Raw genomic sequence first — 115,117 nt, forward strand, 5'->3', positions numbered from 1 at the left:
TTAGTGACCCGCCAAAGGGCACACAGATAGTCATGGAAGAGCCAGGACTCTCTCCCCAGCCCAGAGCTCAGCTCCAAACCACTCCTCACCCAGCGGACAGGGAAAGGGGTTAACTCCCATCACCCCGCCCGTCCCCCTCACAACGGTCCCCTTCTTCTAGACACCCTAGCCCGGTTCCCAGGCCTGATACCGACGTCCCCAACAGCTCAGGGAATCCGGCTCCAACCGGTCCAGAAAGGTCTCACCTGAGGCTCCCGGGCCCCCCCTCCCAGGGTTCCACCCCCAGTTGGGAAGGGGCTGGGATCACGTGATGCGGAGAGCTCTAGGGTAGGCAGGCCAGCGTAGTCAACGATGTTGCACAAAGGGCGGCACTCCAGGCGTGCTGGTGCCTCGGCACCGGCAGAGGGCGCAGTCTCCCTCCAGAGGGCTTCCGGGAGGAGGTGCCAATCCCACGGGCTAGTGAACAAGGGAAATCGGGGTACCTGAAGTGAGAGGTCTGAGGCATCCAAGGGCTTTGAATCTGTCTGAGAGTTTTAACTTGATTCTAAGGTGATGGGGAGTTACTGAAAGTGTCTGAAGCCCTAGGAAACTGTCAGAATCAGATCTACATTTTTGCCTAATTATTTTTTTATTATTGCAAATATAAAAATATAATTCATATAGATATAAATACACATCCAAGCCAAATAGAAAAGTTAGACATAAAAAGTTTAAAATGCCCTCTCACTTCCTAACCCTTGGGAGCAACCTTTCTTTTCTTTCTCTCTCTCTCTCTCTTTTTTTTTTTTTTTTTGCTGTGTTGTCATTTTGCTTTCATAAACTGTGAATAATATACTCACATTCTATTACTTGATTTATTAATGCTAACAGTATCTATTGACTCCCTTCTGGGTGATATTATTAACCATCTATTTCCAGTTTTTCTTTTTTAATATTCATATTTTTAGTTTTTCTGTTGGTTACTGTTATCACTTTGAATAATAGTCTTAAATGTCTATTTCTTCTTTAATTGTATCTTTTTGTTCTCTGTGTGAAATGAATAATTTCCCCTCCCCACTTTCGCCTTCCTCCATCGACTCACTTTTTGTATTTGCTTTGTCAATTTTTGTAGCATGCACATTCTATCCTGTAAAGGTGATTCGGTTTGCCATATTTTGCCTGTAGATTGATTCATAACACTGAAAACTAGATGATATTTATAACATCACTACTATTAAGCATTTTTACTGTAGAATCCAGGATTTGACAGACCTCGCTAAGAGGAAGATGGGAATTCCCTGCACTATACCTGTGCCATGTGAGACCACAGGAAAATTTCAGGTCAGTGGAATACTACACTGCAGTTACAGTGAATAAATTAGATCTATATATCAACATGGACTCATCTCAAAGACTGTTGAATTTAAAAAGCAAGATAAGGTTAATAATAAAGGAAACTGAGTGCCAAGTATATGGAAACTCTCTGTACTAATCTGCAATTTTTTTCAGTAAATCTCAGTCTCCTCTTAGAAATAAAGTTTACTACCAAAAAAAAAAGCAGGGGGAAAAAAGAAAAAATAAACAGATAGGACTACTTCAAACTAAAAAGTTTTTGCACAGCAAAGGAAACCATCAACAAAACAAAAAGACAACCTGCCGAATGGAAGAAGATATTCGCTTATGATACATCTGATAAGGGGTTAATATCCAAAATATGTAAAGAACTTATACAACTCAACAACAACAACAACAACAACAAACAATCCAATTAAAAAATGGTCAGAGGACCTGAATAGATGTTTCTCCAAAGAGGAAATACAGAGGACCGGCCAATAGACATGAAAAGATGCTCAAGGTCACTAAACATCAGAGAAATGCAAATTAAAACACAGTGAGAAAAAACACACAGTGAGATATTACCTCACACCTGTCAGAATGGCCATCATCAAGAAATCAAAAAATAACAAGCTTTGGGGAGGATGTGGGAAAAAGGGAACTCTCATACACTGTTGGTGGGATTGCAAATTGGTACAACCGCTATGAAAAACAGTCTGGAGCTTCCTCAAAAATTAAAAATGGATCTAACTTTTGACCCAGCAATTGCACTTGTAGGTATTTAGCCAAAGAAAACCAAAACAATAATTCGTAAAGATCTGTGCACTCCTATGTTCATGGCAGCACTATTCACAATAGCCAAGGTGTGGAAGCAGCCTAAATGTCCGTCAACAAACAATTGGATAAAGAAGTTATGATTCATATATACGATGGAATATTGCTCAGCCATAAGAAAATGAAATCCTACCATTTGCAATGATGTGGCTGGACTAGAGGTTATTATGCTGATTGAAATATGTCAGAGAAAGATAACTACCATATGATTTCATTTACATGGGGGAAAATAAGAAATGAAAATAACAAGCTAATTGAAAACAGATTCACAAATATAAAGGACAATCTGGTGATGGCCAGAGGGGAGAGGGGTTAGGGAGCTTGGGGAAAGGGGTGAAGGGTTAAAGAAGTACAAATTAGTAGTTGATAGATGGTCACGGAGATGGGGAGCACAGCATAAGGAATGCGATCAGCAGTAATGTAATGGCTATATGTAGAGCCAGAGGAGTGATAGAGTAATTGGAGGGATCATTTCATAAACTATATAAATATTTAACCAATGTACTTGCTGTATACTTGAAACTAATAGTAAAATAAAATGCTAAAAAAAAAAAAAAGAAATATTGTGTGATCCATATTGAAAGCTATCACAATCTGGCTGTCAGGGTCTCAAAGAGGTAAGAGTTGAGATTGAATATCATCAATGACATCCAGCTATTGCTCTAAATAAATAATTTTTTAAGTGAAAAGACCTCCCACTATGAAATGTCATGGACGTTATGGCAAAGACTTGACCAGGTCCCCTAAGACAAAGTGAACTGTTATTCTGATCCATTTGGATAATAAAAATCTCTCACCAATGACCAAAGAAAGGGGAAATGGAGGTGTTAGTAGCACCACGTGGAGATACAAGGACAGTGATTACTAACACATACAGTGCGACTTTGAGCCAGGGACTGGCATAAATGCTTTACCTGTCTTAATCCTTTATTTACCTGTATTAATCCTTATACCAAGTCTATAAGGTAAGTAAGTACTACCTTTATTTCTATTTTACAGATGAGAGAATTGGCATAGAGAAATTAAAGGTTCATAAGTGGTAGAGTTGGTTTAGGAACCCAGTCAATCTCTCTATCTCCTGATATTCTAAAATGTCTTATCTTAAAAATTAGTCAAAGTAAGATTTTGTCTAAGTTTGGCCCAATGCCCTTTACAGAATTGTTTGCCGATTCCTCCACAGATTCTTGACAGCACCCCTTTCTTACAGCCAATACTATGCCAATTTATCACAAGGATCTACCTTTTCTTTTTTTTTTAATGTTTTGCTCTTGATTGCTTCTTGCATTAAACTCCTGCCATAGCATAAGTGAAACTAGAGAGAGTAAATGCATGGGAGGCTGCAGACATGATCCAGGTATTAGATTTTTAATAAATATTTATTGAACATTTACTATGGGTTTGGACTTTTGTATATTATCCCATTTGATCTTCACATCAATACTATAAAGTAGACATCATTATTCATGTTTTACAGAGGAGGAAAACTGAGGTTTCAATAGATGAAGTGACTTACTAGGATCATGTAATATCTGGGAAGAGGCGGAGCTGGTGGTTCTACCTCAAGTCCAATTCAATCCAAAGTCCCTGCTTGAAAACCATATTCCCATGAAGGCAGAAACCAGACTGGGGTCTGCCTTGTTGGCCACATTTTCACTGTACCTGAAGCGGTGGCTGTCATTTAGTAAGTAAGAGCACACACACACATACCTACACACGCATGTGTAGCAAGAATATAGCGGCACAATATCATGGAAACCAAAGAAAAAGTGTTTGGTTTTTGTGGGTGTTTATTTCTTCTAATAAACAATTTCTCTTGGAATAAGTTTAAGCTCCCAGAAAAGTTTCGAATATAATACAGGGAGTTCTGTGTTCCCCTCACCCATTTCCCTCCACTGTTAGCGTTTTACATTATTGTGGTACATTTGTCAGAACTAAGAAACACACTGGTACATTACTATTAACTAAACTACTAACTTTATTCGGATTTCGCCAGTTTTCCCACCATGTCTTTTTTTTTTTTTTTTTTTTTTTTCTGTTTCAGGATCCGAAGCAGCACCCTGGGACAGTTTTGCATTTACTTGTCATGTGGTCCCCTGGTACCACACTGCATTTAGCTGTCATGCCTCCCCTGTCTCCTCTGGTCTGTGACAGTTCCTCAGTCTTTCCTTGTTATTCACGACCTTGACAGTTTTGAGGAGTACTACTCAGGTATTTTGTGGAGTGTCCCTCAGTTTGAGTTTCTCTGATGTTTTTCTCCTGATTAAACTGGTCTTAAGGGTTTTTGGCAAGAATACCACAGAGGGGAAGTACCTTCACGTTAGGGGCATGTGATAGCCACATGGCATCACAGATGATAGTAACCTTCATCACATGGTAAGATAGTGTTTTCCAAAGTCTATGGCAAAGTTATTGTTTTAACAGTTTTAAGATGGAGAGAGGTAAGGTTTTAAAAGAATTTTTAGTGACCTGGAACAAGTGTCATATGTGGCGTTGAGCATAGGCTTAACGCTGGATCCATCGTGGATTCAGCCATGGGGAAGCTCTCAGTCTTGCCTCCCTGAGATGGACTGATTTTTGTACATTGGTTTCTCCACTGCTGGGGAGGGAGAAGGAGAACAAAAGTTCATTTTCCATGGATGCCTTTGTGCACATTCTTCAACCTAGCTTTACAAGCTGTGGAATCGAGGGAAAGAGTGGGCTGGTCTGGGCCACCCTGAGCTAGTGAACACCTGGAGGAAGAACAGTCAGCCACTGGAAGTCACACTTCCCCAGAGGCGGCCCCTGCCCTTCCAGTCAGCAGTGTGCTGCTTGGTCAGAGGTCACCGAGGCAGTCCACAGCTCCACTGAGCCTGGTCTGAACGTACCTCTGGCTAACTGTTGCTCTTTCTCCCAAGTTCCCTGATCTGCTGAAGGGCATGTTCAAGGTTGTTGACCCCATGACTGGAAAACCAGAAGCAGACCCGCTGAGCCCCAGGCGAGAGGCTTCATAACACACTGGATGCAGCTCAGTGTCTTAAGGCTTGGTTCCTGCCTAAAGACGAACATTGTTGCACTTCAGGGCCACTGGCAGGATTCTGCTGATGCTGCCAAGTGATGTTGTTCCTCTGACCTCAGACCCTCAGGCTTCCTCTAGACGCTATTGTTCCTCTGCACTAAGATCATGCCTCCTGCCACTGGACACTGCAAACCCTGTAGCTGGGAATCCCGGTCAAGTTCACTGGGCACTGCTGGGCCTCTGAAAGAGCCTTTCTGAGATGCTGTACCTCTAAGTCCTGGGCTGCAGCCAAAGTGACTGGAATTCCTGTGCCTCTGAGGTCCGAGCAGCTGAGGCGACAGCAGGTGCTCCAGGGCCCCTGATCCCCATCTCTCTGGACTGTGGACAGACATAGCCAGGAGCAAACCAGAGTTGTGGCTGCTGTAGGTAACTATGCTTGTGTTTATGAAAAGCAGACCTTTTTCCAAGGCTGCCAGGAGCTGCTGGCACCCTGACCAAGGCTGCTGATGGACACACATCGTATCAACATGACTTATCACTGTTGATATTGACCTTGATCACCTGGCTGAGGTAGTGTTTGTCAGGTTTCCCCACTGAAAAAGTTATTCTGTCCCCCTTCTGAACTGTACTCTTAGGAAGGAAGGCACTATGTGCGGCCCACACTTAAGCAATGGGAAGCCATGTACCACCTCCATAAATGATTTGGAATTTTTCATGCAAGATTTGTCTTTTCTCAATCATTTGTTTATATCATTTAATCAATTATTTATTTACATCAGAATGGATTCATGGATATTTATTTTATACTTTGGGTTGTAATATAATGCTACTTTACTTATTTTGTTACTCAAACTGTTCCAGCTTTAGCCATTGGGAGCTCTTCTTCTCCTACGTCTCTTTGACATTTTGACATTATTGTGTGTAAGGGGGATGTATTTCCTACCTCCTTGGAGACTTTTGACCCCACTGATCTCAGATGTCAGATGCAGGCTGACCCCATCCTTTACTCACCCCTGCCACTTGCTGCTGGGACTCTGAACCCTGAGCCCTGGCTGTCCCTCCGATCATGGGAGACCTCCGAGCTGCTGGACACACTGAACTTTGGACCCTGCCCTTTGCTGCCTCCTTTAGCCACTGCCCTGCAGAAATAATGCCCTTTCTCCAGCCATGTCTGTCCAGTCCTGGCCCCAGAAAAGCTTTGTAACCTTAGTAATGTAACTATATCCTCCACGTTTGTGAATAAACTTATTTAAAGGACAAAACAAAAATCTGCCTCTCGATTATCTTTGAAATCTACCTCGTCTTCTCCATTCCTGGACTTCAGATCAATGTGATTTTGCCTGCTGCTGTTTTTATTATGCACCTTCCTATCTGGCCAGTATAGCATCAAAGTCTTTGGAATCAACCAGACTCAGATTCCAATCCTAGTGGCCCTAGGCAGTCACTTGATCTCCCAAACAGCCTCAGTTTCCTCACCTGTAAAAGAGGGGTAATACTAACCTCTAGATAGCTACCCCTGATTGAACACTTGCTATGTGTATTAGGTGATAACTTCTGAAAAGCATCTAAGAGGATGCCTAGCACACATAGTAGATACTCTATCAATGGAAGCTATTATCGCTATCAGTAGTAGGAATGCTGTAGTCACTTGTCTCCCATCCCCCAATCTCTCCCTCAAATCCATTTTCTACTCTAAAGCTCAGATGTGACAATGTCACTCTTCCACTCACGATCTTTCCAGAATTCAGAAACCCCCTGGGATTCAAGATCTTTCAGAATCTTGTCTAGCTCTATGCCCCGGCTTCATCTTCCTTCTCTCACCAAATTCAGACTATTGATAGAACAGACCTCACTCCCACCTCCTTGCCTTTGCCTATGCTGTTCCTTCTGCCCACAACGTTTTTCCAACCTTTCTCCATCTGGGGACTTATCAGTGCTGGGTTTCTATTCTCAGTGACAGAAACCAACCAAGCAGCTGGAGTTTGTGGCTCCTTCCTGCCTTACAGCACCTCCCTGGTATTGTGATTATGTGAGCATGTGTCTGCCCCACCCTCACCCCTCACTGACCAGGCTATCCGATGGTCAGGGTCATGTTTTATTAGACAGAGTAGTAAGGAAGAAAGGGCATGGACTTGGAGTCCCACAAACCTGGGCGTGATCCACCTTTGGAGCTTATCAGCTATGTGGCCTTAAGCAACTTCCTTAACATCTTTGAACTGCATTTTCCTTATTTATAAAATGATGATAATAACAGTAGTTATTTCATAGGAATGTTGTAAAGATTTAAGTAGATAATCCATGTGAAGTACTTCACATAATGCCCAGCACACAGAAATTGCTTAATAAATGGTCGCTTTCTCTCCTTTTATTAATATCAGGCAGCCAGGAGTTGCCTGCTCTGTCAGGCTCCATTTATTGATGAATTCAGGGCTAAAAATAGAGCTGCCTTTAGGAGTAGGTCCCTCCAGAGCCAAATTGTCGTCCTCAGTACTGCAGATGGGGAAGGAGCCTGTTTCTCCCCTGAGGGGCCTCTCAGACAAACACAAATCTCGATGCCTCCTCTAGCCTTCCTCCCACTGATTTTCAGGGTGGGCACGCAGATGTCAGCCCGGCCCAGGCTGGTGAACTCTCCCAGCAGAGGGCTCTGCAATTTAACAGGCTGGCTTTTAACTCCAGCCCTGCCATTCACTGGTTCTGTGACCTTGGCCAAACAACTTTCTCTGTCTGGGGATTATTATTTCTCTCTACCCTGGGAAACTGACAATAGTAATAAAAAGTTCGTAATAATGAGCGTTTTACATGCACAGAGGCCTTGAAGCCAATGATAAGCTCTGGGACTCTAAGTCATGGCATCCCCTCTCTGAGTCTCAGTTTTCATATCTCTGAAACAGGCAAACAGTAACCCCGACCTTACAAAGCTGTTGTAAGGACTTAGAGAGGTCATGGACAGCAGTTGCTGACAGCTATAACACCTAATGGGAACCTGAGATATCTAATGGCCTATCTCTCCATGTGAGGGTATGGGAAGCAGAGACAGAAATTTACTTTAGCTGTTTGCAGCTATTGATCCGCCAGCCTTGGAAAATGCAAAAAAAAAAAAAAAAAAAAAAAAAATGCCTCCAAGAAAAACACCTCTCAACTTGAGCTGCTAACAGGCTGGCCCTGCCAGTGGATAAACCACTTCTGTGTGATTGACTTCCCTGCCACCAGTTCAGTGCTCTTGGAGAGCTGTTTTGTCTCCCAGGGCAAGATGTTGATTTAATTAAAACAGATTCTAAATTGTGGACAAGAGCCCTCATTTTCCCTTCTGCAGCTAGTCTTAACGGTGCTGTCAGAAGGCATAAATCTGGCTGCCAGAGGCACTGGCCCGGACTCCTCCATGTTGACATGCGGAGATTAGATGGCTCACAAGCTCAAGGCCACACACCTTGAGTGGTTTCTCCCTTTCTTCCTTTCTTGGGACAGGTCCAGTCAGGCTCCAGCCCCTCGCTCATTTTTAACTACAAGACAGATTCAGAATCATATGACAATGATATTAATAAAAACGAACAATCCCATCCCATTGCAGTTCTCCAGGGAGGAGGATAATACAGTGGTCCCTGCAAGAGATTGAGTGGCATAGGCCAGGGCACCAAGTCTCTTTACCCAGCCAGCCACCTGCAGCCTGTGCACCTGACAAGGGGAGAGGAAATCTGTGTTCTTCTGCCCAGGCTGAGCATGAAAGGAGGAAGACAAGATGATCATCTGGGGGTGCCAGCGAGCCTGATAGGACCGACTCCGCTAGGTGGAGGTGTCCATTCAGCAACATCTAGGATGAGAGTTTGGGCTTCTGGGTTTTTACTCTCCTGGATTTGGCTCTCAGCTCTACCCTGGGCAATCCTGGGCCAGTCTTTTCTTAACCTCTCACCCTTGAGTTTCTTCAGCATGCATATTTATTTGTTTGTTTGCATATTCATCGGTATTCTTGCTTGCAGACACCAGAGTCCACTCTGGCTAGTTTAAGTAGAACGGGAATTTATTGAGGGATGTTAGACTTATTGGATGATAGAGAAACAAGCTCTAGATGCAGGTTTCAGGAGCATCTCCGAGAAGCACACTGCAGAATCAGACTGATGGGGAAGCTGTTGCTGCTATCACTGACCCTAGAATCATAACACAATGGCCACCACCCAAGCCAGCAAAAGAGCCACCCCATATGCAGCCATTCCACACAGAGCTCATCTTCTGATTAGTGTATCAGATAGGTGAGTGTGATTGGAGAAAACTAGGTCACACACCTGAACTTTAGCCATAAGAAAGGCTGGCTTCATTTTGGGAAGGAGGAACTCAAGATACAAGGAAAAACCAAAATGTTGAAAGGAATTTTTTAATTATTGGACAATGATGAATGACAAAGATTCAGTACATCTTTTTTCTTGTCTATTTCTCCCGCCCTGAATGAAAGTTTCATGGAGCAGGTATCTTGAATGTCTTGTTTACCTCTATATCTCCAACACCTAACATGGAGCCTGTGATAAATAAACAGGTAAATGAAATGTGGGTAGTAAAAGAGCCACCTGTACTTTGAGGCTACCAACCAACTTCCAGTCTCTCGAGAGCCTGTAGCTCCATGCCTTTGGAAAAGCTGCTTATTTATTGAATGCATTCCTCCACAGCCCCTCGCCTGATGGTAAAGTTGTCTTTATTTTTCAGTTCTCAATTTTGACTCACCTCCTCCAGGAGTCCTTCCAAGATGTACGATTCCATCCCTTCCACTGCCATCATCACCACTGCAAACACCCTGCCCTGAGTAGCTGGTTTAGTATGGTAGTTAAAAAAGCAAGCTCTACAGTCTAACTGGCTGATTTCAAACACTGGCTTCAGCTCTTACTAGCTGTTGAAGCTTGGATAAGTCTTATAACCATTCTGAGGACCATTCTCATCATCTATAAAATGGAGATAATATAGTATCTAAGTCACAAAGTTGTTAGGTTTAAATGAGATAGTATATGCAAGTTCTTAGAGCAGGGTCTAAGCGAGATAGGAGTGACACAGAGAGATAACTCAATTAACTGCTGTTGTTGTTGCTGCTTCCTTACCATTCTAGGGCTTATCTGGGCGATATTATGGTTGTTTTCATGTCTATATCGCCAACTTAACTGAGACCTTCTGGATGTTAGGAACTAGAGTGTCCTTATACCCCCTCATACCTCTCCATGCACCTGTCATGTAGAATGGATGTTCACATACTTTGTTGAGTAAACAATTTACTCACTCAAAGAAATAACAAAAGCCAAGACTGATATATAAAATGGTTACAGTTTGTACATTCAAAAAATAACCAAACTTAAAATGTCACCCAGGCACAGGGAGAATGGCAAATGGTTAATGTCTATACTATGTAAAGATTTCATACACACCAATATAAAATTTCCGAGTTGCTAAGAAATATCTGGACAAAGGTCATGAGCAGACAATTCAAATGAGGAAATTAAAGTAGTAAGTAAACATGGAATAATATTTAACTTTCAACAGAAGAAATAAAAATAAGATACAAATGAAGGCAATAATAACATAGAATACAAATTTCAATACAGAATTATTTATAATACTAAAAAATGTCCAGTAGTAGAAGAATGGCTACGTAAATAATGATACTTTGATTTAACGGCATGGCATTCCACCATTAAATAATTATGAAAATGTTGAAACAAGTGCTTATGGTATAGTAAGATTACAAGCATACTGCAAAATTAAATTTAAAGCATGATCACAAGTGTGCGAAATGTTCATCCGGATTTGATGAAAGCTTGGCAGCAGATACAAGAAAATGAAAACAGTTGCCTTGATAAAAAAGAGAAAATTTATGGAGTGCCTACCATACGCCAGACACTATGCCAAGGGCTTCAACATACGTGCTCTCACTTAATTCCCCAGTTCTCTCCAAATCCCTCAGAGGTAGGAGCCGTTCCCCTTTACAGGTAAGGTGACAAAGGCATAGAAAGAGGCAATTGCCTGCTGAGGTGACACAGCCAGTAACTGGCACGGAGGGACGCCAACTCTGGTGTGTTGGACTCCAAGTCCAGTCATCTTTCCAATGCATCAGATGTGTAAGATGGATGGCGTCCAGTGGCTTTTCTTTCTTTTTAAACATTGCCTTTAGTGCTGTTTAAATGTCATTTGTGCAATCAAAACACAATTTAAAAAACAACCAAAGCTGTCTCAGGAAGGCAGTTCAGTCCCTGTCCCTCCAGAGTCCACAGACCAGAGCCCCACCCTGCCATCAGTCGACGTCGACGCTTTTGCCCAGACAATACCAAGAAACAACCCTGCTGAATCTTTTGTCCCTCTTCATTGGATTGAAAACCCTTGGGGAGGCATCTGCCATTTCCCCCACCCTCCTTACCTAAGACCTTCCTTTCATCCCAGGGGTACCTCTGCAGTGGGGATCCAGGACTTTTGCGCATTCCATCCCCTTGTCTAGAACGCTCTTCTCTGGGCTTCATGTGTCTGTCTCCTCTTCATCCTTCAGATGACTGACTACGTTCTTTCCCCTCCTCAGAGAGCCTCCCCAGTTACTCTTCATCTACCTTTCATTTCTGCCTCCTTGCATTGTTCAAGGTTTTATTACCAAGTCAGGCTCCCTCCATCCTGAGGGAGGATGCTTCTTGGAGTCTCCCTGGGCCTTATGCAGGTAAGCCCCGGGGTGTGCATCCCACCAGATCATGAGGTTGGCCCATTCCTGAGCACTAGTGGACACCACCCCTGTCACCTTCAAAAACACAGAAAATAAAACACTTAGTGTGTCCCATGTTATTCTGCACCTGGAAGCAGAGTACTTCTTTTTGAGCACAAATGAGGACCCCTGAGGGGCTCCCAGAAATATCTCCCTCCTCTCCTTCTCTCTAAATCCCTACATATTGAATAATATCTATTTATTCAATAAATTTCTTGAGCACCTTCCACATGCCAAACTTGTGCTAAGCACTGGGTGTACAGACCAGGGCAGGTCACTCACTGCACAAGGGCACCTAGTTGAGGGACAAGTCGGGGCCCAGATCCAGACCACAAACCAGTCACCAAACTGTAGGGTCACAGAACTATGTCTGCTCAAAAGGATGCGTTTTTCTAATTTCCTCAAAAGCACTGTCTGGGATAGAAACAGCCCTGCACATTCATCATTTAAACCCATATAGTCTTTGCTTATGTGGAGTTACAGTCCAGTGGGAGACAGACAAATAATTAAACAACTAAATATGTAATTAGAATTTACTCTTATTTTACCAGTGAGGACACTGGATTTCTGAGAAGCTAAGTAAATTGGCCCAAGGCCACACAGCTAGTGAGTGACAGAGTCAGGGTTTAAATTTGGGTCTCCTGGCTCCTACGCCACAATCTGATCTGCAGAGGCATTTAGCTACATAAGTATTCATGTTGACTAACAGACCTGTCTCCAGCATCTCAGTTTTTCCCTCTTCCTTCCTTTTTTGATGATAAACTCTGGTTTCTCTGATTCTGAAAGTCCCTCCTCTTGATCTGGCCAGTCCCTTCAGCTCAGCTCGCTTGGATTTACCTATCACCGAATGCAAAGGCTTTTGGTGAAATAACTCATGCAATTTTTACTTCCTTTCTCGTGTATCTTTTGGACCCAGTCATTCATCCCAGGGGCTGGGCTGGAGACAGGCCTGAGTGACTGCTCCTGTGCTATATATTTGTATATTTAGGAATAACCTGAAGCAAAAAATATATATAAAATTTTACTGAAGGACATAAAAAGAGATCAGAGTGAATGGAGAGACACACTGTGTTATTGGATGGAAAATCTCAGTATCGTAAAGATGTCAGTTCTCCCCCAGAGTAGTCTATAAATTTAATGTAATTTTAATCAAAATATCAAAGGTATTTTTTATGGAATTTGACGAGCTGATTCTCAAGTCAAACTGGAAGAAAAAACACATAAAAATACAAAAGAATAGAATATCAAAAATAATTTCTTAAGAATTTTTTTAATTGTGGTTAAATACATATAAACATAAAATTTACCATTTTCACCATTCTTGAGTGTACAGTTCAAGGCATCAAATTGTTGTGCAACCATCACCACCATTTATCTCTAGAATTTTTCCACCATCCCAAACTGAAATTCTGTACCCATTAAACAATAACTCCCCACAAGAAAAAATTTTAATGAATAAAAATGAGAGGAAACTATCAAGCTAGAAATAAAAATACTTATAAAACAAGAGAAATTCTAAGTATGTATGTGTCTACCTATCTATCAATCTGTCATAAGTATAGCATTTTGTATTCATGAGGAAAATATAGACTATTTAATCAGCAGTATTAGGACAAATGACTCCCCAGTTTGAAAAATATAAAATTTGAACTATACCTCACACCAGACACACATACAAAATACCTTCAATTTAAAGAACTAAATGTAAGAAACAAAAACCCGTAAAAGCATTAGAAGAGTAAAAAAGGTGGTTAGATTTGATGACATAAAAACATATAACTTCTGAATGACAGAAGACCGAATGAGCAAAGTTAAAAAGGAACAGACCGGGAGAACAAATCTGCCACAGACATACAGGAATGCAACAAGAACATATCTCGAAATAACAATTTTGCTTTTATTTTTCCCACTTCCTCATGTCAATCAGAGGTTCCATTTTACCTCCAGGAGAATTCGTGCTTTTATAGTAGGAATATAAAGCGAGAGAAACAGCCAGCGTTCAGATGTCATTGTTTTTTAACATCCCAGAAAGTCTGCTGAAGCTCACATCAGAAGCCACACTTTTGAAAGGCAGAGCCTTTGATTTGCAAGAGTCAGCTTTTGCTGAGAGAAGAAAACATTCTTGAGAATTAAAAGGGTTGGTCCTAGAGATAGAATTTATGCCTTAACTATAAACTGAAAATAGAACAGAGAAGACCCAGACCATGTGCCACCTGGGGAGGTAAATGGGGTCCTTGGGCCAGGAGAAAGGAAGGGAGTAGGATTAGGCATGACCTCAAAAGAGACAAGGGGGCTTGAGATGAGGAAACTGGACTTGAGGGACCACAAGGAGGGAGTCAGCACCCAAAGACAGCTCAGCCCCCTTCATCACCACTACCAGGGAGCCTCCTAGGCCATCAGCAGCAGATCCTCTGTGACCTCTTACATGGGCGCCACAGGCCACCTTGGCTGAGGAACCGCAGTACCCACCCAGGTCTTCACTGTCTTGCCAGGGCCTTCTCTGGCAGGTGTTTGGAGTCCTCAGCAGGAGTGATGCCCATCCGTGTCCTGAGACTTTGCTAAGGAGCCCCACCCACACTTATCTCTATTAATCCAACCTCTTTTCAAATAGCTCAGGACATTCATCAGCACCCCAAACCAGAGGGTGGGATCTTTGACACCCACAGAGGAGGTGGTAGTATGGAAATGAAAACCCCTTGCAACCTGTACTTGGCTAGAACCAGATAATGGTAAAATCTACCCTGGTTAAATATATCCACAATATATAAAGAACTCCTATAAATCAGTAAAAGATAGAGCAATAATCCAATAAAAAAAATAGGCAAAAGATATGGAAAATAAAATTCACAGAAGAAATATAAACATCTAATAAATATGTGAAAAGATGCTCAATATCAGTTCTAATTAGGAAAATGCAAATTAAAATAATAAAATATATTTTGCTTAGCAAATTGGTGAAAATTAGAAAGGCGGGTAAGGGAAGAAGCACTGTCCTGTGTCATTGGTGGAAGAGATCTCAGGAAACAGTCACTGTGAAGGCACTAAGGATGTTTAAAAACTCATTTATAAGAGACTGAAAGGAAATAACCAAAATTGACCCGAGCTGCTGAATTAGAGTGAAGGGATTATTAATTTTTCCCTCTATCCAACTTGTAATGTCTCTTTATAGTATGTTTGTGATTAACATCTTTTTGCATGAGTGTTTTCTTTAACTGACTCCTGATAAGAAGATAGAAAACTATTCTAAAGGAGGAGGAAGGACACAAAGAACACTGGGGAGTTAGAGGTCGAGGTCAGAGGCCAAGAGCAAGGCAGAAATGGGGCCCGTGGTAGGGAAACAGGTCCTGGCATGGGAGAGAGACAGAGATGGGAAGGAGAGAGGGAGAGACAGAGATGGGGAAGAGTGAGGCCAAGAAAACCATGGAGATGAGAGATGGCGACTGGGACAGGGGCAGGGGCCTAACTGGGTCCAGGGTAGAGACCAGGCACCTACCTGCCTCGGCTTATGGAAGGGCCTTGGCCCATCACACCACCATCAGGCTCCCAATACCCCCATCAACCCCACAGATCCATGTGCCTGACCCAGACGACGACACAGCAGCTTATCCTCCAGACCCAGCATCTCAGGAAACGTCTGTGGTGTTTGGATGATCTTAAAAAGGAAAGTGACACAATTGAACTTGAGCGTTCACAGGGCTCATGTGTGTGAGGAGGAAATGGTCTAGACCCAGCACAAATACTCTGAGAAGCACCTGGTACTTCTGAGAGCAAGGCAAGGGCTACAGAGCACTTTCACACCACACACTGTGGAGGGCCCCACACGTCTGTTACAGCTTGCGAAGAGAAATTCTGGGCCTAGGGAAGGCAGGGTTATCAGCTGGAGGTACCCAGTAGGCAGTAGCAGCACTTGACAGCAGAAACTTGCTTTTGAGCCCATGTGAGAACCTGCCAAGACGCTCACAGATGCCCGTGGTAACCCTCCCCGCCGACTGGTGGCAGCTGAGGAGATAGCTTTGTACACCTTGCTCCCACCACATTTCAAATATGCCCTTGTGGTCTCCCTCGATTTTTCTGCCTCAGGGCTTTCTCTTTAGCTGGGGAAGGCCACTCAGCCCTCCAGGACCAATTTGGAAATGCGGGAAGCTGATATCCCTGGGGAAACCCCCTACAGTGGGGACCCTTGGGGAAACCTCTTACAGTCTTGGAAAAACACTTCAGCTTTTGGCTTGAAATGGAATAATCCTGAGGCTCTTTCCTCGAGTTTCTTAGAGGCGCCCCAGTAAGATTTAGCCCAACTGCCCACAGGGTAACTAGCTGAAAGGACACCTCTCGAGAAGAAATCATTTGTCCTGTAGAATGTCCCACATTCTGGGTTTGTCTTCTTACTTCTTTGTGGTATCATCTACCTTGTTCCTCCATCCTCTGTATTTCCTGTAAATAAAAATCAGCCCTAAGTTTCACTCCTCTGGCAAGGCAGCACCACGAGCGGGGAGTGTGGTGCCTGGCTAAATGCTCTTGGCCAATCCTGGAGGCCGCTTGCCGACATGCTGCCCCAATGTTCTGAGTTTTACAACCTGAGGGCATTCTCTGGTCTTGAGAAAAACTGGGGAGTTGATATCTCTGTGGCTTTTGATCAGTGCAGTGTGGGAGCTGGTGGCTCAATACTCCAGCTTCCCTGCCTGTCACAGGAGGTTTCTGACATATGCACAGTCTTTCAGAGGGGCCCCAGAGGAACTGGCTCCAGTTACCTGAGTGGTGACTCCCACGTAAAATCACTTTTTATTGGCTTTCTTCCTTCCCTGCCTCACTTCTCTTCTCCCTTAAAGATATTTCTTGGGGATCATCTCTCAAATAAACCTACTTGCACTCAAATCTTTTTCATAATGTCTGCTTTGGGGGCAATCCAAACCAAGGCAGATACTTCATAGGTGAGGCCATGCACATCATGTAACATCACGTTGGTAGTATGACACACATAGCTGTACTATGAACTCAAGCTCAAGCAGTAACAACCTGATTCCTCCATTATAAAATTCCCCATCAATCTTCCATGTAATTATTTCATCCATTGGTAATTATCACCTGAATTCATTATTTTATTAAGGGTTGTAAAAAAGTTGATTTTCTAAAAGTCGATTTTCTAAAGCTATCAATTCTTTCACATTTATTACTTGGACTTGTTTTTTTTTTTGGTAAGGAGCTTTTTCTCATAAACTAGGGCTTTTAGGTTGAAATGAAATAGTAGAAGAATGACAGATTAAAGGCCTAATTCTTTCCTTTTCACTGCTAATTGTCAGGATGGGAAATTGTGCCCTAGTTACCTTCGATGGTATTTAATGATATTTGTTTAATTTAAAGTTTCTCTCTCTCTCTCTCTCTCTCTCTCTTCTCTCTCTCTCTCAGTATCAATATTAACAAACGAGTATTTTTATATTCAGTATGTTTCAATCATTATCAGTCATTCTTTCTGATGCTCAAATTATCCCATGTTAACAAGCGAACATCCTTTCGTGTTGGCTCCTGTGTGTCCTTTGGACATGATCCCATTACTCTGACAATGTCCTTGCTTTCTGACCCAACAAGATATTTCAGGTTTGTGTTGTCTATTTCCTGCAACAGGCCAGGAATCAGCCACTCTTCTTGGTTCTTGGTAGTTGAACACAATCTGCACACTAGATATGCTCACTGATGGCAGGCTATCATTGCTTCTAAATTTTTCAGAGAACAGAGCTGGAAAATATGTACCTTCAAACAGAAAAACAAAAGGATTATGTGTTTCTGCTAATATTTCTAATTTAAATGTAAGATTTCATGTTTTTTACTTAATTTCTTTGGTCTTATCTTCACCTCTGTTTTCTCATACACTGGAGATCTTAGAGTCTAGCATTAACACAATTACTTATTGGCATTGAGCTGCGATTTATATATAACAGTTTCAAAAATAATGCCAATATTTGTACTAACAATATGACTTCCAAATGCGCTTTTAAGATTTCTTTGCAGCTCTTTTTGTCCTTAGGAAAAACTTCTTTAAACATGTGGAGACGATATGTTATAAAGCCACCTGAGATCATTATTTTCTCTGAGTGGTTATGTCACCAACTCGATATATAGTTAAGGTCTTTCATTTCAAATTGTTTTCAGTTTTCTTGAGATGTGTTTCTCCTTTCCTTTTGCTTTAATGTTATTTTGGAATGTATAAAATATCTGATTCTAAAGTCAAAACCACATAACAATATATATTCGGAAAAATTTGCTTCCATCTCTGTCTCTCCACCCTGTTCTTTCCCTCAAAAGTAATCATTTTTATTGTTCATTTGTTTTTATGGGAGGTTTTTTTTTTTTTTGGCTTATTTTATCAGTGTTTCTTTTTGTAAATATAAGCAATTTGTATACATATTTATACCACTCTTGCCTCATTGTTACACAAAAAATAATATGCTGGATGCTCAGTTCTACACTTTGTGTTTTTCACTTAACAATATCCAGGAGATCATTCTATTGCAGTGTACTTTCTACATTTCTTTTTATAGCTGGGCAGTGTGCCACCATGTGAATGTACCACAGCTTATTCCGCCAGTCTCCTAATGATGAACATTTGGATTGTTTCCAATCTTTTGTCATCTGAAATAATCCCACAATGAATAACCTTGTGCATAAATCATTTTAATATTTTTTTCCAATGTATTTTCAGGTTGGAACCCTAGAAATGGAATTGCTGGGCCAAAGGATAAGTATATAAGTAATCATGGATTTTTTTTTTTTTAGGTATTGCCAAGTTCCCCTCCCAAAGACCTGTACTATTTTGCATTCTCCCTAATAACCATTTTTCAGTCATTAATTCAATAAACACATATTGAAACAGTGAAAAAGATAAACACAGTCTCTGCACTCAAGAGCTCATGGTCTGGTAAGGAAGTGAGAGTGAACAAATAATTGCACAAATAATTGTTCATGATGTGTATTAAGAAGAAGTATCAATTGTACAAGAAGAAGCTCTAACCTGATTTGGGGATCAGGAAGACTTCCTGAGGAATACTACATAAGCCGAAATCTGATGAACAAGTGAGAATTAGCCAGGAAAAGAGGGTGGAGGAAAATACCTGGCTAACAAGAAAACAAAAACAGAAATTACAATAATCAAATTAAGTTTCCTTTATATCAAAACCTACAAGGTACAATGATTTTTTTTTTTCATTTTTATGAGTTTATTTGAGTCAAACAGTTCTACAATGATCTTTACTCAGAAGATAATTTGTAACTTTGAATTATTTTATTGTTAAAAAATGCTGAAAACAAATGAACTAAATATGTAACTTAAGACCTAGAGACAAAATAAAGTAGAAGAAAATTAATAAAAATAAAATAAGAAATTAATGAAGTAGAAAGAAAAGAAATAAGAATCAGTTAAAAGTATAAATTAAAACTGGTTTTCTGAAAATATGTTTTAAAAGTACAAAACCACTAGCAAGCCTAATTAAGCAGAGAAGGAGAGTGAGGAGGAGGACGCTGGGTGGGCACAGAGGAAGAAAAAAGAACTATGGATAGAGAAGTGCCTAAAAGAATTTAAAGATAATATAATGGCAAGAAATGTGTAAGTCCACAGAACAGTGACAATCTATCGAAACATAAATAACCAGAATTGTCTCAAGAAGTAGAAAATCTGAACAGGCCAGTAATCAAACAAAAGATTTAAAAGACTTTAAAAACCACCCTAAAACATGGCATCATTCTCCCTCCCTCACTTTCTCTCTCTCTCTCCATCTCTCCACCTTTATTTGTACGTTGGCTCTGCGCCCTCATGTTACAGTCTCTACGCGACCAGAAAGAGAGCCACTGGCAAAGTCGGAGGAGACTTCACTGACAGCCTACACTTCATTCCCTTGTGAAACGAAAGAAAGAGTGTGTCTGTCCTGTTAATTATAAAAATAACAATAATAATAACAACAACGGCAACAACAGCAACAATAATAAAAACTCCTGGCTGATCGCCCAGCTCGAGTCACAGGGTCAATCAATCATAGGATTTGCCTGGCCTGGCCATGCTCCTCTACTCCAGGGCTGTAGTGGTTGGGACACCATGATTGATAATTCCTCCCAGATCTCATGGAGTTAGGAGGAAATCTCAGAGAGAAAGATGTCCTGGAAGCAGTGTCTCCAGGAGGAATGAGTGATTAGCTGTGTCAAATGCTACTGATGGGCCAGGTAAGATGAATGAAGGTGATTTAGGTGAATGCAGGAAGAGAAGGACTCCTTGGAGCAGGTTTAGAAAAGACTGGGGGGAAAGGAATGGAGAGCAAGGACAACATCACTTTTGAGGAGTTGTATAGCAAAAAGTGAGTTTAAAATAAAATGGGGTGATAGCTGGCAAAGAAAATCTGGTTTAAAACAAGTGTTTGTTTAATTTTATCCTATGAGCTGGGAGAAATCACAATACATTTGTTTGTCGATGGAAATAATCCAATGAATCATTGAGAGATAGGTCACTAGCTAAGAATAAGATCAGGAAGAAGTATTGGGAGGTTGACAAGAGAGTAGAATACAGTCACTTAAAAAGATGTGAAAGTGAAGGGCCTGTTAGCATATACTGTAATTGCCAGGGAGCCTTCACAGCTCACTTGAAATTTGTGGTCGAGAACTGTGAGAATTACACAAGCTAATATATAATATATGAAAAGCACTTAGAATCTGGCACATAGAAAATGTTATATAAGTGTTAGCTATTATTATTTAAAATTAATATAGAAAGGTCTAAGAATCAAAATCATAGCATTAATAATTTTGTAATAAGAAATCTACTCATGTTTTGTATTTTATGAATTTGTAATGTTTAAGAGTATTTGGTCTATTAGAATGACAACCATGTAAATCCAGTTTAAATGTCTGATAGAGAAATTAATTAAGACTATGATTACAAGTTGAAACTTACTAAAGTAATGCACGGTATTAGAAACTAATTGAGTTTTAGGCTCACCATATTTATAGTTTAATTTTCTGGATTGATAAGAATTTTTTGTACATAAGGAGATTTTGTTTGTTAAGTGGGAAAATTTAAATACTTAAAAAGAAATCAAATATATTTAAATTTATCAGTGTAGTTTACCATGATGAAGGTGTTTAATTAACTGAGTTCATAAATGGAACCAAACATTATTCAAAGTCAAAGAATAATTTTAAATTATTCTTAAAATGTATTAGGCTTCTAAATAGAATAATAAGACTTCTAAGCTGAACATAAAAGCCTGAAGAACTAAGATTTTTGAATTTGTAATTTTAATCAACTGACTCCGTTTTTAAAACCCAGAATAAACCTTAACAGTCTTCTCTGCAGTCAAAAGTCATCCTCAAGGGCACCAAAGACCAATAAATTCCAGGAATAGCTGCTTCTTATGGAAGAAGCAATCAGAGTACAAGACAAACTACCTTGTGTGGGGGCTGAAGACCATGAGTGGGTATAGTGTGGAGAAGGAAGGGAATGGTGGGGCGGGGGTGCTGGAAAGAGAGAAAAGATGATCACCCAGCTAGGGTGGGAGTTCAAAGTGAAGGGCTGAATTTTTAAGGCAACTAAGAGGTTTGTGAGTGAGACAAATTCAGAGGGAAAGGAGCAATTTCAGGTATGAGTATTCTTTTGAATATATTATTCAAGATATGCCAGTTAAAAGTGAATTACTTTTACTTGGGTTGCTAAACAGTCTTTGTTCTAATATAATCCCAGGCCAGGATGGACCATGCAGGGCTCTGGTTTAGGAGAATCTGGAGTCTCCAAGCAGAAAGCTGACAATAGGGACAGACAGTCCCTGCAGCTCTGTCCTGGTTTGGGGTGCTGAATCTGGAAGGCACATGGGAAGTGGATCCTAGAGAGAGTGTGCTGCTGTGGGCAGAGATGGTTTCCAAAGCCATCCCTCAGCTTAGAAGGAGTCATCCTCAGGACTGACCTTCTTCGTTGGCCTCATTCCTGGTTTACCCAATATGCTTCTGGGTTTTGTTCTGTTCTTTTTTTCAACTTCTGTCTATTTAGTGTTTACTATGTGCAAGGCATTGTACATTGTGATTGTTATACATGATCATCTTGTTAAATTGTCACGAGAACTCTGGGGGTGCGGGTAACCCTGTCTAAGGTTACCTAGTTGGTTAAACTAGCCGTAGAGCCCAAACTCTTAACCACCATGCTACTTTGCCTTTCTTGAAGAAGTTTGCCTCCCAGAAACCTTGATACCAGGCTTAGTGATGGCAAGTATGAACCTCAGTCTCCTCAAGTATAACATGGGAATAATGCATTCTATATACTGGGCAGTTTACATCAATTAATAGGGATAATTATACCAGGCCACAGAGAAAGAAAATATTCCTGTTTTTTTTAAGAAGATCCTGTCCCCCAGACTCAAGGATAGTGCAAAATAGGAAAAAAAGAGACCAACCTGACTTACTCATGTTGATATAAAACTTCTGAATAAAATCGTTGCAGAACAAGAAATGTGATATTTCTTGTGCAACTGGGTTTATTTACACCCTTTAAAAATATTAACAAAGAGAATCTAATAGTGTATTAGGAAATAAATATGCCAGGAATTTATAATAGGAATGTTAAGATAGTTCAATATTAATAAATATATTAATATAATTTATTCTAGAAAACAGACTACAATAATGGTTTAAAAGAAAAATATATTATGACCAAGTAGTATTCTTCATAAGGATGAAAACAAATAGATCTATACTAGAAAAACTATTAATATAATTTATCTTATTAATAAGTATAGAAAGAAAGCCATATATTTTTAAAAGATAATGAAAATTGCATTTGAATTTAATATTCATAACTAAGTTTTTTAAATTTTAATAAAATAGAAATAACATACTCTCTTATGATTTTTTTTTTAATATCTCAAACCAACTTTAAGCATTATGCTTCACAATGAAATTCTCGAAATAGTCCCATTAGGTAAAGAACAATGAGGGAACCCTAGCACCACAACTTTTAGTTAATAAATTCTGAAAGCTCACATTGATTTGATTATGCAAAAACATAAAAAGAGGTACAAATACTAGAAAAAAAGAGGCAAAGTAATCATTATTTAAAGTTAATATGATTATAGCTGGAAATTCCCCCAAAATCCATTAAAAATATTAAGTGAGTTTGGGAACAAAACCAATTACAAAATAAATACACAAAAATCAATAACATACCCATTAAACAACACATAGTGGCTAGAAAAAGCCATGAGGAAGGGTTCCACTCATAATATCAATAAATACAAAAATAACTAGAAACAAACTTACAGAAAGTGTGCTCATCGAGGGACATGGAGAAGATTTGGCAATATATACCTTGTCTTAAATAGAAACACTCAAAACTTAGAGTCCACCTAATTTCCTCAAATTAATATAAAAATTTACATATTCCACTCAAAATCCCCAGAGGCCTTTTCTTAAAACTTAACAAAGTAGTTCTAAAGTTAATTTGAAAAAGAAAGCTATAAGAATATTTAAGAAAAGTCTGAAAACTAAGAGTGAGAATGGACTTGCTCATCTATTAAAATATTACAAAGTTTTAAAACAACATGATACTGGCACAGATATTTTAAAATGTACCTGGGATTTTGTTTTAATCAGGCAGGGTAAGATGATGGACACAAAGACGAATGCCTTTGAAAGAAGATTTTATTATTCGTGGTTCCCAAGAGGAAGAGGTAGGTATGCCATGCCAGGCAGGGCTACATGAAGTAACTAACACCTGAGTTGGTCAGGAGGAAGGTGTGAGGGGAAACCCGAGCCAGAGCCTTTACTGTGGTTTTCATAGGAAGAAAGGGGCAAAGCAGAGTAAGTAGCTAAGCAGGTTTAAGATTGGGTAGTTTGAATAATTTTGGTGGCTCTGGGCTATAGGAATTATCTGGTATCTGGCCCTGGGGTGATTTAGGGCAAGAGGAATATTGGCTTGGTGTGTGAGTTAGATAAAAAAGATGGTTGTGGCTATAGGCTTTGGATTGGTTGCTTTTGCAGATGAAGTGCGTGCTTGTAGGCAAGTTGTTTATTATTTCTAGGAATTAACTAGCCCTGGAAGGGGCAGTCTCTCTAAGATTAGCAAGGCCCCAAGATGTCAAAGCATCATAAAATATAGAAAAAGTTTTAAATGATTAACACGACAGAGTAGACATATGATAAATTAAACAGAATAGAAAGATGAAACCAAAGTGCATTAAAGAATTTGATATACGATAAAGATGGTTTTCCAAAGCAATGAGAAATTGCTAGATTATTTAATAAATAGTGCTGGTACAACTTCCTAACCATGTAAGAAAAAGTTAAGTTAGAATCATATCTTACAAAATAAATGTGAGATGGCCTTAAAAATCTAAATGAAATGATAACGTGCTAGAAACACGTACAGATGAATATTTTTTATAACTTTGGGGTAGGGGAGAAGGGTGCCAACTAAAATACAGGATAAATATGCCCTATGCAATATTTGAAATATCCTTACACTCAAAAAGTATTTCTTGTTTATTTGGAATTCAGATTTAACTGGGCATCCTGTATTTTTATTTGCTAAATCTAGCAACCCTGGGGAGGGGAGATCTTTCTAAGAAAAATAAATAACCAATCAACTATACTGATAATTTTAAAAAATGAAAATAAAAACGAGAAGGCACTTTTGCCTGTCAGATAGATGAAGATAGATGACATATCCAGTATTGGTGATGGCGTGGGAAAACAGGCATGACCACTCTAACCAGAACTTTATTCTTCCTTCCTCAATAGTTCCAACCCTATAGAGACCTGACCCTCCACATCTGCTTCCTCACCCTTCTTTTATTCATCAACCCACTGGGGGCTGATTTCTGCCACCGTCACGCCATGGAACTGCTCTTGCCTCATCTTGAAACGCAAATGGACATTTCTTACTCTTTGTCTTATTCAGTTTCTATGATACTGTTTATTATCTTCTCCTTATTGAAATGCTCTTTTCCTTTAGCTTATGTAGCCCTTCCTACTCCTGGTTTTCCACTTATTTTCTTCGATCACTCTTTCCCAGTCTTTTTCCTTTATCCATCTCTTCAGTCTTGGCGCTTCTCCCACTTCTCTAGTAGGTCCTCCTCCCCTCGCAGTCTCCTTCGGCAAATCGAAGATTCTCCCACCCACGTCTGCCTTCAGAGCTCCAGACCTATAAATCTAACTGTTTACTAGCCTCAGATGTTCCACAGGGCACCTCAAATTCAAATGACCAAAAGGAAAAACATCATCTGCACCGCCCCCCCCCAATCTTCCTCATCTCAGAAAATACTACCACCATCTAACCACCTGTTCAAACCAGAAACTTGGATGTTATTCTTAACAGCTTTCTCTTCTCCTCCACCCATGTCCAAACCATCACCCAAACCACCATCTATACTGCCTCTTAATCTTCTGTCCCACCTATTATCATTTCGTCATTCCCTCTGAATCACCCAAACTGAATCACCCAAACAAACTTCAGCTCCTCCACCTCCCTCATGCCCTACAACCCAATAGAAAAACCAGCAAAGAGTGAGAACGGGAAATTTGCAACAAGAATTCAAATGACTAACAAAAGGAAGACATGGTCAACTTTGTGAGTAATTATATATCCAACTTAAAAATTAATAAGAAAAAAAAGTAAGATACTATTTTTGCCTAAAAGAACAGCAAAGATTATGACAATACATAGTATTAATGAAGTTCTAGAGAAATGGGATAGTCTCACATTGGTATAGACCCTTTTGGTTAACCATTTGCAGTAGCTGTCAAAATTATGAATGAGCAGAATGTGTAACCCAGAAATTCCTCTTCTAGGCATTTATTTTAAGGAAATGACCGGGTGTAATATGTGGGCCATGATGTTTATTGCAGCACTGTCTGTAAGAGCTAATAGCCCTGGGCACTTACTCTGAGTATTTTCTCATTTAATCCTCATGGCTAAAAGGAAAAACATCATCTGGGAGTATTGACCCCATTCTACAGGTGAGAAAACTGAGAGTTAAACCAATAGCTTTCCCCAGGATGTTTGTAGTATCAGAGCCAAAACCACAATCTGAAAGCCCACTCTGCTATCTCCTCCACATAAAGGCCTTGACCTGTGGAGGGAGCAGGTTCAGGGAAAAAAATGTCGTCTGGGTACCGCCTGCTTGGGTGGGTCAGTGGGGAGTGCGTTAGTGCAGCATGTGCCAGAAGGGGCATATAAGGAACCACAAGGGCAGCTCCAAAGTCTATTTAGGGGCCTGGAAGCTGCCATCTGTTTGTGGGGAGGGTGCCTATGGGTCTCGTTTTGATGTTGTACTTACATAGAAAATATGTGGTTTTACTTAACTGGCTTGGGGGAGCTGATGGATATTGCAGAGAAGTGTTTCTGTTAGGAATTGTTTCAAGCAGCAAGTAAGCCAGCTAACAGCGGCTTAAGTGAATAAGAGATGTTATTTTGTCTCTAGTGCCCTTACGATGGCTTCCTCTATCTCCTGCTCTGCCGTTCCGCTGCTCTGGCCTCACAGCCAAATAAGGAAGAAGGGGAAATGGATATGGAAATGCAATAAGCAGAGTCTTCCACAGGGAGGATAAAGTTCCCCAAGCCACATCTTGGCACCACCACCAGGGAGCCTTGATTTAAAAGAAAAAAGTCTAAGAGTTTTGAAAATCTGCTGGTAAGAGAAAAAGCTGAAGAAGTTTTGGAGAAACCCTGTTATCTTGAAAGCCCCACTCCGTTTCTGTATCTACTGGATGGGCAGCCCTTCATCTCACCCTGGGCTCCCTGAACATATGTGATATTGCAGCCTTGGCAGGGACATTGGCCTTCTCAGGATGGGCAGTGACAATGGGCAGGATTCTCTGAGAGCCTTCCCAGTGGAGCCTCAGCTGGAAGAGAGTTGATGCCACTTGGCGACAGTAGTTTACTAATTAGTTTGGGGAGCCTTATACCAGTAAATTGGCTCTATTTTTTTTTTTTAATTTAAAAAACCACCCAGATTTATAATATTTGCTGATTTTCATGGTATAAATACTCCCACGGTAACCAATTTCAAGCTACCGCAGTATAACAATCAGCTCACAGAATTCTTAAATATTTAACAATCAGCTCTTGGGAGCCTGCACGTGCCAACTCTAGCACACCACTCCTATCTTTTGAAGACTCCGAGAAATAACTGGGGGGCCCTCTGAGGAGAGACTGAGAATTTGTCATCACGCCAATGGAATGTTAAGTTATTATACGTTGGATATGAAAAGGTATTCAAGCAATTAGACCCGACTTTGTAGTAGCATGCTGTATTTGCATTAAAAGTTTTTCATACATATTCTCATTATAAAACAGACAATTATGCAGATTTATTCATTCAACAGGTATTTACTGAGAACTGCCTCTGTGCCAAGAACCGTTTGAGACACTAGGTCTGAATAGAGTGAATAAAGTAGCGTCCTTGTCCTCATGAAGTTCACACTCTAGTATATATGAAATAACGTAAGGTAGTTATAATTATTATAAAAAAATTAAAGCAGAGAAGAGGATAGAGAGTGAGAGAACTTTATTTTAGAAGTGGGGTTCAGAGAGGCCATTGTTGATGAATTAATGTTTAAGCAGAGATGGCAAGGAAGTGAAGGAGCCAGAATTGGTCTAGGGGGAGCACTCCAGGCAGAAGCAAGAACATGTGGAAAGGCCTTGAGATGGAAACAGGCTGAGCATGAGCAAGGAACAGCAGGATTCTGTGCGGCTGGAGGTCAGTGAACAAAGGAGAACGTAGTGTGAAATAAAGTTGGAGAGGTAGGCAGAAACCACATCATATACCCTATGCATGAAGTTTGCATGTCATGCAAACGCTAAACAAAAGAAAGTTGACAAAGCTAGATTAGTTACAGAATAAAATCGACTTTAAAGCCAAAAACATCTCACAATGGAAGGAGGGGTGTCATTTCACAATGATAAAAATTCGATTTACCAAGAAGATATAATAAGTGTAAATTTGCATGCACCTAATAACATGCTTTTGAAAAGGTATAAAGGAAAAAACAAAAAAGTAGAACCAGATGAAACAGACAAATCCACAATCATAGAGGGAGATTTTAAGATATTTCTTTCAATAATTGCTAGAACAAGCAGACAAAAAACAGTCAGTAAGAATGCAGAAGATTTAATGATTAACAAGCCTGACCTAGTAGACATTTATAGAACAACTGCATAATCCACATTCTTTTTCACCACACATGGAACAGCTACAGAAATCAACTATATTCTGGGTCATTAAGCAAGTCTGAACAAATTTCAAAGTATTGGAATCATACAAAATATGTTTTCAGGCCACAGTACATTTACGCTATAAGTTAATAACAAAAAAAAGTTAACTAGAAAATCCCTTTATATTTGGAAATTAAAAATTGGACTTCTAAATAATCCATATTATTCACTGATTGTATAAAATCATGATGATAATTGGGTCTTCTGGGACTTAGGATGAAAAATAAAACAAAGATAAAATAGACAGCAACAATTACATGTAAGTTGGAAGTTGGTTAATGGAGTTAAAGTGTTTTAAAGTTGTTGCATAGTTCAAGGGACAAAAGACTGACTAATTTTAGACTTCGGTAAGTCAGATAGCAAGTTGAAAGGACTAGGGTAGCTACTATAAGAATGGAAACAGAAAGCCTTTTTTCCAAACTGATGGAAGAGCAAAAGAAATAAGACAAATAATGGATCTCTCTTATAATTGATAGAAACAGATAAAACTATAAGGTACAGTAAGTAAGACTTGAATACATGTGCGCTTTCTCACGGATGGTAAAAATGCTGCTTCCAGCTGTGTCTGTGGAGGGTGGGATGTGGCTTGGTGTGGGAAGACTTCGTTCGCCAGTGGAATCCTGGCCTCAGTAGTTTGGTACCAAGATAGTGTTGGTAGCAGATAATGTTGGTTCCCCACCTCCATCCCCCTCCCTGCTGCACTGCCATCTCCCTCATCACTTCGGTTTGCTCTAGTCAACCTCCCTCTTCCAGTTCCTGCATCTTATTACCTGAAGGCTTTTTCCAAAACTGCAAAAGACCTCTCTACCCTGAGAGCGACTGACAGGATAGGTGTATAAATACCCCAGCTCCCTTGCCCCTTGGGTGGAGTCACACGAACACGAGTTACAGTTTCCCCATGGACTTCGGCTCTAGTTGTGCAGAGTGGTAGCATGCGTGATGAGGCACCTTTTATCCGCAGCATTCCATTCCCTGTACTGTTTCCCCGCTCCCTTGCTGGTGTTTCCTGCGCTGCTTAAAGAACTGTGTGTGCTTAAACCCATGTCTCAGGGTTGGTTTCGGGGGCAAGCAGGTCCTGTGTTAAGGGAGGCAGTTGCTCAAGTGGCTCCTGGACAAAGAACCTCCTCTTAGTGGCTGCTGCTCCCCAGGTGTGTACTCAAGGAAGTCATAGAACTAGACCCATGGGAACCCCTTCTCTGTTTGACAGGGAGGCACAAGACTCAGGGCTGGCCTGGCCAGTCTGTAGGCCTCACCTGGGGAGAAAGTTTGGAGCACCTAGTGTGCTTCCCTTGGGGCTGAGATAGGATTTCTATGAGAATTATATTACATAATGCTTGTAAAATGCTTAGCATGGTATCTGGTACATAGGAAATAATATATTGTACCATTATTATTATATGTGACATAAGCTTTCTTATAACAACAACGACAACAACAAAATGGAAACAATCTAAATATCTATCATTGGGAAATTGGTTAAATAAAGTTATTACATCCATACATACAGTGGGATTCTGTGCAGCCATTAAAAATTACGATGTGGATCTACACAGTTGTCCCTCGGTATCTGTGAGGAATTGGGTCCAGGCCGCCTCACCATGGAAATCAAAATCTGTGGATGCTCAAGTCCCTTATATAAAATGGCAGAGTATTTGCATATAATCTATGCACATCTCCCACATACTTTAAATCACCTCTAGATTACTTATAATACATAAGAAACTGTAAATGTTACATAAATAGTTATATTAAATTGTTCAGGGAATAATGACAAAAGGTTTGTATATGTTCAGTACAGAGGCAACCATTATAGACCTAACTACATAGTACATGCCAGCAATAACGTAACTTTTTAAAAAAATGTTTTCAATCCTCGGTTGGTTGAATCCACGGAAGCTATGGACACAGATGGCTGACTGAACTTGTTAATGCAAAAACTGCTCATGTATTTATCATTTAGTAGGAAAAAAAAATAGGTTACATATCAGTATATATACTATAACCTGATTTGATGTTTAAATGCAAGTTTGTATGAGTGTATACAGATATGTGTGCAATTATATGTATAAACGCTTAGAAAAATGTTTGCAATGAGATACACCAAACCATTAACAGTGGTTGTCACTGCAGGATGAGTACATGGGTAGATCCTTTTATATTTATCTGTATTTTATTTTTTAATAATGACGAAGTGTGATTTGTGTAATAAAAATAATAAAGAAGATGATTAAAATGTGTGCTCCAGATCAAGTAAGAGCTCCAAATGAGGTCTGCCCAACACAAAGCAAGTAAAAAAGGAGTGAAAATGAAGGTTCGTCCAACATTTTTTTTAATGGTGATGAAATATGCATGACATAAAATATATCACTGCAACCATTTTTAAGTGTACAGTTCAGTGGCATTAAGTACATTCACATTGTTATGAAACCACCGCCATCATCGATCTCCAGAACTTTTTCATCTTCTTCAACTAAAAGTCTATACTCATTAAATAATAATTCCCCATTTATCCCTCTCCCAAGTCCCTGCAACCACCATTTTATTTATTTGTTTGTTTGTTTATTTGTTTGTTTATTAAATTATGGTGTCATTGGTTAATGAAATCCAATAAGTTTCAGTTGTACACTTTAACAGTAAGATATATATACATATATATATATATATATTTTTTTTACACTGTGTGTTCACCTCCCATGGTTAGATTTCTTTCTGTCATCACATATTTGATCCCCTTTACCCCGTTGATCTCAGCCCTCCCCTCCAGGAACCATTAGTCCATTGTCCATACCCATGAGTCTCTGTTTGTTTGTCCCGTTCATTTGCTGCTTTTAGGTTTATATCTCACATATAAGTGATATCATGTGCTTTTCTGTCTGGCTTATTTCCGCCTTTGGGCTATTGCGAGTGGTGCTACTGTGGACAGTGGTGTCTTATCTGGCTTTTTGATGAAAGGTCATCACACATCAGTCTGTGTCTAGCCTCACTCCAATTACTAATTAGGCTGAGATTTAACTAACATTTAATAAGGAGCTACTGAGCTCAAGAGCTAGGCTAAATGTTTTTAATCTATTGTCTCATGTAAATCCTCAGAATGACCCTGTAGATGAAGTAAACACAATTATCCCCATTTTACAGGTGAGGATACTCAGACTCAAAGAGTCAAGTACCATGTTCAAAGCCACTGTATCAGAGAGGCAGGATGGGCTAGGTTATGCTGTAATAACAAATGACCCCAAAATCTCAGAGACAATTTTTTTCTCTGACAAATATTTATTTCTCATTCACGTTACATGTCATCGTAGGTCAGTTTGTCTCTATTCCACCTTATCTTCATTCCAGGATGATGGAACAGCCCCTCTCTTGGGGACATTGCTGGACTCATGGTAGAGAAAAAAGAAAGAGATAGCAGACCACAAGCTAGCTCTTGACACATCTGCTTAGAAGTGACATGGCCAGTTATATCCACATTTCATTGACCAAATCAAGTCCTATAGCCACTGCTGAATTCAACAGGACAGAGATATATAACCCACTCCCAGGACAGACAGCAAATACTTTGAACAGAAACGTGCAGTCCCATAGCTAGCGGTACTCCTGGAGCTGAGAGATCGGGCAGCAAAGCTGCTGAGGAAGCTGACAGGTGTTCAGGCTCCATCCACTTTGCAAAAGTAGAAACCAGAGTTCGTGAATTTCTTTTATCTCCAGAAAACTAACTCACATTAACTAAACTCGAAGGAGACTATGAATAACAGGTCAAGATGTTTGTTTACAGCAAGAATGAGAAAGGTCATGGGGATCAGACACATGAGTTCTTCAAGAACACAGTGTCTGTCCCAGGGAGAGGCCCCCTGAGGAGTCCTGCTGTAACCAAGAGGCCACTTGGTGACTCCGCAGACCCAGCAGTAGTTGGTGTGTCTTAAAGCCCATGGGTGGTAGAAACGAGACAGGCCTGAGGCCCCTCTAATTCCCTGAGATGCCGCCGTCTTTTTTTCTTTCATGTAGAAAAAGCAAGCCAGTATGTGCCTGGCACTCTGTGGGCAAAAATCTCCTCAATTGTCTTCCTTGGAGACCTATGAGTAGAGATTAGCTCATTTTACAGAGGGAAATGGGAGGGAGACAGAGAGGGATATATATATATATATATACACATATAAAATTTTGTATATGTAGTTACATAAAAATTATATGTAAATATAATAGTGCCTGCCTACATTTTATATATAATACATGTGTTATATATTATATATATTATGTACATATTATTTCTATATTATATGTGTGTGTGTGTGTGTGTGTGTGTGTGTGTGCGTGTGTGTATAAGATGTAGGCAGGCAAGACAGAGAAAGTTCAGGAAGGTGTCTTCTCTGGTGATGTAATTATGGATAGTTAGATTTTTTTTAAATGAATTTCTAATCTGCATTGAGCATATATCGGTCTATAATTAGGAAAAATTTTGTAAAAATTAAAATAATCTAAGAAGAATTAGTGGGCTGATAAGACTCAGCATTTATGGGAATTAACCTTTCCTGTATTTTCTACTCAAACCTCATTGCGGGAGTTGTGTGTTGGGCACCCACTGTCTGCCCAGACGACGAGGTGCTTCATCTACAGTGAATGAGATGCAGACATGTCTTCGCAGAGCTTACAAGATGAGCAAGAAAGACAATGAATGAACAGTCTTCATAAAGTGTTAAAGAGGCCCAAGAATTTGAGAGTGGTTGAGACCTTATCCCCAAAATTGCCCAGTGACTAAGTGGTCAGTACTTCAGATCATTTAAGAGCAATGGCCCTAGACCTAAATTCAAAATCCTAGTTCCACCCCCTTAGTTGTGTCTCCCAGCCCCAATCCCAAGCAGATGACTATGCTCTCAGCCTTGGTTTTGATCTCTGTAAAATGGGTCGCTGTGAGATAACTGAGATAACGCACCTAAAATCCTGAGCTTGGGTGCCTGCCACACAGTGAGTGGTGAGTCACTGAGATTTAAAGACTTTTGACTCAGGACTCCCAAATCCAAGCGTGTTGCTCTTCCCAGCCCACGGCACTGCTGCTACCTCAGGACAAGGCCAGGTTCCTCGGTATAGGCGATACTCCCTGCTGTGCGGTAGGGACTTTATGTCCCTTCGAAGATAACGACTGATAAGAGACTCTTGTTTCTAGAGAGAACTGGGAGGCAAGTGTGGGGAAACAATGTGTCTGAACTGTTTGAGAAAAATCATTTCCTTGTTTGTGAATTCGTTTCAGGTTTAAAAATATGGAAATGAAATTATTTTAATAATTCGAACGAATGAACTGTTCAGGTACTTCTTCAGTGGAAAGCTCTTTTCCCTCTGCAGAGGTTTTCCTCACGGTGCAGTCTGCCCACCATCTTTATTAGAATTTCGTGATCCACCCGCCCACAAGCTCCAATGAATCATAATTTCTGGGGCAGTGAAAGAGGGGGGAGCTTGTTAAACCTCACTTTTAATTAGCTCTCCTGGCAATTCTTAAAGACACCAAAGTTTAAGAACCACTGCTTTACAAATCCATTGGCACATGAAGTGCTTAGAAATGTTACCTTTCCTTCAGGCTACCTTCATCCAGATAATATTGCAGTTTGTTGGTCAAGAGAATCCACCTGTACCTTTGTCATTATGTACCATGCAAATTAAAATTATTCCCTGTTATTCCATTGTCCTACCAATACTAGTGTTCAAGTGCTCAACTGAATAAGTATAATGGAAAACCATGCAAATATTAAAAAAAAAAAAAAAAAGTAAGCAAGTTCCTCCCACTATACTGTGGACCAAGTTCTAAGACACGTAAAGTCAAAAAAAAAAAAAAAAATCAAAGAGTACAATAATGTGTTTAGCCTGCTAGCACTTGTGTAAAATGTGCTCCACACGCACACACACAAGATATACTGTATATATCTGTATATACAAATCTTTGAATATGCAAATCCCTGGGAGAATATACATGGAATGAAAGGTAAGGAGGAGTGTGGTTGCCTCTGGGGAGAGGAACTCAGTGACTAGGGACATGAGTAAGAGAAAGACACAATACTGTATATCCACCCCAGTCCTTGAATTTTGAACCATCTGAATGTATGCCTTTTTCAGAAATAAATTAAACTCAAAGGTAAAAAGCATGCTGCCTGGGTAACACTGTCTTTAAGCTGTCCTGAATCAACGAGCCTCATTCTCAGCTCAACCCTGTGACTCCCTGTTCTTCAGCCTTTTCATCTGAGGCTCTCCTTCCATGAAGTCAATGACTGACCTTGTCCATCCACAGACATGTTTTTATCAGACTATTAAACCAGGCAACTCTACCGGTACTTAACATTCCAGTCCAGAGGCAGCAAGAGCACATTTGCAAAAGGTTCCGTGATTCCAGACTCCGGCAAGAAGCAAGGGGTAAGCGTGCTTATATAAGCCAACACTGCTTCTCAAATGCGATATGCTCAGGAAGGTAAGGTGCACCTTCAGCCTACCACACCGGCATGACTTGCACAGAACCAAACACAGCTTGGAGGGAGTCAGGGTGAGGGAACTGAGTCCCAGTGCTGCTGGGGACCTTGTCCAATTCTAAATTGACTAGCTTAAGTGAAAAAGAGGAATATATTATTAAGAATAAAGTAAGGGTAACATCTGATCCAGCCATTCCATTCTTAGGTATATATATATGTACCCAAGAGAAAAAGAAATATTGTGTCCAACACAAAGACTTGTACCCAAATGTTCATAGCATCTTTATTTGTAATAATCCCAAACTGGAAACAACCTGAATGCCCATCAACAGGTGAATAGATTAAAAAAAAGAAAGAAAAGAAAAGTGATATATCGATCCAATGGAATACTACTCAGCAATAAAAAAGAATAAACTATTGATACTTGCAACAACGTAGATGAATCTAAAAATTACTATACTGAGTGGAAGAGCTCAAAAAAAAGGAGTCCATACTGTATGATTTCATTTATATAAATTGCTAGAACATGTAGGCTAATCTCTTCTAACAGAAAGCAGATCAGTGGTTGCTCAGGGTTGGGGGCAAAGAGAGCTGAGAGGAAAAGATTTTAGGGAGTCAGGAGGAAATTTCAGGGGTGATGGAAATGTTCACTATCTAGATTGTAGTACTACTGGTCTCACGGATACACATGTCAAAACTTAATTTCACACTTTAAATATGTGCATTTCAACGTGTATCAGTTCTATCTCAACAAAGCTTCTTTTTACAAAAAGAATCACAGCGTATCATATGGAACTCAAGAAAAAGGTTATGCTTTGGGTTAAAGGATATGTTCTATATCTTGACTGCGCTGGTAGTTACACGTTGTATGTAGTTGTTAAAGATCATCAATTATATACTTAAAATCAGTGGTTTTTGTTGCATGTGAATTTTATACCTCAATGAAATTGATTTTTAACAATCAGGACATACACATGGCCCCCCCCCCCCACACACACACACAACGAGAACAGGCTAGCAGCCAGACCCCAGGAACACCTGGTACCCACCTGCCACTGCTGCAACGGTGCTTTCTCCATCTTTCTCTCTGTGTCCCAGGTTCTCCACACGCCTACATCATTCTACCCTCTCTTTCTCTAATCTTTCCACTGACTGATTCCCTTCCAATTCTCTGGCCCAAACAGCAGAACATTCAGCTGCCAACACTTTCGGAGCTTTATATCCTAAGGCTCAGACATTTAAAAAAAAAAAAAGGAACTTCTCCTTGAGTCAAGTTGCAAAATCCATGATTGGTCCATTTTGAGTTGTGTGTTAGACTTTCATTCACTTACTCGAAAAATATTGAGCAGCTCTTGCTGCCACTGTGCTAGGCCCTGGGATCCCAGTGAGAATGAGATTCATAAAGTCTCCGCCCCAGTATCTCTTACAGTCAATCTAGTGAGGAGATAGACAAGAACAGTAAATAAATCAACACTCCCACTTTGAATGGTGATAAGTGCTTTAAAAAACAAAAACAAGAGTAAGATAGTGACGGGCCATGAGATGGTCTCTAAGGAGGTGACATTTGAATAGACATGAAGGATAAGAGGATAACTCTCCAAGGTTTAGGTGAAGAGAAGTTGGGTCCAGGTAGAAGGAATAGTAGATGGGAAGACCCTGAGGATGGTGGGGGAGGCCAGCACGGCTAGAGCGCAGTGAAGAGAATGAAAGGAGATGAGGCCAGATCATATGGAACAGAGAGAGGAATTTCATTTTATTCCAGTGTCTTATAAAGCTTCTGGAGCAGTTGAAACAGAGGACTGGCTTGATGTAATTTTTTTCCTTAAAAAGCTCTTTTGGCTGCTATGAGGAAAATAGGTCGTAGTGGGGCAAGGATAGGGGTAGGGAACCAATAGAAGGCACTTGTTGGAGGTATAGCCTACAGGACTGGCTAATGAGTTGGGTGTTGGGGAAGAAAGAGGAAGAAGCAGAGGGAAGAAGGATGGTGTGTAGGCAGAGAAGGAAAGAAAGCGAGTAAATGTGGCTGAGGGAGAGGGCAGGAGTCCAGTTTACTAACAAGGCAGCTCCCATCGTAATCACGTGCTGAAGGCGAGGATGAGGTCAACAAACAGTCAGAGTAATACATGTCTATTTTAAACTCCCTCTCTGAGCCTCAGTAACCTGGTCTGCAAAAGGAGATGGTCGGAATGCCTTCAGTGGTTCTCGGTGGGGGCGGAAACAGCCACTACCAAACACTGACGTTTAGAGGAAGGGACCAGGGAACCAGACATCTGGAAATACATAGGGTGCTCCATACAATAAAGAATGGTCCCGTGTCCCACTTTTAAATGCCCTTCTGCCCATTTATAAAGATGAAAAAAAAAAAACCTGTAAAATTATCTGACCTGGAATCTAACTTTATTTTATATGTAAGCATGGTTCCTAAAAATACTTTCCAGGAATGCAACTCAAGTGAAAATCAAAGGATTTGATCTGTTTAGAAATTTCCCCAAGGATGATTTAGAAAGAACATATCACTAAGAGCAATACTCACAGTTTTTGAAGTGCAACACACCTGTATCAATCAACATTTATGGCTTTGGTATCCAGGCTGATTCTATGTTTAGGTGCAAACATCTATTTCAGTCTCTTGTAGGGTAATCATGCTTATGTATTTACAAATTTAAGTGCATTTTATTATCAATTACTGTCTTTCTATTTATCTCTTTTTTTACAATTGAGATTGTAATCCTAAACACATTATATAAACTAATTTAATCCTATAAAACAATCCTATGAGGAAGACACTGTCATTGGCTCCATTTTATAGATGAAGAAACCAAAGCACAGAATAGTAGCCAATTCACACAGCCTAAGAAGTAACTGAGTAGGAATTTGAACACGGGAAGTTTGCTCCAAAATTTGTATTGTCTAAAGCACCACATCATATAGAACTTAGGTAAATTATCTGTGAATTTATTTCAGTACATTAAGGTTGTTACTAAATATTTGCCTGGTAAGTAGGAGGTCCAATGGCCTAGATGCATTCTAGGTCTCTCCCAGCTCTAAAATCCATCTACTCAGGCTGTGTTCCAAAACAGCTCTTCTCATTCAATTTAACCTTATGCTTAGAAGCACGAGGAACTTCCTGAAAAGGAACAGTGTTATGTCAAATTACTGAGGTTTGTTGTTGTTTTTAACCACAATACCCAAGTCTAGTGAAGACACAAGACAGACTCTCTCAAACGCTGCTAGTGGGAGGGCATCGAGTGACCCCTTTTCAACAGATACTCAACAATATACTACACCCTTTGACTCTGATTTCACTTCAGAAAATCTTTGCAAAGAATTATTTTTTTTATTGTGGCAAAATACACACATAAAATTTAACATTTTAAAATGTACAGTTCAGTAGCATTTTAGTACATTCATAATGTTGTGCAATCAGCACCACTATCTAGTTCCAGAACATTTCATCACCGCCCCCAAAAAACATCATATCCATTAGTCACTCCCCAGCCTCCCCCTCTGCCCAGCCTCTGGCCACCACTAATCCGCTTTCTGTCCCTATGAATTTACCTATTTTGGATATTTCATATAAACGGAATCCTACAATATGTAATCTTCTGTGTCTGGCTTCTTTCACTCAGAATAATGTTTTCAAAGTTCATCGATACTGCAGCATGTATGAGTACTTTATTCCTTTTTTTCTTCTAATTTTTTTATTGAGGTAAAATTCACATAACAAAAATTAAACATTTTAAAGTATACAATTCAGTGTCATTTATTATAGTCACAATGTTGTGCAATTACCACTCTATCTAGTTCTAAAACATTTTCATCACCCCAAAATAAAACCCATACCCATGAAGCAGTTAATTCCTGTTCTTCCCTCCCCCTAGTCCCTGGAAGCCATCAATCTGCTTTTTGTCTCTATGGATTTATGTATTCTGTATATTTCATATAAGTGGAATCATACATTATGTGACTGTTTTGTCTAGCTTTTCATTTAACATGGTATTTTCAAGTTTCATCACATCGTAGTATGTATCAGTACTTTGTACTTTTTTATGGTTAAGTAATATTTCATTGTATGGATATACCCGTTTATCCATTCTTCCACTGACAGACATTTGGGTCATTTCTCCCTTTGGGTTATTATAAATAGTGCTGCTATGGACATTTGTGTACAAATTTTTGTTCGAACACTCATTTTCAATTCTTTCGAGTGTTGACCTAGGGGTAGAATTGCTAAGTCATATGAAATTCCATGTATAAGTTAATGAGAACACGCCAAGCTGTTTTTCCACAGTGGCTGCACCATTTACCATTCCCCAGAGCAATGTTCTAATTTTTCTGTCTCCACATCCACTCAACATTTGTTTGGGGTTATTGTTTGTTTGTTTCTTATGGCCACCCTAGTAGGTATGAAGTGGTATCTCATTTTTATTTCCATTCTCCTAATGACTAATGACATTGAGCATCTTTCATATGCCTATTGGCGCTCCATATATCTTCTTTGGAGAAATGTCTATTCAATCTTTTGTCCATTTTTACATTGGGTTTGTTTTTCTTTTTGTTGTTGAGTTCTGCCTAAAGAAATAACTTTTAATTTAAACACACACACACACACACATTTAACCATAAAGATATTTATCACATATATTGATAATAGTGAAAAGATTAAAAAATGACACTAGTTTCTAACAATAAGGGATATAAAGACAGTCCCAGTCCTCACAGGATACTCTGTCTTGTTGCAAGGCACAAGAAAAACAACGAACTCAGCAAGTCCGACATTCAGGATGCGCAAGGGGTGCCAAGGAGCTCAGAAGAGGGGTAGGAGGGGTGTCAGGGGAGTCCTTCCCAGACAGGTGAAGAAACGTGTGTGCAAGTTAGAAAGAATGGCCTCATCCAGAGTTGTGAAAGAGAATGATACAGTTGTGGAACTACAATCAGTTTGTTCAGTGTAGAGAGCCAGGAAGGAGCTGGAACAAGAAAGGTTTTTTGTGCTAAACCTATACCTGAAAGTTCAAGGAGCTTCAGAAGCAAGTAATCTGATCAATTTCATGTTTTGGAACTATCACTTACAGCCACATAGAGGATGGGCAATGGTGGAGCCAGGCTAAAGTCTCGTCAGGAGGTATTAGAAGACAGAATAAACAAAGAGAGTGGCTATAGGGCAAGGCAAAGCAAGAGGATCACAAATCAGACATAATCTCTATATTGCAGCTCCTGCCTGTTATGAATTAGACTGTGTCCCTCAACTCCCACCCCCCAAAATATGACATGCTGAAATCCTAACCCCCAGGACATCAGAACGTGACCTTGTTTGACAAATGGGAACATTGCAGAAGTAGTTAGTTAAGATGAGGTCATAATGGAGTAGGGTAGGCCCCTACTCCAATATGACTGGTGTCCCTATAAGACAGACATGTCAAGATAGAAACACATGGGGAGAATGCCACATGGTGACAAAGGCAGAAATTGGAGTGATGCAGCTGCAAGCCCAGGAACGCCATAGATTGCCAGCAAGCCCCACAAAGGAAGAGGCAAGGAAAGATTCTCCTAAAGGTTTCAGAGAGAGCAAGGCCCTGCTGATGCCTTGATTTTGGACTTCTAACTGTCAGAACTGTGACACAATAAATTTGTTTCAGCTACCTAGTCTGCAGTACTTTATTATGGTAGCCCTAGGAAACTAATATACTCCCACTTACTTAGGATGCAGACCTGGCACAATAATAATGGTATTTATATACATAAATACTAACAGCTAACATTTTTTGAGTGTTTACTCTGTGTCAAGCTGTGTTCTAAGTGCTTTACTCAGAGCAACCCATTTCCTTCTCTCAATTCCCTGTGAGGAAGAGTCTATTATTATTCCCACCACATATGTATTTAAGAAAATTGAAACACAGAGTGGTCAAGCAAATTTCCCAAGGTTACAAAACTAGGTAAATGGTAGAGCCAGGATTTGATGCCTGGCGAGCTGACTCCAAGCTCTAGTGTTCTTACCCAATATACTACGGAGCCATTCTAATAAATATTTGCTGAAAGTTTCGATAGATGAATGGATGGGTGGGTGGGTGGATGGATGGATGGATGGATGGGTGGATGGATGAGTAAATCTGGATTTGGTATGGGGTGAAAGGTAAGGGTAATGAAGAAAAGAGGATTCAAGGATGACTCCCAGGTATCTCGCTAGGAAGACTTAGTAAATCAGCCATCTCCATTTATTGAGGCAGAAAAAAAGAAGGGCAAAGTCAGATTTGAGGGGTGGAGGTTGAAGGCTGGGAAATCAATTAATACATTCTTGAAATGCTGATTTTGAACTACTGTGAGACAATCAAGATGTCCAATAGATTGTTGGACAAATAGATCTAGGGCTTCAGAGAGAGATATAGGTTGGAATGATAGATTTGGGAGCCATCAGTGTACTTAATGTCAGAGATTTGGATGAGATCACCAAAATAAAATATGTATAGGAAAAGAAAAAGCAAGCCAAAACTGGAATTCAGGGGGCCAGTGAAGGAAAAGGAGATTTTTACTTACTAGCACAGGATCTGTCATGGAAAGGACAAAAGTCAGCTTATGGTGAGTTGAGGAGTGAACAGAAAATGAATCAAAAGCAAGCATATGTGCTGCAGGTGAGAAAGTGAGAGAGATAGATTGATGGTCTGTGGTCAATGACTAGGTACAGAGACAACTATATGTACACAGTGGTATGCTTGGGTAGCTCATACCAAGTGATTACTAAATTTCAGGAATTCTGCAAGCTTATTGTTAAATATAGTAATTATTAAAAATTTATGATTAAAATCTATTTTTTTAAAAAGTTCATAAGTTCTTAAAACTTATCACTTCCTAATTATTTTATTACACTTTAATATTATATATGCTATTATTTATTATATCTTTATAGTGGAAATATTGTCAATAGTGTGCCACTGCACATCTCTTCCCAACTCTGTGTTCAGAGATTTCAACTGAGAGCTCGAAACTGGCCATGGCAGGAGTAGGTATACCATGGAAGTTGGCAAATGCTACAAACCAGAGCTTGATTTACTGTTTTGTTGATTGTCTACACTTAAGAAAGTAAAAGAGAGGAGCATTTGAGGTTTGCTCCTAGGATATGTCATCAGTTTGGGTCAAATAAACTATTATACAAATTCTCTATAGGTTTGGACATTTCTTAAGTTGACACTTGGGACACCTGGTGCCCCCAGCCCCCACCAACCACTAGCTCTGCATCTTCTTGTCCTAGACTTCCCCAGGATCAAGATTCTTTCCAGAAGAGAGAAACAGCCAGGAAGACTCTGCTGAAAAGTCATAAGAATGATGGAGTGGAAGAACGGGGTAGGTCAGCCTTGGCTCAGAGAACTACGCCATCTCAGGCCATGGCACAGCTCTGAGGGAGCCCCAGGGGTTAGAACAAACTACCAGGTAGCCTCAAGAGCCACAAGATCAGTCAAACTGGGAGCCCCAGTATGCTGGGACTCAGCCAAGTTCCCTTCACTCAGACGAGCATTCACTGAGCCCCGACACTGTGTCAGGCAGAGTCCTCGAGGAGTTCTGAGTCTAGAAGGAGAGACCAATGGCTGCTGGAGGATGTAATCCACCAATGGGAAGAAGTAAATCAAGAAAGAAGAAATGAGCTTCAGAAGACAGGGGAGCCAACACAGGAGAGAAGCAAAGGGAATTTCCAGGAATGGTGAAGGGAAGTTGCAGATGACAGTTGTGGAAAAGGCCTACAGATCAACAAGTTCAAATTGGAAGAGAAAGACAAAGGGCTCCAAGAAAGGATATTCCCGAGAGAAAAGTGGAAATGACTGATTACCTGACATGTTTGACCATATGAAGTGATCTTTAGGGATCTTTGTAGCTCTAGTTGGAATGCATAGGGTTAAATTCATAGTTTATACCTAGAAATCTAAGCAAAAGAAAAAAAATGAGACCATTTACCTCTGAAAAAAAATTGCATGAGAAAGGAAATGTAGAGTAATCCATACTCATGTTCATAAATACCAATAAGTACTCATATTAATAAATGCTATAAATATAGAATATTTATTTTAAAATTTAACTAGAATTCTACTGAGGGAATAAGGGAAGACCAAGTATGTAGGCATGGGGAGAGAAATATAAAAACTACATCTTCTTGTGTTTTAAAATGTCAAGAATTTTTAAATCAGGAAAAAATAGATTATCTGGATTGATCAAAATATAAAAACAAATATTAGGGACAAAAAGAAAACAGCTACAAGTGTCCTTGTCTCTGGGGAGTGGGAATCAGAGGTGCTGAGGGCAGGGCAGAAGACTGCTCTTCCTTTTTTAACCTTGTCATATATTTAGTTGGTTTTTGAAAATTAGGTACATGTATTATTTTGATTAAAAATATGTCTTAAGAAAAATAAAGGAATTTTAAAGTTTAAAAAAGTAATGGAGAAAATGTTAGTAATGTGTATTAAACTAAAAGTGCATTGTGCCTGTAGCCATTATGTTGCAAAGATCAAAAAAAATGAGAAAATAGTCTTTTAGTATTCAAAAACTATCATCCAGTTCCACAAAATCACACTCATTGATAAATGAGTGAAGTTCTAACATAAGTCTTCGTTGTTTTACTTTCGATTCTTTCACATAAAGGAAAATATCAACCAACATTTATGTTGGACTTGTCAATTGCAACCATAAGCTGGCTAGGATATAAGACTTGGGCAAAAATTAACAAATGTATTCTGTGAGAATCAATTGGCTACATGGAATTTATAATGAAGAAAAATGTATATTTTATTATTTTTAAATTGTATGTTACACATCCTTTATAACAGTAAAATTTATAGTAAACTAATGTGTGTATGTATATATGTATATGTGTATAAACACACGCACACAATTGTTTTCCCCCTGGACATTGTTCAACCTCCTGACTACATCAGAGGCAGAGCAGTCTCACTCCTATGGGAATGGGTCATTGGGGTTAAAGTCGTAAAAACCTTCAGAGTTAAGGGGCTGGAAGAGGCATTGAATTTGCCCAGGATGAGAGAATGACTAGGGGTGGGCCCTCCAGGCCCAAGGAACTTCATGATGGAGTGGCAGGAAACATGGCAGAGGACAGCAGCGAAGAAGGGCAGTGCTTGTTAACAGCTCGATGAGAACTCTCTCAAGCTGGTATTACCTAAGGGTGGAAGAGCAATGGTCTGGCCATGGCAATCTGAGCCCACTTCTCCCACTGGCTTTTGAAGTACTGAGTCATGGGAGAATGAGTAGTCTCCATTTTTGAGGCCACAGAGAAAGCAGCATCTTTAGGTTTCAGTTAATAATAATAGCCTCCACTTATTGAACGCAAGGGGAGTATAGCGCAGTGATATGATCAGGGTTTCTGAGCTAGACTGTTTAGGTTAGAATTCTGGCTCTGCCACTTACTAGACATGTGATCCTGGGCAAGCTACTTACCTTCTCTGAGCTTTCATGTCCTCATCCTTAAAATGGAGACTACGTTACCTACCACTCAAAAGATAATAGCTTAAAACATTAAGCACAGTGCCTGGCACATGGTAAACTTTCAATAAATTATAAATATTACTGTGACTACATAAGCGAAAAGCAAGATACATAATTATATAATTACAATTATACATGGGGTCAAGGAACGGAGATGAAAGGAATACATGATACTGTTAATATTGGTTGTCGCTGGATGGCAGGACAATGAGGGGGTTTTTCTTCACTTCCTCTGTATTTTCTAACACTTGCACAATAATCCTATTTTTATTTTCATTATAAAAAAAGTATTTTTTAAAGCAAGGAGTGTGCATAGGAAGAAAATTTTAATTAAAACTTAAAAAATAAGACCAGTGGTGTTTCAGGGCATGAGAAAATTTAAAAAAAAAAAAGTTTTCTGTAGTAGAGAAAGGACTATCACCTGGGCAAATTAATGCAAAAGGCAGAAAAAAAAAAAACTCGCAGAGTTTAACATTTCCAAGTAATCCTGTTTTACAACTTTAAAAAATGAATAAATTCAAAGGTTGTCTCCTCTTCCCTATTTTGTGTCTTATCCTATGATTTTTAGATTTCAAGAGGACCAGTAGTAATGAATAAAGGTGCTATAAATCAATCTTAACACCTAAAATTCAAATCTTTTATTTATGTAATTCTTTAAAAATTTACCTGTTGTCAATCTTAGGGTTCCAAGTGTTAATGGCAACTTTAAATGAAAGTCAAATATATTTGTTTGCATCAAAGCATGAGAAGATGATTAATTGGTATTTTTATGCAGCTGTGATCTATTCTGTACTCCTAGAGCCAAAAAAAATTTTTCACTGAAAATATTTATCTACAGTAACCCTCATGAAATTGCAGAACACTCTCCAGTGTTCCATATACTCAGCTACATTGATAGCATTTTCATTTTGAGGTCACATTTCATATTTCCTGATTTTAAAAGGCATTACAATTGGGCACCCTTGAAAATGAGGCTGACTTCCATGCCATTCCTTGAATATCTATGTGTTACCTTCCAACAGGATGAAAGAGATTAAATCTACGCAAGCTAACAAATTCCCATTTGTGTGTTTTAGCAGGCTATGGGAACTATGTTCCTCTAATTTCAAGGGGCCTAAATCTGAGGTGCCCTAAAAAATGAGTTATAAGGCTTAGGTAGAAAAGTGTTTTCAGAAAAGTGATTTATCTATGCTGAATCAAAGCTGCAGCACTGCCAGCTCGGATTCAGTTATGACTGCTAAAGCATGTCCAGGCTGGTTACCTAATGCCTCTGCAGGAATTTAGGTCACACATTAATACACTAAAGATAAAATCAATTTGAAAATTTCTTAAGTCAAATACCAATCCTAGAATAATACTCCATGTGCAAGAGAACCAGCCAACAGTAATGGGGAGCCAATTATAAACTATAAACCACTCTGCTCAAATGGCCTAGGCTGTTGCTGGTAGGGCCCATTACACACAGTTTGCATTAGTTAAATTCACTGACAAGACAGTTGTTATACACACGCATATATATGCTCCCACATGCACACACTTAACATAAAGATGCAGGGACTTCTATCAAGCGCAAAAACCCAACACAACATCCTGAACGTAACATCTTCCCATTCTACTACAGTAGTACAGCCAAGCAGTTAATCGATTTTAGAATCAGACAGGCCCAGATTCAGATACTGGCCCAGCCATCTGCTTGTTATTTCACTTCTCAGTTTCCTCCTCTATAAAATGGGGTTAGCGATGAATAGAAGCCTATGAAGATTAAATGAGATAATAATGCATGTGAAATTCTGAGCACAGCTGTGCTTGGCAGATGTCAGCAAGCATTAGCTCCTTGTTCCTCCATCTTCCTGATTGCCCCAACCCCTAAACAGCAAAAGAGAGAGAGGCATTGCATTGTTATCACACTTGCTAGTGAAATCTTACAGGGTGGTTGGCAAGGTTGCAAGCAGTGAGGTATTCTAATCACTTTGATTTGCACTGGGTGATCTGCAGAGAAAATCAGAGGCGGGAGCAGTTTTACAAATCTTTCCTATGGCCGGATATCCCAGTTTAGATAAATTAATCCCTTGAAATGTGAATGCAGATATACTGGCCATCTTTTCATGTAATTTGGGCTCTAGTGGCTGACAGGAAAGAGAATCTTCTACCCTAGTCCTCCACCGTTCCCTTAGATGAGGTGCCAACACCTATGTGTTGGCTCACTGCAAGCCATCATCAGCCTACACCATCCATAAATGGCCTCTCAGCTTCTATTCTCTCCAATTCATTTTCATTCATTCAGCTAACATTTATTATGTGCACAGTACAAATCCGGCACTGAGTTTGCATAACGGGTATGGCATCTAATTTAAGGAGCTTCTTGAATAACCTTTTTGAACACAGATCTGACCATGTGGCTACGGTGTTTACCAAACTTCATGGGCTCCCCATTACCCAAAGCAGAGATTCCCAACTTGAGAGCCTGATTCAGAAGGGCCTCGGTGGTGTCTGGACATAGCCATTTTGAATAAACCACATACATTTATTCAAACATATGAGAATCTAACGTTTCCTCCTGTTTGAGAAACAGCAAATAAACTTTCCAATTGCTTGCTAGGATACATAATACAGTCTGCAACCTCACCAAATAAAGACAATTTGGCCTCTGCCTAAATTTCCCCTTCAACTCCACACTGCTGTTTCCTGAACATACCAAGTTCATTTTTTCAAGTTTACACATACTGCCACGCATACTGCTTGGAAATGCTTCCGCCACCTTCACATAGCATTCACACATAATAGGCTCCTTCCGCTTCCCCAAAGACATTCCTTAACGTTTTCACCTAGGTATGTACATAACCCTGATCATTAGCCTCTTACCTGCTTTACTTTCTTATCTTCATAGCACTGATCTGAAAGTGCATTACCTACTAGAGTACCTGTTTATTCTTTCCCACTTTTATTTATATTTTCCACTAGAATTTAAGCACCATAACGGCAGAGAAGTTGGTCTTGTTTGCCACTATATCCTCAGTGTCTAGAATAGTATGAAACATGTGGCAGGTACTCAAATACTCACCAACCGATAAATCATCACTCTTCCTATAGCTACTTCAGTCACAGCACTCTACATGCTATTTGTATAATCCCTTCAAATCAAGGTCCTATTTGCTATTAAGGACGTGACACAAACTACTTCGAACAGGAGGGAAGTGGCAGGAACCACTGAAAGGACTCCTATGGGAGCATACAGCAGGACCTCACTGGAAGGTGGAACTGGGAATTCAGCTACAGCCAAGGTATTTCTGCCCTACTCCCAGGCCATAGTCTCTCCATTTTGCTTCCCAAGGCTGCTGCTCCAGCCTCTCCCCTCTGTCCTGATTACTCATGCCACATATGACTCAACACACGCATTGGCCGTACTGGCTCCTCACAGCCAAGAATCTCCCTCAGTTGAAACTGAGCATCTGCTGCCACTGGTTAGTTTTGGGCCAACTGTCTCTGCCCCAATTAGTTGTTGCCTTGGGGGTGGAAAGGGAGGCACGAGGAAGCAGTGTCTAGTACACTACCTAGACGAACCTGGCCCAAATCCATGCCCTCCAGAGACCAAATTATGCCACTTCTCCCGAACGCTTTGCTCTTTTATACTTCTACTCCTTTGTCTTATTTTTCTGCCTGAAATTTACTTCCCCCACGTCAAACCTTTTTTCTAAGTGTACAATTCAATGGCATTTAGTGTATTTGTTGTGTAACCATCACCATTATCTAATTCCGGAACATTTTCATCACCCCTAAAAGAAACCTCAGACCCATTAGCAGTTACTCCCTATTCCCATCCCCACTCTAGGCCACGGCTAACATTTTCAATTCTCTAGGTATAAATCTAGAATTGGATATTGGATATCTGGAATTGCTGGATCACATGGCAACTCTATGATTAACTTTTTGAGAAAGTGACAAACTGTTTTCAAAAACAGCTGTACCACTTTACCTTGCCATCAGCAATGTATGAAGATTCCAGTTTCTCCACACCCTCACCAAGACTCATTATCGTCCATCTTTTTATTATAGCTATCCTAGTGAATGTGAGGGCTCTCGTGCATCAACATGTTCTACCTCACACTTCAAAGCCCAGATCAAATATGACCCCGAGGAACTTGGTAATGTGCTCCGGGGCAAGTTTAGTTACTCCCTTCTCCATAGTACCATCATTTATCTATGCCTGTTAGTGACCACTCATTATTTACTAAGTACCTACTACATGCCAAGCATCATTCTAGGTGAAGAAACTGAACAACACTAAAAACTTTTTTTAAACAGTGTGCCCTTATGGAGCTTATATTGTTTGTGGAGAAACAGACAATAAAAGGTCTGAGAAATGGTGGTGCTATGGAGAAAACTAAAGCATGGCAGGGAAATAGAACATGCCAATGGGGTGCTGGTGGCAAATTTAAAAAGAGTGGTCGTGGAAGGTCAAAGTTACATTTGAGCAGGAGTTGCAGTTAACTTTGAACTAGGAAACATACATGAAAGATGTCAAGTAGGCATTGGATAATGAGTCTGGAGTCCAGAGTCCAGGTAAATACAGTATAAATGGAGGCGCTAACAAGGAACCTGGAATTCAAACTGAGGTGCAGCTGCTAAACCAGGCAAAACCTCGAGTATGTGTCCTAGAAGGCAAAAATCTGTATGTTTTCCATTGTTGCTGTAACAAATTAACACAAACTTAGAAGTGACTTGAAGTAACAGAAACCTATTATCCTACGGTTCTATAAAAGCTCTATATGGGACTAAAATCAAGGTGTGGGCAGGCTTTTTTTGGAGGCTCTAGGTGAAAATGTTTCCTTGGTTTTTCCAGGTTCTAGAGGCCCCCTTCCCCTATCCACCAAACCCAGACACTCCATCTCTCCAAACATACTTCCCTAGTCACATCTTCTGACCTGAGGCAGGAAAGATTCTCAGCTCTTTATGACTCAAGCAATTATATCAGTTCCACCCAGATACTAGGATAATCTCAAGATCCTCCACATATCCACAGCTACGAAGCCCCTCTTGCCATGTAAGATATTTATACATTCCAGAGATTTAAGAATGTGAACATCTTTGAGTGGGGAGTAGGTCATTATTCTGCATACACAGTAAATAAAGCATCTCAAAGAGGAGTGATTAACTGTGTCCTCTGCTGACATGTCAAAAAAAAAGGATTGAGAATTGACCATTGGATTATGTATTATGGAGGTTTCTGATGATCTTTACATGGGCAGTTTCTGTGGAGTCAAAATCCTCACTGGACTGGGTTCGAAAGAGAAAAATAGTGTAGAGGTAGATAACTCTTTTGAATTTTGCTATGAAGAGCAGAGAAAAGGGATGGTATCTGAAAAGATGCATATGTGGCATCTGGAAAGATGTATATGGTCAAAGATTTCCTTTTAATATGGAAGAAATAATAGCATGTTTATAGGCTAAAGGGAATGATCTAGCAGAGGGGAATGAACAGAACGGCTAAATCTGGGCCCTTGGAGTAAGGGATGGAATCTAGTACACAAGTGGAAGAGCTTGCCCTAAGTAGGACAAGGACAATATGTAACTGGAGGAAAAGACAAGAGCATACAAACACAGACGTGATGGTAGGAGCCTGTGGAAATTTCCTTTTCTAAATTTTAAATAAAAGGTCATAAGCTGAGGATGGGAAAGGTATTAAAATTTAAGTTTTCAAGGTAAGTAAAAGAGTAAATGGGATAGAGAAATGTAGGACTGTCAGATGGTATTAATGTCTGCTTGAGGTCATAACTAAACACAGAGATAGAGTCAGCAAGTTCAGTTGCACAAGTGCAGAGAAGGGGGCATACTGAACTTAACCAAAAATGGAGTTGAGCCAGGCAAGTGCATATAACGAAGCAAGAGATGGGGCAAGGCAATTTACTGTGCAGCCAAGACTGACTGTAACTAACCATGGTCCACTGAACCTAAGCTGGGTAATGAAGGACATGAGGTGGAAAATTTAAGACAGGTGAGAGGATCAATGAATTATGTCACATAATACTGTAACCACTTACTGTTTATGTCTACATATCAAAATCCTCGACAGAGGTCCTCCAAAGTGGGATCAGTGTCTTTTCATCCTTGGTACCTTAGCACATTGTTCTCTGGATGGATGGATAAATGCTTACCCAGGGTTTGGGAAAATTCCCCACCACTCAATCCTATGATATATACAGATCCTCCTTCCTGTTTTTCTAAGAGTTCAAGTAAAAAGTTATGCTTCATCAAAACCTATGTCATAAATAGGTCCTTTGGAATGAGACCACCTGCTAAATTCCTAGTGTTGTGTTCAAGAACTGAACCTGAAAATGTACCAGATATACCCCAACTACAGTTAAGTTTGCCTTTATTGAACTCCGGGATGGCATGAAATCCTTGAACTTCCCAACCTCTAATTATTTCACCTCCTTGCAGTAATTAGCAGGACCCTAATCAGGTCTTGAAAATACCAAATTTTCTAAGGAGACGTAAATAAAACTCAACCTGGGGGTAGAGAACAAATATACAAACAAAGAGCATGTAAAATATGTTTATTGTTCTTTTAAAAGGGTTCTGGGTTTGGTTTTAAATCAGGCTGCACACCTTTCATCAGTCTGACATCTCTCTCACTATGTCAAACTGGCTTCGGCTAGCAATACTTCATTAAATCCAAAAGAAAAAATGTTTAATTTTGAGGAAGAAAATCCAGTTCTGAGAACAATTAACATTAATCTGTAATTTAAAACAAATGAGGGCTAATGTTTCATGTTGCTTTATTACCCTTCTCATACAGAACCAGGAATGTATTTCCCTAACTCAGGCAGGCACTGATACTGGTGGACACTGCACACACGCGCACACACGCATTCTTTCTCTGACTCTTTGTCTCTCTCTCCCTCCACCCAAACAACAAAAATTAAAGCCATGTCAAAGGAAAAAGGTTTGTTATGATATTGATCAAAATCCTTGAAATCAACAGTCTATTTGAGCTTGAAAGATATGCTGTTTTGATCTTGAGTCTATGTTAAAGAAATCTATCATCATGTTCTGATATAAAGAATTTTGGACAGACAGTACCATCATTTTTCATGTTAAAATTCTAGAAACAATTTCAAAAAGCATTATTTTGTTTTGTTTTCTGGGATAGGGGAGGAGAGAAGCTACAGATTTTCATTTAGTTAAAAAGCAAAACAACTCCGGCATAAGAGATATGCAGTTCACACAGCCAGCCAACGTCTGAGGTATCATCAGTGAAACAAGGTCCCGGTCCATTCCTACTGGCCTAGCTGATCCTAATAAAATGGGAAGTTTATGGCTCTGCACAGCAAATTCCAGCAGGACAAGATGACCCTAAGCCTTTATTCAAATCCTTAGAAGCAGAGCACTATAAAGTTTGTGAAATTTAGATAAAGAGTGCAAGAGCCCCTGACGGTCCTTCGACTTGCTTTGTTGACGCAGCCCAGCCACAACTGCCTTCTGCAAAAGAGCAGAAAGACCGTTTTTCTAGATCAGCATATTGAACCCCACAAAGATTCAGCAAAAATGACACTAAACCAATTTCACTAACAATGCAGTCCCTTTGCTACTCATTGGGCTGCTCTATGTCTCTCTCCTACCCTGTTAGGGCCTATGGACACATACTCGCTAGGCATTGTTGGTTTTGAACCAGCACACTTTTTTTCAATCTCATAAAGAACCTAGTAAGAAAGTAACAAGGCAATCAGTGGTTAAACTGAACTGTACATATAGGGGGCAGTTTGGAAAATGCCCATCACGGGCATTTCTCAAGTCCAAAATATTGTGTCTTTGCTGCTACTCCTCTGACTGTTCTTGAAAATTCAGAGTACAAATAAATCCTAAAATAAAAATTTTAAACTACCAGCACTCTCTGACAACATTAGACAGAAAATCAGAGTAATGCTACAGCCCACAATTCTACAAGGTATAGAAAGTGTGTTAACTCTGCCTGGACACGTCTTTAGTGATGGCCTGGAGTACTCCCCTTCAGAAAAAAGCTTCTGGGATACCCACTTAGCTTCATTGGTTGGAAAAGAGAAGAACTCGACTCTTAGCTAAGTTCTTTGAAAAAAGAGACTCATCTTAAAATGCCACTTCCCCACTAATTTATCAAAACAAAAACCCAAACAAAAGGCTCTTGGCTACTTCGCCTAATGCTGAATAGTTTTTAAGAAACTAACATGAACACCCCACTAAAAACCACCTGGATTGTATAATATATATGCCACTGCTTTTTTTTTTTTTTTTGGATTTTTTTTTTTTTTCTAAAAGTGCCCAGGTGGGCTTAAGGCTGCCAGACTGCACACACATCTACAGCAACAAAGACCTCTCCTATTCCATCTACAACTCGTATGAGGGGAAAAAAAGAGGACAGGGAAAAGGAGAGAAGAGAGGAAAAATATACCCCACCACTTCACCCCCCCCCCAAAAAAAAAGGAAAGAAAGAAATCGCACAACAGGGAGATCTATGTGCCAAGCATAATGGAAGAACGTGCTCCCCAAACAGATGGTTCTGCGCAGGCTAATGTTCTGCTGGTTTTCCCTAGAGACCTATTTTGAAAAAGTTAAAAAAGACAGGAGATTTTGAAATAATTCAATCCTGGCAGAAATTCAAACTCCAACACTAGAAGCAAAATTATCCTTCACTGAATTAATCCCTTTTTCTTTCTCTTTTTCTTTTCTTAAACATTTTATTCATGTTATAGAGGGATTTCTTTTTTTGTTTACTTTTTTCCAATCATGAGGAAAGTGGTTGAGGAGTACTAAATCCATCACTACTTTGATGACACAGTCAAGATTCCAGATTCACATTTCCAGGTACCAAGAGTTCCCTCTTAAATGCCACAATCAAGTCAGCCTTCGTTTATATTTCTTTCTACTGAACACAGCAATGCCCATTGGTATCTCTGAAGCGTAATCGCATCTTAGGTCGGTATTTCTCCAGGTAAAGCAGCTGTTTGGAATTGAATGCTCCCCTTCTTTTTCTGAAAATATAAGAATGGCAATCTTTATCATGTAAACTGCCTGATTCATTGAAATATATTATATATGACCTACGGCCTTTCTAACTCCACACGGCTGAAAACCAGCATATTTCCCATACAAAATCCCTTCTTAAGTTGAAACACAAACTTTCTGTGCCTTCCTAGAATAGACAAAATTTATTTGCTGACTCTTACGTCTATTAATCATTTAATAAAGATAAGAATGGTTCATCTAGAAACATCTGACTATACCTTTCCTAATTAGATTAATATAGTCTTCAGATTAGAATTGGTAGCAAGTATTCAGGATGCATGAGCAAGTATTTATATGAAGCAGCAGCGCAGATGGCATTCCTTGAAATATGTTACCTTCCTAGAGCTGTTACCATCCATTTCATGCACTCTGTCACAAGTATTTTTTTTCTTTTCTTATTTTTAAAGAAAAGGGAGAAAGGATAAGAAAATAGCCAAAGAATTCTGGACAGCAAAATAGCATGGCCCATTATTCTAAACTGATGCCAAGATCAGTCTGGGCACTACCATCCTGATTTTATGCCTGAACAAGTCACTGGAGACTCCTAGGTGATTAATTGCTCCTCTATAGATTCTGTCTTACCTCTTTGTTATAGCGAGTTGCATTTTTAAGGTATGTTAGACATCCACTGAAAGAGACACAAGATCACTGAGACTACTATCTAGCTATTAACTTTAAAGATTTCTAGATATTCAAGTCACATACTGGACATATTCCACAATGGCCAAATTTGCCACCTAAATTAGAAAATCTTTAAATCTGGGAGCCAGTAGCATTATGAGTCCCTTTATCATTTGCTCTTTTGATATCTTTGAAAAAACATTATTTTAGTCCAAAGCTGGCAAATTATTCCATACTACAAATGGTTACTTTCCATAAATCCTTCCTCTTTTATGATCTTGCTTAATGTGTTTCTGAACATAAAACTTCATACTCACTGTCTTATAAACTGAACTGCGTCTTCGTACTTCATTCCACATTCAATCAAAGCAAGTGCAACCAGCACAGGTGCCCTGCAGAGAGAAACTCATTTGTAAATACTCACATGTGTTTGAAATTATAAGATTTCTTAAAACCTAAGATTACTTATTACCAATATAATGCAAAGCTTGAACTTCCCTTTTTCCTATGTATGTACTAAAATATTTGATACCCTCCTATACAATAAAAATATCAGTATCATTATAGCTTCCATAGTATTATCTATTTTTAGCAAAGCACTAAATTCTAAATCTTTAATAAGAGAGGGTTACTCTTTAAAAAATCACTACATTTTATCTCAAATGTTCACATTATATATGTCGACAAAAATTCTTCATTGGTCTTTAATGATTATCACAGTAAAATAAATGATGAAATGTACTATCTACCTTAAATGTCTCAGAATTTTCATTATGAATCGATTTTGATTTGATTTCCTTATCAAATACTAAAAACTTGCTAGACTTCGACAAAATTCTTTGTGTCAGAGAACTGGTAATTAAGAACAGCCTCTGTATATCTTTTTAAAATGTAACAAAGGAACTGATAAAAGAAAAAAAAAAAAGTCCATTAGAGGGCACCAACTTTGGACTACCTAACTAAAATAGCTACTAGTTATAAAATTGTCCCAAGTTAAGTTAGAACACTACCTTTGCCCTTCAGGATAAGGACTGAAACTTCTGAACCTGAAGAAACTATACTAAACTGCAAAGAAGAAAATAGCAAACAAAAGGAGTGACCGGAGGTTAACAGCCTAAGTCACCACCACCTTGAGGCAACAGCAGCCTGCACTAATGTTCTGAGTAAAAGTCCACATCATAAACTGATATTCAATCTACTGCTGATGAGAATGTTGTTACACCACTCCATGCAATGTTCAAGAAAAAAGGTTTTAAAATCAAAGTTAATTTTCATTCTCCATACATCTCCTTTCAGGAGTTTAAAGTTCAGCCATCTGCTCTCCACCTATTAACTTCCCATTCATCTCAAAATTAACCATGTACGCATAGATTCTTCAAACTCTAACATTTTAATTTTGTTGCCCATTCAAAGACCTAAACCTGATTACTTGAAATGGGGAGAAAAAGAAAACATACTGAATTAAGACTGTATTTTTAGCTCAAAGATAAGATAATTACATTGTCAGTTTCAAAACATATTCTGAACCATCACCCACTAAATTTAGTATGGCATCAAATCAGACAACTAATGAAATATAAAAAGCAGCTCTGAGAAACCATACGCCAGCTTTTGTTCTCATTTCCTTTCCTTTTAGGCAATTTAATATTTACTGAAATAAATGCAAATTTCTATCAAAGTGAAATTTTTTATAATGAATTCACATTCAAAAGGGTAAGAGCATACCTTCCCAATCCTGCAACACAATGCACTGCAACACAACAACCTGGCTCTTCACGAAATTTAGTTTTTAACAGGTTTAGCCAATCGTCCACTATCTGATTAGGGGGTGGTGCTCCATCATCAAATGGCCAATCCTGGAAAGAAAAACATCTTTTACATTACACTGATATTTTCTCCACTACTGAAAATGATCCAAGTTCGAAATTCACATGTGCCAAATAACTGAGCTTTTCTCAATGAAGTGCAGTCACAGTCTGATTTTATTATGTGGAAATCTCTTATCAGTGATAAGAAATTATGCGTTTCTCAAATATTTTATGTGAACAGAGAGGTAATTAGACATAATAGAGAAAACTGTAATTAAAGCCAAGACAAAGTAAGAGAAAGTATAATACATGTCACTATGATTTAAAAGTCCACTCTAGCAAAGAAGTATACCAACTGGTATCTTACTGGTCTCCTACAAGTATTTTTGAGGATTATCCCCCAAATAATTCTAAGACGATGTCTTTTCTTTAGAGACAGACTCTCTGATATGAAGTCTCCAACAGTTAGCATATCATAACAGAAACATACAATCACCTTTGCACTTATAAAAAAGCGAAGAAACAAATATTTTTAAGGCTCTGCCTAAGTTATACATATCACATTTAACAAGCAAAGTGACACATGACAGGGTATCGAACATATGGGGACCTTTTTCTTAAGTATTCCTTTCTCTTTTTATATTCATCAGTTTGGGTTGTTCTTTTAATTAAGACGAACCCCATGTGCCTTCGGAATATACGTAGGGATTTACTTTCCTTGCTAAGTAGGTCCTAAGAAACCAACAACAAATCAGCTTTGAAGAAAGGGGAAAGGGGACTCACATTTTATATACTCTCTCTTCCATCTACCTTCAAGGACAGAAATGCAAAACACTGGGAATTTTTTAACAAAAAAAACATTAAGATTATTCTAATGAGACTGGATAAGGACACTTTAAGATATTAGAGAAGGAAAAAGAGAAAAGTGACAGAGCACTAAACTGATTCTCTACTCATTACTGGCACCACTATAACACTTCATGTAGCCCATTAGCCATGATGGTACATTATGTTTGTCAATTACATCCCACAATTAAAGGGCTGTCAGAGTTATCATTATAAATGTCACTAAAGAGTTTAACTGTAAATAGCAGTAAGTACCTTAGTTGAGTGTTTACTTCCTCTATACTCCCTAAAATGCACCTAGTTAACAATAACATAAAACATGCTTCACTTACTCAAATAAACAGATTCTATCAAAAAAATCATTAAAGTAATAATTTAGAAGCATCTGACTTCAAACTGACATAACTGAAACCACCATTAGTCTTTTCCAACGTGCCTCTAATTTGCAAGAGCATTGATCAAAGGATTGAAAGATCTGATTTGGAAGATACTCTCTTATAGTGTCCTAAACCCTCTTCACTTAGCAAAAGTAAATTAATAATCTATCTTAAAATCTGTCTGGAGAAAGGAAAGAAATTCCAAGCTTAATTTTAAGTGTCCTTGTTTTTTCAAGCTTAAGTTAGCCCTTTAATTTTATCTGATCACAGCTATTCAAAACAAAACAAAAGCCCAGATTTAAAAGCCTGGAATAAATCCCAGATCTACCATTATCTTCTACAAACTAGTTCAAGTTCTTTAGTTTATTTCTATTTCATCAACATTACTGATTCAAACAGACTATAGTTAATCCACAGTTCATTTTCTCACCCTGCCATCTGTCAAAACAAACTGATTTCTCATCTACCCACTGGAGAACATATAGTAGTCCTTCCTTATCTGTGGGGCTTCCAAGACCCCCAGTGGATACATAAAACCGCAGATAGTACTGAACTCTATTATATACTGTGTTTTTTCCTATACATACATACCTTAGTTAAAGTTTAATTTAGAAATTAGGGACAGTAAGAGATTAACAATAATAAAACAGAACAATTGTAATATAAGGTAATAAAAGTTATGTGAATGTGGTGTCTTTCTCTCCAGTAATTTTTATATTTTTCAGTCTAAACTGATTCCTGAATCTGTATAACCATCTCTTACTTGCAGTAAATGGTTTGGTGTTACTTGTTTCAGGGGATCCCTTGCTTAAGTGTTCATATAAGCTCAATGCTTTCTGGCACAACACATTGCCATCTATTGGAACATATTTTCTGTTCATGTCTTCCACCTACAAATTTAACGCGTTTTCCATCTTAACTTCGCACTTTTCACGTTCTGTAACAGTAACTTTTGCAGTCTGAGGTAGAACAGCAAAACTAGCAAAAGAAAAAAGTTTCTTTTTCCTTCTTCACAATTTCACAGATAGACTCATTTTTACCATGATCTTAGCAATCTTAGCATGATATTTTTCCTTTCCTTAAGTAAAGAACTTGCACCTTTTCACTTAAAGGAAGCATTTTCCAGTTTCTCTTTGGCATATCTGAACTGCCAGTATCACTACTCTTGCACTTTGGGGCCATTATTAAGTAAACTAAGGGTTAGTTGAACATAAGCACTGTAATACCACAATAGTCTATCTGATAACAGGCAACTACTAAGTGACTGATGGGTGGGTAGCACATACAGTGTAGATATGCTGAACAAAGGAAGGATTCACGTCTTAGGAGGGAAAAAGTGAGATTTCATCACATACTCAGAACAGCGCACAATTTAAAATTTAAAAACTGTTTATTTTTGGAATTTTCCATTTAATAATTTAAGACTATGTTTTGACCACAAGGTAACTGAAACCGTGGAAAGCAAAACTGTGGATAAGGGGGGACTACTGCACTCACAAGAAAAAGAACTTATATTCAGCCCAGTTTCAGAAGTTAAAAACAATTTTTTTTTTTTTTAACACAAGGCTACATTTAATACATGTTTATACTTATCCCCAGTGATTTCCATCCAGCAGACCTTAAAGTCATTTAGAGATGGGAATGCAAGCAAATTACTACCACTCCATACTATTCAAATACATTTTTAAAAAACATAATGCTTGGCTATTTAGTTATTGTGTTTCACCAAAAGAGAGGTGAGGAAATTTTATGAATCAGATAGGAGATGACTGCCTTATCAATAACACATTTATTTTCTTTGCATGAAGTGTCTGTCCAACTACTGATCAATGCAGTAAAAACTATAGAATTACCTCTCAATAAAAAACAGGAACATAACCTTATACCAATATCTTATTATTTTCTTCTTAACCAACTACTTTAAAAAATCTCATTCTCTTCCTACTATAATGCCTTCTCGTAATTAAGTCAAATAGCTCTAAAACTACAAGGTCATTTTATTATGTGGTCCTGCAATTTAGACAACTATTTAGGGAAGAAGGTATAACATTTTACCTAATCTGAGGCTCCTGTTTTGATAACAAAATTGCATATACAGGGGCTAGGAAAGAATTTAAAATAATTCCAATCACTTTATGCTCAAACTAAACTATGAAAAAAATATAATCACACAAAAGCTTCTTAGGAACCTATCAAAAAGTATGCTGATAACTCTGGAACAAGATGCCTTCTCCCTCTCCCTTATCCTCTTCCCACCTTTTTGTCCGCTACAAGTAAATCACAAAATATTAAGTAACTGATTTGTACTTGCAAAGAAAATGAGAGAATATTTCCATAAGACTTATGAATGCCTGATAGAAATTACTTTCAGTAAGATTCAAACCAGTAGCCTAGAAACTAAAAGCTAAATATTTCATCAATTTCCTAGAAAAAACAAAATGCAAATTTCCATTTTCTTAAAATAAGTGTTCACATTTTACTTTTTATTTGTTGAAAATACTCTGCAAGTATAAACTTTAAGGGCAAGAATGAACAAAACTGCCAAGCCAAAGGAATTTAAAGGTTGTTATGAACATTGTAGCTCCTAGTGTAAACTCAAAATGCAACCTATGTGCCAATTTAAAAAATATCTATATTTGAATGGGATAACTTGTAGTGAAAAAACACTACACACTCACTAGAACGTGGATTCCTTCTTTTTCAACTGGAGCTTTATCATATGTAGCATCACATACTCGAACCAAAGTTGTCACTCCATACTTCTTAAGTTCCTTTAAAGAAAAATATTTTAAAAATTGCTTTTAGAATCTGTAACCAAAACTTTAAAAATGTACTATTATATATTGAAACCATGAGACATCATTCTTCATCATTTGAAAGATCAAAATCATTCTCATAGTGACAATATATACAATGGACACTCTTGCACTCTGAAGTGGAAGCATCAATAAGACTCACTTTTATGAAGGGCAATTTAGTAGCATAACACAAAAACTTTACAAGCACACATATACTTTGACCTAGAAATTCTACTTCTCAGAATTTTTACTAGCAAAATAATAAAGATATACACAAAGATATAGGTGCCAGCATGTTCAGTTCAGGCTATCTGAATGGTAAAAAGATGGAAACAACATTAATGGTCCAAAAACAGGGGAACGATTAAAGAAAGTATGGCATATCCACACAGAATACTATAACAGCTGCACAAATAATACTAAGAAGGTTAGGGGAAGATTTTTTTAAATATACACTGTGATTTTATCTGTATGAATATTTATAAATATATGCATATATACAGAGGAAAAAATCTAGTAGAAGTTAGGCATTAACAGTTAATTGTCTTTTGCTTATCTACATCTTCTGACTTTTATGTAGTAAGTACTTACTGCTTTTTTTTTTACTTAAAGAAACAAGTTATTTTGAAATTAAGGTTAAAAAATGATATTATATTACAAAGCCAACTAACATACAAACAACTACAGCCAAAAGCCTTGCTCCTTTAAAAACTCTCCTACAGTAATGCCTAACAAGTAACCACCTATCTTCAAGGGGCCACCAACATCTTTTTATAGTTGCAGGAGGACAGTAGCCTCTGCCACTTTTGGAATCTATGGCCAAGGAATCCACAGGCTGAAAATAGTATCACGTAATTCAGCCAGGCTTAAAGGTGACTGAACAATCTAAGGGCACACAGACCTAGTATCAACTTGTACACTGTGTACACAAAGTTAAGAAGCTCAAGGATTTATTAGTATAAATAAGCAGGAACAGTGATCTCCTAGAAGAAGTAGAAGTAGTATCCATCATTTGGTTAACTAAAGATTAAAGTTATTTTGATTGCTAAAGGACTTTTATTTTTCACAGAAAGGCCTTCTCATAAAGTATACTCAGGAAAGTTCTTAGTATAATATTGAGCCAAGTATTTTAAGAAGTTTCAAAATACAAATAAAATCCCATTTAAATGAACTTCATAGTAGCCATTGAAAGGTTATGGTCGAATTTCTTATGGCAAATATTTGTGACCTCAAACAAGTCAAAACCTCTTTTGAATTTGGTTTTGCCATCTGTAAAATGAGAGAGGTAGATTTAGAATCCCTAGGAGTTCATTCACCTCTCTAAGTCTACTGCATAAAATACATGAACAGAAATCACATTCAAACTGAATAACTAGGAAATGATTAAAAACCTTACATTCAAATATTTGTTGAATGAAGAACAGAGTTTCTCTTTTACTTCCAATAGAAAAAATAAAGGATATGAGATTTAAAAGGCTACCTATAATATCTTTCTTTCCCTAAGTTTCTGGACCCTTGTATATGATGGTTACTATTCCTAATAGTAATACTTAGCAATAGTAATAGCTTTTCATAAAAAGGGATTAGAATATTCAAGATATTCATTGGTTTTAGTGTCAGAGACAGTTCTACTGTGTACTGTGTGCCTTCAGGCAAATTACTAAATCACTCTGAACCTCAGTTTTCTCATCTGTAAAAGGGAGATAATAACGCTATCTATATCTCATAAGAGTTATGGTAAGGAGTAAATGACATAATGCATAAAATTGCTAACTGTAGTGCTGGGTACAAAATGTTCAATAAATGTTAATTATTTTTATTACTGAAAGTGTGACCAAATAACTGCTAATAATGTAGAAAGAATATAAGAAAATGTGTATCTTATAACTAATCCAACCCAATTCAAACAGATTAGCAGGATGACCATTCACATTCCAATCACAGAAATAAAAGCCCTTGTAATAAGAGATTTCTTTATAATGGTGTTAATTTTTTTTAATAGTTTCAAGTATACAGTATTAATGGTGCTAATTTTTAATGGAATTTTATCTATAAATCAATCCAAAAAGTAGACCATGCTACAATCTTACCTCAGTGAACTTGTTGAGGGTAGCATTGGTAGGGTTATGAGTTATCAGAAAACGCATGTTCTCATAAGAGATCTCCACAGGGGCTGGGCGGTTCATTATGGCAAATAAAAAGTGTGAGCGTGCGTGTGTGTGATGGGGAAAATGAAAAAAAAAAAAATCAATAAATCTTGAAATGTTTCACAGCAGAAAACATTAAAAAGACCACTAAAATGCCTATTATCAATCAGTGTTTTCTCTATTCAACTTGTTTATTCTTTAAGAAGCTTCTCTCTTCAAGATAAGCAGAAGTACTTAGAATCCACTTGAATCCAAATTCAACTTGGGCCTCAATGTCTGCAGATGGATACCTTCGGACTCCAAAAAAATCCAACTACATACAAAACTTAAGCAGCCTTTACTACATTTAGGCACTAGTGAGACAAGTTAAAAGTTTAGGTCACTTTCCACTTTTGTTTACTTGATGCTTAATTTTACTGGAGTCATTAAAAGAAATATGCTTGCAATTAAAAAAAAAAAAAAAGCCAACTATTTCTGAGGCCAGTCTCGGTGTCCAGAGTCTTCAAGGCAATGTTAATTATGGCACATAGAACCCCCAAGCTCACTTGTCAGCAAAAACACTGTGCTGAGCCTGGCAGAAGTCTGCCCTCACACTCAGAATCGCCATAAATGTGCAACGTATATTCCAACGAAAAACCTGGAAGAGAAAAGCATGAGTAAAATGAACTGGAGGTCGACAACATCATAAACACAATGTCCAAAAGCAAGAATACATTCTTATGAGCCCAAAGCCATCTGAAATGGCACACCAATTCTAAATTATTGTCATCTATAAAGAATAGGATAAAAGTGTATACCAAGAGTTTTAAAAGCCAGAGATTCAAAAGTCAAGTATGTATTTCTTTTTTCAAAATGGGATCCAACAAGCAAAGTTTCTGTGTTAATAAGATTATTTCTAACTCAAGTCATTTTCAAATGATTAAAAGATCCTTAAGAAAACCTTCCCTCCATGAACTCTTTATAAAATTCACACTGATCTCATTTTTCTGCTTTGATGGTTAAGTCCTTCACATATATTTTGCCTAAAATAAGGTACCTATAAATGGATAGAGGATATTTACATAAGTTCCACTTTGAGGATTTAATTCTTTCTATCCAAAATATATGCATTGGCGCCCAGTTAGAATACTAATCCATAAAGTACTTCCTTCAAAAACTTGGAGTCTTCCTCACAACTCTTAGTTGTTACTACCTACGAGGAATGAGGAAAGAAGATCAGAAAAGTGAAGTGATTTGTCTAAGGTAAATGAATTAGTTGACCCCAAATTCAAACCTAAGTCTTCTGTTAGTTCTGTGGTTTTACCAATGTACCCGAACGCCAGCTGACTCAACTAATGTGTAAATACAATCCTCATTTTCTAATCCAGTTTACCTTTGCACTATTTCTCACATTACTACCTCAGAAGTACAGGAACACCCAAAGGTCAATGATGCACACAGCAGTCTCTCCTACCCAAATATTAATCCCTACCAAAAAACAAGGCAAGAAGAAGTGGCAGAATTTTAATATTATTTTAGGCCTCCTGCTTTGAAACACAGTAATCTTTAAAGCTGGTCAGAGTGTCAACATAATCACAGTTCCTCTGGAAATAGGGACAAGGTCTAAGTTCTTTCACTTGCCTCTTCCTTAAGCCACCAATAAATGCTTAATTAGAAGTCTCTATAAAAGATAATTGTGACCAGTCAGAAAAAGACATGAAAGATAATGACTACAGATCCATATTCAGGAAGAAACTAAATATAGATTAGGTAGAACCTAGACTTACAAACTTTCTAACCTATTCTATCCTCAAGTCTTCTTTTTGATATTCTTATGGCGTTTGTTTTCGTAAGTTACATACTTGTGATATTATTACCATGGATACAAATACAAAACTAAAACATTCCTAAAATATGAAAGACAGATAAATTCAAATTGGCATTCTAAGAACTTCAGTATCTCAGCAGAATGAGTTACTTACTACAATAAAAACACAAAAGTTCTACATTCAAAATCAGGAAAACAAAAACACACACCGCCACCCTTCCCCTAACTCATAATTTGAACTGTAAGCACAAAATACAGCCACCTTAGATTACACATTTCATAGAGTACTCCCTGTACAGTCAAGGAATTTTTTAGCTAGGATATCAACTTCTCTGACCTTTAAAAAAAAAAAAAAAAAAAGTTTGGGATCCAGAGAGTTCAAAACGACTTAACTAAGACCACACTATTAGTAGCAGATCAAGTGACAAGAGCCCAGGTCTCTGAACTCCCTATTTATTTTTCCTTCAATTTTAACTAACAGAAGTATCCACGTATTTTTCAAGTCATAATCTTTCTCATGTAAGTGTAACTTTTCTTCAAATATTTGCTTGGAGGTTTGTCTGCAACTCCATGACCTTAAACTAAGGGGAGAGAAGATTATTAAAGTAACCACTCAAAGAACAATGGTTTTGCATGCAGTGCAGTGTAAAACACAAGGAAATTCTAGAACCTGTTTGAATTTGGTTAAATGATGTTATCACAGCTAATACGTGTGTCAGCTGAGTAAAGGCACTGAAAGACCTGCATTGTAGTGATGGCCAAGCTTAAAAGGTTACAGCTCAAACATTAAGTTTTCTACCTGGTCTCCAGTGTTTGTCTGCTCAGCAAACAGAATAAGCTTTACCCCATCTTATTCCTCCAAGCTGATTTTGGAAGGATCACTTCCAGGAATAAGGACAATTCATTACCAGATCTTCAATTCTTAACACCATACTGAGAATCCCAGCAAAAGAAGTTCTGCCAAATGAAAACAGTATGTTCTATCAATGTTAACAGATACACAGATAAAAGCAAGCTTCTGTTTCTTCCCCTCCCCCAAGAGTTCAACTACACATCAACAGTTAAATGTTCTTGCACCTGTCGACTCAGATAAACTAATGTCAATTTCTGTGACACCCATAAGAATGCAAAGCAAAGTCTGTAAAAAATCATAACCTACCACAGCTGGAAAGTACTCAAAAATTACAGAGCCAAATATTTCAGCATAAATTCAGCACCTGTACAACCTTACCAAAAAACAAAACAAAACAAAAAAAAATCTTTCTTCTAAAGTTCTCTCCGGCATTAATTCTGCTCTAATCTCTTAAGTAAAAAATTGATTTTTATTTTAATTTACCAGGTGGTACAAGAGGCTGGTTCACTTGAAATATAACTGATGTCAAATTCAAATATGTATCTAAATTTTCTCTCCACCCTTTATCTTTTATAAAACCTAACTTTTAAAATGTTGCATTTGGGGCATTTCCATTTCCTAGGCAACATTTCCATTTTTAACAAAAGAATATGACTTCACTGAAGGATTATAAAGAATGGGCTATGACAGAGAAATCCTTTTATTAAAGGAGGAGGAGGAAGAGAAGGGAGAAAAGACAAAGAATAAAGAAAGAGGGGGTTGGAAAAGAGCAAGAAAGCAAAGGCCTACACCAACTAAGATAGTGCACTGCCAATAATACAACACAGTACTTAAAATTTTGGAGTATGTTAAGAGTTTAAATGTCCAGTGTCAGTAACTCTACTGCTAACATCTACCTAAACGAAAACCAAAATGCATGAAATACAATATCCATTCTTAAATGGAAAACTCTGAAGAGGTCAAAAAGAATAAAACATTTACATGAACTTATGGAAAGATGGCTGAGACTAAAAAAGCAAGGTATGTAACAGCATATACAGAAACATTTGTGAGGACTATATATGCTTTCATACCTATAGACTTTCTGGGAGATTACAAAGAGATAAGAGTGGTTGTGTGGGGGTTAAGGGGACTGGAACCGAAGGCCACAAGCATTATTTATCATAATATATACCTTTTGAATTGTTTTAACTTTTTTCATGTAAATGTTACCTTAATTTTTTTTAATTCTAGAGTGATGATAATGAACACTACAATGATTTGCAATTTAATTATGCTCTTAACAGTGCTATAACCATGGGACTACAAAGAGCCTCAAAAGAACTAGCTAGTCCCTCTGTTCCAGACAGGCCTGTACCTACGCAATTCCAGAAAGACAGTTTTCTTTTTTGTTAAAGATAATAAATTCTCTAGTAAAATTCAGGTCCTGCTTTAGTAACTGTAATTCTAAGTTCAAATATAAACATAGAAAATTCAAGAGTGTGTGGGAATTTTACAAAATCAGCCCCATTTAATGTAACCCAAACTTATTGGGCATCCTTTTGAAAATCCTGTCAATCCACTCACATTAACCTTTCCATTGAGAAATCACTTCTATTTCCAAAGTACAGCAAATGATACAATAAACCCTCTAATTTGAAGTGCTATGCCAGTGTTTACCAAATTAAAACGGCACATTGTAATATAAATGCACAATAAAGAATTCTAGATCTAAGAAAATAAAATCTAAAAGCAAAGGTCTGATAGACAAGTAAGCATACATTTACTGTTACTTTTCTTACCAGAAACTTTACAGGAAGTCATGCAAATTCAAGTCAGCTTGGTTTCTACAAACAGGCAACATGAAAACACAATCTTGCAACAATTTTTTCCTATAACAAATTCATTTCACTTCAGTGAAGACACCTGCACTTCCCTTAAAATAAGTATGAATATCTGTCAACAGTTAAAAATTCATTCTCTGAAGTTAGAAAATTTCCTTGAAATTTGGCTAAAAACTTATTAATTCAAATATCTGACATATACTATATGTTACATACTCTTATAGTTGCAGCAAGAGTAGTAAACAAAAATTTGTCAGGATGGATCTTACATTTTAGCAGTCAGAAAAAAGACAAAACATGCCACTGCTATGGAGAAAAACACAAAGCAGAGCAATCTGCAGTGCTTCCAATTTTAAATAAGGCTATTGGGAAAGACCTCACTGAAAAAAGTGACATTTTTCCAAGTCCTGGGAGTGTGAGCCAAACAGATATTTGAGGGAGCTTCTAGGCAGAGGGATTAGCTGGGCCGTGTTTGGAGTGTTCTAGGAACAGCAAGGGAGCCAGTGCTACTGGAGCAGAGATGGCAAAGGAACGAATAAGGTCGGAGAAATAAGAGAGCATTATAGGCCAATATAAGTATCTGGCTTTTTTTTTTTTTTCCAGAGAAAAAAACAGATTTCAAGCAAGAGTAACAATTTATGTTTAAAAGACTCACTAGCTACTATGTGGAGACAGATTATATGAATAGTAAGGGTAGAACCAGAGAGGATCAGGTAGGAAGGAGCCAGTTGCTATAATCAAGGAGAAAATGGTAATAGCTGTAGAGAAAGAACATAAGAAGAGATCCATTTCAAGATACACTCTGAGGTGGAACACACAAGGATTTGTCCACAGACTGGATATGGAGTCTGTGGGGGGAGAGGGCGGAGGGAAGAATCAAGGATCTGAATAACTCTAAGAACTTGTCGAGCCTAACAACATTTACAAACTATTCAAAAAACCATAAAATCTTCACAACCATCAAAGAAAAGAAAATTAATCTGTAAAGTACTACTGTATCTCCTGCATTTTGACCATTTTGTGGGGGAAAAGTATCTTAAGACTTGTAAACTAAAGAGAAATCAACTTTGCTAATTAATCACTCATCTTGGGGTTAATTGGTCTCAAACTAAAGTTTTACTCGTCTTTTATAACCTTACTCACAACTCATCCGACCACTGTAGAAACAGCTTTTTTCTCTGTACTAATTATCTTTGTTCATCCCTCTAATGTTGCATTTACCAAATTAAAATTGAATACATCTGGCTCCCTGAACGTAGAAAATTCAAATTAATGTTAGTTCTCTTGCCCTACTGACTAAAATCCTGGGGAGTTGATAAAGAAAGATGCATGCGTTAAATTCTACACAAATTAAGATACGAAATATCTGTAAACAAGCTAAAAATAGCAAGATGCTTCTTTACTGCTAAGAAAAAAAATAGTTTTATAGTTTACTCCCTTGGTTATTCCCACTTTTCCACTTCCTCATTTAAGGAGGGAACTTGAGAATCAAGTTCCAGTACAGAAATCAATAATCAGTTCTATAAAAAGAAATTATGACCTTGGTGGGAAAATATCTTAACATTTCAGAACCATGAGGAGATACAGGAGATACGCGGCCTGACACTCAGAAAGGAGAGGAAAGCAATTAACCAACAATCACACCTGCTTCTGAGAACAGTGACAGTTATTTACCCAGGTCCTGGGGCTCTCCCTGTTCCCAAATGAAAATGGAGTAGTTTTCAAGTTTGTCATGTACCATAGTGATTAGAAGCAGTCATCCTTTTCTGTAACTCCTACCTCTACAAGTAACTATAAGACAAAAATTACATAAAATATTTTCATACCACACTTGAAAATATTTACTTTTCAATTTTGTACTCTATTGTTCCCTTTAAAGATTAGTTCTCCAGCTAAATCTCTTATCCAAATTATTTTTCCTTTCATTAATAAATTTAAATGGAAGTAACAGAGCACTACAACCAATTTTCACTTTTTCTAAAAATTCGAATACCAGCAATAACATTAAAAATCCCAACAGCACAATTATAATATTGGGTATTATAGTTTTCAGTGAATCTTTTAAAAATTAAGTTAAATAGCCCTATTAAGTTGATACTATTCATTCATACTTTTTTTCATCTCCAGGCAAAGGTATCATGGCTATCCTCTCCATTAACTTTAGTTTATGTGCATTTTAAGACTCCCAAGCCTATTAGGTTTAAGCACATTCTTTTCCTAAATAACTGAAGTAACCTCCTTTATATAATAAGAACTACCTAAAACTCAGCTGCATTCCCATAAAGTTAAATTCTACTATTTATTTTCTTTCCTTCCATCCTTCTTTCTTCCATCTCAAAAGGCTATGTAACTGTCCTGAAGAAAAACTTAAGTCTGAATCATCTTAATTTAGTTTCCAACATCATTACATATATATTGATTCAAGAACTACTGAATCAATTATTTCTTTAATAAAGAAATGTATTTGAGATTCTGAATTTCAATTGGAATAAAGCAAATTCAGTAGTGAAACTCCAAAAGGACACCTGGATTCACCCTGTCAACACGACTTTGAAATGTTTTCTGAGCTATATCAGGAGAGTTGAAATGACTATAACAGCTGCAGGTTCCCTGAGGTTGCAAGATAGATACTTGGGAAAAGGTTATTTGAATCACCTTTCAAAATAACCTACAGCACTGGAGCAGCATGCAAAGCAAAAACTTCCAGGCTATTGTTAGCAATATTTAAAATATATGTTTCACAGCTTAGCAGTTTATGGGTCAGCTTAACTCTTTCATTTCCCTATTTTGTCAAATGTATTGAGCCTATTTAAAGGTCCTGTTCAAGTATCCACCACCAAAAGGGGGAGAAGGGAGAGGAAGCTCTCTATGCACAGGATACGGAATAAAAACAGTCCAAATTACATCTTGTCAGCACAAAATCTTTTGTTTCAGCCCCAGAAATTTTTTTGCATTTAGGGCATTTTGGTCTAAGTTTCTCCTCAAACCGGGTAAGTTACAATTCACTTCCTCTCCTAAATTTGCTTTTTATAAATCACATTATACTTCACAGCCATCTCTCTGTGTACTTAGTACAAGACAAACAGACAAGAACCCAAATCATTGGGTCAGCTTAACTCTATGTGGAGTTGCCAGTGGCCTTTTAAAATAGTCTACCCACTATTTGCCCAATAATGGCTTGATGTTTATTTTCATAAAACACATCCTTCACAATCTTTAAAAATGATAGTTATTTCACATCACATATGAATGTGAAGTAAAAATGGTGAAAAACCTCTATAATTCCATGTCAGAGGCTATTATTCTTTGCTTACTAGCTTAGAAATTCAGAGTACAGTCTATGACTTCAATTTGAACTGTTTTTTCATCCAGAAAGATCTAAATTAATTGAATAATTTAAAATCACCAAAACTTGTTTGTAACCACACGTGTGGAAGGAAGAATAATGTCACTAGAATTTATTGTTTCTCCATCATATCCTTCTCAATTTGCTGACAAATCCTGCTGATGACTCATATCCTTCTGCACTAACCAGTCACTCTGTTCCCTCATGATAGGCTTTTCACCAATAATGGAAAGTAGAAAACACATCAATTTGTTTTCTACTAAAAACAGTAAATATCGACATATGTATATAAACACGATTTACAAATACTGTGGTGGTACAACCTAGTGAATGTTTCCTGCAAAACAGTGAAAAAAGTTACACTCTAATCTCAACTAAAACTAAAAGACAACTAGAAGAAAGCAGACCTGATTGTGAATTTGAATTCTTGTCAAATGATACATTTGTATAGAGCCAACATTTTGACCACTGCAGAAATAAAAATAAAGTAATTTATCTGATCTGCTAAAGCAAATATATCATGTGTGCATTTTATGCCAAAAGAATTAACATTTTCTGAGAAGAATGAAATTTCAACCCAAAAATACTATGAAAGGAATTAAATACATCAATTCTCTAAAGGTAAAGGCTATTCTAATGGTCAAAATATTTTTTCAAAACAGGCTCAACTAGCAAAAAAAAAAGGGTCACAGAAAAGCTTAATCTTAAAATTTTCTACAGTTTAGAAAGGCAATGCTGTGCAATGTAAATTTGTATTCAAATGATGAAATTTTGTTTCTGGGCTTAAAAGACGATGCTGTGTTACAGAACCTATGGGAAAGAAATCGGTACAAGCAAACAAAAACAAATTGTATTAAAGTAGCATCAAAACTGTTGGTGTAACCTGTCTACTCCTTGCATTTTTCTGGGAAAGATTTTGTGCTCTGTAAATCTATACTGATTTAAACAGATGTGTAGGTAAAATCACCTTAAGATATGCAGGAGAAGAATCATTTTCTCACCTGGGTTCTGATAACTCCACAGGATAACTGTGGAAAGTAGATAGAGACTGCAGTGCTGTACAGCTTCTCTCATGGAGGAGCTAGTGTAGTGACAGTTTCTGGTACAGCCTAGACCTCTAGAACTCTAAGGAGCAACAGATTTAATATCTATATAATATCTATCCACTTGAGCTCTACACCAAGCAATCCAGGAAGGCTTCAAGCCCCCAAGGGAGTAGCCAGAAAGACAAAGGAGCTAGAGAACGTGGTTCAGTCAATAAAACAGAATAACTGAAGAAAGCTGACACCTCTATACATATACTAGTTCTGAAGCTAAAAGTGGATTTTAAAAAGGTTCTTCTAACATTCCAGATTAATAGACTCGAATCACTATTTCCCAAAGTAATTATAACTGGTGACATCCACTGTTCATTTACTAAATCCAACGTATAAAATTATCTGACCTATAACATCAAGGACTCTTGTTTTTTAAACTTAGAGAATAATCATCAGTTTCTATACACCCAACTAGTGTCTTGAGAAAAATCTCAAAGCAACATCCACAAAGAGTAAAAAAAGTATGGAAGTAACTGAAGTATCTTTAAAAAAATAATTTCAAACAAAAAAATGCTGACTTCCTTAACATCTACTTAACTCCTACATAGCTCCCTATAAAGTGAGTTAACTGGAAAAAAAAAAAAAATGTTTGTCCAGAGATTTAAATACTTTAAGCCTCAAGGGGAATTTTTTTTTTTTTATGCACTACCATTTATTTATTTACTGGCACTCTTTAAATTGGATTCCAAAACCTGTGATTCAACAAGTGATCTATAAATCAATTTATCTATAAAACTGAAAGAATGACACTTATAGGACTATGAATTGCAATGAGATGATTTGTGATTCAGCAGAAAGAAAATAATCTCAAGAAGGGGATATTGTAACCGAAACATAATGCTTGGACTTCATAAGTATTCTAAGACCTCAAGAACTCTACCACTACCCTTCTCAATAAACATAATTAAGATTACCATGTTAAACTATGGATCCTGATTTCTAGTTGCTCAAAAATTTTAAAGAACGGCATAGCACTTAAAAAAAATCAATCTATCTTAGGTTTTACTCTTCCAAGAGCAACAGCTAAAAACTTATGTGCTGTCCTCTGCATCTTATTTGTAAATGCTTTTTTCTAGAGGTACCAATCCCACATTTCAACAGAAAGTACAGTCAAGCCCTTTAAAATAATTCTCTACTAAATTTCAACTTTGTGCCTCATAGCTGTCTTTAACTAGTGCATATATAGAAAGGCTACCTACCATTGAAAGACAAAATGAATAGAAAGTTAATCTTAAGAAAAATAAATCTTTTTTACCTTGTTCACACAAATCTTTTCAAGTAAAATGTAAATATGAGGTTTTCACACTTTTTACGAAAGTTATATGCAAAACCATTACAAATTTACTCTTCCATAGTGCCACCAAAGTTCAATGATATGATTTCTGCCTATAAATTTGGTTCTTTCAAATTAAATATTACTTGACTGACTCATGGAGGGAGTGGTCTGACTTTGGCTGTTCTGAGTCAGACTATACCGGTTCAGCAGTGCTAAACAATTTCTCATTTATATAGGTATTCTAAACTGCTAGCCTTTTCCAGCTATTAAATATAACAAACTGACCTTAGTAGAAGTCTTAGTGGCAGTAATACTTTGAACCTGTACTGCAATTTATATTAACAAAGTGCTATTTTCTCACTTGATCTTCACAATCTCCTCAGGTAAATATCCCACACAGCTAAACAGAAGGACTTTCACAAAGTGACAACTTCTAGCTAACTCTTAGCCTCAATAAACTCTTCCTCTTTCCCCAAAAACTAAAAAACATAAAAGGCTGTTAAGTTTCTTTAATCAGACTTTCCTCTCCCAGACATATGCCAGGTGCCTCATAAAAACTGTCTCAAAGCACACACCCTAGGGCCCCAAGAGAGTTTCAAGGCAGAATCTCCACCCACATAAAAGCTTAGCTTAGGTCCCAAAGAGCCTCGAGTCAGCATCTCCTAAATGATCCCCTTGTCTCCAGCCACTCAGTCTTTTGCTTTAACTTAACATCTCTCATCTGTAAAAGCTGCTAGGTCACACTATATGGATGAAATACCTCAAAGTGAGATAAACTAATGCAAAGGTAGAATGGTGTGGTGGAAAAATCAAGGGCTGTGGTGTCAGACAGACCTAGGTTTTTAATTCAACTCCAATTCTTATTATCTTGTGACCTGGTACAGGTTACTTAACCTCTTAAGTCTCTTCATCTCATCACTGTAAGTCAACGAGGACTCTGTAGGTCCAGTGTCTGGCAAATAGAAATCACTCACTATGTGCCAAATAAAAACAAATGAGGACACCTACCAACCTTTATGGTAGCCGCAAGAATTAAATAAGAAAGTATGAAAAGCACCTGGTGCATAGTAGGCACTTAATACTAATTAATCTGGCCCCCCACTAAATACAGACAATATTAATTACTATTCTGGAAAACAGAACATGCTAGTGATTGAGAAAAAGAAAGCTCCAAGATAAATATAATTTCTGAAACATCAATGCTTTTGTCTATTGCTATTATCAAAAGGATCACCCTACTCTTTGCTTATCATAATGAAAGACTTCCAATTTCTAAGAGAAGTCACATATGGTACCGAGCCATAAAATCCACATCAAGGTACTCTTCAACAAGAACCCGTGCTACACAGAAGAGTCTGGGAAAAGTCCATGTCAATGATTAGTCCATTCGCTATCCAATATGAAACTTTTAAAATGTCAAGATCAGAATACTGACAATTTCTCACCATCTTCACCAACACAATGGTATGCTGGCAAGTGATTCTGAAGCCTTAATAATATGTCATTCTGTAGCTTTAATATCCTTTTGCACATTGAATAAAGCGTAACTTCACTCATTCTGTAACATAAGAGCACAGCAGCAAATAACTACCATATTCTAATCAAGCAGTGGTTGTAGTTTGGTGACTCCCAACAAGTTGCATTTGTTCAATGTCTACAATGATGCTAGAACTGCTAGACACTTTATATGTCTCTTGACAAATTCCAGGAAATAAACTAACCTATGGTTCTTCTTCATCAATGTTTCATCATCATCATCATCACTATCATCATCATTATCAGTATTACTTCTTAAGAGCTTTTCTGCAGGACTAGAAAGAGCCACAACTTAAAAAAATATTAGTTCTATTTACTGATCTATAAAATACCTTTCACGTGAAAAGCCATCAGTACTTTTACAAATGAACTTATGCTTCTGAAGACACTAAAGGCAAGAGCCTTGGATCCTGGGCTACAGACAAGTTTTAGTTAGCACTCACAGTCCCAGACTAAAATGGGATGACAACCATATCCTTGACAAATTTGGAAATTTATGTCGATGTCATGAAACGGGGGCGGGGGGGTACCACAAAAAAAAAAAAGGCACATCCTTTCTTTAAAAAATCCCAGAACCAGAAGATGACAGTGCCACGGAATGCACTTCTATACCCTTTCCTCATACTTGAATCGGAGAACCCAGGGAAGAGATGCTCCTGTAAAGAACTCCCTAACCCAGGGCACCAGGATTCACTATCGCCAAACACAACGATCAACGGCTGAGGAGAGCTCCAGAATGCCTGCTAACACCCTGAAGAGACGCAGGCACACCCTTCCACACTCACTCCTCTGCCATTCACCTCCCCAACCTCTCACACTGCACTCATATTCTCCCCACACTCGCGCACTCACTCTCCTACGCTCATACTCTCCGCACACCATCTACACAGATACTGACCCCCACGCATACACTTCCCACCCACACTCCTACTCTCCCCACCACATACTCTCCGGTACGCTCACCCACACTCACACATTCCCCTCCATGCTACCCCTAACACCCCATTACACTCTCTCCCCAACTGCACCCTTCCCTCACCCCCACATGCACACTCAGTCCTCTCACTCTCCCCCACGTCACGCACACGCATTTCCCCACACCCACACTTAACATTCTTACACACACACACACACACACGATGGCCCCCCTTTCTCACCCACCCTCGTTCTCCACGCTTCCTGGCTGCGCTCTCCCCAACCGGGGCCCCGGCCCTCCTTCCGGGGACGTGTCTCGGGCCTGCACTAATGGCTGCGGCGCCTCCCGCCCTCCCCTTCCCCGCGGCCCCGAGTGCCGGCGCAGGGGACGCCCGGGAGCAGCGCACTCACGCTGGCGAGCTGGGGACTGGGCATTGACGTCCGGCTGCGGCGGGAGCGAGGAGGCGCCTCTCTCCTCAGTCACCTCGGCGGCGGCGGCGGCGGCGGTAGCGGTGGCGGCAGCAGCGACGACTCCCCCCCAGCCTCGGCGCGCGACACCCGGCCCGGCCCGGCGGCGGCGGCGCGTGTCCACGAGTCCGTCTTGCTGCTGCTGCGGCCGCCGCTGCGTCTTCTGCTGCCGCCGCTGCCCCCGCTGCCGCCGCTGCCCTGTGGCTTCGCCTCGCGCCGTGCCCGGCCGCCGCTGCAGCTCCAGCCGCTACCGGACGGACGACGGTTACAGCCCGGCCGATCGCGCCGCCGCCACCACCGCTGCGCGCGCAGCCGGAACCAGCTCCCGCCGCCGCCCCTCAGGGGGCGCTGCGGGGCGCGGCGCGCGCGTCCGTCGGCCCGCCCCCCGCACCCGCTGACTGGCTGGCCCGCCGGCTCGCGGCGGTTGGGCCCGCCCACTGCCCCGCGGGGCGCTGACCCACTGCCCTCGGCGCCTCCCCCGCTCTCCTCCGTCTTGGTTCCGCTCCGCACTCCTGGTTGCGGAAGCGTGTCCATGTGACCGGGGAGCCGACGGAGCTGGGCCTGGAGAGTTCGCCCACGCCACGGCACGCCCATCCGCACCTGGGCTGGGGCGAGGGCCGGATGCTGCCGTGTGACCCTCAAGGTCGAAGGGCTTTTTTTCGCCCGGATCCCGAGCTTTGGGGCCTGGGGCCAGATCCTTTTGTGACGGGGTGGTGACCGAGCCCTTTGCTCGGGGATTTCCAACTCAAAAGTGAGAACCAGGGTAGCTAGTTCTTGGCTGCCCTCCCTCGGGGCCCCAAATAAATGGCGTGTGCGTCTGCAATTGCAAAGGATGTTTCAGTACCTTCCCCCATATCCCTGCCTGCCACACACACCCAAACCTATAAACCCTCCCTGGCAGACCAAAATTAAGACTTGCGGGATGTAGCATCTTATTAGGCAAGTTATTTCCTCTGAGAATCCTCAGCTATTAAATGGATATAGTTATCAGCTACCTCATTGGGCTCTTTTCACGTATCAATGCTATAACTGAAAAAAATACCTGATGAAGAGGAAACCCTGAATTTCAAGGTTTACAACTTCATGTCCATTTTAACGACAAGAAATATCCTTGAGATTCCACCATTCTTCCTTTGGAGGGTGTCAGACCATAGAAAATGTAGTCACCAGTGAGTTGGGAGACTGGTCTGGGCCACTGCCAGATGGCAGCTAGAAAGACGCCCTGGAGGCTGTCTTAGGACAGAGACAGGAGGCTTACCCATGGGAGTTGGGAGGAGGGTGCTCTGTCCTCCTTATCCACCCTGAGAAGTCTCACCTGCCCAGAACTAGCACCTATCTAGAAGGGACTCCTGCCCCTTGGGCTGCTTCTCCTCCAACCCCTTTACCACCACACACCTATTCATCTGGCCCTGTGGGAAGAAGCAGCGGTCAGTAGTCAGGATGAGGCCTTCCACATGAGGTAAACCTGGGGCATTGCCCCTGACCAGAAGGTTTCCATTAGAGCTTAGAAGTAAAAAGAAAGGTCTTATGACTCAGCCACATCAAGCCACAGCACAGAACCCAGGATGCTCACCACCAGCAGGTGGCCCAAGAGGGGGTATTCCAGGGCAAGGCTGGCTGGCAGGGCTATGTGGGAGCTGAGAAGCCTTGAAGCAAAAGGGATGAAAGATTAGACACATCGCCCTTGGGTAAGGAGCACAGACTTAGCTGCTGCTTGCATTCTGCCTGCCTCCAACAGACAGCATTTTCTACTTCCTCCAAGCAGACTTGAAACAGAGAACTATCTGCTCTGCAAAACTTTTGCTGAGTCTCCTGGTTATTGATCCTTCCGCTAGAATCTCCAAACACCTTATGCAATCTCCTATCATAGCATTTATCATATTGTATTGTAAATGCTTATTTTCATGATTCTTCCCTACCTGGGGCAGTCTTGTAGACTGTTGAGCAAATAACTGAATCTTCCTTCCATCTATCTCTCAGCCTGGCCGTAAAATGTCAGTAAATTATATAACATTAGGTTAACAATAATAGCTACCATTTATGAAGCATCTACTCTCTTCTAAGTGGTGGGCAAGGTGTTTATATTATCAAGTTTATGCTTCAAAATAACCCTTTAAGGAAGGTATTGTTATCCTCATTTTAAAAGGGATTGGAGGTTCAGAGAGATGAAGTGACAGAACCAGGATTCAGCTCAGGTGTCTGCCTCTGAAGCCCAAATAAGCATCATGTTAGTCTCTGACTCCAGTCAATAACTGGTGTCCTTCCGATTAACCTAGAATCCCTTTTGAGATGTTGGAAAGACCCCAATCTGAGAGCAAAAGGCCTGAGACCAGGGCATCACCAACTCCCCATACCCCTAGGACAATAAGGAAATACTCTAACCCCTGACGTGAATGACCTAATCTAAATGGATTATCAAGTAAGGCTGCACACCTCAGACAGATCAGGAACTGGGCTACAGGTGCCTTATTACAGTGTGAACCACCCTTGGCAGTGAGTTTTACACATAATAAGTACCTTGAGTTTATCCAGTGCCTTTGCTGAAGCATTCCAAGTGCTATTAGCTTATTAATCCTCGCAGTGCCTATGTGAGGCAAGGTTGGCGGTATTCCTGACTTTATAGAGCATTTAGCTCCTTAAGAGCAGGAGCTGTGTGGGCCTGCCACACACACAGGTTAGAGAAAGAAGCAATGGTCGTATGACAAACCAAAATCCTTAGAGAAGCAGTTTTAGAGGTGGGGACACAACTCAGGTGCCTAGTTCCCACCCTGGGACTCTAGACTATTTTATCCGGCATCCTTGCATTGCCATTTAGTTGCTGTATAACTTTGGGAAGTTACTTCATCTAGTCTGTTTCCCCATCTGCAAAATGGAAAAGGTAACAGTATTTAGCTCATAAAGTAGTTTTAAGCATCACAGGAGTTTGTGTATATAACTCAGGTAACACCACACTGGACACAGTAAGTGTTCAATAAATGTTAGCAATCAATACAATTTTTAGAATGCTGCTTGACACTGTGTAATGAATAAATGGCATGAACTTTGCTGTTATTGGCTCTATAGAGTTTATTTCAAAATTGCAGGCTCTGTTACTTACTCTTGGATATGTGACCTTGGACAGATGACTTAATCTCATCAATGAACTTCTATCCTCATCTGTGAAATGGGAATGCTCTGAAATGAAGATCTTGAAATTGCTTTGTAAACTGTCAAGTGCTATACAAACATTAACTGTGGTTTTGCACTATGTACAAGAATCCTAGGCCTGCCCCTTAAATTCCTAACTTCTAAAGTTTCTTCATATGTAATATGGGAATAGTGATCACATCTATCTCAAAGGGATATTGTGAAAAAATTAAATTATTAAAGACAATATATTTCAAGTACCTAGCATGAGTGGGAGGTGGTCCATACATGGTTACTTTCCTACCCCTTAATTAAGTGTTGCCTTTCAATGTCCTAAAGTGAAGGAAACCACAGGGTATTGTGGGAAATTTATAGGACCAGTAGCGCTGGGATTATTCTTGGCTCTGCCACTGTGTAACCTTGGGCAAGTAACCTCACATCTCCGAGCTTCCAGATTCCTTGCCTCTGACAAGAGATAAGATAGGCCTACATCGCAAAGTTTTAGGAAGGTAAGACTGACCCAGCACGGACCCTGTCACACAGTACGCGCCTGCTCAATAAGTGGGAGGCACTCTTATAGAAAGGCCTCAGTTGGAAGCAATGACCAAAATTCCAGAACCTGAAACCAAATGGGGTCATAATCTGAAAAATAAGCAATCCAGGCTCTACAAAAGTGAGCTGAGTTTTGGAGGGTCCCGCCCAGCACTACTTAGCTTGCCTGGACCCTGCCAGTGGACCGGTCAGGAGAAGGCCAGGAGAGGACCCAACCCTCCAGAAGTGATAGCCGGGGAGGAGGAGGCAGGGGGAGGAAGGAATGTACTGATTCACCGCCCCACCCATCCCCTGCCTCTAATCTCTCTTCCGGAATTTTACAGCCCTCTTTCACTGGGGTGGAGGCGTAGGGGGCAGGGCGCCGGTTACCGACGTCTAAAGGAACCCCCTATCCCATTCCGTTTCCCCTTGCCAATCGGCTTTTGCGAGAAGCTCCCTGAGAGTCGTGCACACACCCCGGCAGTTTGTTCTCAGGGGCCTTCCTGGGTTATGCTGGGGGGAGGCCAGCCAAGAGGCAGAGTTGCTGTGAATACCGGGAAAATTCAAGGCTGGCTCCGGGGCTGGGGCCGCGGGCGGAGAGTTCCCTTTCCTCAGGCGGGTAGGAGATGGAAACCCGCAGCTGAATCTCGGCTCGGACCTGAGTGCACTTGGAAGGCCACGACCTCTTTTTTGATCCTTCCCGCAGCCAATCAGCTATCAGGATCCCATCTCCACCGCCATCAGGTGTAACTGGATTTCAGCCAGAAATCCAAAAGGGAAACGACTTCAGGAACTGGCAGCGAGGGAGAGGAAAAAGTTAAAAAACATAACTCAACTTCCTTATTTTATCTTACTAAAGATGAGGCAGCCGAGACCCAGAGAGCGCCAGGATCTGCTCAAGGCGATCCTGAGAATCAGCTGCGGGCTCCAAGCCAGGTCTTTAACCTCTGGCGCTGCCCTGCCTGCTGGGTTAGGTTCACAGCATTCTCGGATACCTCGAGAATTAGTTTCCCCGTTTGGCAGTTTGAAAATGCCGAAGAATTTATTAATAACCGAAACAAGAGCTGGCAGAAGTGAAGTAGCAAATCTCTCTACACAACGACGGGACTAAGAGATAATGATGTTCATAGCTAACATTTATTGGCCACTTCCTATGTGCCAGGTACTTTTCTAAGCACTTTATACGTGTTAACTAATTTTCACAACAATCCTAGGAGGTGAAATTATTATTTTCCTTATTTTGCATATGGGGAAACAGATTAATAACAGCGAAACCAGTAAACCAAACTTGCCACGGTCACCCAGATGGTATATGATAGAGTCAGGTTTGAACCCAGGGAGTGTTTGTCCAGGGCCCCACACCCTCAACCACTATGCCCTTTGCTTCTCAAATGAGAATGTGGTTACAATCTACCTACATTCTGGATGTTGGTTTAGCCATGTAAGCTCTTGTCATTATGGCAAACTGTTTCAGAGTGACTTAGATCATCTGTGTGTGTATAAAAATGTTTAATATATACTCTCTACCTGTGATAATGTTTCTACACACTGAGACATCAAAGGACCAGGTTAAATGCGGCAATCAAGGTCACATTGTGAAATTGAGAGCACCCCTTCCCCGAAGGTACAGTTATCTTAATTCTGTCAGGTGCTATGGCCAGAACCTTGACTTTTCCTCTACAGTGGGTCCCATTTTACCTCGTAGTAACTTTGAGTACCATCTCCACACCAGTGATCCTAACTTGACTACTGCTGTGTTTTTCAAGGATGCTGAAATTGTTGCCATGCCCTTCAAAACATACCCCTTAACTCCGACCCCAGCATGTGTGCATATAAATTGCACAATCAAAGGTTTCTTTCTTGGTTTAAAGCTAAATAATAGTTCATTTTTTGTTCAAGTGCAAACAAGAGAGAAAAATAAACTGGGCCTCACCAGTTTATTTTCATGTAATGAGAGTGAGATAATCAGATTCTCCCTAAAAATGAGTTTGGATAGGAAGGAGAGCAAAAGGACTATGAACTCACCAAATTAATGTCTATAAGAACTTTGGAAGTCAGCTAGTGTAACCCCTCCTTTTATAGGTCCAGGTAAAGGAAAGGAGTTTTCCAGGCCACATAGAGTTGTTGAGAAGGGGTAAAGTGACCCATTGTGGGTAAGGAAATGGAAGAGCAGGTAAAAAGACAAAAGATTAGATTGGCTTCAATGTCGGTTGTGTTTTAAAAATCTTTTCCTGCCCTCCAGCCTTAAAATGACACATGAATTTTATGGTATGGTACTTCAATAAAACTGTTAAAAATAAGACAAGCTTCTTATAAAGATTTTTTGACTAAAAGGAAGTGGAAGAAAAAAGATATTGCTTTGATGTACCTAGAGTGTATTGCGCTGAACGAAATAAGTCAGATAGAGAAAGACAAATATCTCATGATTTCATGTACATGTGGAATATAAAGAACAAAATAAACAACAACGAAAATGGAAATAAACTCATAGATACATAAAATATTTTGAGGATTACTAGATGAAAGGGAGGCAAGGGGAAAACAGTGAAAAAGGGCAAAGGGATTAAGAAGTACAAATAGACAGTTGCAAAATAGACATGGAGATATAAAGTGTAGCATAAGGAAAATAGTTAATAATGTAATAAGTATGTAAGGGGAAAAGGGTACTAAATTAGTGGGGGTGATTACTTTGAGAGTTATATAGATCTCTAATCACTATGCTGTATAACTGAAATCAATAAGTTATTATATGCCAACTATCATTGAAAAAATTCATCGAATTGTACAATGTAAATATGAGCAACTAGTTGTCTCATATTTTTCAAAAAAGCCAGGAAAAAAATTTTTTGAACTATAGAAATAAATTATTAATAAAATAAAAGTCCTCAACAATTATACCCGAAGAACCACTATTAACAATTTGTATTGCTCCTTCAGATTTTTTTCTGCACATTCATATTTTCCTGTGTAATCATATATGTGTATACATGTGTGTATTTAATAAAAATGGATTTCTCTAAACAATATGTCTTGGACAGTCCATGACAATTCATTTAGACCTACTTTACTCTTTTAAAGGCTGCCTACATTGTATGACTCAACTACAATTTATTTAACAGGTTCTCTAGGGATAGATATTTGGATTGTTTCCAATATTTTGCTATTATAAACAGTACTGCAATGGCCATTTTTTCATAAACATCCCCTTTTAGGGGAATTCTATATGATAAATTCCTAGATAAACTGTTCCTTTTAAAATAACATGCTTCATATATCATCATTTTCATCTTTTTTTTAAGTGGCCTGACATAAAAGTCTGTTTCTGATCCAAATCACATAGAGTACTTAGAATACTGTAAACATTAAATAAATGTTAGTTATTTTCATGATTATTATGACTGTTATTTCACCGTATCATTAGTCTGGTCCATAGAAGTTCATTCTTTCAGTCTATAATTATTGATGAGCTTCTGCCATGTGATGAGCCTGAGGACCCAAGAGTGAAAAGATGTAGATCTTGCCCTCAAGAAGTTGAGAGTCCAGTTGTTGATGGATGTGTTAACCTGCAATTACACTAAGATAAGAACTACAAAAGTAGTAACTGCAGGGGAGATAAGGAAGCATGGAGGACGGACAGGCAATAGAGGGATGATAAAAAAAAAAAAAAAAAAAAAGCAACAGCTTAAATTATCCAAAGAGAGAAGGTAGTGAGCATCCCAGCCACCAGAGATATCCAGGAAGAAGCCAAGACACTTTCTCCAAGAAATACTGGTAGGAACAATTAACCAGTGGTTCTCAAATGTTCACCCTGAGACTGGTACGAGGGCATGGAGAAAGGAGAAAAATAAGGATAAAGAAGTCAATTTTCATATGCTAAATATATTCAGTTTAAGGGACAGTCATTCTGAGCATATAGCCTTCCCACTTTTTTTTTTTTTTTTGATATTAAAATGTCCTTCCTTTTATGAAGCAAAGGTGGCAGTACATGATATTTTAATGTTCCTTTAGTGTTCTTGATTGGCCAAACTAATAGCTGGCAACCATATCTGGGTGTCCCTTCCTCATTTTTTAAAGTTTTGACTATTGATAACATGTAAAAGTCAGGTGACTTCTCAAGTTCTTTCCATCCCTGTGGCCATAGAGTCTCTGCTCAGGAACAGTTAAGGCCTGAAGCTAAATTGAGTTTAGAATCTGTGAGCCAAATCCTTTTCAAACAGACCCAGGGTACAAGTAAGTATATAAGTACCTGAGTAAGTAAAAGAAAGAAAAACAATTTGGTACCCTCTCAAAAATTGTATTTTTTTTGGTTCCCAAACCACATAAGAGTACCTCAAGTTTCCATATAGACTTGCTCTCCTACCCCTGGGAAATGCAGCAATGAAGAAGAGAAACCACAGAAATAACAGAGAGAAGTGATGGGAAAAATCAATTTGGTGCAGTTTTCACAAACCTTTAAAATAGAGCGATTTAAGTGATGATGGGGTTTCATGACCAGTGGCAGCAGAGTCTATGATGGGAATGCTTGTTTTTTTCTGGCATTTCTCTAAGTGGGTGGGAGGGGAAGGAAAATGTTTTTTATCCTCCCCTTCCACTTATAAGAAAATGAAAGCAATGAAAAGCAAAGTCTCCTGTAATGTCCCATTTAGAGGAACAAATGAAATGCAGCTCCCCTACAGCCAGAAAACGCAGGCCCTCAAACAGGCACTGGGCAGGCCTTCCCTGCCACTGCTGCAGGAACTAAGTATTCAGCAACACACCTGGCACTACCGTTACCATGGCGACTCCTCACCTTTTGCATTCCTTGACTTGGGGGTTGAGACTGGTTCAGGGCATATTTGAGTTTTCATGTTTTTCCTTAGCTTCGGAAAAAGAAAAGGGGCGGAGAGGGAGAGGATTCTAAGTCGGCTCTCCCGCTGCCTTGGCCATTCGCTTCTCAGCTTGTGTAACTAGGCCTCACTGGGTGAGAGGGCCCTGTAGCAGAGCCCAAAAGACTTAGGTTCAAATCCCAGCTTTTTAATGAATCCATTTATTCATTTGAAGAAGCCCTCCTCTAGGTCAGGCACTAGCAGGTACAGAGAGATGACTGAATAGCCAGAGAGAGCTGGCAGTCCAGAGGGAAGGCTGGCTCAGTAGACAACCACAAGCCAATACAGTAAGTGACTTCACAGAGGCAAATGCTGATTCTATCACTGCCTAGAAATAGGGGAGGGGAAAAATGATGCGAACCCCACACTGCATTGAGACTCTTAGGAATACTCCAGCAAGGGTTCCTTCCTTTTGGGCCCACTAGAGTTCAGTATGAAGGCATCATATTAAGGGCGCCGAGAGCTGAGACTTACACTTTGACCTCAGGCAAGTTAATCCACTTTCCTGAGCTTCAGTTTCCCCATCTATAAACCAAAGTTATATATAACGATGAAGCAAAAAGCAAAGAGACCCAGATCCAAACCCTGACTCTTCAGTGCCCAAGTCAGTCACCTGGGTTAACCCCTCTGAGTCTACTTCCTCATCTGTAAAGGGTAATCATAATTATACCAACTCTTAAGAGTGTTGCTAGAATTAGGTGAGATGATACGTGTAAACCACACAGCACCAGCATACAATAAATGCTAGTCGCTTCTTATTACAGAAGTAGAGCTCCTGATTCAGCACCTAATGTGTCCTAAATCAGATATTATTGTTATTATTGTTACATGGCACCTGGTTGACACTCTGTAAACATAACTTTTTCGAGTTAGCCTTAGCCTCTCTCCTAGGCTGAATGAAGGGGAGAGGGCCTGGGCTTTGCCCCATGGGGCCTCTTTGGAGACTGAGATGGGGGAAAAGGCAGAGGGAGTACGTCAGCTCTGATGCAATCGCAGGCTCATGGCTTGGCCCACTTCCTCCTCTTTGGGTGTTTACTGGAGATTGGATTCCACAGGAACCCTTGGAAGTGTGCACTGACAGTGGGGGCAGGCAGCACACAAAACTGTCCCTGCTTCAGGGACAGTTAGTTTAGGGAGAAAGTGATACTGTGCCTGCCTGGGCCTCACGCGCCCTGGGCTCAGGGACACAAGAAAGAGATACCAGGTGTCGAGTCCAGAGGGAGGGGCAGGGAGAGCAGGCTTCAGGAGGGAGGAACTAACCACTGGCTGATTGATGCTGGGGACAGCTTCCAGATCCAGCTCTGGGAAACCCAATGAATAAGCCCTTTATTCCCAAGCTTAGAAGGTCAGGGGAGGGAGCTGCAGAAGGGGGTCTCAGGTGATGAGTAGCCTCAGAACAAGCTCAGAGGATCCTGTGCCTTCCTTCTCAGTAGAAATCCTAGCTGGAGAGAAGGTTAAGAATCTTGTTTTCCAGCTATTTGCCTGGGATCTTCATCAATCCCTTGCCGGGTCACCTAGACACAGCCTGAGAAATGCAGTGTTGCATAGTGGTAAAGAACATGGGCTTTTGGCAATCAATTCTCAGCTCTTCCAGTTACTGGCTGGATGCCCTAGGCGAGTCACTTCACCTCTCTAACTCTCAACTTCCTCCTGTCAAACAGGATAATAAGAGTACTCAATGCCAGAGATAAAGCCTATAGACCCATAGAATAGTGCCTTACACTTATAAAAGCACTCAATAACTGTTAGATATAGTTATTTTTATTAAGACCTATAGAGTGGCAGAGGGGACAAGCGTCACAGCATCAGCTGTTTGCTCCCAGATCTAAGCACTAGATTCCTCTAGTGCTTAGAGACTTTTTTTTTTTTTCCCCTGAAGCTGGGGCTAATTGTCCTTCTTTGAATATCTAATGACTGTTTCTCGGTTATCAAGAAAGAATCAGACTTCCCCTCCCCCAGAGCTGTGAAACTCAGTACAAAAAAGCTTGCTCAAGCTCCTGAGTCATTCAGCAAAACCAGCCTGAGATAATCAGTGGATCAAGGAAACTAGATGCAGAGTGGGAAAAACCCAGCCACAAAGCCGGGGCCTCTTCTTAGGGCAATTCCCTTTGCCGGCCCCTAGAGTGAGCTTTCATTTTGGTTCCATGAACAAGACAGCACCTGGCAGCTAAGTCCTTCCCAGGCCCTCCCACACCCAGAACAAGACATTAGCTACACCTGGGTTTCTACCCACAGCCAGGCCTTCCCATGGAATCTTGTCTGTCACAAACTCTTCTGCCCCTGGACAAACTCTCTCTTTCCCTCCACACCCCAGTTCTAGGGAGAGTCGACTCTCTGTCTCCTATACTCCCTGCCCACTCATTTCTCAGACCCTGTAACTTGACTTCTGCCCAACTACTCCACTCCCATCACACTCATTGATGATCTGTCTCTTAATGCCAAATCTAAAAGATCGTCTCTAGGCTTTTCCTTCTTGCTTTCTCTAAACACTTGGCACTGTAGACCACTCCCTTCTTTAAAGTCTCCTTCCTAGACTTTTGTGAGGCCAGAGCCCCCTGGTTCTCTTTTTCCCTCTGCGACCAGCACTTTTTAGTACAGGTTTCTGGCTGCTCTTCACTCCTTAATTGTTGCTCTTCGGGGTTCTGCTCTTACTCCTCTTCCCTTCCTATTGTCCATACCGTCTCCCAGGTTTAATCGGTACCCAGGTCTTTAACTCACACTTCTTTGCTAATAATTTCCCAGACCAAATCTCCAGCCAATATTTTCCCCCTAATGCTACCTGCCTACTAAGCAGCTCTATTTGCATGACCCCAACCAAGTACAACAAGCTCAACATGCCCAAAACTGAACTCTGTACCTCTTCCTCAAACCTACTCCTTCTCCTGTGTTCCTGACCTTGATGAATGACATCACCTTTTATCCTGTTACCCAAGCCAGAGGCTCAAACATCATTCTTGCTTTGTCCCTGCCCTGCCTACAAGTCACCATGCTCTTAACATCTTATAAATCTCCCTCTTTCCCCTCCATCCGCATTGTTTCTGCTTCAGTTCAGGCCTTCATCATAACTTGAAGCCTAGATGATTATATGTCTTATAGGTGGGCTCTAGGCCTGAACTTCTTCCGCCTTTCTACTAAACTTGTCTTGGCATGTCTGCCCAACTACAGTCCCTTTCCTGAGGACCCACTGTTGCCCATAGACCTTGCTGAAGAGGTGCCCCTAGGTTCCTTGTTGACCTCGCTGAAGCCTACTCTGCCTATCACCACGATGTTTTGAACCAGAGGTGCACATTTGACCCAAGCTGGGCTGAATTCTGTCTCCTAGGATTCTGAAACTGGGACATAGTGACTCTAATTCAAATGCCCCCAAGGGTCACTTCAGTAATGAGTGAAACAGTCCAATAAGAGACAGTAGGGAATGGGCAATTGTGGTAAATGGAAAGTCTGTGCCTTGTCTAAAAGCAGCAGCTGCTGCTCTGCTCTGGCAGATGGTTGCCATGGGAATATAGGCCCAGACTTGACAGATATTCCGATTTTCCAGATTTTTATGTCAAATTTCTCAATTTTTGAATCTTGGGCACCAATTCATTCTTTTAAATGCCACAGGCTAAGAATATCTTGTGCATCATATTTGGCCTACAGGACTGCCAGTTTGTAATCAGTCAGGTTTAGGCACTGGACCCAAAGCTGGGGACAGCTACTTTCTACTATTTGTATGGAGAAACAGAGAAAGCCCTCTGCTTAGATGAAAAAACAAAGCCTGTTCCCACAGGCTCCTCGTCCCCCAGGTTTACCAAAAGCTCATATTTTCAGGCCCAACACCTCCTGCTCTGCTTTCTAAGACAAGAACTGCATAATAGTTAAAGTTACGGACTCTGAAGTCAGACAGACCTGGGTTCAAGTGGTGACTCTGCAACCCCCCAGCTGTGTGCTCATGAGCAAGTCACTTCACCTCCCTGAGCCTCAGTTCCTTCCTCTGTCAAATGGGGTAGTTTCTTCATAGGGTTGTTATTGAGATTAAAGGAGATGTTGCTCTGAAAGTTCTTAGCACAGTGTCTGGCACCCAGTGAACATGGAATGAATGTTAGCTGCTATTATTATTATATTATTATTATTACTACTATTCCCATTAGTAGTTGTAGTAATCCTCTTCAGCCCAGCTCTCTCTCTCATGGCACTTTCTTGTTTGTATAACTCTCTGGGCATTTACCATTTGCTCTTATTATTTATCATGATTTTATCTGCCTTGGTATATAGTAAGTGCCTAAAAAAGAGGTGCACATTTTATCTCTATAAGGAAGGGAGGAGAAAGAAACTAGAGTTGAAACAGTGCTCTGTGCATAGTAGGTGCTCTAGAAACATTTATTTGTTGGTACACTACTGGAATTTAAGCTCCATGAGAGCAAGGACCTTGTCTCTCTGATTCACTGTTGTATCCCCCGAGCACATATAGAACTCCCAATAAATGTATATGGAATAAAAGAATAAAAGTCATCTCCTCACCCTTCTCAAGGATTCTCTAACATATCTTAGGAAGGTTATTGGTGCAAGTTTCAATTCACTGTTTTAAAATAGTAGTTTCTGGAACCTCTGTTAATAGCACCCCAGTTTTCCTTTGGGGAATTGTCCCTCCCCCACTCTAGTCAATGTGGCTGACCCACGACAGCTCTAGAAATGGTCATGTGACCCAGGGCTAGCCAATCAGAGGAAACTATCCCCTGGCCACAGTGATTGGTTCAGGATGGGCTTATAACTCAATCAAAACCAATGAGAGCCAAAATGACTGGAAAGGAGAAATTTGCTTTCCACAGAGGAAGCTAAGTCATGAGAATATAAGCCTAGAGCTGCTGTCATATTACTGCGATGAGGAGGAAGCCTACCTAGGAATGAAGCAAACACAGAAAAAGGTCTGAGTAATGGAAAGAGAAAAGTTCTTAATTGTGTTTTTTTGAACAAGTGGATCTAGGTATGCCTGAAGCCGAGAACTTGACCACTCTGTTAGAGAAAATAAATTCACTTTTTTTGTTTGTCATCTTGAGATTCTGTCACTTATATCCAAAAGAGTGCTGGTTAACATTTGGATTTTATAGATAGGGAGTTATAGTAGATATAGACATACACTTTTGTAGGAATCTTCGCAGCCCACGATGATCCTCTTTTTTGAAGAACTGCCCCCTACCCACAGACTAGACTAACAGCCATGTTTGTACTTCCAAACCCTGCACCCCAAGGCCACAACCTGTTGGACCATAAGTGGATATGTATTGCGGCATGATCAGATCAGATTCTCTCTCCCGGGGATTCAGGTTTAGGACTGAATGATACTACTTCATTCTGAACTGCTGCATGCTTAAACTGAGTGGATGTAAAATTGGGAGCTAGGACAAGGTTACATGCATGGAGCATCAGAGACACCGATCTTCTGAAGAAGAATGAGGCTGACGCACACATGGAAGCAAAAGCCGGAGGCTATGATTTCCGAGAGAGAGAGAGAGAGAGAGAGAGAGAGAGAGAGAGAGAGAGAGAGAGAGAGAGAGAGAGAGAGAGAGAGAGAGAGAGAGAGAGAGAAGAGGAGAGAGAGAGAGAGAGAGAGAGAGAGAGAGAGAGAGAGAGAGATACAGACAGACACAGAGGCAGAGACAGACAGAGACAGAGACAGAGAACAGAAAACACACACACGCAGGGAAACAGAGAGCAACAGAAGGAGAGAGAGCTGCTTCCTCAACCCTCATGAGACTTATTAATTCTCCTCTTGAGTTCCATGAGATTTCTTTGTATGCATATAATTCTCCCCCTACCTTACTTTTTAAAAAAACCTAAAATAGCTTTAGTGTTTTGGGGATTTTTGTTTTGTTTTGTTTTGACTTGTAACTAAAAGGTTTTTAGACAACTGTCCTAGGAACAAGTCTACAGCCAGGGTGTCCTGTTCACCAGGTTGACAAAGACACTGGCTTCCTGAATTGAGATACCCCCACATCCAATTACTAGCTGTGTAACCTTAGCCAAAACACCTAGAGTCATTGAACTGGCTCCCACTCTGTAAAACAGAATAAGAATGCCCATCCTACCAGGTTGTTGTGAAGATTGAATGAGATAAGGTGGAAAGAAGAATTTACCACAGCACTGGGCACCAAAGCCATGTAATCACTATGTGCCAAATGCCGAAGAGGGATCAGATCCAACCCTAGAGCCAGTCCACTGTTAGGTCCTCGCCAGGACTAGAAAAGGAAGCTTAAAGGGACAACCCTTTTCCCCACCAGCACCTTTTTCATCTCATTTGTACCAATTTTTCAAGAACATTGAGAAGAAAAGGTTTATTTTTATTTTTCATAGTGCTCATTCTGGAACTCTATTATATATAATAAGACAAGATAAAATACACACGCATAAAGATACTCATTGCAGTAGTGTTTATATTAGAGAAAAATTGGAGATGACTTAAGTGTCCAACACTGTATTTTGCTTAATAGATGATAGTACTTACATACAATAGAATGTTATGGAGATTTGAGGAGAAAAGACAATATTTTAAAATAAAAATAAACATGGAGCAGAATGCAAAATGTCGTGAGGTATAATGCAAAATTTGTCTGTATTCTTGTAAAAGCCCAAGATGTCAAAGAAGGTCCTCCCTCGCTCTTGCATTCCAGCACCACACACACTGTCTCACATATCACCCACCCAGCAATGCATTCATTCATCTTCTCTGTCTTTGGGGTAACTTGGTGAAAAAATTTAAGAAGCATTTATGTAAGTACAAGTCCTGAGGCCTCTAACATTAAGGTATTGACAAGGATAGATGTCCACGACATCTTCCAAGTGAGAAAAAAAAACAAAAGTAGTTTACAAAACTATTGCCAAAAATGAGAAGTGTTTATCTCATGTATAGTTTTCAAGCAGTTTTTTTTCTTCTTTGAAATTGTATTTATTATTTGTTTTAATAGTGCATGTGCATTATATTTGTGATTAAAAAAATAAAACTATTTTCATGGAGGTGGGCGGCTACATTGATTTTATTTTCTCCTATATTGGTCCTCAATGCACATTCTATCAGATTTCCTCTAACGCATCTTCCTTCTTGAAGAATAGGGAGATTTACCCGGCAGCCCAGTGCTCTGTGGAGCTGCTCCAGACAGAAACAACTCTCATACACAGAGGAGAGCCATCCACGAGCCTGGCTCAAGCGCTAGGCAGCTTACTACTACCCTCTCCTGGTCAGAACAGGTCAGAGCATGATCTAGCTAAACAGCTGCACCCAAAATACCCTGACAGCCAAGGTCATCCTTGAGGCATGACTTTTGGCTACCCCTTCAGTCATCAGTGTGCTGTACACTAGCATCAGTAGCTCAGCACTCAACCCCAAAACAGGCCATGATCCGGACTCAGCCAGGCTGAGACTAATGTCTACAAATCCATTTAGACAGTGCTATCCACTCCAGGCCAGAGGCTCCCTGGAGACACTCTGTCCCAGCTGTGAGAGCAAGTGCTGGAGAGTTTTTCTATCTGCTAGAGAGCACTGATGATCAGGACTGTAGAAGTTGGGTTGCAGAAAGATAACTGCAATCATCCTAATCATAAAGCCCATGTCCTTGTATGATTCTTTTTACTTATCAGAGTATTTCCCAAGGCAGCTTGACATGTACAAATAAATTCACACAAGGATGTTTGCTGCGGAATTGTTGGTAACAACAAAAAAAACTGGAAACAGTCTAAATATCTCTTAGTATGGGAGCATTTGGATAAAATAGAATAGCATGCAGTTGTTAAAAAGAATAAGGCAGATCTGTATGTGCTGCTGTGGACTGATCTCCAAGATTCATTGTTAAATTTTTTTTTAAATAGCAAGATGTGTAATAGTCGAGTATGAGTGTGTGTCTTAAATAAGGATCTGTGTAACTACAGACATATGTATTTAGTTATGTATAGAATATATTGGAAGAAAACACCAGAAAATAATGACTGCCTCTGGGGGTGGCAGTACTGAGGTCATGGCAATAAGAACTACTTTCACTACATACATTTTTGTATAGTTAAGTTGTTTACCTAATGCACATGTATTATCTTTCAAGATAAAATTTGTTTAAATTCTTAAAATAATATTTTCCAAAAGACAGTTGGATATGATGGAATCAGAAAGACTTGATCTCAGACCTACAGTCTGAGAGTTACCAATTATATAACCTTAAAATCATTAACTACTCTGAACCTCAATTTTCTTGTATTTAAAACAGGATTAGTAACATAAGTCTCATGGCATTGTTATGAGGATTAAAGATAAGCATTTGATATCAGTACAACCTCCTTGTCTCCAAGGGGGTATTATTCACACTGACTTCTGTATAGTTAACACCCTCTAGAGATGATCATTGTGATGGCCCTTGTAACAGGCCTAGTACATAGTAGATGCAGAGAAAATAACATAATAATTTTGATATAAATTATCTTATTTTGATTTGTCATTTCTTCAAAGAATTTTATACATGAAGAAATAGGAATAAATCAGCAGTCAAACTTGGTTTGGAACATAGGTCTCTAAATCCTACTCTAACTTGAAAGCAAAGCACTAGGAAGATTAGCCTAAAGGCTATGTGTGGGAAGAATGAAAGACAGGATAAGAGTTGGGGATCATTGGCAGCCCAAACCTGAATCTTGGCCTTTTGCCTTCCTTCTCGAACAACATGAGCTTCAGCACCCACTCCAGCTTCTCCACCAGCTACCGGATCTTGGGCTCTGTAAAGTCACCCAGCCACCGGGGTCAGCTGGCCAGCAGCGCAGCCAGCATATATGCTGGGGCAGGGGGCTCAGGCTCTTAGATCTCTCCTTCCCACGCCACCAGCATCCAGCGTGGCAGGAGGCCCCGGGGCCCTGCCATGGGGATGGCTGAGGGTCTGGCATAGGGGACATCCAGACTGAGAAGGAGACTGCAACGCATGAATGACCACTTGGCCTCCTACCTGGAGAGGGTGAGGAGCCTAGAGGCTGATAATCAGAGACTGGAGAGCAAAATCCGGAAACACCTGGAGAAGAAGAAACCCCAGGTCAAAGACTGGGGACATTACTTCAAGACCATCGAAGACCCGAGGGCTCAGATTTTTGTGAGTTCTGTGGACAATGCCCGCATCGTTTTGCAGATTGACAATGTCTGTCTTGCTGCTGATGACTTCAGAGTCAAGTATGAGATAGAGCTGCCCATGTAATAGTCTGTGGAGAATGACATCAATGGGCTCCAAAAGGTCACTGATGACACCAATATCACTTGACTGTGGCTAGAGACAGAGATCAAGGTTCTCAAGATGGAACTGCTCTTCATGAATAAGAACCATGATGAGGAAGTAAAAGGTCTACGAGACCGGATTGCCAGCTCTGGTTGACCATGGAGTTAGATGCTCCCAAATCTCAGGACCTCAGCAAGAACATGGGAGACATCTGAGCCTAGTATGAGCCAGTTCAGAAAATCAAGAGGAGCTAGACAAGTACTGGTCCCAACAGACTGAGGAGAGCACTACAGTAGTCACTTCACAGACCACTGAGATAAAAGCTGCTGAGATGACATTCATAGAGCTGAGACGTATAGTCAAGTCCTTGGAGACTGACCTATACTCGATAAAAAGGTGGAGGGGAAGAAGTACAAGATTGTACAATAAACACTACAAAACATTGTTGGAAGAAATAAAAGACCTAAAATGTATCATAGACTTAAATGGCAAGAAATCCCATGTTTATGTATTGGAATGAATAGATGGCATTCTGGGGAGTAAGATGGCAATGGTCTCCACACTGATCTACACTATTAATGCAATGCCTATCAGAATGTCAGCTGGCTTTTTTTTGCATAAATTGACAAGCTAATCTTAAAATTCATATGGAAATGCGAGAGACACAGAATAGCCAAAACAATCTTAAAAACAGAAACAAATTTCAACCCTATTACGTAGCTAAAATAATCAATGTGTGGTACAAGCATAAGCATATGTATATAAAGGACTAAAAACAAGAAACCAGAAGTAAACCGTTACACTTATGGTCAATTAATTTTAGATAAGAGTGTGAAGACAACAACTGGATATCCACATGCAAAAGAAAATAGTTAGAACTCTACTCATAACATATAAACAGTTTATTTCAAAATGTATCATAGACCTAAATGTAAGAGCTAAAATGATAAAACTCTTAGAAGAAAACATTGGATTAGGCAATAGTTTCTTAGATATGACACCGAAAGAACAAAGCAATCAAAAATAAATAAATAAATTGGACTTTGTAACATTAAAAACTTTTGTGTTTTAAAGGACATTGGAGAAATGAAAATATTCTGGAATTAGAGTGTGGCGATGGTCACACAACTCTGTGAACATACTAAAAACCACAGAATTGTATACTTAAAGGAGTGACTTTTATGGTATGTGAATTATATATATCAATAAGTCTGTTATTTAAAAAAAAAAAGAGTTGGAGATTGTTAGATGGGGAACACTCTTCACTTCCTTCATGAGAAAGACATCCATTGGGTTTTCTCTGCCTCCAACTCACTCTTTCCCTAAAAGGAGAGAAGTGACTTAATCAATCTGTGAGTTTGGAAGAAAAAAACTCCCAAGCTCTGCACACTCCTCTCTTCCCAGAGGAGGCATGCTGCCTGTTTCTCTATGCCTTAAGTTCTACAATATCAGGCACTGCCAATGAATGGCAGGTAAACGTGGTCTCATTCTGCCAGGAACCCCTAGAAGCTCTGGGGCCCCTGGTGTGAGTACATCAAATAGCTATATGTATATTACAGAAACATTGAGTTTGGAGAGGTAGTATAGAGCAATGAAATAGTCAATGGACCTCGTTTCTTCTTCTAAATTTATTCATTTGTTTATTCAACAAACAAATAAATGAATATTTATTCAACAAATTTTTTCAAGCACCTAGCATGTGCCAGGCATTGTTAAAGGTGGTGATTCGGCAGTGAACAAAACCGACCAAAACCCTTCTATAATGGAGCATACATTTGAGGAGCAAAACTGACAATAAACCAGAATAAATACATACATATTTATTATAAATATCTATATACATGTATAATATATATTATCTTAGATAATGTTAAGTCCTAAGGAGAGGGGGAAAAAGTAACATAGGGAAAGAGAATAAAAAAATATCAGAAGAGGGTATGAAATTTGGGGTAGGATATCCAGGAAAAGCCTCACCAAGAACATGGCATTGGAGTAAAGACTTGAAAGAGATGTGGAAGCAAGTCCTGTGGGTATTTGGGGAAAGAGATTCCCAAGCAGAGTAAACAGCATATGCAAAGGCTCTGAAGTGAGAGCACATGGTCTGAAGAAAAGTGACTGTAACAGAGTGATGGCAATGGAGGCTGGGGACTGCATATGAGGTGAGAGAAGTCTCAGGAAGCCAGCTCAAAATACAACTTGTAGCTCAAAATAGGACTTTGGCTTTTACTCATCAACTTACCCATTAAAGAGTTTCCAGCAGAGGTGTGACATCTGACGCTGTCATAATTAAAGAGGGCAAAGGCAGAAGCACCGAAACCAGTGAGGAGGCTCTTCCAGTAATCCGCATGAATGATGATGGCTTGGACTAGGGAGCAGTAGAGAGTGGGAAGTGGTCAATCTGAACATATTTTAAAGATAGAGCTGACCACATGTGTTGATGGATTGGAGTGAGGGTATATGAGAAAGAGAGAAATTAAGGATAACTCAAGGTTTTGTTATGAGCAACTGAAAGATGCAGTTGCAATTAATTGAACAGATTAGGGGGGAATGGACACCAGGGACTCTTGGATGTGGTACTTTTCAGATGTCCATTGGACATTTGAGTAAATCTGTCAAATAGGAAGCTGAAGATGCAAATTTGGAGTTCAAGAAGAGGCCTGAGAAACTTACTAGTTTACCATTTAGCTATTTGCTAGCCTTGTGATCTTAGACAATTTATCTAACTTCTCAGAGCCACACTTTCCTCTTCTGTAAAAATAGGGATAAAAATGTAACAAGATTGTTGTGAGGATTAAATGTGATGATCAGTAAAGTAAGTGGTTCACAGGAAGTTCTAAATAAATTCTCACTATTTTTAAGGTCAGTTAAACATGGGTTTAGTTGCTGAAAACAAAAAAAAAAAATGAAAGATACAGTCCCCACCCTCAATCCCAATGGAGAAAATGTAGTCAAAGGTTTCAACGAAGAACCTCCCAGGTAACAACAATCATTTGAGAGAATCGTCAGGTCCTGGTACCAGATTGGACAAAAGGATGGACAACTAGCCTAAGATGGAAGCAGTCAAGGGGATTGAAGCGTAAACCAGAATGTGTATCTGGTTCTCACAATGGCCTACTGGGGACCCTTGGACTCATCAACCCTCTACCTCTCACTTCCCCAGCAAGGTAAACCTCAATCCCCTAGAGATGTTTAAAAGTGTCCAAAGCTACTCAGGAGAAAAACACTGATTCATTGATGCTAATCAATCACTTCCCCATGCCTATTTTCCCACCCTCCCTCCTCTGATTGAACTTCGTCCCTCGCAGCAGGACTTCTTTAGTCTCTTGCAGGCCCTGAGCCTGGTTCTTCTCAGCTTCTAAGTAGCAAGGGAAACAGCTCGGAAATGCAACCTCAAAGAACCAAGGATCCCCAACACTGGGGAGATATTTGAACTAACGAGAAGAGAAAAGTCAGGGAGCACAAGGGGAGAGAAGCTACCATTGAGTCCTACTGGACCAGGGCCTATGCTAGGTGTTTCCAGGGCTAAGAGAATTGTTGTAAGGTTTAAACATGAATCCATGTAGAGCATTTGGCTCAGGGCCCAGCACATAGTAAGAGCATAATAAATGTTGACCATATTATTTTTCTTATATCTTTTTTAAACCCATGACAACACTGCAAGCCAGGCTCCAAACTACTATATTGAGTCTTGGTTTGCTCATCTCTAAATTGGGGAAAATAATGGTACCTACCAAACAAAGATTCATCTAAAGCCCTTAGTGTAATGCCTGTCACATAGTAACCACTCCATAATCATTAGATATTCTTAGTACTATAGGAGTAGAGGACACTAGTTTCAGAAGTTATGTCATTTATCCAAATTCATACTGCTAAGTAGAATAGACATGGCTTTGTCCTCCTCAGTACATACCTCCTCTTTTTGGCTAGAGTACTTTCACTCTCTTGGGGAACCACCCTCCCCCACTCTCAGGCCATGTGATTTGGGTGAGGTCGACACCTCTATTTCAAGCTCCAGAGGAAAGTATGTGACCCATGTCTGGCCAACTGCTTATTACATTCCTCTAGTCACAGGGATTGGTTTGAGAGTGGATTTGTGACCCATGCAAAGTCAGTGAGAATGCTGGAACTTAGTTGAATCCATGGGGGGATAGATGAACCTGTTTTTGGACTTGACATTGAAAGGATATAAGCTTAAAGCTTCTTCCTAGGTAGAGAGAGTACCTAAGTGTAAAGCAAATCCAAAGGAAATAGAGCAAAGGGATGGAAAGAAACTAAAGGCTGCAAACTTTGAGCTCTTGCCTAAACACTTGAACAGACATGTCTGAAGTCTGTACCTCAAGTTTCAGGTATATGAGGCAATAATGAGGCAATAATTCACATTCATATTCTCTCCTCCCTCTCTCTCTTCTCTCCCCGCCCTCTGTCTCTCTGTCTTTCTCTCCTCCTTCTCTCTCCTATCTCTCTCTCCCTCCTTCTTTCTCCCTGCTCCACCTGCTTAAGACAACCAAAGGAATCCTTATTTGGCAAATGTATTAGTCAAGGTCCCACCTAAAACAGATAGCACACTCAAATTAGAATAATTTGAAGAGGGTTCATTTATAACGATATAGGCGGTATAGGGGAACCACACACAATAGCACGGTAACTCAGGGCTAAAAAAATAACTGAGGACCTATTACCACCCGTAGGCCTAAAGGGAGGGAGCTTGGGAGAAGAGGCCTCCTTAAGAAGAGCAGTGACTATCAATCAAGGCACACTGTGGACGGAGTCAGGAAAAAAATACCCCAGCCACTCACTCTTCTTGCCTTTCATCCACATACTGAGCCCAGTCTGAAGCCAGAAGGCAAAAGAGCCTGCTGATGTGTTAAAACAAGTCAGACACAGAACAGGGTGAAGTCTGGATCTGGAGGGGCAGACAGGAGATAGCTGGCTCAACAGGAAAGCAGCAGACTAGGTTTTAAGAATGAAAGAAAGAGAGAGGGAGGGAGGGAGAAAGGAAGGAAGGAAGAAGAGCCTGTCTGGCCCTCTCTCACAGACTCATGATGACCTTTTGGAAGCTCAGTTCGAAATTTTAAAACTCTCATAGTTCCCTTTGATCTTTCATGTATAGAGCTCTCCTTTCTCTAGAGAAGAGCCTGTAGGATGTCACATAGGAGACCGCTGTCTGAGCATCTGGGAAGAAGCCATTCAACCAGGCATGCTAACTTTGCAAGGAAAAAGAAACCTCCAATCCAGCTGCCCACATGACCAAAGAATCCTGGGCTGACCCTCAGTCCTTCACCTTGCCAGCTCCCTTGCCCCCACAGAAATCTGTCTGCTGGCCGGTTTGGCCCCAATCTCGGGTACCACCAGACAGCAGCCCTGTGACTTCCCTTTCTCTGTGGGAGATGTCTGTTTCCTTCGGCAGCCAAGCCAGAGAAGCTTCTGGGATTCCCCACTATTGGCAGGCACCCAACAGTGCCCTGAGGACAGGGCTGAGTTGTATCCAAGTTCTCATTTTGGTCACACAGACACCTGTTCATTCTTCTTCCTTCCGAAAACACTCACCTTGATGTTCTTTGCCAAAATAGGTTCCCCCTCACCTTTCAAATTCAATTTAAACCTTAGAATTTCCTCAGAAAGCCTTCCTCGTTAACTTGCCTGACTCTATACTCTCCTGTTATTATGATGATTATCAGAAGTTCTTATTCATGTGAAATAGCTAATGAGAGCAACTCATTTTTACTGAGTGCTTTCTATGTGCCCATCACTGAGCTAAATGCCTTCCAGAAATTATCTCATTTAATCTGCATAACTACCTTGTAAAGTAGGTGCTATCAATATTTAACATATGTTGTGATTGGCACCCCTTCAATTGCCAGAGACAAACTTAGGAGCAATTACTTTATCCATTTCTACAGAGGAGAAAACCGAGGCTCAGTGAGGATAAATTACTAGGTCAAGTTCACACAGGCAAGCAAAAGACAGAGATAAGACGCAGCTATGATCAACTGCAAAGCCCATGCTCTTAAAAATGCAATATTTTACTGTGTCCCAGTCCCTGAGTTGGGTAGTGGCTATCCAAGGCCTGGGTGATATATACAGCATCCTTCTGTGCAACCCCACCCAGACCACACAGATTGAGAATGGGGGAATGGTTCCTGGGAAAATTAGAGTACTAACTAAGGAGCAGAGAATAAAAACTGAGTAGGCAAAGACAACAGATGTCTGATTCAGGGATTCAGGCAATGATACTGGTAATTACAACACAGCATGATAAGTGACACGATGGAAAGGAACATATGTACTGTATCGGAAACACCTAACCCAGAGGATGTGACATGTAAGATGAGACTTGAAAAAGAGGTCTCAAAACAAGGGGTCGGGGGTGAGGAAAGGAAACAGGTCTTGCAAAGATTTTGAGATATGTGAGATTGTGGACAAGGGCAGTGAGAATGAAGATGATGGGCCAGAGCGAAAAAGGAAGGAAAATGGATTTAGGGCTGAAGGAGAGATGGAAATTTCAGTTTGGGAGGTTGATCTTGAGGGTCATCTTGTTAGAGACATCAAAGACCCAGCTAGATATATGAATGTGGAGTTTAGGAGCTGGATCTCTGGAAGCAGCACAAAGATGTGATCTACACAAAGATGGACACTTAAGTATGCGTGAGACATCCCTGGGTAAGAAGATCAAGATTGAACAGACTCCTTGAGAAGGACATCCAAAGGTCCAAAGGGTCAATGAGCATACAAAAAGGCCAATAAGTACATAAAATAAGTATATGAAGACAACACCCTTATTAGTGTAAACACATGAAAACAATGAGATACCATTACACAACCATCAGAATGGCTGAAATTAAAGGATTGATGATATCAGGTGTTAGCAAGGATATAGAAAAACTGGCACAACCACTTTACCAAACTAGCAATATTTATTAAAGTGGAATACATGTATCCTCTATGACCTAGCAAATCTACTCACATATGTACTGTATAGCCAAGAGAAATAAGTGCTTAAGTGTACAAAAAAAGTATAAAAGAATGTTCATAACAACATTATTCAGAAGAGCCAAAAGCTGGAACAAACCAAATGTCCAATGTTGTATGTTCATTCAATAGAACACGACACCACAAACATACACACAAACACATACACACAAAAGAACTAAGTACTGACATGGATGAATCTTAAAGGTATAATGTCGAGTGAAAGAAGCCAGACCTAAAAGAATACATATTGTGTGATTCCATTTATAATGATAAAAAAAAAAAAATCTGAGATATTCTAAATTAAATTACAGTGGCCAAAGAATGAGAGAGACAGAACTGTTAGTCTGTTAATGGCTGTGGATCAGCTAATAAAAGACTTCTCACATTCTTGTTTTGCCTTTTGATATTACCGATTCATTTCCCGGTGGCTATTTCTACAGATTTTTTTAGCTAGGCATCATCTAGCTCCAGAAGTCTCTGCTTGTTTACACGTGGGCTTTCTGGACTGCTGCCCGTAGCCACACCACAAGAGAGGACATTTCTTTATGCAGACTCTGTTATTCCAGAGCTGGCCCTGTTTCATCTTCTCCCATCCTTTGCCTATAGCTCATGTCAATTCTTTCAGACTACCTTTTTTTCCCCTCATCCCCTTACTTGATATATAAAGCTCTTGTAAAACTCTGGGACAATGAACATACTGTCTTTTCTGCCTAGCCATGCTGCTGGTAGTTGACTCCATGCACAAAGATCTGTCTATGGTTAGCACTTTTGGATCAATAAAACCTTACTTAAAATAAGACTTCAGTTGTGGAAGTTAAAGATTTTTAAGTTTAACAATAAAAAGCTCCAAAACAGTTGATGGTGATAGAGGTCAGAAATAGTGGTTTCTATTGTGGCAGAGGCTATACCTGAAAAGGGGCCAAGCGAGCCTGCTGGGGGCTCGAAATGTTTTGATCTGGGGAAGGGGGGAAATAATTATAAAGGTATAAAAATCCATCTAGTTATTCATTTAAGACTTGTGCACATTACTATATCTACTTTATGCCTAAGTGGTAGGGCGTTATCTCCTTCCCCAAAAGCCAAAAGAACCAAAGCTAGCAGGGACTATTTCAGTTTGTGACATGATATGACACTTCGCAAGGCCCAGCTTAATAGCAAAATTGCTCAGTTCCAGAAGTCTTTTATTTTTTATTATTATTATTTCTTTATCTCTACTATTCCAAAGCATCCACATTGGGGTTCGGATCACAGCAGGCCCAAAGCATGCATGACTTTGTTCTGAGTGTCTGCTCAGAGCAGCACTCTCGAGCTCTTGAGTGTTCAACTCAACACTCACTTCCTGCATGTATACTCTGTGTCAGGCCCTGTGCTGAGAGCTGGGAGTATGAAGACAAATAAAACACCAGTTCTGCACTTAAAAGCTTCCAACCAAGAGGTGGGTGCTCCAGGATGAAGAATGGGTTCTTGCAGCAGCCAACTCATCCATCAGCACATGTAAATAATAATAGTAACAACCAACCACCATTTGTGAACTGCCAGGTGCTTTATGTGTATAATAGATTTTTTTTTTTTTCTTAATTGCTATTTAAAACCACAACTGCCTGCAGCTACTTTTGTCTGTTAGGGGGGTGGCATAATTTTTCTCTGCACAGATAGCTCTTTGTTTGGGAAAATACTTAATAAGTTGCTTTGGCATGAAGAATGAAGCTCTCCAGGGACAGGGCAAGACAAAGGAAACTGAATGGCTTTGCAAATTAGGGTGGGAAAAATGTGGCAGCAGGAAAAGGGATCCGGGTCTGAAACACAGGAGGAGGGAAAATGTTAGGAGGTAGAGTTAGGGAGACCAATGTTGTTTTTCTTTACCCAGACTCTGATCCTTAAAGAACCACCCTTTTGCTTTCCTAATTTCACCCATTCTTCAGGTTTTACCTTTCAAAAATCACTTCCTCATATCACACACAGCCTTCAAAAAGAATGAGGCAAAGATCTCCCCACTGACAGAAAAATACGCTGGATATATTGTGAAGCGAAAAAAAGTAACCGACAAAATGAGTGCATAATACAATCCCATTTTTTAAAAAGCCGTGTCATATATGTATTTACACTTGACTACATAGGGAAAATTCACAGCTGGTACCACTAAGGAGGGTGGTCGTAGACAATCAAAGCTTCTGTTTTCAATTTTTGCCCTTTTTACCTTCAAACATTTTACCATGAGATTTTTATACCTTTTTGAAAGTCTCTTCCTCCAAGCTGCTTTCCCTGACTTCTATGATAGATCAGGTCCCCATTGTATCTGACCCTCCTTTGTTGTGACATTCAGCACCTCGGTAATTGCCTGCTCACTACCCCTCCCACCCCTCCACCTCCTGAACCCACTCTGCTCTCCTCAGCTCCTGCAAGACAGAGAGACAAGGAACTCCTAGCACAGTGCTTGGCATAGCTGTTAACCAAATTACTGAATTCTTCCACCTTCCGAAGGGTTTTCTCCTGCCTGGTTTTGAATCTCCCAGAGAGAGGAAGGAGCAGCTCAGCTCCGTGTGTGTTGCCCAGGTCAGCCTCACAGTGTTCCAGCTAATTACCTTCCCAGGACAAGGTGAGATGCTCAATTTCTTGTTCTGGAGGGAAGTGTAAAAGCAGCACCTCGGTCCTCTTCATTGCCCTGAGGGACACGAAATGCCTGAGAACACCACAGCCTGTGAGAGGTGTGAGTAGGTAGGGGAACCAATTACTGGAACAGCATCCTGGCTGACTGTGGAAAAAGCAAAGACAGCTTCCCTTCCATTTTCCTTTTCTTCCTAGCAGTAGGGGAGGTGGGGGATGGAGGCCTAATTGCTTTCACCTTGCAAAAATTCTGCTACTGACCAGGTGCAGGGAGAATCTCAGTTCTACAGCAGGGGGCTTGAAATTTTATCAGATAAGGAAGGCTGACATTTCCCCTGAGGCCCTCTGACCAAAGACCAAGAGGAAGAGAGGTGCTTGACTTAATGGCCCCCTCCTTGCTCTAGCCTACAAGTCACCTTGTCGTAAACTGAGCCCCTGCTTATTTCTCCCCAGAACCCCGGAGAGAAATCTCCATGTCTGTCTCCTCTCCACCTAGGCTGCTATCACTAGGACAGTGCCTTCACCAGGTCTTGCCCAGGCCATAGTAAGGTTGCTGGGAGAGAATTAAAGCTCTAATTCAGAGGCCCCCAACTGCCAGGCAGACACCTCTATCAACCCAGCCAGTGTCTTCCCTGCTGAGTTCAGTCAGGGAAAGTGATGACGGCCACTGAGACTGCCAGGGAGAGGCATCGGCTAGCCACGAGTGCCTGATTCTGCCCAAACACTTCTACAAATTAAGGCAGTGGATGAACACTCCTGGTTCTTCCATCCCTGATGAAAAGCCACATACTGTCCTTCAATCCCTGGGGTGAAGCAAGAAATGTGATAAAGAAAGGCAGTGCAACTCCACAAAGCAGGCTTGAGTGATACCGATGCTATTTAGGAAGGCTGCCACTAGGAGCTCAGCACTGGAATCACTGAAAATCATCCAGGAAGTACATGATACTGGCTTTATATAATTAATGATTTATAAAGCTTTGAGGCACTAGCTGGTCACCGATTGAGTTCCAAGTAGAAATTTCCTTTAAGACATCCTTGAGAGGTAATACATAGACTACTTCAACCACTTTCTAGCTGTGTGATGTTGGTCAGGTTGCTTAACCTCTCTGAGCTTCAATTTCCCCATGTGTAAAAAAGGATTAATAATATCTACTTCAAAGAGTATCATAAAATAAAATTAACATACACAAACTATTTAGTACGGTCCTTAGTGTTTATTGAATAGTAGCTGTTCATAGCATTATTAAGGAGCCGTCAGTGTGCACTCCAGCACAGACACTGTGGTGAGGTGGAAAATGGTGCGGACTTTAGGACTATGCAGACCTGGTTCACAATCTTAGCTCCATACTTCCATTATGCGGCCTTGGGAGAGTTAACTAACATCTTTGAGTGCCGGTCTCCCTCTCTTAAGAAGACATCGATAATACCAGCCTGGTCAACAGGATAGAGTCCAGAAGTCGCTTGAGCCTGAGCACTTAAAAGGTGCTCAGGAAATATTAGCTGCATTCATAAAGAATCACCGCCATCTTTCCAGCATCCTTAACCCCATTTGTTTGGTAGTTTTCACTGAAAGACAATTCTGCTCAAAATGATTTACTTTGGAGTAACATATTGATTTTCTCAAAGTCAGTGGTCTCTTTCCTAGTGTGATTCTTCTTGCCATCTCTATACTATTTGACCCTGGTGGTCACCTCTGACTTTTTAAAGGCCTCCTCCCCTCTCTCTGTTTTCTTGACTCTTTGATGTCCTAAATCAATCAATCAATCTCTCTCTCTCTCTCTCTCTCTCTCTCTCTCTCTCTCTCTCTCTTATTCTTCCCAGGCTCTTCTCTTCATCCTCCTTCGTTATTTTTTTGCCTCTGCTCTACATTCTATCTGCTCTCCACCAAAGAAAGGTCACAGTAAGTCGCCAAAGCAAGCTCAGTCTGATCTCAAAGGCATCATTATTCTCCTGGCCACCCACACATCAGATCCCAGATTCTTGTCTTTTCCCTTTTCCTCTCTTTCTGAATTCAATCAATTGCCAAGCATCTCTATTTTTTTTTCTTCCAAACATTCTCACATTCACCTCCTTCTTTTCCATCGCCCCTCTTGCTGCTACTCAAGATCAATACCAGCCCAGATATGATCTAGTTTAAATGGCTAATTTCAATCATCCTGAATATTACAGCCTTCCTAAAGATCACTTGAAGCATGCCAGATATTCTCCTTCCACCACCCTCCCATCTCCATTCAAAATCCTATTAAGGCTTTTTCTTTCCTATAGCAGATTCAAGGGCATTTCAGGCCTTCCATATCTGATTCTCCAGATCTGACTTTCCGTCAAGCTCCAATCTAGACTTTCCATTCCGTGCATGCCATATCCATGTCCATCTCCTTTTCGTTGCATCTGTAGCCTCCTCTGCTTGGTGTGACCTTCCTCCATTTCCTCTTCTATTCAAATTTGATCCATCTTTTAAAACTCTGCTTAAAACTCACTTGTTCCTGAAGCCTTCCCTGACTACTCCAGTCCACAGTTATCACTTTCTTCTATTTTCCCTCGATGATGTTGGTGTGATGGTGGTGATGGAGAGCTGCCTGTCTGAGAAGTTGGACAGTGCCTGCTGGCACACCTGCCTATGCTTTCAACTTATACCTGAGGGCAGAGTTGGTATCCTGTACATACTGAAACTGAGGGTCCCTATGGCTTTGATGAAATGTGGTTTTAAATCCTGGTTCTAGAAATTACCTCTCTCCTTCCCTGCCCAACCCCAGCCCCCAGACCTAGCTTTCCACCAGCCCCCTCCCCAGATAATCAGCAACCCCCAGAGGCAGCAGAAGACAATAGCCCAGACCTGACTAATGGCCATAAGGTCTAGACCTCTGGCAGGCTACAGATAACGTCTTGACCTAAATTATGTTTCAGCTCCAGTGCCTTAAGGTAGAACCCCTGGCTACTTTCCAATGGAATCAGACAGAGGGACATGGGAAAAGACCTCAGAACTATCCTCAAGGCCTGAAGACATGATTTGTTACAATCACTAACCCCCGTAACCCACAGTGTCTTGTGATTTTGCCCTATATAATCTGTAATCTACATGCCTCTTGGGAGACGAGGGTTTTTAGAGCATAAGCTCCCGTCTCCATATTAGCCAATTCAATATTTAACTATTACTTCTTTCTATACTGCAAACTCCTGGTCGTGCATTTCTTCGGGCCAGTGCACACAGGCAGGCAGATGTAAGGAAAAAACATTGGGGTGTTGATAACAATACTCCTGGACAACACAGCGCAGTGCCATAGCAGTTGGAGTTGGACAGACTTGTGTCCAAATCCTAATCTGTCATTTTCCCCCTAGTTGCAAGGCCTTAGCAAGTGACCTAACTTCTCCAAATTTCAATTTCCTCATCTGAAAAACAGGGGTCATAACGACCTCATAGAGTTGTTGTGAAGATTAAATGATAATGTATGAAAATGACTTTGCACAGGGCCTGGTACCCAATCTACATTTAATGAAAGGTAGAGATTATTATATTACCTGGCACCCTGCAGTCTAAACATCACTTATGTAGCCCTGCTCATCTGCATAGCCAAGGAGTAATTTACATAGACTGTGAAATTTTACTATAGGTATATTTACTTTCAAAACAACTCTCTTTTTCCGACTTTCCATTTTTATAAGTGGCACCACCATTCCAAGGCTCCCAGGCTCAAATATTGGCAGTGTACTCAGCTTTTCCTGCTTTTTCATGCCCAAACCCATTGGCACTTAACCATGGGCTGTCTCTAACTGTTCTGAGAATGTCTTAACTCCCCATTGAGATAGTAAATGCTTTGACAGCAGGTACTCTAACTTATACTACCTTGGTATTTATTACACTGGCATAGAGCAGGGACTCAATACACATTTGTTTTCTGACAAGATGCTATCAACAAATTAATTTACAGGAGCAGGTGTGAAGGAGGTACTGCAACAATCTGAAACAAGGATAAGATATTCTGTGATTCTGTTTTATCCTTTTCTCTTTCTCTACTCCATGAATTCCTCCTACTCATTCTCTATGGCCTAAATCAATATCCTCCTTGTGAGGTCTGCCATAAGCATCATTTCCTTTCTTTCTTTTATACTACATATTTAATTGCAAGAGTTTTTATCAATTTTAAAAATAAAATTGAAAAAATTAAAATGAGAAAGGTATAAAATGGTGATAAAATTTTTCTCTTATTCCCAGTCTCAAAGATAACAACTGGGAACACTCTGGTGAGCATCCCTCCAGATCTTTTACTGTCATTGGGAATTAATATCCTCTACTAAGATAGAATACGAAAACTATCTTTTTAGATTTTACATGCCATTTTCTAGGCCAGGAGAGGAGGAGAATTAAATCCAAGTTGTGAAATGAATGGGTAGATTTAAATCTGTTCCATAGCACTTTGAAAACTCTATTACAGAACACCTATCTCTGCACAATTTGTGTACACAGGGTCTGGCTTGTACACAGGGGCAATAACTGACATTAATTTTGATATTCTCAACACCTAATTTGCACATATTAAGCACTTAATGTTTAGTAAAAGATGCCTTAACTTTCATCTCCCTTCCTTCTTAATATGTTTTACTGCTTGATTTATTTTTTAATAATAAACAGATTTACTTTGAGACTTTTGAATCTCACTTTTAAATGATTGATCTATCAGAGTCTCAGCAGGAAACTGAACTAAACTGAGATGACTCAAAAAAAAAAAAAAAACTTAAATGGAGGTACTATTCAAGAGGTGTGGGCACAGTTAAGGGAACTAAAAAGGGAGGTTGAGGTGGCCAGAGGCTAGCAAAAGTGGGAAGTTATGACTATGCTTGCTTGGAAAGGCGAGGGGAAGGAAATGGTTTCCTGAACCCAGTGAGACCCCAAGCCATGGAAGAGGGCCTGCTGACAGGAGCTGTTGTCTTGGAAGGAAGCAGCCACTGTCAGAAAATAAGAAAATGTAGCACAGAGCAGGGGAAAACCTCAAACTCTCTCTCTGCATGCCCATCTCTTGCCAGTGCCTCTGATGGGTGCGATGACCCCAAGTGATACAGTCCATGGAGCTTTAGCTTCCAGGGACAGAGGCCAAACACAGATAGCAAATGGATTGGGGTAGGCAATGGAAGGAAGGCATAAAGTCTGTCAGTTACCAGCCACAACATAACTGAGTGATGTCAGCTCAGTTGTTCTCCCATCTGGAACCTAAAATGTAAAGTTAACCACCACCAGTGTTTTTCATACCAGATAGCAGGGCACAAGGAGTAGTAGGGAAGTGGGGAAGAAGTAGAAATAATGAATATAAGATATTCACAGTAGCTACAGACTCTGCCTTAGTAGGTGGTCACGAGGCTAAGCCGGTACTCACAGCTTCCGTCTTCCACCATCTATTCCACATTCCCCTTACCCTCTGCCAGCATGTTGGCTGGAGGGGAGTCTCTGCTTGGTGGGATGACCTAAACCTGCATTTCCACAGGATTCTCTCCCTTAGTGGTCCTGTCTTTTCCATTGTTTTGTTATAATTTTACACTGATGGTTATTGGGTATGGGAGTACTAAGAGGTATGCTAGTGAATTTACTGGAAATAGACATAGTTCTCCTTGCCCCTTTTGGTAACAGCAACCTAATTTCAACTTGATAATCAGGATCAATCACCCTAGACAATATTGAAAACCCTCTTCTGCCATTGGCTCAATAGCATGAGGAGTCCAGATGACCAGGGAGAAGTCCCAGCTTACAGTTTAAAAGAATCAATGTAATGTATGTATTACCTGGAGGAAGCATTCCTTGGGAAATAAGATTTCCAAACCCACTGAACCCAAAATTGCAGAGAAAAAAGCAAAAATTCTATGAGTAAGTTATTAAGTCTAAATGTGAGAAGGATCACTCCCACTTCCACCCTTGACCCTTGGATTTATACCATGGAAAAGATGGCACCATATATTAGTAGCTTGTTTAAAGAATAAGCCACATCCTTTGACGTCGTTCCAACTTTGCAGATTGTTGTCTCCTAAGTTGCATTCCCAGGAACCACCAGGCTGTGATTTACTCAACTATTCCTATACCATTCAGAATTTATCTTTAGATATCATGTCTGAATTGGAAATTTTTGCCGGTGGCTTTACCATCTCTCTGTGAAAGGGATATTTTGGTTATCTGAGAACACCTTGCACTTTCATCATCAAAACAAACAAAAACAAACAAAACTAAGAAAATAAAAAACATTCTTGTTCTATAAAGATCTTTTTAGGTTCTACAGGTAGACCCCACCTAAGATACTTGGCTTTTGCAATTCTATTTAATGCCTAATTATCACTCATATCTCAGCTCTTGTTGCCTCACCCCATCTAGTGGAGAATATGTCCACTGTGCCTGTATCAGCCATTTTCACAGAGATGTTTTAGATCTCCTATGAAGAATCATTGCTAATGACAACCCGGTAATTCTGTGGCATTCATAAAGTGTGATATGCTCTGTAATACATCAGTGAAGTGTCAAGTGGGCCCTGTGTTGAAGTCAAGAAAAAAAGATAATAGCCCCTAATGCTTCCCATTTCATATTTTGATCTGATAACTTAGATTAAACTGAGGAGCAGTTTGGGATAAAGGGAAGAGTCTGACTTACTCAAAATTGTAGAAGAAACACCTTCATTACAATAATCATTCTCATACATTTAAATAAGTATCTATTTCTTAGAGCAAATATCTACAACCATTTGTAGTCTAGGAGCTTGGTCTTTGAAATCAGACAACACTGAGCTCCTAACCTTAATTAACCACTTATGTGATGTGGAAAATTATTTAAACTCTCTGAGCCTTGGTTTTTTCTTCTTTGTAAAGTTGACATAACTATAGTCCTTTCTCCTAGACTTAAAAATGTTAGTAATTGTGATTTATAGTAGTTATTATATACTAGGTATTATAGAAATTGGCTCTAAGATGAAGAAAAAACTTTTGGAAGTTTCTGTTTGTAACAGAAAAGTTCACCAAAAGGAAAAGACTTCAACTTAAGTTTCCTCTAGACTGGTTTTTTAGAAGGTTGGATTATTCTCCCTCCCTCCCCTACACACACATGCGCGCGCGCGCACACACACACACACACACACACACACACCATAGACTTGATAAAGAAAGCAAGCACATTTGCTTAACATGAGCTTTATGATAGCAACTTAATATTGAAATAGTTTAAGAACAAATTAATTCATTTAGGTTAACTTCATGGTACAAAGAAATTCTGTTTTCATGAGTTGTAAATGTTTTCTGTAACCTTTGTATTGTTGATGCCATTGTATAATCACTGAATTCAGTATAATGATGCCCAATTTTATAGATTTAGAGGTTAAAATTTACAAATTTATATAATTCTAGAGATTTATGGTTGTTTCTTTATCTTTATATCCCTAATCAGTCACACCAATGGCAGAGTGCTTAAACATTTGGGCTCTCATCAGGCTATCTGGGTTCAAATCCCTAGTAACCTTAAGCAAGTGATTTAACCTTCCTCTGCTTTTATTCAACTGTGTATTTTTTCAACTACAAAATAGGAATAACAGTAATAGCAGTGTAGACTGTTGTGAAAAATTAAATAAACCGAAAAAAATGTAGATGTTAGCTATTATTATTTTTTTTTATGACTCCAAGTCCTAATAAAGAATGCACTGCAGAGAAAAGTAAGAATAGCCTATCCCATCAAAAAAGTTGTCTGAAAGTCATAAGTGCCCTAGTGAGTCTGTCGCAAGAAAAAGTCAGATGACACAGGTAGTGAATCACTGTCCCAATGACATGCAGACCAACTGTGCTGATAAGGAATTCATTTTATGCACGGCTACCCTAGAGGTTAGGGACAAACCTAGTAAGTCAGTTAATTGGAACACAGAATCAACTGGCTGGTCCCATCCTTTGATACATTGGATTCTTCCAGAGTCCACTAAAAAGCTTAAGGCAGGCCCCAAGCCTCTTTACCATCCTGGCTGTGGCCTCATGGGTGGCAGGACCTATATACTTTAAGGCAGTTTCCCGGATAGGTATTTTCTATTACTCAGAGAGTAGTGATTCTTCCCTCCTCTTGCTCTTTTTCATCTTGTTAGGGAAGAACAGAGGTGTTCAACCAGCATGCTCTTTTTCAATACTGAATATAATATCAGGTTCAAAGCCACAGCTCAGTAGATTATTATTAAGACTAATTTGAGATTAGGGAAACGGGCAGTTGAGAGTTGGGCAGGCCTTGAAACATGTCATTCTGCTACTGAAAAACCTTTGAATGACTTTCCTATGCAAACTCAAGAGGCTTATTTAAAAAGAAAAAAAAAAAAAGACTGATTTATTTTTTATGGGAAATATACCACTAAGATCAGGCCATGCTTATCCACTTGTGGGTCCTCAAACTCACCACATTCTTGCTCCCCTGGATGCCCTTTTCCAGCCCTTCATCTGGCTAATTTCTGTGATCCTTCAAGTCCAACTTAAATGACGACTCCTCCAGGAAACATTACTTAGCCCCCTAGACTGGTGACCTTCCTCTGTAGTCTCACAGCACCTTGTGTTTTTCCCCTATTCTAGCATTTACCACATAGATAGGCAATTGCCAGTTTACTTGTTTGTACTCCCCAATGTCATTAGCAACCTGAGGACAGGAACCCATGTCTTATTCACCATTATATCCTTAGCACCTAGCATGGTTCCTGGCACATAGATGTTAAAAAATATTTGTTGAACATTTACTGTAATAGTCTCCTAATTGGTCTCTGTGTTTCTGTTCTTGCCCCAATTTCTATCAAACAGTCAGAGAAAACTCCTTACTGCAGTCTACATGGCCATACTGGATTCTGATCCTACCTACCTCGCCCATGTCACTACAATAGCTACCTGTTGTGTTCATTTTATTCTTCAGCCATATGACCTTTCTTCTCTTTCTAAAATTTATTCAACCAGTTCCTGACTCAGGGCGCCTGTACTTGCTGCTTCTTGTTCCCAGAGTGCTCTTCCTCCAGCCCCTGCCATGGTTGGCTTCTTCTCCCACAGCAGGGCCCCCTCAGAGATACCTGCCTAGACTACCCTACTTAAATTACCCAACCCCACCTTTTCTCATTCACCCCATCACAGTACCTTGTTTTAATCTTTAAAATTTATTCCAACCCTGTTATTTTACTTGGTGATTATCTGTCTCCCCTATTTAGAAAGCAGCACAAATGCAGGGAGCTTGTCTATCTTGTTCACCACTTACCTCAATGCCCAGAACAATGCTTGGCATCTATCAGGTAAGTATCTAATAAATGTTTATTGGATGAATAAATGCATGCATGCATGCATGAATGAAACAAGTGCTGCCCTTGAAGTAATCACTTTGCGTGAATGCGTTTACCCTTGTTCTGACAGGGCCACCATTTCTCAAAAGTATTTTGGGACCTCATATTTTAGAATTGACTTGAGGATTACTTTAAAAGTTATGAAAGAAAAATAGATTCACTATTCTGTAGTCATACCTAATTTTTTACTCAAAATCTTTCTCCTCAACTTTATTTCTACCTTATTTGCTAACTTTGGTTCTGGATTATTGATTTCCAAAATTAAATTCACCCTCAAGAATAAAAATTTGTCACCTTTGATAATAGTCTGTAGAATGGACTTTAGGCTCTGAAGACAATTTGAAAAAAAGGAATCCAAAAAACTCTCATCTCAATGTGTAAGTTCAGGAGTGTCGTGTTGATTTAAAATGATTGCCTTAATTTACCATGAAACCTTCTACACTGGGACAACAGTGTTTCACCTGTAAATTGGTTTCTCATTTTTGTTAGTTTTGAAATAATTCCATTTTAAAGAATTAAGTTTTCAGGGGAAAATCCAACGGTATTTAGATTAAAAGGCAATTTAGGATCTAAACAATTTGCTTCCTTCTCTTATAAAAAATCACTCCAACCTAATACTTAACCATTTCTGAAACATCTCACATTTTCTCACTGGTTCTTTCTGTTCTTTCTTCTGATTAAAATGAATTTTCTATGCTCCAACACAAGCCCTAACAAAATTTTATTCTTCCTTCTAGGCCCAGATCAAATGTTTGCTTCCAGAACTCCCATCCCATATAAACATCCTTCAGAATTAATTCCATCATCCTCTGATCTCCCAACTACCTATGTTTAAGCTCTCTGAGGACAGAGGCCATATTTGTCATCTTCATAACTATATCTTTAGCACTTAGCACAGTGTCTGGCACATGGTAGGTGCTCAAAATATACTTATTGAATGAGTGTTTCTCTATTCTATTATCTAGCATATATTATGTATTTACTTAAGTGTCTTCTTCCCCACAAGACTGTCAGTTTCCACTATAGTACGGACCATGGTCTTAGTCATCTTTTATCTCTCTGAGACAGGGAGAGAGAAGAAAAGGGTGGGCCCAGAAGAAGGTAGCATTTATCTTGCTAAAACTCCAAAATTTCCATTCGCTTACTCTCAGATCAGCTAGGATTGCATCGGATTTCTTGTTTTGTTTTCCATTCTCTTTAGTCCAAACAGAACTTCTAATGATGGAAGAGGGAAGAGCAGCCCTAGGTACTGAAGTTTATTCCCCTCCCCCATCCCAAGCCTGGGCCCTACTAAGTCCAGATGTAGTATCTCATGGGTCAAGGTGTCTCCAACTTATATGTGAACTCTCTTCCTTCTCTGGGTTCCTCCCGTTATCATGGCCCTTCCCTACTTGCTCCAATCTCTTCCCTCATTCCACCACCAGAATGATCCCTCTGGAACTGGTACTTAGAGAATCTGGCTGATAGCAAAAATGCCTGGGGAGTTAGAGGCAGTGCCCTTTAAAGGAAAGTTAATTATTGCTTGGAGCAATATGAACCTAGGGTTCCTAGAACATCTGCTGTTTCAAGAAAAACTAGAAATCCAGAATTTTTTTTAAATGTGAAATCTCCCAATGACAATTGTTTCCATTTTTTTTTTATTAGCCAGGCCAATTAAAATGTATACACAGACTAAATATAGTCTACCAGCCCCTGGTTTCCTTCTCTACTCTAGTGACTATGCTATCTCACTGCTTTCGATTTCCTTACTTAAGTGTCAAGACAAAGACTACCTCTTGGGCCTCATCTTCTGCCATTTTCACGCACCCGCCCCCAATCTAGGGCATGACTTGTCATTCCTGGAACCCGTGTCAAGTTTGCAATGCTTTAATTTCTCTGAGTTGTGCTGCCCTATTTCTAGTCATTGAACCAACAAATTTTTATTGACCAGCCAATCCAGGCACTGTGCTGGGTGCTAAAGATGTAACCTTAAATACCAATGAGCAAAGTTCCTCCCCTCATGGGGCTTACATTCAAGTGGCAGAGGTGGATGTTACTCAACACAAAGAAGCAAATTTAAAATGTAACAGGTGTTAGATATGAGCCATGAGAGCATATAACAAATGAGAGCTAAGCTGATCTGCCCTGGGGATCTGGGAAGGCTTCTCTGAAGAAAAGATATTTTCATATAATGTATCTGAAGTATGTGCATAAATTACAGTAGCTAAGTTAAAGAGACAGTGGAGCAGGCAGGCTGGGTTGGGGGGAGGGGAGCAGTGATCAGAGTTTTAGTTGAAGGAATCAGAAAGTGTGGAGTCTGGGAGAGGCAGGAGTCTGGCTTGTTTGAGGAACTGAAAAAGACCAGGGTTACCAAGCACAGGAACTAAAGGCAGAAAATGGCATGAGATGAGGCAGGAAAGCCAGGCAGGGCTCACCATGTGGGCAGGGCTTGGTCAAACATGATAAGGGTTCTAGTATTTATCTTAAGGGAAATGAGAAGTCACTGAAAAGGTTTAATAAAGTGTGTGTGTGTGTGTGTGTGTGTGTGTGTGTGTAAGAGAGACAGCCAGGCAGATATGATCAGATTTGCATTTTGAAAATATGCTAGCTTCTGGATGGAAAACAGAGAAAGGGTGCAGAAACAGGTAAAGAAGTAGGGATCAGTTCAGAATTCGGAAGTTTAGGCGAGGCATTATGGCACCTCAGATGGACACAGAGGTAGTGGAGACAGAGAAACATAAATTGGATTTGCATTATTTATTAAATAAACAACAATAGGATTTAGACATGGGTTATATATGGTGGGTATAGAGTGGTGAGGGAAAGGAGAGAAGAATGACTCCCAGATTTCTACTATTCAATGAGTTGGGGGTACTGTTCCAAAGACAGGGGACACCAGATGAGGAGCACATCAGTGGGAGAGGCACAACAGGCAGAATGAGAGTTCAGTTATTCTGCAGATATGTACATGATCAATGTACATGTATCCAATGCCTTCTCTGTTCCAGACTCTGTGTATATAAAGACAGAAACAGTTCCTGCCCACAAGCCACTCACCTTCTGGTTGGCAGGGCAGGCAGAAAAAAATATTATTATAATCCAAATATCACACAGGCTTACCACTCTGTGGATTCAAAAAAAATCATGAACACTAATCATTCTGAGTTCCTATTGTTGCCCCTGCAGTCTCCTTCAAGTATTTTTGGGACACTTCCTGAGATCTTTCACATGTGGTTATAGGACAAAGCAGTGGGGCCAAATCACTGGCCACACCAGCCCTGCTCTAATCAATCCCCTCTGTCCTTGCCCACTACTCCTACCAAAGGCGCCTTCTTTGGGAATGCTAAGAGCAGCTCAGGACTAGAGTGAGGCAAGCAAGGAGAATGGCCCTGAAAATGAATGCCTCCTTATAGTTTGCTGGCCCTGATGCTCTTAAGGTGCTGGAACAGGACGTGGTCCAGAGAGAGGAGCTTTTCCCTAGCCTGGAGCTACATTAAGTCATCTAGGCCCTGGAACAGCACTGCTAATGGATGCAGTTTGAGTTCTATTGGGGACACGCTGAGTTTGAGAGTCTTCTAGAACATCCAAAGGAGGATGTCAGGGATGCACTTGGCTATCTAGATTTGGAACTCAGAAGTCTGGGCTAGAGATCTAAATTCCAGAGGCATGAACATGGAGGAGGAAGTAATCACATTCAGAGGACTAAGCTCTGCTGAACTCCCAACATTGAAATGCCTGCCTCCCCCAC

The 115,117-nt window shown here is 39.8% G+C and overlaps 1 protein-coding gene and 1 pseudogene across 2 annotated transcripts; one reads left to right on the forward strand and one right to left on the reverse strand.

Moving 5' to 3' along the window:
* Positions 1-50,555: 50,555 nt before the first annotated feature.
* On the reverse strand, positions 50,556-75,072 carry PTP4A2 (protein tyrosine phosphatase 4A2). 2 transcript variants are annotated; one of them, XM_016150416.2, is made up of 7 exons: positions 74,719-74,846; positions 64,261-64,418; positions 61,598-62,291; positions 59,388-59,480; positions 55,404-55,534; positions 53,996-54,070; positions 50,556-53,023 (listed from the first exon to the last, which is right to left on the reverse strand). In XM_016150416.2, exons 3-7 carry the CDS (start codon positions 61,691-61,693, stop codon positions 52,915-52,917), a joined length of 504 nt encoding a protein of 167 aa, XP_016005902.1. In that variant the 5' UTR covers positions 61,694-62,291; positions 64,261-64,418; positions 74,719-74,846; the 3' UTR covers positions 50,556-52,914. The 2 variants fall into 2 exon arrangements, with proteins under 2 accessions (XP_016005902.1, XP_016005900.1); XM_016150414.2 differs by lacking the exon at positions 64,261-64,418 and having other exon boundaries at positions 74,719-75,072.
* A 16,870-nt stretch (positions 75,073-91,942) lies between these two features.
* Positions 91,943-93,142, forward strand: LOC107513564 (annotated as a pseudogene).
* The last annotated feature ends 21,975 nt before the right edge of the window (positions 93,143-115,117 follow it).

This window comes from Rousettus aegyptiacus, unplaced genomic scaffold, assembly GCF_014176215.1.
Source record: "Rousettus aegyptiacus isolate mRouAeg1 unplaced genomic scaffold, mRouAeg1.p scaffold_m13_p_1, whole genome shotgun sequence".
NCBI classification, from domain to species: domain Eukaryota; kingdom Metazoa; phylum Chordata; class Mammalia; order Chiroptera; family Pteropodidae; genus Rousettus; species Rousettus aegyptiacus.

Excerpts from the sequence above, each read along its gene's own strand:
- PTP4A2 (XM_016150414.2), bottom strand. The coding sequence starts at position 61,693 with ATGAACCGCCCAGCCCCTGTGGAGATCTCTTATGAGAACATGCGTTTT. Across the intron at positions 59,481-61,597 it reads CCCTCAACAAGTTCACTGAG|GAACTTAAGAAGTATGGAGT; the intron begins GTAAGATTGTAG and ends TTTTCTTTAAAG. Across the intron at positions 55,535-59,387 it reads AAGAAGGAATCCACGTTCTA|GATTGGCCATTTGATGATGG; the intron begins GTGAGTGTGTAG and ends TTTTCTTTCCAG.